The 144179-nt window shown below is 45.6% G+C and overlaps 6 protein-coding genes and 1 long non-coding RNA gene across 7 annotated transcripts; all 7 read right to left on the bottom strand.

The window, feature by feature from the left end:
* Positions 1 to 10187: 10187 nt before the first annotated feature.
* LOC138998582 (zinc finger protein 547-like) lies at positions 10188 to 13631 on the bottom strand. The gene is made up of 3 exons (XM_070400726.1): positions 13526 to 13631; positions 11631 to 11747; positions 10188 to 10828 (listed from the first exon to the last, which is right to left on the bottom strand). Exons 1-3 carry the CDS (start codon positions 13629 to 13631, stop codon positions 10188 to 10190), a joined length of 864 nt encoding a protein of 287 aa, XP_070256827.1.
* Positions 13632 to 17935: 4304 nt separating this feature from the next.
* Positions 17936 to 47243, bottom strand: LOC138998581 (endophilin-A3-like). The gene is made up of 9 exons (XM_070400725.1): positions 47202 to 47243; positions 41894 to 41962; positions 37040 to 37112; positions 36195 to 36338; positions 34113 to 34246; positions 26374 to 26532; positions 21361 to 21464; positions 20181 to 20287; positions 17936 to 18030 (listed from the first exon to the last, which is right to left on the bottom strand). Exons 1-9 carry the CDS (start codon positions 47241 to 47243, stop codon positions 17936 to 17938), a joined length of 927 nt encoding a protein of 308 aa, XP_070256826.1.
* A 23535-nt stretch (positions 47244 to 70778) lies between these two features.
* On the bottom strand, positions 70779 to 77286 carry LOC138998285 (zinc finger protein 551-like). The gene is made up of 3 exons (XM_070400346.1): positions 77086 to 77286; positions 74301 to 74424; positions 70779 to 73113 (listed from the first exon to the last, which is right to left on the bottom strand). Exons 1-3 carry the CDS (start codon positions 77086 to 77088, stop codon positions 71543 to 71545), a joined length of 1698 nt encoding a protein of 565 aa, XP_070256447.1. The 5' UTR covers positions 77089 to 77286; the 3' UTR covers positions 70779 to 71542.
* A 9863-nt stretch (positions 77287 to 87149) lies between these two features.
* On the bottom strand, positions 87150 to 88813 carry LOC138998456 (uncharacterized). The gene is made up of 2 exons (XR_011469166.1): positions 88547 to 88813; positions 87150 to 87286 (listed from the first exon to the last, which is right to left on the bottom strand). It is a non-coding gene; the product is annotated as an uncharacterized lncRNA (long non-coding RNA).
* An 11695-nt stretch (positions 88814 to 100508) lies between these two features.
* On the bottom strand, positions 100509 to 107704 carry LOC138998330 (zinc finger protein 551-like). The gene is made up of 3 exons (XM_070400402.1): positions 107567 to 107704; positions 104695 to 104818; positions 100509 to 103033 (listed from the first exon to the last, which is right to left on the bottom strand). The coding sequence occupies exons 2-3, from the start codon at positions 104813 to 104815 to the stop codon at positions 101247 to 101249; spliced, it is 1908 nt and encodes a 635-aa protein (XP_070256503.1). The 5' UTR covers positions 104816 to 104818; positions 107567 to 107704; the 3' UTR covers positions 100509 to 101246.
* Positions 107705 to 116697: 8993 nt separating this feature from the next.
* LOC138998353 (60 kDa heat shock protein, mitochondrial-like) lies at positions 116698 to 120677 on the bottom strand. The gene is given in 2 exon segments (XM_070400427.1): positions 116698 to 117288; positions 119538 to 120677. Coding segments are annotated over 2 exon segments (1731 nt in total).
* Positions 120678 to 129253: 8576 nt separating this feature from the next.
* Positions 129254 to 138994, bottom strand: LOC138998459 (zinc finger protein 416-like). The gene is made up of 3 exons (XM_070400582.1): positions 138753 to 138994; positions 135854 to 135977; positions 129254 to 134091 (listed from the first exon to the last, which is right to left on the bottom strand). Exons 2-3 carry the CDS (start codon positions 135972 to 135974, stop codon positions 132836 to 132838), a joined length of 1377 nt encoding a protein of 458 aa, XP_070256683.1. The 5' UTR covers positions 135975 to 135977; positions 138753 to 138994; the 3' UTR covers positions 129254 to 132835.
* Between the last annotated feature and the right edge of the window lie 5185 nt (positions 138995 to 144179).

The following is a 144179-nucleotide window of genomic DNA, read 5'->3' as shown; positions in this document are numbered from 1 at the left end:
TGGGCGAGGGTGGCTCTCACCAACTCACGGCAGTCACACGTCTTAGTATCAGAGCTCTTCAGTGACACTCAGGGGTGCGAAGCTCCCACTGCAGACAACCCAGGCCCCCACAACTCGACGTTTGAACCTTCTGGTGATAGAATGGGGAGACAACAAAAAAATCCCCAGAGGCAAGAAAAAGAGGAATCGCCAAGAAAAGAAATAAGTGCAATGGAAGCATGCAACATGACAGAAAAGGAATTCAGAGTAATGGTCGTAGAGTTCATACACTGGATGGACGAGAATATCAACAACCTATGCAAAAATCAAGAAGAAATGAAAAGTGATATAGCTACAATCAAAAACACAGTGGAAGGTTTCAACAGTAGACTAGAAGAGCAGAGGACCAAAAAAGTGAGTTAGAAGATAAAGTACAGAAACAAGCCCAATCTGAACAGCAACTGGAGAAAAAAATTAAAAATCAGGAGGAGAGCCTAAGGGAGCTTTGGGACAATGCAAAACAAAATAACATACATATAATAGGGCTGCTAGAAGGACAAGAAAGCAGCAAGGATTAGAAAATCTATTTGAAAAAATAATGACAAAAAACTTCCCTAATATGGGGAAGAAAAAAGTTACACAAGTGCAGAGAGTCCCAAGCAAGATGAATCCCAAAAGACCCACACCAAGACACGTCATAATTACAACAGCAAATGTTAACGACAAAGAGAGAATCTTAAAGGCTGCAAGAGAGAGACAGAGTTACCTACAAAGGATCTCCCATCAGATTATCAAATGATTTCTCAACAGAAACACATCAAGCTAGAAGGGAATGGAAAGGGGTATACCTGGTGTTGCAAAGCAAAGGACTGAATCCAAGAATACTTTATCCAGCAAGACTATCAATCAAAATTAAAGGGGAAATCAGGAGCTTCACAGACAAAAAAAAAGGCTAAGGGACTTTATCACTACCAAGCCAGCAATGCAACAACTGCTAAAGGGAATGCTGCAAAAAGAAGAAATAAAAAGGTAAGCAGGAACAAAGGCACAAAAAATAAAAATGGCTACAAACAAGTACCTTTCAATAATAACTTTGAACATAAATGGACTAAATGCTCCAATCAAAAGACATCAAGTGGCTGAGTGGATAAAAAAACATGACCCATATATATGCTGTCTACAAGAGACCCACCTCCAAACAAGGGACTCACACAGACTGAAAGTGAAGGGATGGAAAAATATCTTTCAGGCAAATGGGAATGAAAAAAAGCTAGGGTAGCAATACTTATATCTGACAAAATAGACCTCAAAGTAAAGGCCATAACAAGAGATAAGGAAGGCCACTTCATAATACTAAAGGGATCGATACAACAAGAGGATAAAATCCTGATAAACATATATGCACCCCATGCAAGAGCACCCAAATACATAAAAAAAACTCCTGGAACATATCAAGGGAGAGGTTGACAACAATACAATCATAGTAGGGGACTTTAATACACCACTGACATCACTGGATAAATCCTCTAGACAAAAAAACAGCAAAGAAACAGCAATCCTAAATGACTCACTAGATCAGATGGACTTAATTGAAATCTTCAGAACATTTTACCCCAAAGCCACAGAATATTCGTTCTTCTCAAGTGCACATGGGACAGTTTCAAAAACAGACCACATTATTGGGTCACAAGCAAAGTCTCCCCAAATTCAAGAAGATTGAAATCATACCAAGCATCTTCTCATACCACAATGGCATGATATTAGAAATAAGCTACCATAAAAACAATCCAAAAAACTCAAACACTTGGAAGCTGAATAACATGCTATTAAATAATGATTGGGTTACCAATGAGATCAAAGAAGAAATTACAAACATCCTGGAAACTAATGACAATAAAAACACAGCAATCCAAAATCTATGGGACACAATGAAAGTAGTCCTGAGAGGTAAGTTTATAGCTCTACAGGTCTACCTCAAAAAACAAGAAAAAAATGGTAGTAAATCATCTAACACTACAACTCAAAGAATTAGAAAGAGAGCAACAAGAAAAGCCCAGATGAGCAGAAGAAAGGTGATAATAAAGATCAGAGAAGAAATAAATGACATAGAGACCAAAAAAACAATTCAAAAGATCAATGAAACCAAGAGCTGGTTCTTTGAAAGGATAAACAAGATTGATGAACGTCTAGCCAGGCTCACCAAGAAGCAAAGAGAGCGAACCCAAATAAACAAAATCAGAAATGAAAGAGGAGAAATAACAACAGACCCCACAGAAATACAAAAGATTGTTAAAAAATACTATGAACAACTATACTCCAACAAACTGGACAACCTGGAGGAAATTGACATATTCCTAGAAAAATACAACCTTCCAAAACTTAATCAGGAAGAATCTAAAAATCTCAAAGGCCGATAACTATGGAAGAAATTGAAGCAGTCATCAAAAAGCTCCCAGAAAACAAAAGCCCGGGGCCAGACAGCTTCACAGGGGAGTTTTACCAACCATTCAAGGAAGGACTAAAACCTATACTTCTCAGACTATTCCAAAAAATTCAAGAGGAAGGAATACTTCCAAGCTCATTCTATGAAGCCAGCATCACCCTAATACCAAAACCAGATAAAGACAACACAATGAAAGAGAATTACAGGCCAATATCCCTCATGAACATAGATGCCAAAATCCTCAACAAAATTCTAGCAAATTCGATCCAGCAGTACATCAGAAAGATCATACACCATGACCAAGTAGGATTTATCCCGGGGATGCAAGGATGGTACAATATCCATAAATCAATAAACATGATACATTACATAAACAAATTGAGATGAAAATCACATAGTCATATCAATTGATGCAGAAAAAGCATTTGACAAAATCCAACACCCTTTCTTGATAAAAACTCTCAGCAAGGTGGGAATAGAAAGATCATACCTCAACATAATAAGAGCTATATATGACAAACCCACAGCCAACATCATACTCAATGGGCAAAAACTAAAACCATTTCCCCTAAGAACAGAAACAAGACAGGGATGCCCACTCTCACCACTCCAGTTTGACATAGTACTGGAAGTACTAGCCACTGCAATCAGACAAGAAGAAGAAATAAAAGGCATCCAAATTGGAAAAGAAGTAAAACTGTCTTTATTCGCAGATGACATGATACTGTACATAGAAAATCCTAAAGACTTCATCAAAAAATTATTAGACTTCATAAATGAATTCAGCTATGTAGCAGGATACAAAATTAATGCCAAGAAATCTATGGCATTACTATACACCAATAGTGAACTTACACAAAGAGAGACTAAAAAAGCAATCCCATTTACCATCGCACCAAAAAATTAAGATACCTAGGAATAAACTTAACTAAGGATGTAAAAGACCTGTATGTGAAAAACTACAGGACACTGAAAAAGGAGATAGAGGAAGACATAAACAGATGGAAGAACATACCATGTTGATGGATTGGTAGAATCAACATCATCAAAATATCCATACTACCCAAAGCAATCTGTAGATTCAATGCAATCCCCATTAAAATACCACTGGCATATTTCACAGACCTAGAACATACTTTCCAAAAATTCATCTGGAATTAAAAAAAAGACCCCGAATAGCTACAGCAATCCTGAGAAAGAAGAACAAAGTAGGTGCGATCTCAATATCAGATATCAAGCTGTATTACAAAGCCACTGTTCTCAAAACAGCCTGGTACTGGCACAAGAACAGACATATAGACCAATGGAATAGAATAGAGAACCCAGAAATTGACTCAAACTACTATGCCCAATTAATACTCAACAAAGAAGGCATGAACATACAATGGAGTCAAGACAGTCTCTTCAATAAATGGTGTTTGGAAAATTGGACAGATACATGCATGTAAAATGAAACTACCACCAACTTACACCATACACACACACACACACACACACACACACACACACACACAAACACTCAATTTGGGTAAAGGACTTAAACATAAGACGGGAAACCATAAAAATACTAGAGGAATCTACAGGCAGCAAAATCTCAGACATATGCCAAAGGAATTTCTTCACTGACACTGCTCCTAGGGCAATGGAAACTAAAGAGAAAATAAACAAATGGGACTACATCAAAATAAAAAGCTTTTGCACAGCAAAGGAAACCATCAACAAAACAACAAGAAAGCCCACTGCATGGAAGAACATATTTGCCAATGTTATCACTGATAAGGGTTTAATCTCCAACATTTACAGGGAACTCATACAACTTAACAAAAACAATCCAATCAAAAAATGGGCAACGGACCTAAATAGATACTTTTTGAAAGAAGAAAGAAGGAAGGCCAAGAGACATATGAAAACATGCTCAAAGTCACTAATTATCCGAGAGATGCAATTCAAAATGACAATGTGGTACCATCTCACACCTGTCAGAATGGCTATCATCAACAAATCAACAAACAACAAGTGTTGGCGAGGATGCAGAGAAAATGGAACCCTCGTGCACTGCTGGTGGGAATGCAGACTGGTGCAGCCACAGTGGAGAACAGTATGGAGTTTCCTCAAAAAACTAAAAATGGAACTCCCATTTGACCCTGTGTTCCCACTTCTAGGAATATATCCCAAGAAACTAGAAACACCAATCAGAAAGGATATATGCACCCCTATGTTCATAGCTGCACAATTCACCATAGCTAAGATTTGGAAACAGCCTAAGTGCCCATCAGCAAATGAGTGGATTAGAAAACTGTAATACGTCTACACAATGCAATACTACGCTGCAGTAAAAAAAAAGAATTCTTACCATTTGCAATAGCTAGGATGGAACTGGAGAGTATTATGCTGAGTGAAATAAGCCAGTCAGAGAAAGGTAAATATCACATGATCTCACTCATTTATGGAATATAATGAACAACATAAACTGATATACAAAAACAGATCTAGGGACAGAGAAGCATCGGTCAGACTGTCAAACCTCAGAGGGAAGGCAGGGGAGGGTGTGGGTAAGGGGGAAAGATCAACCAAAGGACTTATATGCATGTATATAAGCCTAACCAATGGACACAAACAACAGGGGGGTGAGGGCATGAGGGTGGGTTGTGGGGGAATGGGGGGATGAGGACACATATGTAATATCTTAATAAAGAAATTAAATAAATAAGTTTTAAAAAGTAATTTTCGCCAAAACCGGTTTGGCTCAGTGGATAGAGCGTCGGCCTGAGGACTGAAAGGTCCCAGGTTCGATTCCGGTCAAGGGCATGTACCTGGGTTGCGGGCACGTCCCCAGTGGGAGATGTGCAGGAGGCAGCTGGTCGATGTTTCTCTCTCATCGATGTTTCTAACTCTCTGTCCCTCTCCCTTCCTCTCTGTAAAAAATCAATAAAATATATTTTTAAAAAAAAAGTAATTTTCACATGCTTTCTAACTATTTGGTATAAGTTACAGCAGCTTTTCAGTGAATTCCTAGTGGTTGCTAACATTGTGATATAGTGTGCTTGCTGCTCTATTTAAGGGATTTGCCCGCCTTATACAAACACCTTTCTTTACTCTTTCCTCACATTGAAAAGTAATTTACAACTGTTTTCCAAATATGTCATACAGTTTACTGCTGCTTTTCTGTGAATTCTCAGTGGTTTCTAACACTGTGCTATAGTGTATTTACTGCTCTATTTCATCATTTCCCCGCATTGTACAAACACCTTTCTGTACTCATTCCTCACATTTAAAAGTGATTTCCACGTGTTTTCCAACTATTTTGTACAGTTTACTGCTGCTGTTCAGTGAATTCCTAGTGGTTTCTAAGACTGTGGTATAGTGTACTTCCTGCTCTTTCCTGGGGATTTTCCCTCATTGTACAAACAGCTTTCTGCACTCTTCCCTGAAGTTTAGAAGTGATTTCCACCTGTTTTGCAAGTATTTTGTACAATTTAGTACTGCTTCAGTGAATTCCCAGTAGTTTCTGACACTGTGCTATAGTGTGCTTTCTGCTCTTTAGCACTGATTTCCCCTCATTGTCAAACACCTGTCTACACTCTTTCCTGATTAGAAGTGATTTCCACCTGTTTTCTAACTATATTGTACAGTTTAGAGCTGCTATTCAGTGAATTCACAGTAGTGGCTAAAGCTGTGCTAAAGTATGCTTTCTGCTCTTTTGCACTGATTTCCCCTCATTGTCAAACACCTTTCTATAATCTTTCCCTATGTTGAGAATTGATTTCCACCTGTTTTCTAACTATATGGTCCAGTTTAGAGCTGTTCAGTGAATTCAAACTGGTTTCCAAGAGTGTGCTATAATGTGCGTACTGCTCTACAGCACTGATTTCCCCTCATTCTCAACTTTCTACACTCTTGGAACTGATTATAGGATTATCCTTTCTCTAACTTTTAGTTCTTGTCTGTTGAGTAACAGCCTTGACTTGAACACTCTAGCGGGGTAAAGGGAATCCATAAACCCATTATAATTTTTTGTCTGCCAGTGACTTCAGCTGCAGGAAATAGGTATGGAGGTCCTCAGAATGTCCTAAATGATCATACAAGCTCAGGCCCCAGAATAATTCTGGATTTACAGCCAGAAGAGACACTTTTCATCTTAGTTAACTGCAGTCTCTCCCATGACTATGAAAGCGGTATTTCTGTCCCAATACTAATTCCACCTCAGAGTTTCACAACAAATGACAAAAACCTACAAAATTACATATATCATGGCACATGGCCTCTTTGGAGCTCGTACAGAGTAATTCTCTAAACATTGCTGAAACTTAAATAATACATACTGTGAACAGAGATAATATATTTTTTTGTACAAGCACAACAAAGGCCTCCTCTTTGTGGTGAGCATTGATCTCACCAATAGTAGAGGCACCAAACTTCAAATTAAAACCACAAAGTCAACTACACTTACTTATAAGGTCTAGGTCAGCAATACAAAATAAGTCAATATTGAACAAACAGTGATTTTCTGCAATCATGCTTTTTCTTCCAAAGCACACAAAGCTTGGTAACCGACCATATCCATTTACCTCTCCATGCTGACATTTCACAACTTTCCTTTCAAATCATCCCAGGCAGTGAATAGAACCAACAAATTACAGGTATAAAAGAAGAAATACCTTAAAAGATATAAACTAGAGCAGAGGACAGCAAGCAGTATGCAGGTTGATGAATTAGAACTTGACACAATTCATCACAGCATATGTGAGAGCCACATAGTCCCTGACAGAGATAGGACTTCTTAGCTGAGGACAGGTGCTCTGAAAAAACCCTGGGTCATGTGCATTCCCTAGTGAGAGATAAAGGATTGAAGATACTGCTAAGAGCTCAGAGTATTTCCTCAAGCACACCTAAGAACACCAAAGTTATTTCTCCTGAGCACACAGGTGATTGACTGATGCACATCCTTCAGGTGGTAGAGGTGAAATTGATTCATCCAAAAATATTCACAGTGATATTAATGGGGTGAGGTATGGGCAGGTTGGGAAATGAAGATTCTTAAAGTCTCACTTGTACCTGAAACTTATGAGGAATCTATAAGAGTGTACCAGTATATATACTAATAAAAGCCTAGGTGGTCTTCGTGCCCTCACGCGATGCCTTCACGTCATCACAAGATGGCCGCCACAATATGGCTGCCCTCACAGGATGGCAGCCACAAGATGGCTGGCAGGGGTGGGTGATCAAGCCAGTAGGGGAGGGCAGTTGAGGGTGACTGGGCCTACAGGGGAGGGCATTTGGAGGCAACCGGGCCAGCAGGTGAGGGCAGTTGGGGGCCATCGGGCTGGCAGAGGAGGGCAGTTGGGGGCAACCAGGCCGGCAGGGGAGGGCAGCTGGGGGCAAGATCAGGCGGGCAGGGAAGCAGTTAGTGGGTGATCAGGCTGGCAGGCAGAAGTGGTTAGGAGCAATTAGGCAGGCAGGCAGGTGAGCGGTTAGGAGTCAGAAGTCCCAGATTATGAGAGGGATGTCCCAGATTGGAGAGGGTGCAGGCCGGCCTGAGGGACACCCACCTGTGTAAAAATTTCGTTCACTGGGCCTCTAGTCCTAATAATAGAGAAACATGGTAATAAACCGTAGCTCCAACACACTTCCCATTGGCTAATCAGCGAGATATGCAAATTAATCACCAGCCAAGATGGCGGCTAATTTGAATATGTCGGTGCCAAGCGATGGAGCAAAGCCTGTTGGCCCCAGGTAGAAGCAGCCCTCCTTGCTGCCACAGCCGGACCCGGCCCCAGGAGCCCAGCCAGGCAGCAAGAGCGGAGAGCGAAGAACTCCACGCCGCTGCCACCACCGTAGGACTCCGCCCCCGGGAGCCAAGCCCAGTGGCGGGAGTGGAGAGCGAAGCCCTCCGCGCCGCAGCGGTGGAGTGACCGCTGGCCCGGGGCAGGAGCAGGGAGCGAAGGCTGGCATGGGGAGCGCGGAGAGCGAAGCCAGCACGCCGGCTCCACCCCCAGGAGCCGAGTCAGAGTCAGACGGCGGGAGCAGAAAGCAAAGCCGGCCACGAGGGTCCCTACTGGCGAAGAGCAAAGGCCTGGGTTCCTGCCGCCGGAGGAAAACTGGTGCCAGCAGCCAGGGGAAGGGGCCCCCGACTGCAAGAAGGCACAAGTTGGGCTTAGGCGGCTGCTTCCCTGCCCCTGCACTCAGCTTCTGCCTTCTGCGGTGATCAATTGGTGACTGCAGAAGCTTGGTGCGGCAGCAGGGAAGCAGCCGCTGCCAGTGTCCCCGGCCGGCGCTTCCCTGACCTGCACCCGGCTTCTGAGATGGGTGACACCTATGTTTGCATGACACATAACTGACTACCCTCCCTGTAAGCACAGAAGAAGCCCCCAGAAGAAGAAGCTGCCCACCTTTGGTCCAGGCGCTAGCGTCTGTGGCTGGCTGCAGCCCAGGAGACCGACAAGCTACCCGCCCAAGGTCCTAGGCTGCAGCCACCTGGAGAAGCTGCCAGCCCTGTGGTCCAGGGCACCAGCACCTGTGGCCAGGGAAACAGGTTCCCTCTTCTCCGACTGCAGTCATTACTTCAATATTCCCCTTCTGAATTTCTCTCAACTCCACTTTTCTTCGGAAGGATACGGAACAGAGAGAGCAGTGTTAAAAGCTTACATTTTTAAGCCAGTAAGGTTGCTACTTAAACATATAAATGGAAAACTAGAGTCCTCCTTAAGGTAACAAAGGCTACAAAGGACAGGGAGAGCGCATGACCTATTATATCCAGCAATCCATGTGGGGACTGAAAACTTTGCAATAATGACAATTACTGAAGATATGAATCAACTAAAATAGTTGACAGGGACAATTCTTCCATCTTTGAAAATATCTACATCAAATCTGTTTAAATAGATTTTCATCTGCATAATATAACACATTCTGACAAGACCACCACCACCGCCACCAATGTGGTCAGTCAGTGTTGTGTGAATAAATGTTTAATAACTGAGGGACCGCCCCCCCCCCCCCGCGAATGCACAAATTTTGTGCACCAGGCTACTAGTCCTATATAATATAGAGATATGCAAATTAACCCTCATGCCCTCACAAAATGGCTGCTTACAACCAGGCCAGCAGGAGGGTTAGTGAGGGACAACCAAATGACTGAACAGCAGGCTGCATGGGGCAACCAGGGTGGCAGGGGAGGTTAGTGAGGGACGACCAAATGACTGAACAGCAGGCTGCGTGGGGCAACCAGGGTGGCAGGGGGTGGTTAGTGAGGGATGACCAAACAACTGAACAGCAGGCTGTGTGGGGCTACCAGGCCAGCGGGGGTGAGGGTGACCTGGCTGGTGGGGGGGGGGGGGCATTGGGGGCAACCAGGCCGGCAGGGGGTGCAGTTAGGGGCGATTAGGCTGGCAAGGGGGCACTGAGGGGCAACTAGGCCAGCAGGGGGGGGGGGCAGTTGCAGCTGACCAGGCCAGCAGCAGGGGACAGTTAGGGCCAACCGGCTGGCACACAGAGGCAGTGAGGGGCAATCAGGCCAGTGGGGGGGGGGCGGGGGGACAACCAGGCAGGCAGGCAGATATGCACTTAGGAGCCAGCGGTCCAGGATAAACCAGCAGTCGGACATCCCCCAAGGGGTCCCGGATTGGAGAGGGTGCAGTCTGGGCTGAGGGGACCCCCCCCCATGCATGAATTTCATGCATCGGGCCTCTAGAGTTTCTATAAAAGGAGTTGATATTCAGGTAAGAAAGTCCCAAAGTATCTCCTTTATAAAATATTCTCTGGACATTTAAGGCTTTTCTGCATTGTGAATTTTCAGATGTCTAACCAGGATATGTTTGTGGATAAAACATTTCCCACATACATTACACTCATATGACTTTTCTCCAGTGTGAACTCTGTGGTGTTGAATGAGGTTACAATTTTCACTGAAGAACTCCCCACAATCACTACACTGATATGGCTTTTCACCAGTGTGAACTCTTGCGGTTAAGGAGTTGAGTACTGTAACTGAAAGATTTCCCAGAGTCACCACATTGATACGGCTTTTCCCCAGTATGAAAACTTTTGTGGTTAAGGAGTTTACTATTGTACCTGAAAGATTTTCCACATTCACTACACTCATATGGTTTTTCTCCAGTGTGAACTCTATGGTGTTGGTTGAGGTTAGACCTATATCTGAAGGACTTCCCATAATCAGTACATTGATACAACTTTTCTCCACTGTGAACTCTCTGATGCTCAGTGAGAGTAGTGATTTGCTTAAATGACTTCCCACAATAACTGCAGTCATATGGCTTTTCTCCAGTGTGAACTCTGTGGTGTTGAATGAGGTTACAATTTTGACTGAAGGATGTCCCACATTCACTACATTGATACGACTTACCGCCAGTGTGAACTCTTTTGGGGTTAAGGAGTTGACTGTTGTACCTAAAAGATTTTCCACATTCACTACACTCATAAGGTTTTCCTCCAGAATGAACTTCTTGAAGTTCAATGAGATTACAGCTTATGCTTAATGACTTACTGCTATCAGTACACTCATATGGCTTTTTTCCAGTGTGGACTTTCTTTTGGGTAAAGAGGAGATTCTTATGCCTAAATGATTTCCCACATTCACTAACCTCAAAAGGTTTTTCGACAGTGTGAACTCTATGGTGTTCAGTGAGAGAAGAACTTTGATGAAAGGGCTTTCTACAATCATCACACTCAGGAATTTTTTCCAGTGTGAACTCTCATATGTCGATTGAGGTTAATGTTTAAAACCTCTTCCATATTCTTATACTCATATTTCACTTCGCCAGAGCAGACATCCTGGTGTTGAACAAATTTATGTCTGTAGCTTGCAGCATTTTTACGTTTGCCTTATTGGTGATTAGTAATTTTCCACTGAGAATTTCTGTGAAAACTCACTACCACTGTGAGGCTTCCTGTGCTAAGAGATGCCTGGGGCTGCAACAGCCCCGAGATGGCTGAGAAGTCTTTCCCAGGCTCACTAGTGGTTGAAGGCACTCCTGAGATGTAGAAGGTGCTCTTGCTCACAAACATGGCCCTGTCCATAGCTTCTTTCCAGGACTTGTCTCCACTGACATCCCTCTGTTGCTGGTGATGGTTTACATAGAAACAGAACCTCTAACACATGTGTAACTAAAGAAGGCTTTCTGTTCAAAGTATGCTGCTTGTGACTCAGTCAGGTGCAGAATATCTTTTAAAACTGAGAAACACCGCTTACAGAGATGGGTCGTCTGGGCTGGTGGAGCTGTCTTAGAAGCCATGAATTTTGCTTCCACTTGTACAGATACACTCTTATCAGAAAAGGCCTCTTCATCATACATTTTATGCCAACATCCTGAAACAGAAATATGGGGAGGAAATAAATGTTGACCTGTGACACGGGGATGTCCCATTACAAAAGTGTGTTGTACATATTACCTTGGCTTCATGCAAGTGGCTGAAAATAAAAGATTTGCAGGAAGTATTTATAGGATGCTGCTATGAAGTTCTGGGCTACTGAAGATCAAGAACAAGGTAGACCTCAAATGAAATATGGCACAAGCATGGCAAGCACCACATGGAACAGAAAAGGAATCACCTGCTCATTCTTCTGCTATCAGCATTCAGCAGAGCTTGTCTGCTGGTGACATGGGCAAGCTGTGCAAAATGTTGGTTACACCTTATTCCAAGTAAAATTTTAAAAATGAATAGCTTGTGTTTGAGTCTACTTAAGCAAATATGCACACCTCATAACACATGTGCAGGTCAATGTTGGAGAATACTGCAGAGAAAGCCTTGCAGGGGCCAGGTGATGCAAAAAAGCCAGAAGGTAAATGTAGCCAAAATCCAGTAAGTCACAGATGAAATGACAAGTCAGCAAAGTGTCATGTTTGGGAAAGAAAAGGTAAAAATGAGCTCTTACCAATGGCAGTTGCACCAAAACATTGTTGGAAACTAGCAGGTCCCTTGTATGATCTGAACATAGCCCTTATGTCATACTTTTCCCAGTTGACACTCAACAGGGCCAGATCTCCTCTGAAATCATCCTGCTGTTCACCCTATAAAAAAACCAGGGTTCTCCCTGCACTTTCTGCTGTACCAGTACATAAAACCTAAGTAATCCGAGTATTAATGAAATGCAACAGAGGTGAGCGGCCAGCACTGGGCCAGGGCAGCTCAGCATGCAATAGTATTTAGGAAAGAGAATATTACAAACAATGGAAGGAGAATATCACAATAACAGCCCATGGTTCATGTAAGTAAATACCATAACCAGGCTCAGGCAATCACCAATGACCCTTAGCTGGAGGGAGGGTGCAGAAGTGTAAGCCATGGATCTGGACATAGTCCAGTGATGGCGAACCTATGACACGCAAACTCATTTTTTTTGGTTGATTTTTCTTTGTTAAATGGCATTTAAATATATAAAATAAATATCAAAAATATAAATATTTGTTTTACTATGGTTGCAAATATCAAAAAATTTCTGTGACATGGCACCAGAGTTAAGTTAGGGTTTTTCAAAATGCTGACACGCTGAGCTCAAAAGGTTCGCCATCACTGATATAGTCACTCTCCCAGGAAGAGGAAGTTAAGGTGGGTCCCTTTAAACTGTCTGCAAGACTCGTGACTTCTACATACTTCCTGCACTCTCTGAGGCAATGGGTGTTAGGGGTATTTGATGAATCCATTGCTCAGGGTTCTCCACACAGCTCAGCATATGCATCCACAGCACATCTATATATATAAAAGCCAAAGCGACCATTATGACGGAATGACTGGAACTGGAATGACCGATCGACCAGTCACTATGATGCACACTGACCATCAGGGGGCAGATGCTCAATGCAGGAGCTGCCCTCTGGTGGTCAGTGCACTCCCAGAGCCAAACTCCCCCAGCCCCTTCTTGGGTACCTCACCCTGGCCAGCTGGCCCCTCAATAGGCCTCGATCGCTGGCCAAGCCGAGGAGCCCTACCCATGCACGAATACATGCACTGGGCCTCTAGTATTCCAATAATGTGGGGAAAATTAACAGATCCAATGGTTTGACTGTGAAAGAGAGGAAGTTATGTCTGGAGAATAAAGGAAGAGGGACCATCCCCTCAGGACACTAGAAAATGTGAAAATCTTACCTAAAAATGATATAAGTCCAAACATTTGCAGCATCACATTGCAGCATAGATGTCTCCGATCCTCATCAAGGAGCCCCCATTCCTTCTGAGAGAAGGCAATGGCCATGTTATCAAAATTCATATCCTGTTATAATGGGGACAGTTCAGCCCATGATCAGCATCTCTCCTATGATTTTCTGTTCATCATACTGCCCACCCTATACATCCATCCTTCCCCTCTACTACCTTTATCAGAGTAGGTACCACGCCTTAGTCCAATCAAAGTAACTCTCTCCTTATATGCCAACTGATACCACATCTACCCACAACAATAAAGTTTGATGATCAAATAAAAGGTATCTGAATCCTGGGCCTCACATGTAGGTCACACAGCCTCTTCTCAATACAGCTGAGGGAGAAATGTTGGCCATAAAGAGAGTGTGATTGATTTGACACTGGTCTTATCAGGCATTCCCCATGTAGTGTCCCAGAAAAGTATGGGATCACACTTCACTCTTTGGAACTGAATCCTAGGATGCTGAGTCCATCACCTTTCACTAACAGTCACATAATTCTTCGAAACACACTCCTCTCACACAGCCTCTTTCCCAGAGTTACAATTTCAAAAATAACACCCATATGCCTTGTTGTGGCCAGGATTTTTCCTAATCACCTTCTTTTCCAAAATTCTAACTCACCACTTTATAATGTATTCTCTCCTTCCCGCTGCCTTCCCTATACCAGTAAGGATTTTCAAGCCCAGGAGACACTGATGTATGCTATCGTGTTCCTAATGATCACTGTATCTGTAGCTGGACAAGTGGAATGAAAAGTTAACTAGAAGAGGACGTTCTGCCAACAAAAGGCAGGAGCCTGCAAGCAGGCCACATCAGAACAAAGTCTTGCACGCAAGACTTATTGTTTCAGAGGCAGAATTTCCTTGACATGATAAATAGTCCATGAGGGCATGGAAAGCCAGGGAGGGTACACTGCTGCAGGTGGAAAGGGTCTTTGTATAACATAGGGAATTAATATTGTAATGTATAACTTAGCTCTGATGATCTCATAAGCATGCCTGTTAATCATTGTCACTTGCTGTACTCCATTGCTGTTTGCTGTACTCCCCAAATAAAAGCCATGAGGGCTTTGGGGGCTTGGCTACTTGCCTGACTAGCGGTAGCCCTCTGCTTCTCTAAACTTAATCCTGTACGCCAAGCTCATCTCAGCGTCACCGTTCACAAAGAATATCAACAAATGGCGCCCGAACAGAACAGGGACCCAAAGGTGAGTAATTGGGATCAGGCAGGACCGAAAGGGAGATGCCAGCGCAGAGTACTTGAAACTTTCAGCAATAGACGCAGAGTCATGGGAAATAACCCGTCATTACAGAGTCAATATATCACTGTCTTGCGATCATTATTAAAGAGCTCAGAGGTAAAAATGAAGGATGAGGCTTTTAAAAAATTGTTTAAGGTAGTCCAGCAGCACTGTTGTTGGTTTAACTCAGAAGGAAAACAGCAGTTAAATCTTAAGTTGTGGAAACAAGTTGGAAAGTCATTAAGGCGGGCTCATCAACAGAGAAATGCTATAGAGGCTGATGTATGGGCTATTTTTAATTTAGTAACGTTAGCTTTACAGCCTTTTCAGTCTGATTCTGAAGATTATGAAGAAATTCCTTTGAGGTCGAGAAGTGCTGCACCAGGAGCTGGGTGTTTAAGTCCTGAGCCTCTCCCTCCTGAGAAATTGCTACCCCCTGAGCCACTCCTGGTTGCGGTCACAGAACCGAGGGAGTCAAGAAAGGGACAGAAAATTAGCTGTCAAAATAAATTAGAAGGTTATGAAAGAATAGCCTCAGCCAGCGATTCAGAGCTGGATGTTTCATTTTCCCCTGAGACGGATGGTGATATTTACACTCGCCTTAAGTTAAGGGAAAGAAAGAGAATAAAAGTCCTCAGGAGTTGGCTGCACCACCGCCGCAGCTGCCGAAAAGTGAAAGTAAAAGAGCACTAGCCATTAATCTGGTGTTAGAGGCTGAGCCTCCAACCCCCGCTCCTAAGGACACAAAGAGCTGCTAATGTTCAATACCCTCAAGGGTTAAATTTAAACAGATTATAAATTAATTAATTTATATATACATTATTAGTTATAATATATTATTATATATAATATAGTTATATATTATTATTAATTTTATATTAATTAATATAGAATTAATTTATACAGATTATAAATTAATTCCTTATGATTAGAATACAATAGCTAAGGCAGTATTAGCCCCAGGGCAATATCTGCAATTTAAATCCTGGTGGTGGGAAGAAGCCAGGAGAGTGGCGATGATTAACACCCAACAAAATCCACCTGGATCTAATTTTGACCAGTTAACAGGAACTGGGAAACATAGTAGCTTACAGCAACAGGTGCTGTTAGAGGATGCTGTTATGGTACAGATTAGAGCTTGTTGCTTAAAGGCTTGGTCAAAAATGGAGGAGACCGGCACCCTGGCCCAATCATTTTCTAAAGTTATACAAATAATACTAATATAATAATAATGATAATAATAATCTTATTAAAATATTATATAAATAATTAATAATAATAATAATCTTCTTGCTGATGCATTAAAAACTACAATTCCCATCCTGTTAAATGCTATGGATGTGGGAAAGTGGGACATATAAAAAAGGATTGTAGGAAGGCAAAAGTCTCACAAGGGGAAGCCAAACGTGCTCCCAAGTTATGCCCTAAGTGTAAGAGAGGACAATACTGGGCTCGTGAATGCCGGTCTGTTAAAGATAAAGACGGCAACCCATTAACACCCGTGCAGTCGGGAAACTAGATTCGGGGCTCAGCTCGAGGCCCGGAGAAAAAGAATATGGGCAGAAAGAAGGGCCTAGCTTCAGGCCCTGAGAAAAAGAATACGAGCAGAAAGAAGGGGTACAGAAAATATCCACCGGGGTTTATGGACCTTTACCCAAGGAAACAGTAGGATTGCTACTGGGAAGAAGTAGTCTATATAAAGGCTAGAAAAAAAAATGGCACAGTTATTATTACTTCCCTATAAACAAATAGGGCATACAGCACCAGTTAAGCAAACTGGGAGATTTGGTAGCACGGGAAAAAGGTTTTTTAGCATACAGTCTTAGGAGGCCAAAGACCTTAATTTTCACAGTAATGTTCCCAGAGGGAATAAAAATTATCAGCCTGGTGGATTCTGGGGCTGATGTAACTATAGTTTCTACTTTGCACTGGCCTCAATTGTGGCCGGTACACAAGGTGAATACAACCTTTACAGGTTGTAAACCTCACTGAAATTTTACAAAGCTCTAATGTACTTGAATGTCAGGGGCCTGAAGGATAAAAGGGCCAAATACAGCCATATGTCGCCTCCATTGCACTATCTTTGTGGGGAAAAGATCTTTTACAACAATAGGGGGCTACACTTACTTTACCTTCTTTACAGAAAGGCCATAGACAAATGATTTTTCAAGCTGGTGCTGGCACCAATGTTCAGGATCAAAATTTATAAAGGGGGCCACTACAAAGCATTTCACCCTACTATTAAAATGGAAAACAACTAAACCAGTATGGGTAGAGCAGTGGCCCCTAACAAGAGAGAAGTTAGAAGCTCTTCAAATCATTATTAAAGAACAGATACAACTAGGGCATATAGAAACTAGCTCTAGTCCATGGAATTCCCCTGTCTTTGTTATAAAGAAAAAATCAGGTAAATAGAGGATGCTTACTGATTTAAGATGGACTAATAAGATTATTGAGCCTATAGAACCTTTACAACCTGGAATTCCAAATCCAGCATTGAAGCCTTTGCTATAATGGGCAAACCCCGAGCCATTAAAACTAATAATGGCTCAGCATATTTATCAGGTAAGTGTCAACATTTTTTCCAGCAGTTTGATATTAAACATATTACAGGAATTCCTGGAAACAGTACAGGTCAAGCAATTATTGAACGGCAGAACCGCACCCTTAAGGAAATGCTGCAAAAACAAAAAGGGGGAAAGGAGCTGGTATCAGGCCAGACTCCCCGACGAAGATTATTAAGAGCTCTATTTACTTTAAATTTTTTAAATTTGAATACAGATGCAGCGTCAGCTGCTGAAATACATTGGGGACATAAAAAGGAGGTCCCGGTAGAACAACCGATCATGTACCAAGATATTACTACTAATCAATGGTGCCCAACTACTGTTTTAAGGTGGGGTCGAGGTTATACTTATGTTTCCACAGGAACTAAGAAGTTCTGGATTCCTGATAGAAGAATCAAGTTAAGGCATGGCGAACAAAAGGAAGTATAATGAAGTGGGACTGGAAAACCGGTTTGCACAGCTAACCATCCAGGGAGGACAAACAATTCGTGTACCGTTGCCTTGCACCCAAAACACCCCTCCACCTACATGGGGACAGGTGAAGCGCCTATGCCAGGAAGGGGAACGTCTTGTGGCTGCCCATGGAAGGCCCTGTAACTAATGACTCTAATTGGATAGCTGGACTTTTTGAAGATCGTGGGCCTATGAAACCAGAAGAAGAAGGAACAAAAATGAACAACTATTCGACAGGAGTTGCCAGAATGCCTGTGTGTCTGGGACTGGGTGATCATTATCTGCAATTGGGTTTTAAAGCCTGGTTGAGTGTGGCTAAAACACCACTAATCCTTGAAAGGACCAATCCAATGGAATCAAACTACCGGGGAAATATCTTGTTTTAATTGTACCTTATTAACTTGTGTAAATAACTCTGTATCTTTTAATCACAGTAGAGAGAGCTTGTATCTATTACAAGCCAGAATTGCTATAACAGTGACAGCTGCAGCAGCTGGGGTAGCATTACAGCGATCAGTCCAAACTCCTACTTTTGTTCAAGACTGGCATAAAGATTCAGAACAGTTATGGAATTCTCAACGGCATATTGATAGTAAAATCAATGAACAATTAGCCGACCTTGAACAATCAGTAGTTTTATTAGGGGACCAAATAGGCCCCCTAATAAAACTCTGTCATGATTATACGGGGACCAAATAGGTCCCCTAATAAATCTCTGTCATGATTCAAACCTGCAGCAATACTAAAAGGGGGGAAATTGTAGCTGGACAAGCGGGATGAAAAGTTAACTAGAAGAGGACGTTCTGCCAACAAAAGGCAGGAGCCTGCAAGCAGGCCACGTCAGAACAAAGTCTTGCAAGCAAGACTTATTGTTCAGAGGCAGAATTTCCTTGAGGTGATAAATAGTCCAAGAGGGCATGGAAAGCCAGGGAGGGTACACTGCTGCAGGTGGAAAGGGTCTTTGTGTAACATAGGAAATTAATAGTGTAAAGTATAACTTAGCTCTGATGATCTCATAAGCATGCCTGTTAATCATTGTCACTTGCTGTACTCCATTGTTATTTGCTGTACTCCCCAAATAAAAGCCATGAGAGCTTTGGGGGCTTGGCTACTTGCCTGCCTAGCGGTAGCTCTCTGCTTCTCTAAACTTAATCCTACACGCCAAGCTCATCTCAGCATCATCATTCACAAAGAACATCAACAGTATCTGCCCTCAACAACTGACAGGTGTGCACATCTATAACACCTAAGCTCTGGGCAGTGCATGTAGCATGACAATACACCCCTTTTCAGACAATTACACTAAAATTCCACATATTGACATCCAGTCAGCACCAAAAATGAATTCACCTTTCATTCACTCTTAAGTCAATTTCAGGGCCCTGTGACCATGAATTAGGGTACCCTCTACAACTGCACATCAGTCTTTTTACCACACCTCTCCCGCACCTGCACTCCAACAGCCCCAGCCACCATAACTATCTCCTTGACCTCCTAACTCATTACTCAGCATGTGTGGCTCAGAGAATGAATGCCTGGCAAATTCAAACTGGATGAAGTACTACCCCAACTCTGACAGTCCACACTCATAGAGGCAGCCTTGCATCCTGCTCCAAAGCCCTCCCTCCCTGATTGGTTTTTACTTCCACCTCACCTAATGAAATCACATCAGCTCACAGATATCCAGAGCCCACCTTCACTGGTGCTGCACTTGATGTCCCTTCATGAGTCCCAGCCTTCATAACTCAAGTCTCATAGCTTGTGTCCCTCTAACCCAGTGGTTCTCAACCTTGGCTGCACATTAGAATCACCTGGGAATCTTTTAAAAATCCTGATTTATGGGCCTCATCCTCCGGAAATTCTGTTTCTTTGTTACTAATGTTGTGGTCCCACCCCATAACAAAGAAACAGAATTTCCAGAGGATGAGGCCCAGAAATCAGGATTTTAAAAAGATTCCCAGGTGATTCTAATGTGCAGCCAAAGTTGAGAACCACTGCTCTAACCCATGCCCAGTGAGTCTTACAGATGACCAAGGCAACTGAGGTACCTACCCTTGACTGGAATTGAACCTGGGACCCTTCAGTTTGCAGACTGATGTTCTATCCACTGAGCCAAACTGGCCAGGGCCCTGCTGCTGGTTTTTAAAAATTGACATAAGTACCTGAACCCAGGAAGCAGGGTAAGGGGCATTCCCAGGGATGGTGGGATGGGTGGGGAAGAAGGAAATTCGGGGTGTCAGTGCCTTCAATGGCAGAGGAGCACGGGCCACACGCAGTGAGCACAGCCTTCTGGCAGAACCTCCCGCAGGGTGCACCTGGCCCCAGCGCGGGCATCTCACCTATGGACTTGGCTGAGGAGGTGGTGGAAAGGTTGAGTGAGTTGGGACACCTTCTCAGGGGCTGCGGCATGAAGTCATTTCTGCCCAGAGAGGAGGCAGCTGCGATTCTGTAACACACACACGTAGGAAGATGTGTCGGCTGAAGTCAAATAGCCTCCCACACACGCTGGCTCTGCCTTGAGGAGCCTACACACTGAGGGGTGTGACTTTTACATCCTGACTCTGGAGTAGCCCAAAGTGCTAGAGGTGACACCCCGAGTTGTTGCTGTTCAACCAGGTGTTGGAAGAGCATCTATTGCGAAGTTGGTCTTGGCAGTGGGCAGTCGTCACCTGGGAGTTAAGCTCCAGCAGGATCCTGCCAGTGGGAAGGGCTTACCTTCTTTGTGATTAACAGGATCCTGTCAGTGGGAGGGGCTTATGTCATGTGGGAGGAGCTTAGCTCATAAGGGAGGGGCATAATGCCTGTGTGACTAGCAGGACCCTGTCAGCGGGAGGGGCTTAACTCCTGAGTGACCAGCAGGATCCTGTCAGTGGGAGGGGCTTTCATTTTCTGTCTTTTTTCTCCCGGAAACAGAGACAGAAAATGAAATGCTGCCCCCGTGAGCTCCCAGTGACCACCCGACTACAGAGGGGACACCTTGCTGACCAGACACCACTTTTCCCTTTGTTAAAAGGGCGTTGATATAAGCCAAAACCCTTGCACATTTATTCATTATCCTAGGCCTGTATAAGACAATTTTCTGTTATCTAACCCCGGCCAAACAATAGGGTAGGTTTTTTGGTTCACCCCTCACTTTAATGCAGAGGGTTACCATGCATACTCCATTGGATATCACTCATTTTCAAAAAAGTCTAGAGCAGGCAGGCCGGCGTGGCTCAGCAGTTGAGCATCGACATATGAACCAGGCGGTCAGGGTTCGATTCCCCTTCAGGGCACATGCCCAGGTTACAGGCTCGATCCTCAGTGGGGGGCGTGCAGGAGGCAGCCAGTCCAAGATTCCACTCATCATTGATATTTCTCTCTCCCTCTCCCTTCCTTTCTGAAATCAATAACAATATATTTTTTTAAAAAAAGAATGGGACAATGGGATGGGGGAGTTGGAGAATCAGAAAGCCAGAGGGAGTGGTTCCCACTGGTTCTGATCCCACATCAGAAAGGGTGGGGGCAGGAGGCTCTTACCGCATCCTCAGCTTCCTCTGCAGTGGCTGCAGGATGTTGACTGACTGCTGGTGATACTCTAGAGCCGCCTGGATAAACAGCGCCAACTGGCCAACTTGCTCTACCTGCAGGGAAGGGGACGTTATCCCTGGCAGCCAGAGCCCGTGGGAGCCGGGGGCGGGACATGAGCCCAGGGACCAGGCCTTGCAGGGAAGCTGCATCAGCCTCAGCTCATTTAATATCACAAGGAGCAGGTGATCATCACGCAGGTCCAGGTGCATAGAGCTAGTGATGCCGGCCGCACATGTGTACATTGAGTTCTGATTATAAATGTGTTTTAATTCAATCAAACACTGATCAGCCCACGGAGAGGATATTCTCGGGAGATTTTCTTTTATGCTATAAAGTTCATCAACCTGAGAGCCTGGGGACCAAAGGGTCCCGGGTTCGATTCTGGTCAAGGGCACATGCCTTGGTTGCAGGCTCCTCCCCGGCCGGGCCCAGGTTGGTGCTCCTGCAAGAGGCAACCAATTGACTTTTCTCTCACGTGGATGTTTCTCTCTGTCTCTCCCTCTCTCTTTCACTCTCTCTAAAAATCAATGGGAAATATTCTTGGGCGAGGATTAACCAAAAATGAATGAATAAATAAAATAATGTTTCTTTAAAAAATTAAGGTTCATCATCCATCTGAAAGAGAGATCAAGCTTTTTCTATGACAAGGGAAACCAACACTGAGTGAATGAACGGTTCCCTTACTAAAGTGTCTCTTTGTGTCCTTTCTACTTAAGTCCAGTCAGGAGACTAAGTACATCCTGCTCTTCTCAGACAAGAGGGACCTAGTGCAGCACCCCCTGTAGGTTCTTGCCGCTATGACAGCCTTCTCTAAGACAAACAGCTGAAAGGAATAAACTCTAAAGATGGTGGCATCTCTCTTTCCCACCATCCAGACATTTGTGGAAGCTGTGACCAAACATCAATGGACACACAAAAAAATCACATCAGCCCAGGCGGCATGGTTCAGTGGTTGAGCATTGACCTAAGAACCAGGAGGTCAGGGTCCAATTCCCAGTCAAGGCACATGCCTGGGGTGCGGGCTTGCTCCCCAGTATGGGGCGTGCAGGAGGCAGCCGATCCATGATTCTCTCTCATCATTGATGTTTCTCTCCTTCTCCCTTCCTCTCTGAAATCACTAAAAATATAAATATATTTTAAAAAATCAAAAGGTTAAAAAAAAATCAAAAGGCCATGTGCCCCAAGGAAGCCGTGGAAATGCATCAGTTGGGGAGAGGAGTCTCTAGCAGGCCTGCCAGCTGCCCAGGTTCCCCACCTGTCCAAGGTGCTGCCATGGAAAAGAGGGGCTCACTGAGCTCATTTCTGGGGGCCACAGAGGCAAGCTCACTGGCTGGAGGTGCTGGGGGCCCCCAGCACAATCCCACACACTCCAAATCCAAATAAAGACACAAAACAAGACAAAACTCCACCCCCTTCCCCAGCTCCCCAGTGCCTCTGCATCACTTCCTTAGTCCTCTCACTCTTTGGCTGTGGGCAAAGCTGGCCCTGTGATTCACCCCGCAACACCCACTACAGACACGTCTGCCTCAGAGATCCAAAGTGGCTCCATTTGTGCCTTGGCCAGTTTGGCTCAGTGGATAGAGCATCAGCTTGTGGACTGAAGCGTCCCGGGTTTGATTCTGGTCAAGGGCACATGCCCGGGTTGCTGCCTCAATCCCCTATGGGTGTGCAGGAGACAGCTGATGAATGATTTCCTCTCATCATTGATGTTTCTCTCTCTCTCTCTCTCTCTCTCTCTCCCTCTCCCTTCTTCTCTGAAATCAATGAAAAATACATTACAAAGTGGCTCCATTTGGAGTCACAAACCACACTTTCTCTGCTACACGTTCACTTTCCTTACCCACTTAGACCATTTCAACCACGGATTCCCAGGGCAACTCAGACACACCAGTATTCGCATGTGAACAAGGAAACTGCACCACATACGTATGCCAAGTCCGTGGGGCAAAAGCACATGCTGGGCCTCAAGGTCAATACTCAATACACAAAACATAGACAGCCTGGACCCTGTGAAATCCTATGGATTTCTTCAGTTTCTGCCGGAAGCCGGTCCATCCTTGCTGCTTGACACAGTTGCTGCAGCGAACATCTGCACAGCATATGTTTCAAGGGACCTGGAGTATATGGCATACTGTTCTTAATATGTTTGCTCCCCTTCTTGGCGCTATGTGTTTTAACCAAGGTCACCTCTCCAAGAAAGGTTGTTTCCCCAGGTAGGGATTTTTCCCTGAAGTTAGGGAGGGAATAAAACCTTTTAACTAAGTGCCAGGCGGGTAGTTAATCACTTTAACTATGAACAATCACTCTTAAGCTACATAATCTTTATTCCCTGGAACGGAGATAAGAAATGCCCTAATCTTTGGAATAGAAATTGATAGGATTAAAATCAACTGGTATAAATACAGATGTAACAAGACAATAAAACACAGAACCTGGCTATGATGATTACCTGAATGCTGCCTCCGTGTCATTCCTTCTTCGCTGACTCTGTCCACACCTTTGGGAACCCCTGGACCTGCTGGGGCTGGACCCCAACATCTGGTGCCTGAACAGGGACCCTTAGGTAAGCCCCCCATTCTCCTAGGTTAGCCCCACTCTCGGGACAGATAGGACTCCACCAGGGTGCTGCAGACCCCCCTATAGAGGATAAGTAGGGTAAGAAGGTGGATAGTACAGAACTTAGATTGAGAAGATGTGCCATCCTGAGTCCAAAGAAAGAAGACTCTGTATTGATCTTTAGATTGAGAAGATGTGCCTTACTGAGTCTAAAGAAAAAAGACTCCGTATTGATCTTTTAACACATATGCTTGCTAGCAGAGGAGTTAAGGTTACGCCCAGTCAGATGGAACGTTTTATACAAGAAGTATGTCCATGCTTTTCTGAGGAAGGAAAGGTAAATGTAAAGGCATGGGAGAAGGTAGGCCCAAGGAGCCTCATCCTTAACCCCACTACAGCCTTTCCACCCCGGGAAAGTGCAGGATTGGCAACCTCTCCCTGGGGTGATAGATCAGGACTCGTAATATCAGAAAGTGCCAATCCTACTCTTAAAATGGATACAAGAGAGCATTTGGGGTTTTTCTTTTTAATGCCTGCTTTGGATTGAGCAAATGCATTTTACTTAGTTTTAACACATCAAAGTTAACTCTTGACACAAAAAGAAAAACTGACAATTTCATCAATATAAACCTTTTCTATAAAAAACAAAAAAGGGGGAGAATAATGTTATATGTTAGATTTTTTGGAAATACAATGCAGAGGGTTGTACAGCAGCCAAAAAGCATCGGGCCTCCTGTACAATAGCCTCTGCTGACTCAGACAGACCTCTATGTTTTGTGTACCCTGGTAGAAGGATACACAAACCAGACAGGCGTTTCATCACTGACTCTGTCCACACCTTTGGGAACCCCTGGACCTGCTGGGGTTGGACCCCAACAAGTTTCACCTCTTTGGCTCTGACACATACTTTTTTTTTTTAATGCATGAGTGGGGTTCCTTGGCTTGGTCAGTGATTGAGCCCACAGCCCAGATACGTGCCCTTGACCTGAATTGAACCCAGGATCCTTCAGTCTGCAGGTTGGCGCTCTATTCACTGGGCAACACTGGCCAGGGCTGACACATACTTTTCAACAAGTACAGTGCCTCAACCTCACATGATCACAGTAGACTGCCACCTCTGTCCTCAGGAAAGCAAATTTCTATTTTAACACCCACTTCGCAATATGTATGGCATTACAGAATGTGAAAAGGAATCATGGAAGACAACTAAATGAACATTCTTTTTGTTTTGTTGTTTTGAATCCTTATGTGAGGATATCTCTTCCATTGAATTTTAGAAAGTGGAAGAGAGAGAGAGAGAGAAACATTGATGTGAGAGAGACACATCGATTGGTTTGTCTTTGCACACGACCCAACCAGGGCTGGGGATCAAGCCTGCAACCAAGATACATGCTCTTGACCAGAATCAAACCTGGGACCCTTCAGTCCACAGGCCTATGCTCTTTTTATTGAGCCAAACCCACTAGGGCTAAATGAACATTCTTTGAAACACTATGGGGCTGAGATGGGCAGAGGGGACATAAGCAGCTCTTCTCTCTCATGTGGCTAAAATACAAGATTATGTCACAGAGAGATGCATTTGTCAGTAGTGACTTCCTCCCTTCCTGGCTGACATCAGGAAAGACATGCATCCTGGGACACTGTGCACACACATAGTAGGTGTTCAATGCAACCAGGGGAGAGGTGGTTACTAAGCTGAGTCTCTTGGCATGTGGAGGCCCCCAACAGTGCCCAGGCCACAAGCAGCCAGCTGTGTGTGGTGGCCTCTGCTTCCCAAAGCACACTTAGAATGAAATATCTGGACGTGGCCTGTGTGGATCAGTGGCTGAGTGCCAACCTAGGAACCAGGAGGTGACAGTTCAATTCCGGTCAGGGCACATGCCCGGGTTGTGGGCTCAATCCCCAGTAATGGGCGTGCAGGAGGCAGCTGATCCATGATTCTCTCTCATCATTGATGTTTCTCTCTTTCTCTGCCTTTCCCTCTGAAATCAATTAAATAGATCTATATATATAAAAGGCTAAGTGACTGACTGTAGGTCTGTCTGACTGACTGGCCAGTACATATGACATGCACTGGCAATTTAAAAATAAACGTTGACTTGCACATGCGCAATACATATAAAGCTCCTGCTGGCGCCAATCGCACATGTGTTTTAATTTTATAATACTATATTATATATACTATTTTGACATGTAATTTTTTGCAGTAACATAAGTACAGCATGAATCTTTCTTCTAATTAATTTCCTCTCAATGTACATGAATCCATGCACCCAGCCACCAGTACATAAATAAAAGGAATTTCTGGAAACTTTTATAACAACAAAGGCTCCCAGAGCTTCTCCTCAAACATACAGTTAATGTTTTCATTCCCAGGAGGGTATCCTGGTTGAGGTCAATACTTACGTCATTTTCTAAAAAATTAAACATGCATCTCTCCGCTATAGCCTTGGACTCCTCAAACTTTTCCATTGCTTGTGTGATCTCATTGTCGGGGATCTTTCCAACGTGCCTCCTTTTATAATCGTAGTCCAGGCGGCGGCCCTCCAGCCTCTTCAGGTGGTGCTGAGGGAGAGGAGACAGACCTGGAGCTGCTACCTTAGCAAGTGACACAGGGAGACCTGCCGCACCTCTACAAGAAAGGTCATTACTTTTTCTAGGCCTACATTTTAGGGGGCAAGGACCCAATTACTTTTCTTTTTGGTGGGCACCTCAGCATCTATTAGAGGCTTCTTTCACTATAAAATATCAAGGAATATTTATGAAATGAATGAATAGATGTATGTATGTATGTACGGATGGATGGATGGATGGGTGATAGCATAAATGGATGGATGGGCAGATGGATGATAGCATAAATGGATGGATGGATGGATAGATAGATGATAGCTTAAATGAATGGATGGATGGATGGATGGATGGATAGATGGGTAGATGATAGCATAAATAGATGGTTAGATGGGTGGATGGATGGATGGATGGATGGATGGATGGATAGATGGATAGATGGATGGATGATACCATAAATGGATGGGTGGATGATGGCATAAATGGATGGATGAATAGATAGATGGGTGGATGAATGGATGGATGCTAGCATAAATGGATGGATGAATGACAGATGATTGTCGATATGGTAGATAAGGCCACAGTATTGTCACTCAGATTCCATTTTCAAATTTCTTTACAGGACCCCTCACCAGCTCTGTTAATGTCTGTAATTTACAAACAAATTATCTATACCAAAAATAGGGATATGTCTTCTGGCACTACTGTTAAATCCTTAAGAAGTAGATGATAAAAACACATATCTCTAGTACCTTCTAGAGAAAACATGTCAAACTCCCAACCTGTGGGCGGCATGTGGCCCACAACAAATATTTTTGCAGACCAGCCAATATAAAGGTATGTAAGAAACGTTTTAATAAAAATATTGCAACTTAATTTTTACAATATCCTGTTATAGATCATTCTTTTTTTAAATTTCTTCATTGATTAAGGTATTACATATGTGTCCTATCCCCCCATATCCCCCCCAAAACCCCCGCTCATGCCCTCACCCCCCTGTTGTCTGTGTCCATTGGTTAGGCTTATATGCATGCATACAAGTCCTTTGGTTGATCTCTCACCCTTACCCCCACCCTCCCCTACTTTCCCTCTGAGGTTTGACAGTCTGATCAATGCTTCTCTGTCTCTTTATCTGTTTTTGTTCATCAGTTTATGTTGTTCATTATATTCCATAAATGAGTGAGATCATGTAATATTTACCTTTCTCTGACTGGCTTATTTCACTTAGCATAATACTCTCCAGTTCCATCCATGCTTTTGCAAATGGTAAGAATTCCTTCTTTTTTACAGCAGCATAGTATTCCATTGTGTAGATCTATTACAGTTTTCCAATCCACTCATCTGCTTATGGGCACTTAGGCTGTTTCCAAATTTTAGCTGTGGTAAATTGTGCTGCTATGAACATAGGGGTGCATATATCCTTTCTGACTGGTGTTTCTAGCTTCTTGGGATATATTCCTAGAAGTGGGATCATAGGGTCAAATGGGAGTTCCATTTTTAGTTTTTTGAGGAAGCTCCATACTGTTCTCCACTGTGGCTGTACCAGTCTACATTCCCACCAGCAGTGCATGAGGGTTCCTTTTTCTCCGCATCCTCGCCAACACTTGTTGTTTGTTGATTTGTTGATGACAGCCACTCTGACAGGTGTGAGATGGTACCTCACTGTCGTTTTGATTTGCATCTCTCGGATAATTAGTGACTTCGAGCATGTTTTCATATGTCTATTGGCCTTCCTTCTGTCTTCTTTCGAAAAGTATATATTTAGGTCCATTGCCATCTTTTGATTGGGTTATCTTCTTTTTGTTAGGTTGTATGAGTTCCCTATAAATGTTGGAGATAAAACCCTTATCAGTGATAACATTGGCAAATATGTTCTTCCATGCAGTGGGCTTTCTTGTTGTTTTGTTGATGGTTTTCCTTGCTGTGCAAAAGCTTTTTATTTTGATGTAGTCCCATTTGTTTATTTTCTCTTTAGTTTCCATTGCCCTAGGAGCAGTGTCAGTGAAGAAATTCCTTTGGCATATGTCTGAGATTTTGCTGCCTGTGGATTCCTCTAGTATTTTTATGGTTTCCCATGTTGTGTTTAAGTCTTTTATCCATTTTGAGTTTATTCTTGTGTATGGTGTAAGTTGGTGGTCTAATTTCATTTTTTTGCATGTATCGGTCCAATTTTCTAAACACCATTTATTGAAGAGAGTGTCTTGACTCCAATTGTATGCTCTTTCCTCCTTTGTTGAATATTAATTGGACATAGTGGTTTGGGTCAATTTCTGCGTTCTCTATTCTATTCCATTGTTCTATATGTCTGTTCTTGTGCCAGTACTAGGCTGTTTTGAGAATAGTGGTTTTGTAATACAGCTTGATATCTGATATTGAGATCGCACCTACTTTGTTGTTCTTTCTCAGGATTGCTGCAGCTATTCAGGGTCTTTTTTAATTCTAGATGAATTTTTGGAAAGTTTGTTCTAGGTCTGTGAAATATGCCAGTGGTATTTTAATGGGGATTGCATTGAATCTATAGATTGCTTTGGGTAGTATGGACATTTTGATGATGTTGATTCTACCCATCCATGAACACAGTATGTTCTTCCATCTGTTTATGTCTTCCTCTATCTCTTTTTTCAGTGTCCTGTAGTTTTTCGCATATAAGTCTTTTACCTCCTTAGTTAAGTTTATTCCTCGATATCTTAATTTTTTTGGTGCGATGGTAATTGGGATATTTATTTTAGTCTCTCTTTCTGTAAGTTCACTATTGGTGTATAGAAATGCCATAGATTTCTTGGCATTAATTTGGTATCCTGCTACATTGTCAAATTCATTTAAGTCTAATAATTTTTTGATGGAGTCTTTAGGGTTTTCTATGTACAGTATCATGTCATCTGCGAATAAGGACAGTTTTACTTCTTTTCCAATTTGGATGCCTTTTACTACTTCTTCTTGTCTCATCTCAAAGGCTAGTACTTCTAATACTATGTAGAACAGGAATGGTGAGAGTGGGTTTCCCTGTGTTGTTCCTGTTCCTAGGGGAAATGGTTTTAGTTTTTATCCATTGAGTATGATGTTGGCTGTGGGTTTTTCATATAAGGCTATTATTATGTTGAGGTATGATCCTTCTATTACCACCTTGCTGAGAGTTTTTTATCAAGAAAGGGTGTTGGATTTTGTCAAGTGCTTTTTCTGCATCAACTGATATGACTATGTGAATTTCATCTCTCAATTTGCTTATGTGTTGTATCACGTTTATTGATTTGTGAATATTGTACCATCCTTGCATCCCTGGGATAAATCCTACTTGGTCATGGTGTATGATCTTTCTGATGTACTGCTGGATCCGATTTGTTAGAATTTTATTGAGGATTTTGGCATCTAAGTTCATGAGGGATATTGGCCTATAATTATTTTTCATTGTGTTGTCTTTATCTGGTTTTGGTATTAGGGTAATGCTGACTTCATAGAATGAGCTTGGAAGTGTTCCTTCCTCTTGAATTTTTTGCAATAGTCTGAGAAGGATAGGTTTTAGTCCTTCCTTGAATGGTTGGTATAACTCCCCTGTGAAGCCATCTGGCCCCAGGCTTTTGTTTGCTGGGAACTTTTTGATGACTGCTTCAATTTCTTCCATAGTTATCAGCTTATTGAGATTTTTAGATTCTTCTTTATTGAGTTTTGGAAGGTTGTATTTTTCTAAGAATATGTCCATTTCCTCCAGGTTGTCTAGTTTGTTGGAGCAGAGTTCTTTATAGTATGTTTTAACAATCCTTTGTATTTCTGTGGGGTCTGTCGTTATTTCTCCTCTTTCATTTCTGATTTTGTTTATTTGGGTCCTCTCTCTTTGCTTCTTGGTGAGCCTGGCTAGAGGTTCATCAATCTTGTTTATCCTTTCAAAGAACCAGCTCTTGGTTTCATTGATTTTATGGATTGTTTTTTGGTCTCTATGTTATTTATTTCTCCTCTAATCTTTATTATCTCCTTCCTTCTGCTCATCTGGGCTTTTCTTGTTGCTCTCTTTCTAATTCTTTGAGTTGTAGAGTTAGATTATTTACTACTATTTTTTTCTTGTTTTTTGAGGTAGACCTGTAGAGCTATAAGCTTCCCTCTCAGGACTGCTTTCATTGTGTCCCGTAGAGTTATGATTGCTGTGTTTTTATTGTCATTAGTTTCCAGGATGTTTGTAATTTCTTCTTTGATCTCATTGGTAACCCAATCACTATTTAATAGCATGCTATTCAGCTTCCAAGTGTTTGAGTTTTTTGGATTGTTTTTATTATAGCTTATTTCTAATATCATGCCATTGTGGTATGAGAAGATGGTTGGTATGATTTCAATCTTCTTGAATTTGGGGAGACTTTGCTTGTGACCCAATATGTGGTCTGTTTTTGAAAATATCCCATGTACACTTGAGAAGAATGAATATACTGTGGCTTTGGGGTGAAATGTTCTGAACATATCAATTAAGTCCATCTGATCTAGTGAGTCATTTAGGATTGCTGTTTTCTGCTGATTTTTTGTCTAGAGGATTTATCCAGTGATGTCAGTGGTGTATTAAAGTCCCCTTTTATGATTGCATTGTTGTCAACCTCTCCCTTGATATGTTCCAGGAGTTTTTTTTATGTATTTGGGTGCTCTTGCATGGGGTTCATATATGTTTATCAGGGTTATATCCTCTTGTTGTATCGATCCCTTTAGTATTATGAAGTGGCCTTCCTTATCTCTTGTTATGGCCTTTACTTTGAGGTCTATTTTGTCAGATATAAGTATTGTTACCCTAGCTTTTTTTTCATTTCCATTTGACTGAAAGATATTTTTCCTTCCCTTCACTTTCAGTCTGTGTGAGTCCCTTGTTCTGAGGTGGGACTCTTGTAGACAGCATATATATGGTTCATGTTCTTTTATCCATTCAGCCACTCAATGTCTTTTGATTGGAGCATTTGTCCCTTTATGTTTAAAGTTATTATTGAAAGGTATTTGTTTGAAGTCATTTCTATTTTTGTGCCTGTGTTCTTTCTTACCTTTTTATTTCTTCTTTTTACAGATTCCCTTTAGCATTGCTGGCTTGGTAGTGATAAACTCCCTTAGCCTTTTTTGTCTGCGAAGCTCCTGATTTCCCCTTCAATTTTGATTGATAGTCTTGCTGGGTAGAGTATTCTTGGATTCAGTCCTTTGCTTTGCAACACCTGGTATACCTCCTTCCATTCCCTTCTAGCTTGATGTGTTTAGAAATCTGTGGCTGGGATGTCTGGATTCTTGGTGTCTGTGGGTCTGCAGCTGTGGTAGCAGGTCTCTGTCTCCAGTGGCTGCAAGGTCCTAGTTTGCATCTGAGACCAGACTTGGTGGTGCTGAGGCCAGGATCCTAGTCTCAAGCAGCTCTGTTTCTCAAGATGGCGTGGTCTCTGTGCCCATACTGGCCACCTTGGAGTGTCTGCGTTGGGAGTGGGGCTCCACCATCTAAGACTGCCTGGTTTGGCAGCCCCTTGGAAGACCTGCAGAATCTAACTGTCCTTAGCTCATACACACACACCACACACGTCCACATACTCCTCTATAGCTACCTTACACTCTTTCCCTCCCTACCTTCCTGCCGGTCACCATCTTCTCTGTCTTTTTTCTATAGATCATTTTTAATAATGAACTACAACGTTCACTAATGACTGATGGCTATCATCATGTTGCATTCATTTCTCTTATGTGGCTTATGTGCAGGTGCACCATTTCCCTCCACTAATACTAGCAGCGAATATTTTAGCAGCCGGTGGCCACATCCTTAGTCTTGGACTGACTTGTTTGGTGTGCACAACAGAAAATATCTCGCTTTTGGAGAACAAGAAAAATGGATTTATTTGCATTATGCTTATTCATTTGTGCAGATATTCAGTGTCTGGTAAGTCAATGTTCAAGAAAAAATATTAATTTTTATTAAAATGTTCTATTATTTTATGTGAGTGATGTCTCATTTATTTCAGCCCTTTGTATTCATCATGTCTCTATTGAAATAAACCTACATTTCTATGAATTTTTTTTTTTTTTTGCGTCCCACATACACTTAAATCTTTTTTATTTAGCCTGTGTTAGCTTTGAGCTTGACATGCTTGTTCTGGAGTACTTATACGTCTTTCATAAGGTTCCCCAACAATTTCAGAATGAATTAAGCAAACACCACAATGAATGAAGCACACACACCCTCTTGTGTGTGTGAGCTCCATGTGGCCATTTTAGAAAGCTTACCAAATATAAAATGAAGTCCTGGAAATTAATCACCATTTGTGCCATGTATCAAAAGAGGCAAGGAGGCCCAGCCGGTGTGACTCAGTGGTTGAGCATTGACCTAGGAAACAGGTCACAGTTTGATTCCTGGTGAGGGCACATGCCTGGGTTGTGGGCTCAATCCTAGTAGGGGGGTGCAGGAGGCAGTGGATCAATGATTTTCTCTCTCTCATCATTGATGTTTCTCTCTCTCTCTTAAATCAATAAAAATATATGTATTTTTAAAAGATGTAATGAGTATGTTTTGATTTTCATCATTGAAAACCCACTCCAGTTTTAGAATCATTTGCTGTGAACAATGGCTGTGGAAATACGTACCTTTAGCCTGGCTTCTTGCTGGCTTCAATAAGCCACAGGATAGCCCTAGCCCCGTGGTCGGCAAACTGCGGCTCACGAGCCACATGCATCTCTTTGGCCCCTTGAGTGTGGCTCTTCCAAAATACCACATGCGGGCGTGCACATACAGTGCGATTGAAACTTCATGGCTCATGTGCAGAAGTTGGTTTTCGGCCTGGGTGAGTCTATTTTGAAGAAGTACTATTGATATTTGGCTCTGTTGACTAATGAGTTTGCCGACCACTGCCCTAGCCAGTTTTGCTCAGTGGAGAGAGCGTTGGCTTTCGGATCTAAGGGTCCTGAGTTCCATTCTGGTCAAGGTTACATACCTTGGTTGTAGGCTCCTACCCAGCAGGGGTGCTGGTCAGGGTGAGAGCAGGAGACAACCAGTTGATGTGTTTTTTCTCACATCGATGCTTCTCTCCTTCTCTCTTCTAATTTCTCTGAAAACCAATGGAACAGCCTTAGCTGGTTTGGCTCAGTGGCTAGAGCACTGGCCTATGGACTGAAGGGTCCCAGGTTCAAATCCAGCCAAGGACACATGCCTGGATGGCAAGCTCACTCCCCAGTGGGGTGCATGCAGGAGGCAGCTGACTAATGATTCTCTCTCATCACTGATCTTTCTATCTCTCCCTCTCCCTTTCTCTCTGAAATCAATATAATATTTTAAAAAATAAAAAATCAATGGAACAAATATCCTTGCATGAGGATTAAAATAAATAAACACATTTACCATTAAACACACACACACACACACACACACACACGCACACGCACACACACACAGTTACAGGATAAAGGGTTCATGGCTCCTGGGGCTCCTGCCCAGGGGGCCAGGTGAACATCACTGAGTGATTATCTGTTTCACCGCCCACACTAAGATGATGCTTTCGCTGGGTCCCTACAGAGACACGTCTCCATGGTTTTAACTACAAACATCATTTTAAGTAGCAACACGGGGGTTTACAGCCAAGAAAACTTACTGAAATCTGTTTTAAATCTTCGTCTTGTACTAACTGGAGTGGATCAATAAAGGTTTCCTTGACGTTAATATCAAAGGATTCTTTCACTTCCGCCATCAGCTTCATAGCTTCTCCCATATCAGTCAGCGCGCTGCCTGGCACAGAAAAACAAATAAAAAGCGTTCATTCACAGAGCACCCGGAGGTTGGCGGCGCTATTCACTTCTTGCCCAAGGTATGTGGGTGATGGTTTATTTAACAAGGTCTTCACTTGGAAAAGAATAAAAACAAAAACTTTTTTTAAAACATATTTTTATGGATTTCAGAGAGTATAGGAGAGGCAGAGAGAAACATCAATGATGAGAATCATGGATTGGCTGCCCCGTGCACAGCCTCCACACAACCCCGGCATGTTCCCTGACTGGTAATCGAACCGTGACCTCCTGGTTCATAGGTCAAATCTTAACCTCTCAGTATAATAATTATAATAATTAAAATTCTTTTTTTCTTGAAATATTGTTTATTGCATGTAATATTATTACATTTAAGATCATTTTTCTTGAATAATTGGTGTTTATTGCATGTAACATTATGTTTAAAATCATTTTTTTCAAGATATTAATGTTTATTAAAGGTAACATTATTATATTTAAGATCGCTTTTGAGATATTAATGTTTATTGCATGTAACATTATTATATTTAAAAGAGCTTTTCTGGAAAAAAATGGAAAAAAAAGAAGAAACTCAACTGAGCCAGCCAGCCGGGCTTAAAATAAAAACTTTCTACATTTCTTCTGTACTTCCTCCTTTTCTTCATCAAACTTACCTGGCGGCTGACAGGCCGAGGCACTTTCCATTCTGGCCACTAGATGGAGATAAAGATCAATTTTTGTAAAAAAAAAAAAAACAAAACCACAATGTGTTTTTGTCAACAGGCCAGTGGTTCTCAACCTGTGGGTCGCGACCCCTTTGGGGGTCGAACGACCCTTTCACAGGGGTCGCCTAAGACCATCGGAAAACACATATATAATTACATATTGTTTTTGTGATTAATCACTATGCTTTAATTATGTTCAATTTGTAAGAATGAAATTGGGGGTCACCACAACATGAGGAACTGTATTAAAGGGTCATGGCATTAGGAAGGTTGAGAACCACTGCCCTAAGGGTTTTTAGAAGCTGCAGAACCAAGTCCCTCTTTGTAAACAATAAAAGGATTGAGTCCTCCTCTGGGCTAAGCATCAACAATGCAGATGACAATAGGAATGAATGAACATCTCATCTCAGCTTTTGCTGCCAGATCCTCCTGGGGCCGCACCCTGGATCCTTCCAAGGGCAAGGCGACCTGATCCTCCTTGGTATCCGAGGAAGCCTGGCAGTGTCACACAGGTAGCTCCCAGCAGGGCAGGCAGCCATGCCCAGTGTGGACAGCGAAGGGCAGCTCTTCCTGAATGACCCCCAGTACCTGGGAAGCACCTAATCTGCATTAATTTGCAAGAGGGTGACCTCAAAGCTGTGTACAAGGAGGTTGCAGGTTCTCTTAAAAACATCTCCCGTGTAGCTCAGTGGGTAGAGCATCGAACTTCGGACCAGAGTCCCAGGTTCGATTTTGGTCAAGGGCACATACCAAGGTTGCAGGTTTCTCAGGTGGGCCCTGGCCCTGGTCAGGGCTCATGAAGGAGTCAACCAAGCAATGTGTTTCTCTCACATTGATGTGTCTCTGTCTCTCCCTCTCTCTTCCACTCTCCCTAAAAATCAATAGGAAAAATATCCTCAGGTAAGAATTAACAAAAACAAACAAACAAACAAAAAACCATCTCCCAGCCAGCCTGCATTGCTCAGTGGTTGACCATCAACCTAGGAACCAGGAGGTCACGGTTCGATGCCCGGTAAGGGCACATGCCTGGGATCTCCAGTAGGGGGCATGCAAGAGGCAGCCGATGCATGATTCTCTCTCATCATTGATGTTTCTCTCTCTCTCCCTCTCCTTTCCTCTCTGAAATCAATCCAAAAAGAAAAGAAAAGAAGTGAAGAGAAAATAAAGGCTTTGTGTATAACCTACAGGTGACATGGGCCGACTGCCCTCCAGGACTTCCACACTCACCAAAGGTGGAGTCCTCGCCCAGCTCCTGGCCGTTCTTGAGCATGCAGTTGCCCAGCAGGCCCTCTGGCTGCAGGCACCCCGGGGCCTTCCCCCAATTGTGGATCTTCAACATCGGGCTCAGCAGCCCCAGCTTCATTCTGTATGCTTCAAGACAGGGTCATTTGTAATTCCTTCAAGGGACAGGGTGGAGGGGCAGAGAGCATGCAACAAATGCAACCGGCAAGATCGAGGGCACCCTCGGTGACATGTCAGAGACCCGAGGTGCCAAAGGGCCTCAGTGACCTATTTAGTTTTTCCCATGATTGGCACATGCTTCACTCAGGTGGGTGCATAGTGATTGGTTGCAGAGTCACGTGGGAAACGGAAATTGTGAACACATTGCAACCAGCCTATATCAGGACCTCTCTCTCTCTTGCTCTTTCTGTCTCTCTTTCTCCCTTCCTTTCTGAAATCAATAAAAATATATTTTAAAAAGTAAGTAAGTCCTAACCGGTCTGGCTCAGTGGATACAGTGTTGGCCTGCAGACTAGAGGGTCCCGGGTTCAATTCTGGTCAAGGATAGGTACTTTGGTTGTAGGTCCCCTGGCCCTGGTTGGGACACCTGCAGGAGCCAACCGATTGATGTGTCTCTCTAACATAGATGTCTCTCTCTCTCTCCCTCTCCCTTCCTCTCTGAAATAAATAAAAATATATTTTAAAAACAAACCCAAAACCACATTTCATGATTGGGACCCCAAGGGCGTTGTTGCTAGATCACTTCAAGGAAGGGCCCAGCCGACATGGGTGGTCAGCATGGGTCACCGTGAATGGGCAACAGGACAGTTCCAGACATTGTCCCACATTACCTGGATTGGGCTGAATGTATTCTGTGGTTTTCAAAAGAATTTCTGTAATAGCTTTATTGGTGATATCTATTTTCTAAAAATAAAAATAAAAATATTTTAAAAATCACATAAAATGTTGGTGAGTGACAAACTGCAAATTCACAGGAAAACACACTGAGACATGATTTTCACCTGTAATAAAGGGAAGGAAACAGAGGACCTTGGCAATTCCTGGATGCTCCGCACAGGTGACAAGGGACAACGTCACAATCATTTCTGTTCAGAGTCCCGACATGCACCCTAACGGGTTTGGCTCAGTGGATAGAGCGTCAGCCTGCTGACTGAAGGGTCCCAGGTTCAATTCCAGTCAAGGGCATGTACCTTGCTTGTGGGCACATCCCCAGTGGGGGGTGTGCAGGAGGCAGCTGATCAATGTTTCTCTCTCATCAATGTTTCTAACTCTCTATCCCTCTCCCTTCCTCTCTGTAAAAAAATCAATAAAATATGGTTTTTAAAAAAAAAAAAAAAAATAGTCCTGACATGCCCTGACCAGGTGGCTCAGTTGGTTGACGCATCATCCTGTACACTGAAAGGTCACGTGTTCAATCCCTGGTTAGGGTGCAAATAGGAGGCGATTAGATGTTTCTCTCTCACATTGATGTTTCTCTCTTACTCTCTTCTTTTCTCTCTAAAATCAATAAAACATATCCTCGGGTCAGGATTAAAAGAAACACATTTTAACTATACACACACACACACACACACACACATACTAGAGGCCTGGTGTGGGACATTCGTACACTGGTTGGGCGGGGGGGAGCTAAGCCCGGCCTGCACCCTTTTACAGTCCAGGAGCTTTGGGGTATATCTGACTGGCAGCTTCGGCCCACTGGGGGGGAAAAGGCCTAAGCTGGCAGTCAGACATCCTTAGCCCTGCTGAGGAGGTGGGAGAGGCTCCCTCCACTGCACTCACCAGCCATGAGTCAGGCTTCTGGCTGAGCGGCACTCCCCTGTGGGAGTGCACTGACCACCAGGGGCAGCTCCTGTATTGAGCATCTGCCCCTGGTGGTCAGTGCATGTCATAGCAACTGGTCCTTCTGTTGTTTGGCCAAACTGCATATTACCCTTTTATTATACAAGATATTTGATTGATTTTAGAGAGGAAGGAGAGGGATAGAGAGATAGAAACATCACTGGTGAGAGAGAATCATGGAGTGGCTGCCTCCTGCATGCTCTACACTAGGGATCGAGCCCATAACCCAGGTATGTGCCCTGACTGGGAATCAAACCATGAGCTAGTTCATAGGTTTATGCTCAACCACTGAACTACACCAGTTCAACTAAACACATTTAAAAAAAAAAGAGTCCCAACATACTTCCCCCATGCTTTCATATGCATGAATGTTCTGCATAACTGTCACAACAGAAATGTGAGGTGAGCAGGGAATGGGGTTTCACCCTGTGTCATAGTCAGAAAAGACGAACTTGCCCACCAGGCCCTCAGGCCAGTTGGATGGCAGCGCCAGGACCTGGTAATGCCCAGAGCTGTTGTGCCCAGAGGATGCAGTCAGGGCTTCCATGTGGGGCATCAATATGTACGCATATGAGGATCTCTGCCCAGAAACACACTCTTGACTCTCCAAGGCGCATAACCACAATGCTTGGGCTATTTAACTGCCTGCCAAGACTGCCCATCTTGTCCAGCCAATGTGCCTCAGTGTTTGACATCGACCGACCCATGAACCAGGAGGTCACAGTTTGATTCTCGGTCAGGGCACATGCCAGGGTTGTGGGCTTGATCCCCAGTGAGGGGCGTGCAGGAGGCAGCCAATCCATGATTCTATTTTATCATTCATGTTTCTATCTCCTTCTCCCTTTCTCTCTGAAGTCAATAAAAATATATACCCTATATAATAAAAGTCTAATATGCAAATTGACCAAATGGCAGAACAACTGGTCACTATGGTACACACTAACCACCAGGGGGCAGATGCTCAACGCAGGCCGCAGGCCAGGCAAGGCGGTGCCAGCAAGGGGCCCCTGATCACCCTGCTGGTAGCCCCATACATTGGTCCTGATCACTGGCCAGGCCTAGGGACCCTACCTGTGTACAAATTTTGTGCACTGGGTCTCTATTGTGTGTGTGTACATTGTTTTTTAAATGTATTTTTATTGGCTTCAGAGAGGAAGTGAGAGGGAGAGAGAAATATCAATGATGAGAGAGAACCATGAATCAGCTTCCTCCTTCAGGCCCCTACTATAGAGAGAAACATCAATGATGACAAAGAACCATGGATCATTCAGGCCCGGCAATTGAACCCAGGCCTCTTGGTTCAACAGTCCACATTCAACCACTGAGCCACTCTAGCCAGGCCTGTTGGATTTCTTTTGGACTCAGTCCTTTAAGAAAATTACTGGAAGGAGTAACCATATCTGAGGACATATTAAGGTACACAATATCATTTGCTCAACAGATGTTTATGATGCTCCTACTATAGGTGAAAACAAATGGAAGGGGCTCCAGTAGAAACAAAAACAAATAGATTGCCCATCTGGTGTGGCTCACTGGTTGAGGGCCGACCTAGGAACCAGGAGATCATGGTTCCATTCCCAGTCAGGCACATGCCCAGGTTGGGGGCTCCATCCCCCGTGTGGGGCGTGGAGGAGGAAGCTGATCCATGGTTCTTTGTCATCATTGATGTTTCTCTCTATCTCCCTCTCCCTTCCTCTTTGAAATCAATAAAAGTACATTAAAAAAACAACACACCAACAATCTAATAAAAGAGAAACATGCAAATTGTACCTTCGCTATGCTCCAAGCCATGCCCACCAGCCAATCAGAGTGACTATATGCAAATTAACCCAACCAAGATGGCGGCCGGCAGACACGGAGCTGAAGCAAGCAGGAGGCTTGGTTGCCCCGGCAATGGAGGAAGCCAAGCTTCCTGCCTGCCCTGGCCAGCTCTAGGCTCCGCTGAAGGCAACAAAGTTTTAATTATAGAAGATAAATAAATCCCAGATACCTGCTTCCAGCCAGCCTCCACTGGGAGCTTGGGTGGCTGGGGGCCATGGCCAGCTTACAAACAGCCATCAGCCCCTCACCCAGGCTGGCCAGGCACCCCAGGGGGGACCACCACCCTGAAGGAGCTGTGACCAGCCTGCAAACAGCCATCAGCCCCTTACCCAGGCTGGCCAGGAACCCCAGTGGGGACCCCCACACTGAAGGGGCTGTGGCCAGCCTGAAAACAGCCATCAGCCCCTCACCCAGGCTGGCCAGGCATCCCGGGGGAATCCCTAACCTGAAGGGGCTGTGGACAGCCTGCCATCAGCCCCTCATCCAGGCTGGCCAGGCACCCCAGCAGGAACCGCCACCCTGAAGGGGCTGTGGCCAGCCTGCAAACAGCCATCAGCCCCTTACACAGGCTGGCCACACCCCCATGGGGAGAGGGTCCCCACTGGGGGGCTTGGCCATCCTGCAAACAGCCATCAGCTACTCACCCAGGCTGGCCAGGCACCCCAGTAGGACCCCCCTCCCTGAAGGGGGTATGGCCAGCCTGAAAATGGCCCTCAGAGCCTCACCCAGGCTTGCCAGGCACTCCAGTGGGGACCCCCACCCTGAAGTGGGTGTGGCCAGTCTGAAAATGGCCCCCACCCTGATCCGGGACACCCTTCAGGGCAAACCAGCCGGCCACCACCCATGCACCAGGCTTCTATCCTATATAATAAAAGGGTAATATGCACATTGAACCACTAACAGCAGAACCTCTGGGAATGACTGGTCACTATGACACACACTGACCACCAGGGGGCAGACGCTCAATGCAGGAGCTTCCCTCTGGTGGTCAGTGCGCTCCCACAGGGGGAGCTCTGCTCAGTCATAAGCTAGGCTGATGGCTGCCAGTACAGCGGTGGTGGTGGGAGCCTTTCCCGCCTCCTCAGCAGTGCTAACGATGTCCGACTGCAGCTTAGGCCTGCTCCCTGCTGGCAAGTGGGCATCCCCCCAGGGCTGTCGGGCTGCCTGAGGGATGTCTGACTGCCAGCTTAGGCCCAATCCCCTGGGGAGCAGGCCTAAGCCAGCAGGTGGTTATCCCCTGAGGGGTCCCAGACTGCAAGAGGGCACAGGCCGGGCTGAGGGACCCCCACCTGAGTGCACAAATTTTCGTGCACCAGGCCTCTAGTATATATATGTGTGTGTATGTGTGTATATATATACTGTAAAAATATATATATATATATATTTTTACAATATAATATATATATACTGCCAAAGTATGTGTGTGTGTGTGTGTGTGTGTATATATATATATATATATATATATATATATATATACACTGCCCATCTTTTGAGCATTCTGAGTTTTGTCCACTAGAGGAAACCAGCAAGCCGTATCCAGGCTCCTTCATAATCAAGAGTTGTCATCCACTCCTGTGCGTGAGCATCCTAGACTCCACTCTCTTCACAGTATTGGTGTGTCTATCTCACAACTACAGTCAAATTTGTTTCCTTTTTAAAAATGTTTCCCCTAGATTTATCTCTCTTTTTTAAAAGAATTCATTATTGTTGAAATTATTACATATGTCACTTTTTCCCCCATTGCCCTCCTCCAGCTCGCCCTGCCCCCGTGCCCCAAGCCCTCGCCACCCCAGTGTCTGTGTCCCTGGGCCATGCACAGACGCATACAAGGTCCTTGGTTGATTACCTCCCACCACCCACCCTCCCCTTCCCTGCCTCCGAGGTTCCACACTCTGTTCCATGCTTCCATGTCTCTGCATCCACTCTGATCATTAGTTTATTTTGTTACTTAGACTCCACATAGGAGTGAGATAATGTGATGAGACACATTCTTCACACAATTGACATTAAAATGCTCTTACCTTTTCCAGGTCAAGAAAGTGGTCATCTAGTTTCGTGCCTTCAATGCCATTTATTTTTTCCCTAATTAGCTGCAGAAATAAAGACAAATAATCCTATATAATAAAAGGCTAATATGCAAATCAACCAAAGGGTGGAACAACCAGTCGCTATGATGCTCACTGACCATCAGGGGGCAGATGCTCAACGAAGGAACTGCCCCCTGGTGGTCAGTACACTCCCACAAGGGGAGTGCTGCTCAGCCAGAAGCCAGGCTCACAGCTGGCGAACACAGTGGCGGTGGCGGGAGCCTCTCCCGCCTCCACTGCAGGCGGGCGGTAAGAAGTGAGGGGTCCTGGGCTGCGAGAGGACGCAGGCCAGGCTCAAGGCCCCCTACCGCCCCCCCAGGGCACAAATGTTGTGCACCAGGCCTCTAGTTATAATATACAATGACTTGTGATCAAAGTATTTGATGCAAATTCTCTCTCTCTCTCTCTCATACACACACACACACACACAATACTCTCAGATTCAGCCTGTTTTTTTCGTTTGTTGTTTTTTAAATGTATTTTTATTGGCTTCAGAGAGGAAGTGAGAGGGAGAGAGAAATATCAATGATGAGAGAGAACCATGAATCAGCTTCCTCCTTCAGGCCCCAAACGGGGGATGGAGCCCCCAACCTGGGCATGTGCCCTGACCAGGAATTGAACCCAGGCCTCTTGGTTCAACAGTCCACATTCAACCACTGAGCCACTCTAGCCAGGCCTGTTGGATTTCTTTTGGACTCAGTCCTTTAAGAAAATTACTGGAAGGAGTAACCATATCTGAGGACATATTAAGGTACACAATATCATTTGCTCAACAGATGTTTATGATGCTCCTACTATAGGTGAAAACAAATGGAAGGGGCTCCAGTAGAAACAAAAACAAATAGATTGCCCATCTGGTGTGGCTCACTGGTTGAGGGCCGACCTAGGAACCAGGAGATCATGGTTCCATTCCCAGTCAGGCACATGCCCAGGTTGGGGGCTCCATCCCCCGTGTGGGGCGTGGAGGAGGAAGCTGATCCATGGTTCTTTGTCATCATTGATGTTTCTCTCTATCTCCCTCTCCCTTCCTCTTTGAAATCAATAAAAGTACATTAAAAAAACAACACACCAACAAAATCAAACAAAATCCAACCAAAAATAAAACAAATAAAAGGGACCCTTGTCATCCCCGAAGCCAGAGTTCCATCAGAGTTGCTATAAAGACATTCAAGTAAAGTACAAGGAGGGACAATGAAAACAATGGAAGAGGCTAGTCTTGGATTCATACTATTGCAAACATCCCCTGCGATGGGCATTTTGGGGACTCCCAGGGGTGATTCTGAGAACCTGCGAGGTGGGGGTGGGATCACCTGGGGCCTGGCTCCCAGGAGGTGGGGCATCTGAACTGGTTTGTTAAGTGTAGCTGGTCAAGTGGAATGAAGTTAACTAGAAGAGGACGTTCTGCCAAGAAAAGGTGGGGGCCTGGAAGCAGGCCACGTCAGAACAAAGTCTTGCACCCAAGATTTATTGTTCAGAGGCAGAATTTCCTTGAGGTGATAAATAGTCCAAGAGGGCATGGAAAGTTCAAGGGAGGGTACACTGCTGCAGGTGGAAAGGGTCTTTGTATAACATAGGAAATTAATAGTTTAATGTATAACTTGCTCAGATGATCTCATAGGCATGCCTGTTTGCCATTGTCACTTGCTGTACTCCACTGTTATTTGCTGTACTCCCCAAATAAAAGCCATGAGAGCCTGGGAGGTTTTGCTACACGCCTGAGCGAGCAGGAGCCCTCTGCTTCTCTTAGCTCAATCCTGCTTGCCGAACTCATCTCAGCATCACTGTTCACCTGCAGACCACCTGCATATGGTGCCTGAACAGGGACCTGAAGGTGAGTGATTGGGAATGGGCAGGACCGAAAGGGAACTGACCGCTCGGGAAGTACGCGAAAGTTTCGGGAATAGAAGACAGGGTCAATGGGGCAATCCCCGTCATTACAGAGTCAATATATGGCTGTCTTGCAATCATTATTACAGAGCTCAGGGGTAAAAGTGAAGGATGAGGCTTTTAAAAAATTGTTTAAAGTAATTTATCAGCACTGTTACTGGTTTCACCCAAAAGGAAAACAGCAGTTAAATCTTAAGTTGTGGAAACAAGTGGGAAAGTCATTAAGGCGGGCTCATCAACAGGGAAATGCTATAGAGGCTGAAGTATGGGCTATTTTTAATTTGGTAACGTTAGTTTTACAGCCTTCTCAGTCTGATTCTGAAAATTATGAAGAAATTCCTTTGAGGTCGAGAAGTGCTGCACCAGGAGCTGGGTGTTTAAGTCCTGAGCCTCTCCCTCCTGAGAGATTACTACCCCTGAGCCACTCCCAGTTCAGTCACAGAACCGAGGGAGTCAAGAAAGAAACAGAAAACTAACTTTCAAAATAAGTTAGAAGGTTATGAAACCATAGCCTCAGCCAGCGAATCAGAGCTGGATGTTTCATTTTCCGCTGAGACGGATGGTGATTTTTACACTCGCCTTAAGTTAAGGAAAAGAACAAGAATAAAAGTCCTCAGGAGTTGGCTGCACCGCTGCCAAAAAGTGAAAGTAAAACGGCACTAGCCTTTAATCAGGTGTTAGTGGCTGAGCCTCCACCCCCTCCTGAGGACACAAAGAGCTGCTCAAGCTCAAAACCCTCAAGGGTACGTAGAGTTAACTCATCAACATGTAGAGTTAAGGGTGATAAACTGTTAAAAAGAGTCAGTTGCTAATTATGGGGCTAATGCCCCATATACAGTAGGAATAATATAAGCTCTGGCTTCAAATTATAAATTAATTCCATATGATTGGGATGCTATAGCTAAGGCAGTATTAGCCCCAGGGAAATATCTGCAATTTAAATCCTGGTGGTGGGAAGAAGCCAGGAGAGTGGTGTTGATTAACGCCCAACAAAATCCTCCTGGACCTAATTTTGACCAGTTAACAGGAACTGGGGCACATATTAGCTTACAGCAACAGGTGCTGTTAGAGGATGCTGTTATTGCACAGATTAAAGCTTGTTGCTTAAAGGCTTGGTCAAAAATGGAGGAGGCCAGCACCCCGGTCCAATCATTTTAAGCATTAAAAACGGCCATTCCCCGTCCTGTTAAATGCTATGGATGTGGGAGAATGGGACATATAAAAAAGGATTGTGGGGAGGCAAAAGTCTCACAAGGGAAAGCCAAAAGTGCTCCCGGATTATGCCCTAGATGTAAAAGGGGACAACATTAGGCTAATGAATGCCTGTCTATTAAAGATAAAGACGGCAACCCATTAATACCCGTGCAGTCGGGAAACTAGACTCCGGGCTCAGCTCGGGGCCTGGAGAAAAACAATATGAGCAGAAAGAAGGGAAAAATAAAATGAAGGTCTCTGACTTATTTCATGCTACCGCTCAAAGTGCCGCAGTAGACATTCCAGCTCTTAATGATTTTACTATTTCTCCTGGAGATGGGGTACAGAAATACCCACCGGGGTTTATGGACCTTTACCTAAGGAAACAGTAGGATTGCTACTGGGAAGAAGTAGTCTAACGACTAAAGGTTTACAAGTTCATCCCGGAGTTATTAATGCAGATTACGAAGGAGAAATATTAGTTATGATGTCTGCTTCTGATATTGTACATATAAAGGCTGGAGAAAAAATGGCACAGTTATTATTACTTCCTTATAAGCAAATAGGGCATACAGCACCAGTTAAGTGAACTGGGGGATTTGGTAGCACGGGAAAAAAGGTTTTTTGGCATACAGTTTTAGGAGACCAAAGACCTCAACTTACAGTAATGTTCCTGGAGGGAATAAAAATTATCAGCCTGGTGGATTCTGGGGCTGATGTGACTATAATTTCTATTTTGCACTGGCCTCAATCTTGGCCGGTACACAAGGTAAATGCAACCTTTACAGGTTTAGGGACCCTCACTGAGATTTTACAAAGCTCTAATGTACTTGAACGTCAGGGGCCTGAAGGACAAAAGGGCCAAATACAGCCATATGTTGCCTCCATTGCACTATCTTTGTGGGGAAGAGATCTTTTACAACAATGGGGGGCTACAATTACTATACCTTCTTTACAGAAAGGCCATAGACAAATGATTTTTCAAGCTGGTGCTGGCACCAATGTTCAGGATCAAAATTTATAAAGGGGGCCACTACAAAGAGCTTTGCCCTACCATTAAAATGGAAAACAACTAAACCAGTATGGGTAGAGCAGTGGCCCCTAACAAGAGAGAAGTTAGAAGCACTTCAAATCATTATTAAAGAACAGATACAATTAGGGCATATAGAAACTAGCTCTAGTCCATGAAATTCCCCTGTCTTTGTTATATATTAAAAAAAAATCAGGTAAATGGAGAATGCTTACTGATTTAAGACAGATTAATGAGATTATTGAGCCTATGGGACCTTTACAACCTGGAATTACAAATCCAGCATTAATTACCTAAAAATTGGCATCTGGCCGTAACCGGTTTGGCTCAATGGGTAGAGCGTCGGCCTGTGGACTCAAGGGTCCCAGGTTCGATTCCGGTCAAGGGCATGTGCCTTGGTTGTGTGAACATCCCCAGTGGGGGGTGTGAAGGAGGCAGCTGATCCATGTTTCTCTCTCATCAATATTTCTGGCTCTCTATCCCTCTCCCTTCCTCTCTGTAAAAAATCAATAAAATGTATTTTTAAAAAAAATTGGCATCTGATAATTATTGATTTAAAAGACTGTTTTTATACAATCCCTTTACAACCTCAGGATTGTGACAAATTTGCTTTTACGGTCCCTTCATTGAATAACAGCCAACCTAATCAGAGATATCAATAGCGAGTCCTCCCCCAGGGTATGTTAAATAGTCCTACTATGTGTCAAGCTTATGTTCATCAACCTTTACAGGCATTTGTTACAGGAGGCTAGAAAGTTATTTAGAGTATGGACTCCAAATAGCAGAGGAAAAAATTCAGCAAACAGAGCCCTGGTTATATCTAGGACAGAAAATTTCAGCAAGCATTATTCAACCTCCAAAAGTTCAGATTAGATGGGATAGTCTTAACACCTTGAATGATTTTCAGAAACTGTTGGGGGATATAAATTGGCTTCGACCATCTATTGGCATCCCTACCTATCAGTTAACTAATCTATTCCAGACATTAGAAGGGTCCTCAGATCTCAATAGTCCTAGGCAATTGACTCCTGAGGCAGAAGCTGAATTACAATTAATTGAACAACAAATTCAAGCAGGACAGATAGATCGTATACAATCATTACAAAATCTTAAGGTTGTAATTATTCATACCACATATTCTCCAACAGGAATTCTTATGCAGGATACTAACATAATTGTATGGGTATTTTTACCTCATAAATCCAGTAAAAAACTGGTCAGGGAAAGAATTCAGTTTTTAAAAAGAACTCAAGCCGTAACCGGTTTGGCTCAGTGGATAGAGCATCGGCCTGCGAACTGAAGGGTCCCAGGTTCGATTCCGGTCAAGGGCATGTACCTTGGCTGCAGGCACATCCCCAGTAGGAGGTGTGCAGGAGACAGCTGATCAATGTTTCTCTCTCATCGATGTTTCTAACTCTCTATCTCTCTCCCTTCCTCTCTGTAAAAAATCAATAAAATATATTTTTTTAAAAAGAACTCAATGGATATTACCGAAAATAATTTATCCTACCCCCCTATCAGGAGCAGAAACTTATTTTACTGATGCAAACAAACAAGAAATGGCTGTATACAGTAATTTTAAGAAAATAAAGTAGTGCAATCTCCTTACCAATCAGTACAAAAGGCAGAATTATTTGCAGTTGTTATGTTACTACAAGATAAAGACTCTATATCTCTTAACATTATCTATGACTCTCAATATACGAAGTTTACTGTACAACACATTGAAACGGCTACTATCTTTGAGGGTGGGTCTGACTTGCATGAACTATTTCTACAGCTTCAAATGCTTTTATGCCTCCGTCATGATCCTATCTATATAACACACATTCACGCTCACTCTTTACTACCTGGACCTTTATCTGCTGGGAATACTAACATTAATCAATTGGTTGGTACAGTAACCTCCGCTCAAAGAGAGCATAATATGTATCATTCCAATGCTAGAGCATTAAAAGAAAAGCATCATATCACTTGGAGACAGGCTAGAAATATTTTACAGACATGCCCACTGTCAGCCATTCCACACTGCTCGCTTACCCATGGGGGTTAATCCACGAGGAGAAACTGTTAATGCCCTTTGGCAAATGGATGTTACTCAGGTGCCAGAATTTGGCAAGCTTAAATTTCTTCTATTGCCGAAACCGGTTTGGCTCAGTGGATAGAGCATCGGCCTGCGGACTCAAGGGTCCCGGGTTCGATTCCGGTCAAGGGCATGTACCTGGGTTGCGGGCACATCCCCAGTGGGAGATGTGCAGGAGACAGCTGATCGATGTTTCTCTCTCATCGAGGTTTCTAACTCTCTATCTCTCTCCCTTCCCTTCCTCTCTGTAAAAAATCAATAAAATATATTTAAAAAAAAATTCTTCTATTAAAACTTATTCTCATTCTATTGAAACTTATTCTCATTTCTCATGGGCATCGGTGATGTCCTCTGAGAAAGCAGATACTGTTATAACCCATTTACTAGAAGCCTTTGCTGTAATAGGCAAACCTCGAGCCATTAAAACTGATAATGGCTCGGCATATTTATCAGGTAAGTATCAGCATTTTTTCCAACAGTTTAATATTAAACATATTACAGGAATTCCTGGAAACAGTACAGGCCAAGCAATTATTGAACAGCAGAATCGCACCCTTAAGGAAATGCTGCAAAAACAAAAAGGGGGAAAGGAGCTGGTATTAGGCCAGACTCCCCGAGGAATATTATTAAGAGTTCTATTTACTTTAAATTTTTAAAATTTGAATACAGATGCAGTGTCAGCTGCTGAAATACATTGGGGACGTAAAAAGGAGGTCCCGGTAGAACAACCTATCATGTACCAAGATGTTACTACTAATCAATGGTGCCCGGCTACCGTTTTAAGGTGGGGTCGAGGCTATGCTTATGTTTCCACAGGAACTAAAGTTCTGGATTCCTGATAAAAGAATCAAGTTAAGGCATGGCGAGCAAGAGGAAGCGTGATGAAGCGGGACTGGAAGACCGGTTTGCGCAGCTAACCATCCAGAGAGGACAATTTGCGTACCGTTTGCCTTGCACCCAAAACACCCCTCCACCTACATGGGGACAGGTGAAGCACCTATGCCAGGAAGGGGAGCGTCTTGTGACTGCCCATGGAAGGCCCTGTACTCCCTCTACATTATTTGTGGCTATGCTGGCTATCCTCACTACCCAGATAAAAGGGTTGAACTATACTTATTGGGTCTACATTCCGAATCCTCCGTTAATGAGAGGGGTATCTTGGACAGATGTAACTGTACCAATATATACTAATGACTCTAATTGGATGCCTGGATCTTTTGATGATTGTGGGCCTTTGAAACCAGATGAAGAAGGAACAAGAATGAACAACTATTCAACAGGAGTTACCGGAATGCCTGTGTGCCTGGGACTGGCAATTAGGTTATAAAGCCTGGTTGAGTGTGGCTAAAAACACCACTAATCCTTGAAAGGACTAGTCCAATGGAATCAAACTACTGGGGAAATATCTTGTTTTAATTGTACCTTATTAACTTGTGTAAATAACTCTGTACCTTTAATCACAGTAGATAGAGCTTGTATTTATTGCAAGCCAGAACAGGAGTATGGTTACCTGTACAGATGGATGGACGATGGCAGGAAAGTTCTCTAGCTGGAGCTCTCCAAGCCATTACGGAAGGAATATTGAAGAGGTCAAAAAGGTTTATTGGCATGCTAATCGCTGTAATTCTTGGGTTAATTGCAATAACAGCGACAGCTGCAGCAGCTGGGGTGGCATTACAGCGATCAGTCCAAACTGCTACTTTTGTTCAAGACTGGCATAAAGATTCAGAACAGTTATGGAATTCTCAACAGCATATTGATAGTAAAATCAATGAACAATTAGCCGATCTTGAACAATCAGTAGTTTTATTAGGGGACCAAATTGTTAGTTTGCAAAGGTGAATACAGCTAAAGTGTGATTGGAACCATACTGGTTTATGTGTCACCCCTGTACCTTATAATGAAACAGCTTTGCTATCTTCTCTGTCATGATTTAAACCTGCAGCCAAACTAAAAGCGGGGAAATGTAGCTGGACAAGTGGAAAGAAGTTAACTAGAAGAGGATGTTCTGCCAAGAAAAGGCGGGGGCCTGCAAACGGGCCACATCAGAACAAAGTCTTGCAAGCAAGACTTATTGTTCAGAGACAGAACTTTCCTTGAGGTGATAAATAGTCCATGAGGGCATGGAAAGTTCAAGGGAGGGTACACTGCTGCAGGTGGAAAGGGTCTTTGTATAACATAGGAAATTAATAGTTTAATGTATAACTTAGCTCAGATGATCTCATAGGCATGCCTGTTTACCATTGTCACTTGCTGTACTCCATTGTTATTTGCTGTACTCCCCAAATAAAAGCCATGAGAGCCTTGGAAGTTTTGCTACACGCCTGAGCGAGTGGTAGCCCTCTGCTTCTCTTAGCTCAATCCTGCTTGCCGAACTCATCTCAGCGTCACTGTTCACCTGCAGACCACCTGCATTAAGGAAGAAGGGCCTTTAAAGGGCAGCCTGGAGGGAAAGGCCTCCCAGCAGGAGGCAGGAGGAAGAACAAGGCTGTGAGGCAGAGTTTCTGGATCCTGGCACTTGGATACTTAGACCTAACATTCTTTTTTTTAAAAAAAAAATATTTTTATTGATTTCAGAGAGGAAGGGAGAGGGAGAGAGAGAAATATCAGTGATGAGAGAGAATCATGAATCAGATGCCTCCTGCTGGCTCCACACTGGGGATCCAGCACCCAGGCATGTGTCCTGGCCAGGAATGGAATCGGGACCCTTCAGTCTGCAGGCTGCCGCTCTATTTACTGAGCAAAACCAGCGAGGGCTGCACTTATATTTTTAAATCTCCATTTAGGCTGGAAAAGCCAAAAGGTCTGTAGCTCCTGCCTTGGCCTCGCAGACTGTATCCCAGGTCAGGAGATGCGCCTGCCCCCAGAGACCCCTCAGAGCGCCCAGGATCAGCAGGGAGTCCATCTCCCCTCCCCATCTGATCCTCCTGGAGGACTACCTCCCAGAAGGGCACTCCTGTCCCCCAGGGCTCCCAGCCGGAACCCGACATCGCCCAGGCAGCATCTAGGGAAGGGGAGAGATGGAGGGCAGAGAGAGCCTAGGCCTGGGACTGAGGCAACAGGAAGAGAACCCGCTCATCCCAGCAGCTTTTCAGGAGCCAATTTGTGGGAGGCTCAGGGTGACACCTCAGGAATGTGTATTCCAAAGGCTGTCCCTCACCTGCTTCTCGCAACATTGGGGGGCGGTGGGGAGGGGGAGCCGGAGTGCAGGTCCAGGGGTGCAGGGATATGACAGGTTTTACAGGGAGAGCCCTGCCATGGCCGAAGGAAGCTGCAGGATTGGAATACAAACTGGCTTCTCCACACACACCAACGTCCACACACACCAACGTCCACACACACACACACACACACACACACACAGACACACACACATCTCACGCCTCCAGGCCAGTTTTCCTGCTTCCTCAGCACAGAACGCCCTTCCTCCTTTCCTCCCAGCCCCCAACCCCCAATTGGTCCTCCTACTTCATTCTCCCGCGACCAAGACGTCGCCTCCTCCTCCGGGAAGTTTCCAGGACGCCCCCGTGGTGGTGTCTGTTATCCTCTGCGCGTGCGTGGGGATGTGTCTAACACTATTGACTCACCCGTCTAGGTGTCTCCCCACCTGGGGGCCAGGCCGGGGCGACCTGGAGAAACCAAGGGGGAGGAAAACCCTGGCCCGAGGAGGCGCAGTCTAGTGGGTCCATCGCTAGGCTCACGCGCGGGGATCCCCAGGCCCGAGGCAGGGACCCCGCACTCCCTGCGTCCTCCTCCCATCGCGTGGGAAGCGGGGAGAGGCACGAGCGGGGTCCCCGGTCGCCCCCCTCTCCGCGCTGAGACCCAGCGACCTGCCACGTTCTCAGCCCCGAGACCCTGACTCCACCCCCGCGCACTCGTAAGCGGGCAGATCTGGAGCCCCAGGGGTCCCGGAGAGTCGGGGACCCAGCCCCCCACTTTCCCGCGCCCCGCTCCGCGCCCCCACCTGGCTGGCTTGGAGTAACTGCTTCATCAGCCTCCCCACCGACAACCCTAACGGAGGCGCCGGAAACTGCCTCGGCGTTAAGTTGGGCCGGGACCCGCGGAGGAGCAGCGCCGGGGGAACAGGCGCCAGGGCCGGTCCCCCGGCGCTAGGCTCCGCCGCGCCCGCCTCCAGGGCCGCGGTCACTCTGGCACCTGCTCGGGCGGGCGGAAGGTTAACAGCGCGTTCCTAAGCCCCCGCCCTGCTCATTGGCCGAGCCTCCTCGTATGGAAATGAGGCCGCTGGCACCGCCCCAGCTACATTGTTACGTGGAGGCCAGGAGGACGCCCAGTGGCGGGAAGAGCTGCCTAAGAAGTTGGACCCTGGGACAAGGTCCGAGGTGGGGGATGCGGGGCCACACTACGCTTCAGGTTGCCCCCCGCAGGCTGAGATGAGCACGGCTGTGTGATGGCTGTGGGTGGGGAGACAGGCAGTACTTATCCGCGCTTGGGGGAATTAACCTGGTTTCACTCACAGGCAACAGTGCCCCCCTCTGGCGCAATTGGGTAGGGGACGCCCCAAGAGGCTCCTATACGGGGAGCAAAGAGACCCAGGGACCCGCCTTGGGAAGAAGAGGCCCATGGGCTGCGGGTGGTTCTTTCTGTCCCCAGGCGGTGCTCTGGGCGCCATCTGCCTGGAGTCGGGGTTACTGCGTCATTGGTCAATATCTCGCTCGCCTCCCTGGAGCGCTGAGCCCACTGTCACCTGCATTGAGAGCAACCATTGTTGTAATGTACCCCGCGAATCACAGAAGGACACCTCCAGAAGTCGAATTCAAGAGTCACATTTATTGCAATCCGGGACTATGAGGGGCCATTTCCCAAATCTCATAGTCATAAGATGGTGGCAAAACCAGACTTATATAGGCAAAGATCACAAAGGTATTGATTACATCTCAAGGTTTGGAATGAGGAACCTGGTTTCCAAAAAAGCAGTTTACAGAAGCAGAATTAAGCATGTTAATTACAGTTTTGGGTCTCGGGGTCACTGAATTGACAGAAACACCTTATCTAGAGCCCTCAGGTCTTGAGACCACTGGGTTGCCAGGAACTCATTATCTAGAGCCATCGAGGCAATTTAGAGTAATTGCGCTGTCCTGGTCTTGGGACCACTGAGTCAACTGGAACGCATTATCTGTGGCCACTAAAACAATTTAGGATAATTCTGCTGTCCTGTTTCCCAGGTACAGAAGAATGTGCTTCGATAACCAGTAAGATCACAATCAATGCGATAGTCACGTTACAATCAATAAGGCATTCAATCGAATGGGGTGATTTATATAATTCAGAAAATCAAAATAACCTGTCTATTGTTAAACAAAGCAAATAGGTACCATACTTCACTATCTCCTCGCTGGTGTGTCTCAGTGGATAGAGCATCGGCCTGCGGACTGAAACGTCCCGGTTCGATTAGGGTGAAGGGCATGTAACTGGTTGCAGGTTCCCCGGCCCCAGTCCGGGTGTGTGCCGTAGGCAACCAATCAATGTGATTCTCTGATATCCATGTTTCTCTCTGTTTCCTCTCCATCCCTTCCACTCTCTCTAAAAATCAATGGGAAAAGATCCACGGTTGAGAATTAACAAAAAGAAAAAAAGAAAAGCAACTATTTCCAAGGAGCCATCAAGAGCCCACTCAGTCCCCTGGAGAAGTCACCAGACTGGAGACCCAGCTCCCTCAGTGTGTCGCTGACAGTGTCATTTTGCACAGGGACCGGAAGTCTCCGAGTCCATGGCCCAGGCCAGCCACGGAGGGGCCTGGAGCAACCTGGTTGAGCCCGTGTCCAAGCCGAGCCCAGCAGGTCAGCATCTTGGAGGCATCTGACCTCAAAAGGCCCTGAGGGCTCCCAAGACCTACCACCTACTCCACAAAGAAACACCTCCCCCTCCAGCCTAGACCTCAAACAAAGAACTCTTTCTGGGCCCTCAGCATATCCATTTGGATGGCCAAGGGCCCCCTGTCCCCTGGCGCCCACCTCTGGCGTCCTGTTTTCTCCAGGACAGAAGTCACCCAGCCTCTCCTTTGCCTTAGCTCCCAGCTGCTTTATCCCTAACTTCATCCAAGTGAGGATTGGGCTGGGAACCACCCCTCCCTGTGCCCCAGTGTCCCCTCGTTTTCTTAGAGGGGGGTTGGACAGGAGCATTCTTCCTCTGAGATGGGAGAAAATGGGTCAGTTTAGCTAAGGGGATGAAGGCAGCTATTTCGAGGGTGAATCAGTATGGCTTGGCTAAGTGCTGTGGCCTGACTGGGTGAGTAGCCACCCTCTCCCCTCAATGGCAGCTGGGTCAGGACTGGGGCACAGCCCCCCTTGTCCTGGGCAGGGCTGCTTGGAACCAGCCCATCTGTCTTTTTTCTCCGTGTCTGAGAGTTGTTTAAATAGCATAGGTTTGAAGAAACATCCCCCTAAACCAGCGGTTCTCAACCTGTGGGTCCCGACCCCTTTGGGGGTCAAACGACCCTTTCACAGGGGTCACCTAAGACCATCAGAAAACACATATATAATCACATATTGTTTTTGTGATTAATCATTATGCTTTAATTATGTTCAATTTGTAACTATGAAATTGGAGAACACCACAACATGAGGAACTGTATTAAAGGGTTTCAGCATTAGGAAGGTTGAGAACCACTGCCCTAAACCAATCCGACTCTCTACCCTTTGGGAAGGGGGTGGTTAGTTATATATTTACATATTTGAGACTAGAGGTCCAGTGCATGAAATTCATGCACTCTGGCGGGGAGAGGGGGAGGCCTCAGCCTGAATTGGGAGAGAGCACAGACTAAGTCGAGGGACCCCACAGGTGTATGATTGTGGCCGGGGAGGGATGCAGGAGGGCTCCAGGGCATGTCTGGCCTATCTCACTCAGTCCCGATTGGCTGGACCCCAGCAGCAAGCTAACCTACCAGTTAGAGCATCTTCCCCCTGGTGGTCAATGCACATCATAAGAACTGGTTGACCGGCTGACTGCCCCTGGTGGTCAGTGCACATCATAGTGAGCGATTGAGCAGCCTTAGCATATAATTAGCATATTACACTTTGATTGGTTGAATTGCCAACTGGATGATCCAACAAAATTAGCATATTAGTATTTTATTATATAGGATTTTATTTTTATCCTATATAATAAAACCCCAATATGCAAATAGACCGCACAGGGAAACGACTGGTTGCTATGATGTGCACTGACCACCAGGGGGAAGACACTCAACACTGGAGCTGCCCCCTGGTGGTCAGTGCTCTCCCACAGGGGGAGTGCCACTCAGCCAGAAGCCGAGCCCACGGCTGGCGAGAACAGTGGCAGTGGAGAGAGCCTCTCCTGCCTCCACAGCAGCACTAAGGACCCTTTGAGGGTTGTCTGACTGCCAGCTTACACCGGTTCCCTGAGGAGAGCAGGCTAAAGCCAGCAGGCGGACATCCCCCCGAGGGGTACAAGACTGTGATGAAGACACAGGTCGGGCTGTAACCGGTTTGGCTCAGTGGATAGAGCGTCGGCCTGCAGACTGAGGGGTTCTGGGTTAGGTTCCAGTCAAGGGCATGTATCTTGGTTGCAGGCACATCCCCAGTGAGGGGGAGTGTGGGAGGCGGCTGGTCGATGTTTCTCTCTCATCGATGTTTCTAACTCTCTATCTCTCTCCCTTCCTCTCTGTAAAAAAATCAATAAAATATATTTTTTAAAAAAGACACAGGTCAGGCTGAGGGATGCTCCCCCCCCCCCCCCCCCCAGTGCATGAGTGTCGTGCACAGGGCCTCTAGTTTAAATATATTTTTATTGATTTTTATTTCAGAGAGGAAGGGAGAGGGAGAGACAGAAATATCAATGAAGAGAGATAATCATGGATGGGCAGCCTCTTGCATGGCCCCCACTGGGGATTGAGCCTGTAACCCTGGTATATGTCATTGACCAGAATGGAACCTTCAGTCTGCAGGCCAATGCTCTATCCACTGCGCAAAACCAGCCAGGGCGAGAAGGTGATTTTGTAATTTTTTGGCCTTTCTTCATGGTTGATAGTATATTCATTCACGTTTCCCTCTTCAGCTAATTTCGATGATTTATCTCTTCACTTAATCAAGTGTGAATTCTACATCACATTCTCATCATTTTCAAAGTTTAGGAAATGTCAGTCTTTTTTTTCCTTTGTCAAAGTAGCAGTGATTTAAAATAAATAAATAAATAAACAAACAAAGAAATATTTTATTATTGATTTCAGAGAGGAAGGGAGAGGGAGAAACAATGAGGAGAGGGAATCATTGATCAGCTGCCTCCTGCATGCCCCCTACTGGGCACTGAGCCCACAACACGGGCATTAGTGGTGATTTTTAAAAAGTACCTAAGCCCTAGCTGGATTGGCTTAGTGGTCAGAGCGTCGGCCTGCAGACTGAAGGGTCCCAAGTTCAATTCTGGTCAAGGGCATGTACCTCAGTTGCAGGGTCCTCCCCCGCATGGGCCTCACATCGATATTTCTGTCTTTCCCTCTCTCACTCTCTGTAAAAATCAATGGAAAAATATACTTGGGTGAGGATTAAAAAAAAATATTAACTAAAACCAGCAGCAACAAAATGCTCAGTAATGTGTTGTTTTTTAAAAATATATTTTATTGATTTTTTTCTTACAGAGAGGAAGAGAGAGGGATAGAAAGTTAGAAACATTGATGAGAGAGAAACATCGATCAGCTGCTTCTTGCACACCCCTTACTGGGGATGTGCACGCAACCAAGGTACATGCCGTTGACCGGAATTGAACCTGGGACCCTTCAACCCCAAGCCAACTCTCCATCCACTGAGCCAAATCAATTAGGCACTCAGTAATGTTTATATAGGGAGTCCTTAACCTCTTCATTTCAATGTGTGATTTACTTTTTTTCTCCTATGTTTTATAATAGTCGCATCTAAAACTATACATTTACCCCTAGTACAGTTTTGATTTCATACCTTGTTTCCATTATATAATGTACTTCTTCTGATTATTTCGTAATTAAATTGTCATCGCAGTTTCCATTTCCTCTTTGATCCAAATGTTATGTGGCACAATTATTTTTTAAAAATATATGTTTATTGATTTCAGAGAGGAAGGGAGAAATAGAAACATCAATGATGAGAGAGAATCTTGGATCAGCTACCTCCTGCAGGCCCCACACTGGGGATCCAGCCCGCAACCAGGGCATGTGGCCTCACCAGGAATTGAACCATGACCTCCTGGTTCATAGGTCAATGCTCAACCACTGGGACAATTCTTTAAAAATCTTTTCTTGGTGGTTTGATTTTTTCTATTCATTGTATATTAAATTCTAGACTAGTACTATCATCAAATAACCTGTTGAAATTTCTTTTTCTTAAATAGGAAGATCACCTTTACTACCTTGGAGAAAAGTCAGCATATTCACACCCTCTAACCCCTCAAGTTCAAATGCATCCCCCTCAGACCCTGCTCCCCTTCCCATCCCACAACACACACCACACCCAGAGGGCCCTAAAAGTTTTAATGTGTTGACAGTTCTTAATTTTTGAAATAACATGCTTAATACTAAATCTCTTTATTTCTTATTTTATTATTTTTAAAATCTTTATTGTTGAAAGTATTGCATAGGTACACCTTTTCCCCCATTAACCTCTTCCAGCCTGCTCCCCCCTCTCCCAACCAGGCCCTCACCAACGTGTTGTCTGTATCCATGAGTTATGAATATACTATACACCTATGAGTTCATTGATTGATCTCGTCCCCCTCCCCTCTCCCCTGCCTTCCCTCTGAGGTTTGGTAGTCTGTTCAATGCTTCTATGTCTCTGGGTCTATTTTTGTTCATCAGTTTATGTTGTTCATTAGAGACCACATATGAGTGAGATCATGTGATACTTACCTTTCTCCAACTGGCTTATTTCACTTAGCATAAGGTTCTCCAGATCCATCCATGCTGTTGCCAATGGTAAGAGTTTTCTTTTTCACAGTAGCGTAATATTCTGTTGTGTAGATGTACCATCGTTTTCTAATCTACTCATCTACTGATGGGCATTTGGGCTGTTTCCAAATCATAGTTACTGTAAATTGTTCTGCTATGAACATAGGGCTACATATATTCTTTCTGATTGGTGTTGTTGATTTCTTGGGATATTTTAATGGGAGTTCCATTTTTAGTTTTTTGAGGAAACTCCATACTTGTTTCCATAGTGGCTGCACCAGTCTGGATTCCCACCAGCAGTGTATGAGGATTCCCTTTTCTCCACTTCCTCACCAGCACTTGTTGTTTGTTGATGGTAGCTGTTCTGACAGGTGTGACGTGATACCTCATTGTCATTGTGATTTGCATGACTCAGATGATTAGTGACTTTGAGCATTTTTTCATATGTCTCTCGGCTTTCTGTATGTCCACTTTGGACAAGTGTCTATTTAAGTCATTTGCCCATTTGTTAATTGGATTGTTTGTGCTCCTTTTGTTAACTTGTATGAGTTACCTGTATATTTTGGAGATTAACCCCTTATCAGATGTATTGTTGACAAATATGTTCTCCCATGTAACGGGCTCTCTTGTTTCGCGGATGATTTCTTTTGCATGGAGAAGCTTTTTATTTTCATGTAGTCCCACTTGTTTATTTTTCCTTAGTTTCCATTGTCATAGGAGATGTATTAATAAACATACTGCTATAAGAAATGTCTGAGATTTTAGGGCCTACGGTTTATTCTAGGACTTTTTTTGGTTTCATGTCTTACATTTAAGACTTTTATTCATTTTGAGTTTTTTTCTTGTGTATGTTGTAAGTTGGTAGTTCAGTTTAATCTTTTTGTATGTACCTGTCCAATTTCCCCAACACCATTTATTTAACAAACTATCTTTTCTAAATTTTATGCTCTTGCCTCCCTTGTCAAAAATTAATTGAGCACAGTGGCTGGGGTCAATTTCTGGGTTCTCTATTCTGTTCCATTGAAATACATGCCTGTTCTTGTGGCAGTACCAGGCTGTTTTGATTACAGTGGCTTTGTAGTATAACTTGATAACTGCTATTGTGATTCTTCCAATTTTGTTCTTCTTTCTCAAGATTGCTGCAGCCATTTGTGGTCTTTCTTGGTACCATGTAAATTTTTTGGAGTGTTTGTTCTAGGTCTGTGAAATATGCCTTTGGTATTTTAATAGGAAAGGCATTGAATCTGTAGATTGCTTGGGGTAATAGCAACATTTTAATTATGTTGATTCTACAAATCCTTGAACACTTGTTTATAACTTCCTCTATCTTTATTTTCCATGTCCTCTGGTTTTTAAAGCACAGGTCTTTTAACTCCTTGGTTAAGTCTATTCCTAACTATCTTAATTTTTTGGTTGTTGCAATGGTAAATGGGGTTGTTTTTTTAGTTTCTATTCCTGAGAGTTCACTATTGTTGTATAAAAATTCCATAGACTCCTGGTTGCTAATTTTGTATCCTACTACGTTTCTGATTTCATTTATTAAATCTAGTTTTTAAATTGAGTCTTTAGGGTTTTTTATGTACAATATTATGTCATCTGTGAATGAGAGTTTTACTTCCTCCTTTCTAATTTAGATGCCTTTATTTCTTCTTCTTGTTTGATCACTATGGCCAGTAATTCCAGTACTATTTTGCACAAGTGTGCGAAGGCGGATATTCTGTCTTACTCCTATTCTTAGGGGAAATGATTTTAGTTTTTGCCTATTGAGTATGATGTTGGCTGTAGGTTTGTTTTGTATGGCCTTGGTTATGTTGAGGTATGTTACCTCTATTCCCACTTTGCTGAGAGTTTTTATCAAAAAAGGGTGTTGGATTTTGTCTAATGCTTTGTCTGCATCAATTGATATGATCCAGATCGTCCCCACCCACCCTAATCAGGGGCAGAGCCAACAACCCATGGCCCCTCCCCAAGGTGACTGGCCCAGATAGGCAACCCCCACCAACTCCATTTGGGGGCAGGGCCAGCAGCCCCACTGCCCACAGCCCCTCCTCATGGCTTCCCCACTCCCAATAGGCCCCCAACACGAATTGGGGACAGGGCCCACTGGCCAATCACCCACGGCCCCTTCCCTGGCCGTCCCAGCCCTGATCAGGAGCCCTGATCAGGCCCTAAACCAGGCAGGCCAGCCCATCAACCTCCCACTTCTCCTCCTCCCGACAGGCCCAGCCCTGATCCTCCCTGACTGGGGCCGGGCTGGCCAGATCCCACCCATGCACTAATTTGTACTGGGCCTCTAGAAAAAATAGTAGTGTGTACAACTGGTTGAGTTCAGTGTTTGGGCATGTACCCATCAACCAACATATCAATGGTTCGATTCCAGGTCAAGGCACATACCCAGGTTGGGGGCTCCGTCCCAGTAGGGGGAATGCTGGAGGCAGCTAGTCAATGATTCTCTCTCATCACTGATGTTTCTTCCTTCCCTTTCTTTCTAAAAAATCAATAAAGACATTTGAAAAATGAATAGTGTTGATTTGACTCAACAACAACAAAGTGATTGTGGGCCATCACGTTTTCTTCCAAGTCTTGTAAGCAAAATCATGCCTAGTTCTGTCTTTATACAGGATGTCCCAGGCATATCTTTTTGGGAACAGGAACCAGCCTGGAGCTGGTCTGCCTCAGCTTGGCCTATTGTGTTTGAGTTCTTGACTTCATGCAGAAAAGATTTCACAACAGGGGAGGGCAGTTGGGGGTGATCGGGCCAGCAGGAGAGGGCAGTTGGAGGCAATTGGGCTGGCAGGGGAGTGGTTAGGGGGTGATCAGGCTGGCAGGGGAGTGGTTAGGGGGTGATCAGGCTGGAAGGCAGGCAAGCAGCTGGGAGCCAGAAGTCCCGGATTGTGAGAGGGATGTCCGACTACTGGTTAAGGCCTGATCCCACAGGCAGTGGGCCCCACTTCTGCTGAGGGGTCTCAGATTGGTGAGGGTGCAGGCTGGGCTGAGGGACACCCCCCTCCATGTGCACAGATTTCGTGCACTGGGCCTCTAGTCTTTAATAAAATCAAAATGGAAAAATTACCCCCCAAATGCAAAAACAGAGACTCAAACAATACCAAAACTTCACGGGTGTGACTGTGCTGTCCAGAGGCAGGACTTTGCAAAGGTGAACGGGGGTGTAGGCTTCTCCCGAACACAGAAGTAGGTGCAGTTGCAGTGAGTCAGGTGCCTGGGGGATGGGGAGGAGCAGGCTGGAGAGACCTCTGGATAGAGACGGAAGAGCCCTGGCCAGCCCCTCTCAGGAAGACACAGAACCCAAGTCCCTCCCAGGACCTTGCCTGGGACTCCTCTCTGCCAACTCCTGGGAAAAACCAAGCTTGTCCAAGCTGCAGTGGGAACATCCCAGGAAAAGGCAAGAGCACATAAGGAGGGGTGGGCTGTGCAGGCAGAAGCCCCTTGTCAGGGTAGCAGTGGTGGATGGTTCTATTTTTGTTTTTAATAATCCTCACAGGAGGATATTTTTCCATTGATTTTTATTCAGAGTGGAAGAGTGGGGATGGAGGGAGAGAGAGAGAGAGAGAGAGAGAGAGAGAGAGAGAGAGAGAGAGAGAGAGAGAGAGACTTGGAAGTAAGAGACACACCTCAACTGGATTTCACATACATGAGTCCACAATAGTTTCCAGGGATTAAACCTTGAACCCAGGTACTTGCCTTTGACCAGGAATTCAATTCTCCACCCTTCATGTGTGTAGGCTGACACTCTTACCTTTAAGCTACACTGGCCAGGCCATGGTGGATGTTTACCCAAGAAGGAAAGAAGAGGACGATTTTGTTTCCTTAGATTGATAAATATCTACAACTTTTAGTGGCTAAACTTCAAGACACTTGCATCCCAGAGAAGACCATGAGTTTCAGCAGCCTGCAGCACATCGTGCTGGGCAGATAGGGAATCAGCCTCTGAAGAGACAGCTCCTCTCCCTCCCTGGGCTGGTCAATGGCTGCAGCACTTCATTACAGTGGACTAGGTTGGCCCTTCCTGGGTCACAAGTTTTCTTGAAGGACATGCTGACCCCCATGTCATGACTACCCTGGTAATGTATGTTCCACTTCCCACTAACCATGGCCCCAAGGAACAGAGGGGACACCAGCCTGAACTGGGACTAGAGAGGGCCTCAGTGCCACTCACATGGCCCAGCACCAACTCTCCTTGGCAACTGCCCTGCGCTTTTTCCTGCCCATACCCATGTGCCCAGCTGCCACTGCTGCTCCCAGCCTTGACACCTGAGAGGAATATGAGCTCCTCAACCACTTGAATTCTGAAACAGCCCAACCTCAAACCCTGGCTGGGGCAGAGACCCAGATCTACTCCCAGCCTCTTAGTCTCAGGGAGCACAGATGTCATCATCCCCTGGGGGTGATTGTGAAGCTCAGGTTGGATTCCCCACCCTCCACACTGACAGCAGGGGCAACTCCCATGCTGTTCTTTGGATCGTTGCATGCTTGACCTTCATGAGGACCCTGGCTGCGGGACACCATGGGGTCCCTGAACTGTGCTGCTGTTCAAATGTGTGTGGACTGACTGGGTGAATAAAACATGTATATTGATTTTAGAGAGATAGACACATTAATTTGTTGTCCCTGTAATTTTCTACAGTGGATTAGATTGGGCTTTCCTGGGTAGGTCAGAAATGTTCTTGCATGTGCCCTGACTGCAGATGGAACCTGTAATCTTGGCGTTATTTAGATGATGCTCTGTCCAACTGGGCTATCTGGGCACAGCCTGACATATCGGGTACTTTATGTTAAGTAACCCACTAATGTACCTATGGATAAACAGATACAAGAACAACTATCATGGTAGATAATGATGGAAGACTGGAATAGGATTCATGAGGTTTCATAAGTATTTTTCTCATATGGATAGATTTCAAATAAGCTATTTCAAAGGTAGAATGTGTCCTTGCACCAGTTATTTTATATCCCAAGAAAGAAGCACTGAGAAGGGCAGGAGGAACTTGGTTTCAGGAATGCAGGCATGAATGGAAACATCAAAAGGGCATGTTTAAAAAGTGTACATTTTAGCCCTCCCTGGTTTGGCTCAGTAGATAGAGTGTCAGCCCTAGGACTGAAGGGTTGCAGGTTGACTCCGGTAAAGTGTATGTACCTCCATTACAGAGTTCCTCACAAGCACTGGTTAGGGTGCATACAAGAGGCAACCAGGTGATGTGTCAACCTGAGATGGTTTAAACCTCTATCTCATAGAGAGGAAATCCAGGCTCAGAGACTCAATGTAGATTGCCTGATTGTAGAGTAAATAAAAGGCAGGACTGGAAGTCAAACCCATGTGTCTCTAACAGAGGTCTGGCTTTTAATTAATGTTAGGCTCTGCTGCCTCCTAGAGAGTAGAGTTGGTACTTCATAACCATTAGGATTGGCTAGATGTTACAGCCCCAAAGCTTTAGTGCAGCAGTTCTCAACCTGTGGATCGCGACCCCTTTGGGGGTCGAACGACCCATTCACAAGAGTCGCCTAAGACCATTGGAAAACACATACATAATTACATATTGTTTCAGTGATGAATCACTATGCTTTAATTATGTTCAACTTGTAACAATGAAAATACATCCTGCATATCAGATATTTACATTATGATTCATAATAGTAGCAAAATTAGACATGAAGTAGCAACGAAAATAATTTTATGGTTGGGGGTAACCACAACATGAGGAACTGTATTAAAGGGTTGCGGCATTAGGAAGGTTGAGAACCACTGCTTTAGTGGCTTAGCGTAAAGGGATCTGTGTTGTTCATAACACATGTCCATCCTGGTTCTCCTGAGACCAGGATAAAGGAAGAGCCACCATGTAGGTACCTGTTGACATTATCAGAGATGGGCAGAGAGGGTGTCCTATCTCAATGGTTCCAGAGTCTTGTTAGTGGTGACAGGCTTCACTCCCACCACATTTCATAGGTCAAAGCACATCACAGAGCTGCAGCCAACCTCATGGGGTCAGCAGGAGAACCTCATATACTTGATGGGCTTCATTAAGGTGACCATATGGTGCCCACCTCTTGTGGGCTGTGCAAGGGCAAAGAAGAGGAGTGGGCACTTGTAGGAAATGACAATGGTAGTCAGCCAGGAAGGTTTGCTTTCTCCTCGAGATGGATTTTGTGCCCAAGCTGCCCAAAACCATCACTTTTAAGATTCAAAGGAGTGAACATCCAAAAAAGGAGTTTGGGAAGATGTCATGGGCAGCAAACTCAACACCAATTATGAGTGTGACTATGGGTAAATTCCTGGCTGCCTGGATTCCCCTACTACAGTCAAGGTGAAAACCCACAAGTTAAGAATGTTTACTGGGAAGGGTACAGGACTATGAGTATTCCAGCTCCCTGTTCATTTAAATTAACATCAGTACCTGCTTCCAAGTCTCCTCATCTTTTGCATTGCCCTGGTGAGTGCTCCCAGTGAGGATGATGGTGAAAAAAGCTGAAGTTGAGGAGAAACCAAGATGACAGCATAGGTAAACACCTGAAATTGCTGCCTCGCAAAACCACTTCAAAAATACAACTAAAAGACAAAACGGACATCATCCAGAACCAGAGGAAGGCTGGCTGAGTGGAAATTCTACAACTAGAAGGAAAGAGTAAAGCACACTGAGACTCAGAGGAGGTGTGGAAGTAAAGTGCAGAGGTACAGAGGTGCATGCGGAAAGGGATGGTAGCTGAGGACACGGTTTTTTTTTTTTTTTTCAATCGGGAGGGAGTCTCAAGCTCCCGATTGCTCTGAACTCCAGTTCCAGTGAGTCTCTGGAGACCCAGACTCATACAGGGAGAAACTGGACTGTCTGGCATCGGTCAGAACTCGAGGGCGGCTTTCTCTCAGAGGTACTTGAGGCAATTACTGGGACACTAAGAATCGGGGCCTCTTAGGGCAGGACTGAGGAGCAGCCATAGCTGTTTGCTCCGCCCTGTTGATCCCCTGAGACCCCGTCCCACCCACGCTGTGCCCAGAGGCTTTTGCATATGAATGCCCTGGCCCCTTGCAATCTGAAAATTACCTAACAAACTGCAGCTGGGCCAGACAGACCCAGAACTTCTAAGAGAAGGCCCAAGGCCCCACAGCAGCTTGCACTACTTCACAACTGGGCCTCCTCTGGGCACCTCCAAACCCCAAACAAGGAAGAGGAATCTGCAGATCTCTTCGTAGCTCCTGCTGGGTAGCCTCAGGCAGAGGCTAAATAGCACCTCCTTAGAGATCCAAGAGCCAGTGTACCCAGTGGTCAGAGTGGGACCATCCAGATTACAACTCCTCAGATCCATAAGGGACACACTCAGGGGGCAGACTCAGTGAGCACCAAAGCCCCACTGAAGCAAGTCTTGCCCCAGAAGGGTGTCTTCAGCACAGAAGTTCTCCCACAGTAGACACAGCAGATTCTCACAGCCAATTGGCCTGGGGGTCAACAATCAAGGCTTAATTACAACAAGACCGTGCACAAAGCCCACAAAGGGGTGCACCAAGAGTATCCACCTCCAGTAATTGGGGAGGCTGACCCACTGGGCCCTATAGGACATCTAGCACACAAAGCCACTCTGTCAACACAGGGAAGCATAAAAAATGCGGAGACAAAGAAACAGGTCACAAATGACAGAAATGGAGAAAAGCAAACTACTGGATATAGAGTTCAAAACCACACTTTTAAGGTTTTTCAAGAATTTTCTAGAAACCACCGATAAATTTAGTAAGACCCTCAAGAAATCTAGTGAGACTGCCAACAAATTTAGTGAGACCCTCAAGGATATGAAAAAGGACCAACTAGAAATTAAGCATACACTGACTGAAATAAAGAATATTATACAGAGTTCCAACAGCAGACTAGAGGATCGCAAGAATCAAGTCAAAGATTTGAAATACGAAGGAGCAAAAAACACCCAACCAGAAAAGCAAAAAGAAAAAAGAATCCAAAAATATGAAGATAGTGTAAGGAGCCTCTGGGACAGCTTCAAGCGTACCAACATCAGAATTATAGGGGTGCCAGAAGAAGAGAGAGAGCAAGATATTGAAAACCTATTTGAAGAAATAATGACAGAAAACTTCCCCTACCTGGTGCAAGAAATGGATTTACAAGTCCAGGAAGCTCAGAGAACCCCAAACAAAAGGAATCCAAAGAGGACCACACCAAGACACAGCATAATTAAAATGCCAAGAGCAAAAGACAAAGAGAGAATCTTAAAAGCAGCAAGAGAAAAACTGTCAGTTACCTACAAGGGAGTACCCATACGACTGTCAGCTGATTTCTCAACAGAAACTTTGCAGGCCAGAAGGGAGTGGCAAGAAATATTCAAAATGATGAATAGCGAGAACCTACAACTAAGATTACTCTACTCAGCAAAGCTATCATTCAGAATTGAAGGTCAGATAAAGAGCTTCACAGATAAGAAAAAGCTAAAGGAGTTCATCCCCACCAAACCAGTATTATATGAAATGCTGAAAGGTATTTTTTAAGAAGAGGAAGAAGAAAAAGGTAAAGATACAAATTATGAACAACAAATACACATCTATCAACAAGTAAATCTAAAATTCAAGTGAATAAATAATCCGATGAACAGAATAAAGTGGTGAATATAATAGAATTAGGGGCATAGAAAGGGAGTGGACTGACTATTCTCCGGGGGGAGGGGGAAGGGGTGTGGGGGTGCGGGAAGAGATTGGACAAAAATCATACACCTATGGATGAGGACAGTGGTGGTGGGGGGGGGGGGGGGGGGTAAGGGCAGAGGGTGGGGTGGGAACCGGGTGGAGGGGAGCTATGGGGGGGAAAAAGAGGAACAACTGTAATAACCTGAACAATAAAGTTTTAATAAAAACAAACAAAAAAACCCCATAATTTCTAAATACCATTGTCTAGGAATCAATAAAAATGTTGACAAAGAAAAAGAAAAAAGCTGGTTAATATCAATGGCGATCCTGTGCTTTCTGTTTGTTCTGTGCATGAATCAGTGCTAAAGGGTCACTGGATGGTTCTCCACACTGGTCCTAATTCTCCCTCCTGGCCCCAGTGTCGGGTTGGCCATGCACACCCAGTAGATGAGCCCAGAAGTCCAGGAGTAATGCTCCATGGGGCCTCAGACACCTTCTTGTATTAGTTGTCAGCTAGCTTTGACATGGCAAGGGACACCACTCTCCTGGGATGTCCAGTTCCTCATTACTAGTGGGGACTTAGGAGACTACAAGTCTTGCCCCTCAGCTTACCCCCACATGCATCCATCCTCATCCTTCATAAGGATCCTGGATCTTCCAACTCCTTCACAAAGACCAGTGTCCTTCACAAACGTTCCCAATCCACAATCTATATCTCCTGTCATTGGAGCCTTTCCCAGTTCCCCACCTTCCCACAGTCTGGGATTCTCAGAATTGACCCTATGCTTAATCCATCCTTGAGAGTTGAGATGGGACCTCCATAGGGATACCAGATGTCTGGAAGAGAAGAAGGGGCTCACTTGGGGGTGGAGAAGGAGAATGTATTGATGTAGAGGAAGGTGCCTCTACAACGCCTCACTGGAGATTGCCTATGCACTTGTCCATTGTGGGGTTGCACAGACTTAGAAAGAAATATACAGATAACCCAAGCACAGAAACACACAGGTACAGAACACTCCCAGTCTGTGCTGGGCACTCAGGTGCTGGGCTTATGTCCAGGTTTACATAGACCCACACTATAGACATGGGCAATTATCTGAGGAAAACACACACACACACACACACACACACACACACACACACACACACAATTGGTGCCACCCAGACAGTGCCACAGGACACACACACAATGGGCACTCCCCATATGCTGGCAGGAAACATCATCACCAATCGTGTTCAAACACCCCACCTCTCTGCCCCCTCAACCTCGCATCCCACAGTATATTGTCCCTCAGAGTCCAAGCTACATCACCTCATTTCAGGAGCAAGGGTCTGCTCGGCACAGGCCAAACTTACGGAGGGGGGAGACCACCTGTAACACATGCCCCCAATGTGGTATCATGTTGAGACCAAGCCTCTCCTTCTGGAAATGCTTGTTCTGCAGAATGGTCTCACCATTGAAAACACACAGCACCATTTCCTGGAGAATCCATGCGACCTCCACGACTGGTTGGGTGGTGTTATTTTTAATGAAATGAAAATGGGAAATTACCCAGGAATGCAAAAGTAGAGATTCCAACAATGCCCATGGGGCTCAAGGGAGTGTGTTGGCTGCTCAGAGGTAGGTAAACTGATTTGAGGGCCTCAAGTATCAGGAGCTGCTTCAGAATACCTGGGAGGGATCTGCGCTCCTCAACTACCTGAATCCAAAATAGCTGTCTCAACCTCTGGCTGGAAGACGCTGAGACCACAAGGCCCATGTCTAGGCACAGAGCTTTTCCCAGCCCCTTAGAGTTCAATCTCAGGCAACACAAATGTCATAATTACCTGTGGGTGATTGTGCAGCTCAGGCCCGGTTCCCCACCCTCCACACTGACAGCAGGGCCCCTCCCCTCCTGTTCTCTCCCTCACTGTGTGCTCTGCCCTCATGAGAACCCTTATGGCTGGTTCACCACAGGGTCTCTGCCTGGTCTGTGATGGTGTTCACATGTATTCTCATTGGGTAAAAAAACCCACACAAGCCGAAACCGGTTTGGCTCAGTGGATAGAGCATCAGCCTGCGGACTGAAAGGTCCCGGGTTCGATTCCAGTCAAGGGCATGTACATTGGTTGCGGGCACACCCCCAGTAGGAGATGTGCAGGAGGCAGCTGGTCGATGTTTCTCTCTCATCGATGTTTCTAACTCTCTATCCCTCTCTCTTCCTCTCTGTAAAAAATCAATAAAATATATTTAAAAAAAAAAAATACCCACACAAATATATTGATTAGACTTGCAGTGGTTCTCAACCTTCCTAATGCCGTGACCCTTTAATACAGTTCCTCATGTTGTGGTGACCCCCAACCATGAAATTATTTTCATTGCTACTTCATAACTGTAATTTTGCTGCTGGTATGAGACGTAATGTAAATATCTGATATGCAGGATGTATTTTCATTGTTCTCGACCCACAGGTTGAGAACCGCTGGATTAGAGAGCGATAGTATAGGGGGTAGGGGTGGAGAAACTCTCATTTGTTGTTCCACTAATTTTATACATTCATTGTTTGATTCTTGCATGGGCCCTGAATGGGGATGGAATCTGCAACCTTGGCATTGAGATGACGCTTTAATCAACTGAGCTCGCTGGCCAGGGCCAAATTTATCAGGAGTTTTAAGTAAAATAAGTCCCTAATGTATCTGCGAATAGATAGATACCAGAACCACCATGACGACAGATAGTGATAGAAGGCTAGAATTCATGAAGTTTTATAAGTGTTTTCTGGATATATTTGAAATAAGCTAACTCAAAGGTAGATTATGTCCTTGCAGCAGGAATTTCATATGCCAATTAGGAAGTATTGAAAAGGGGAGGAGTATTTTGTTTCAGGGAGATGGGCATGTATGGAAAGATAAAAGCGCAAGTTAAAAAGTGTGTTTTAGCCTGGTCAATATTACTCAGTGGTTGAGTAAAAACTATGAACCAAGAAGTCAAGGTTAGATTCCGGTCAGGGCACAAGCCAGGATTGCAGGCTTTATACAGAGTGTGGGGCATGCAGGAGGCAGCTGATCAATGGTTCTAACTCATCATTGATGTTTCTAGCTCTCTCTCCCTTCTCTGAAAATTAAGATGGCAAGTCTATATAGATATGACCATCTCTCTCATTTCCTGGGAGAATCATTGTTGCCTCTGTGGCAGCAAATATTGTCCAGAAGTGAAGACTACTGCCATCAGAATGATCAAGAATGCTGAATTGTCACAAGACACACAACCTGGGACTAATTATATGATTATCCTCCCTCTAGCTTTGAGTTCCTGCCTGTTGTGATAACCTTGAGGTGAACACCATAGAGGGGCCCAGGGAAACCCAAAACCATGAGATTCTTTTCACAACAAATCACTTCAGCTACAAAAAGAACACACAAGCTTCAGGACTGGGTCATTTGTGGATAATGTTTAGAAGAGGCAATTTTCATCCAATATACTGCCGTCTCTCCCACTCACTATGAAAACAGTGTTTGTCCCAATATTAGTTGCACTTCACAGTGTTACAACAAATGAAACCAGCCTGTGAAATTTCACACATCATGGCATAGGGCTCCTTTGCAGTATGTAAGACATACTATGAACAGAGAATATAATTCATATTGTTCACAGAAGCACAACAAAGGACTCTTCTGGGTGATCATTGACCTCACAAATAATACAGGCACCAGGCTAAAAAATTAGAACCAAAAAGTCATGCAGATTTTTGTTAAAGGGCTTGGTCAGCAATACAAAATAAACCAGTATTGGCCAAAGAGTAATTTTTTGCCATTATGATGTGCCTTCGAAAGCACAGAAAGTTTGAGACTCCACCTTATCTGTTTACCTCTGGGTGTGACAGATCACAACTATCCTTTCAAATCATCCCAGGCAGTGAATATTACCCAAAAATTAAAGGTCAAAAAGCAAAAAACACCTTTACTAAAAGATCATAAACCAGAACAGAGGACAGCAAGCAGTTTGTAGGTTGGTGAGTAAGAACATAAAACAACTCATCAGAGGATAATGTTAGAACAATGATAGAAGTACAAAAAAGGGTTCCTCTTCTGGGGGACCACTGACCTCATCAACATTAGAGGCACAACGTTATGCAAACTTTATTTCGTGCATTGGTCAGTGGTATAAAATAAGCCATTATTGGACAAAGAGTGATTTTTCTGACATTATTATACGCTTTCCAAAGAACAGAAAATTTCGGACCCCACCATATCTTTTCACCTCATCATGATGATAGATTGTAATTTTTATAACAAATCATCCAGAGAGTGAAATTAAAAAAATAAAATAAAGCTACGAAAGAAAAAACCATCTTTACTAACCAGATCATAAACCAGAACAGAGGACAGTAAGAAATTTGCAGGTTGGTAAATTAGAAAGTAAAACAATTCATAAAAGCATAATGTGAGAACCACAATGTCTCTGAAAGTGGTAGTACTCCTTAGCTGAGGATGGGTGCTCTGGAAAAACCCTGGGTCAGATGCATTCTCTAGTCAGACAAAAGGAAGATCCTGTCAAGAGCTTGAAGTAATCTTAATTTTCTCAAGCACAAGTGAGAACACAGAATACATTTCCCCTGAGCACACAGGGGTTGGGACTGATGCACACTCTTCAGGTGAGCCAGGTGGTAGAGGTGAAATCTCTTTAGCCACAAATCAATCTGGTAGTAAATCTCGGCATGTTACCAAGTGCAATGCACCTCCTTCAAGACTCCATTGTACTAGCAATGTATGAGGAATTTAGCAGAGTGTATGTTCCATTAAAAGGGGTTAAATTCAGGAAAACAGGTCCCAAAGAGTCTCCTTCAGTGTTGTTATTGTAAGTAAATAAAATAAAACATCCTGCACATTTAACACTTCTCTCCACTGTGAACTCTCAGATGTTTCATAAGAGTAGATTTTTGGCTAAAAGCCTTCCCACATTCAGTACACTGATACGGCTTCTCTCCAGTGTGAACTCTGAGGTGTACAATGAGGTGATCCCTTCGTCGAAAGGACATCCCACATTCTCTACACTTGTATGGCTTCTCTCCAGTGTGAACTCTCAGATGTTGCATAACGTAAGATTTTTGGCTAAAAGACTTCCCACACTGTCTGCATGCATATGGCTTTTCTCCTGTATGAACTCTGTCTCGTTGTTCAAGGACAGACTTATTACTGACGGACTTCCCACAATGTCTAACCTCATATGGTTTCTCTCTAGTGTGAACTCTCTGGTGTTTAATGAGTACAGGTCTTTGTGTGAAGCACTTCCCACATTCACAACACTCATATGGCTTTTCTCCAGTGTGAACTCTCAGATGTTTAATAAGGTTAGCTTTTTGGCTACAAGACTTTCCACATTCAGTACACTCATATGGCTTCTCTCCAGTGTGAACTTTCAGATGTATAGTAAGGCTAGATTTTTGGCTAAAAGACTTCCCACATTCAGCACAGTGATATGGCTTCTCTCCACTGTGAACTCTCAGATGGTTAATAAGGTTAGATTTTCGGCTAAAAGACTTCGCACATTCAGTACACTCATATGGCCTCTCTCCAGTGTGAACTCTCTGGTGGTTAATGAGTGTACTACTTTTACTGAAGGACTTCCCACATTCATTACACTCATATGGCCTCTCTCCAGTGTGAACTCTCTGGTGGTTAATGAATGTACTTCTTTCCCTGAAGAACTTCCCACATTCATTACACTCATATGGCCTCTCTCCAGTGTGAACTTTCTGGTGGTTAATGAGTGTACTTCTTTCCCTGAAGAACTTCCCACATTCTCTACACTCATACAGCTGTTCTCCAGGGTGAACTCTCTTATGTTGAATGAGGTTAAAGATTCGTCTAAACACTTTCCTACATTTGTTACATTCATAAATCACTTCTCCAGAAAATGCACCCTGACATTGAACAACTTTCAGGTCGTGGATGGCATCATCTTCACATTCACCCCACCAGTGATGACTTTTTCCATCCAGAAATTCCTGTGAAATCTCACTGCCACAGTGTAGCTCCTCAGTGTTAAGAGTGGCCTGGTGCTGGGGAAGCTCTGAGTTGTATTGTGAGTCTTCCCCAACCTCCCTGCTGGTTGAAGGCACCAAAGATAAGGAGAAGCTGCACCTGCTCACAAAGGAGGCCCCGTCCATAGCTTCTTTCCAGGGCTCCTCTCCACATTCATTCCTCTGTTGCTGGTGAGGGTTTGCACTGAAACAGACGTCTCCAACACATGCGTCACTATAGAAGGCTTTCTGCTCAAAGTGTGCTGCATGTGATCCAGTCAGGTGCAAAATATGTTGTAACACAGAGAAACACTGCTTACACAGAAGGGTCTTCTGGGTGGCTGTAGCTGTCTTAGAAGCCCCGACCTGTGACTCTCCTTGTATAGATACACTCTGATCAGAACAGGCCTCCTCATCATGCATTTTATGCCAACAACCTGAAAAGTAAGAAATGGTGAGGAAATGACTGTTGATTGTGTGACAGGAGGAAGTCCCATTGCAAAAGTGTGTTACACATCACATGTTGGTTCCATGCAATTGTCTGAAAATAAGAGATGTGCAGGAAGGGTTAATAAGAGGCTCCTGTGACTTTCTGGGCTAATGAAGATCACAACACAGGGAGGCTTCACCAGAAATATGACACAAACATGGCAAGCACCACATGGATTAGAACAGTTATGGCAAACCTTTTGAGCTCAGCATGTCAGCATTTTGAAAAACCCTAACTTAACTCTGGTGCTGTGTCACATACAGAAATTTTTTGATATTTGCAACCATAGTAAAACAAAGATTTATATTTTTGACATTTATTTTATATATTTAAATGCCATTTAACAAAGAAAATCAACCAAAAAAATGAGTTCGCGTGTCACCTCTGACACGTGTGTCATAGGTTCGCCATCACTGGATTAGAATATGGTTCTCCAGCTCATCCTTCAACTAACAGCATTCAGCAGGGCTTATCTGCTGGGGAGCGGGGCGAGCTGTGCAAGAGGTCGGTTCCATCTTACTCCAAGTAAAATTTAATAAAGGAGTAGCTGGTTTCAAGGACTACTTAGCACATATGTGCAACTCATAACACATGTGCAAGTCAATGTTGTAGAATACTGCAGAGGCAGCAGTGCAGAAGAACAGGTGATACAGAAGTGAGCAGTCTGCACTGGGCCAGAGCAACACAGCTTGCCATAGTATTAAGGGATTAAAATATTACAAACAGTTGAATAAGGGTCTTACACAAGAGCCCATGGTTCATGTAGGTAAAGACCATAACACGGCACAGGCTGCCACCTAGAGAAAGAGGGAAGTTGAAGCCACGCATGTGGACACTGTCAGCCTCGCATGATCAGTAAGTGCAAGCTGGGACCCATTAAGCTCATGAAAGACTCCTGACTCCCTAACACTTCCTGTACTTTTTGAGGTAACGGGTGTTAGGGATGTTCATGGAGTCCTTTGCTCAGGGCTCCCCATCTATTTCATCCATGGAAGCCACACCACATTTGACAGGACAGTGGGGGAAATTAGCAGAAGCAATGTTCTGGCTGTGGGAGAGAGAAAGCTAAGGCTGAGAGGAATAAAGGAAGAGAGGTCAACACCTGAGGACACTGGCAGAATGTGAAGGTCTTACCTACAGATGATACAAATGCAAACACTTCCAGCATCACATTGTAGTACAGAAGTTTCTGAGCCTCATCAAGGAGTCCCCACTCCTCCTGAGAGAAGGCAATGACTACGTCCTCAAAGTTCACATCCTGTCATAATGGGGACAGTACAGTCATGATCAGATTCAATCCTAAGATTATAAGTCTGTCATATTCCCCACCCTCCTCACCCATCTGCTCTTTCCACTCTTCACATGCGAGAAAACACCAGGCCTTCATCCCATGAAAGGCACTGTCTTCTTATATTCCTGCTGATATTTTTCTTCCCACAACAATTAAGGCAGTTGAGCAGATAGAAGATACCTGAGCTCTGGACCTCCCATGTATGCCATACTGCCTGTTATCAATAGATTGGGTGTCAAACACATAGGTTAGAGAGGGATGTTGGCCATAAAGAGAGTGTGAGTGATTTGATACTGATCTTCTCAGGAAATAGCCTTATAGTCCCTTCGATTGTTCCTCTAAGACACCAAAAACATGGCATCACACTTCATCAGCTTGACCCCAATCCCAAGGTGCTGAGGCCATCACTTTTCAAAATATGCTGCACATAGTTCTCTGAACAACACTTTTCTCACACAGGTTCATTCCCAGAGCACAACTTCAAAGATAATTCAAATTTGCCATGGTGTGGATAAATTTTTTCCTAATCAACTTCTTTTCCAAAAATATAGGTCACCACCTCCATAATCTAGTTCTCTCTTACCCTTCTTCCTTATCCATGCCAGGGGAGATTTACAAGCCTGGGTAACACTGATGAATGCTATCTCATTCCCATCAATCAATGTGTCACTCCCAACAAAAGGCAGGTGGTTAGTTAAATGGCACCTAAGCTCTTAACCTAGAATGTAGCACCCAAACACCTATCTTTACAGGCAATTCACCTTATTGTTACATCCAGGCACCACCAGAAATAGACTCTTTCTTCATTCACTCTTATGTCAATGTCAGGGTGCTGTGGCCATGAATTCACTTCCCTCTCCAAGTGCACATCACTCTTTCTACCACACCTCACTCACACCTGCACTTCCACAGCCCCAGCCCCCATGTTCATCTCCTGGCCTTTTACTTATTACTGAGCATGTGTTGTCTAGAGGACGGTTGCCAAATTGAATCATGATCAAGTACTACCCAGACTCTGATAGTCCAAACTCATAGAGGCAGCCTTGAGTCCTGCTATATAGGCCTCTCTCCATGACTGTTTTTTTTCTCCTTCAACCACAACTATTAAGAAAAACAATCAGATCTCAGATATCCATAGCCCACCTCCTGTTATGCTGACTTGATGTCCCTTCACTAGTAGCAGTCAACATCTCTCTTAACCTTCACTCAAGTCCCAGCCCCGATGGCCCTCTGCACCATGCCCAGTGAGTCTCAAAGATGACCACTCAAGCCCTTAGCTAATCCACAAGACTGACTGCAACTCCCCACAGTCAGGTCACAAGGGTCACAACAAAATCCTGGTGAGAGTTTAGAAAAGTTGATATGTACCAGCCCTAGTCTCATGTTGTTTGAGTTACTCTTCAGTCTCCCACTAACCTCAGGTCCACTCATCTTTTGAAGGTATTAGCCACTGCAAAACGATTATCTCTCCTCCACACTCTACATGACAACTTCTGTCCCTATGCTGTGTTGTGAAACCCACCTCCCACAAACAGTGGCCCCAGCAAGAAAGCCAGTCCTCAGGCTCACACTGTCCCTTCTGAGCTACTACCACCATTACCAACCTAACCATGATTCCCTGTATTAACGTGATCTACAGTCTTGGCTGATGTGTCTCAGTTAGTTGTGCATAGTCTCATGCACTGGTGAGGTCACATGCCTGGGCTGTTGGCTGGATCCATAGGAGTGATTGTGCAGGTGGCAACTGATCCTTGTTTCTTGCTCATCCCTGTTTCTCTCTCTCTCCCTCTCCCTTCCTTTCTACATCTAATATCAATAAAAATATATATGTATTTTAAGAAACATACCTGCAGGTTCCTGATTCAGCTTGCTTTTTACTCCAAGCCTTTGCACATTCTGGAACCTATGTCTGGAGGACCTTTCACTCATTACACTGGTTGCCACAAACAAGTTCCACTTCATGAAGCCCTACTCCTGACCTTAGGAGTCTGGGCTGAGTGTCTGTTCAAAGTCCCCAGGTCCATGGGATACAAGAGCAGCTGTATCCCAGGACTCTACTCTCTCAGAGGTCACAAGGGGGTGAGGCCCTGAAATACCCTCCACAAACCCGTACACCTAATTCATTCTGCATTTGAAAAATTTGTGGAAAGAAAATGGTCTGTTGTCAGCCTGGCACCCACCAGGCTCTATGGGCTCAGGCTGCTCAGTGTTCTTGCCCAGCCCAGAGGCCAGGTGCCCTCCAGATGCCTGTGTTATCTCAGGGCTCAGTCCTCAGTGCTCACTCTGCCAGTTCCCTTATCATTGACAGGACTTCCCCTTCCTGTCCACAGCTGCTGTCCTCTGTCTTCCAGTCTGTCCTTCCCTCTGAGCAATGTTAGGAAAAGTTAGAATCCTGCCTCAGAAAATGTCTCTCTTTTTTTCACAACCATCTATGGCCCAGCTTCCTGAGAGTGAAAGGAAAACTCCTCCTGTAAACCACACCTTCTCTCTGTGTTGCCTTTACACCCACAACAGGCCCGGGTTGCCGAGTCCTCCCTGCTCAGTCGCACCATCACGTCCTTACAAGACGGCCCTGCAGCCTTTCACCCTCTTCCCCCATCAGCCATGTGTCACCCACGAGGGACTCACCATTCTGAGCGCTGGGACCTGGACGGCGGGACCCGAGAGGCCGGTCCCCAAGGCTGGAGGGTGAAATGGGGTCAGGCTGCGGGGACGCTGTGAGCAGAGAGGAGTCCGGGAGGCACGGGGACGCCAATCTCGGGCTGTTGGGCTCAAGGAGCCTCAGACACACCCCGCACGGCAGGCGCGCTGCCTCCCAGGCCTCCTCCTCCTCACGACCAGCGCCCTGAAGCCTGTAAATCTGTGAACAAAGACCTAAAAAGTTAAAATGTCCACCACGAGGAAGGCGGAAGTCCCGCCCTAACCAGATGCGCAGACACCAAAATGCCTTTTAGCACCGCCCACATGCGAGTAGTGCCTTCTGGGTAATGTAGTTTTCTCAACCGCCCAGTGTAGTACTAGCATCCCAGCCAATGACTTAGGTGAATAAAGGTGCTGTGGCAGAGAGAGTGATGCCTGGGGAGGGAGTAGATGGGACCAGAAGCCTGGCTAATTGGAGCTGACTAACAGATCTCTGAGGGGAAGAAGGTGGGAGGAATGCAAGAGATCCACCAAAGAATATATACAGAGGGGGGAAATGGGAGACATCGATAATACTATCACCAATGAAAAATATATGTATTTTCATAAATTTTAAAATAATGTCGCCAAGCTGGTGTTGCTCAGCGGTTGAGTCTAGACATATGAATCAGGAGGTCATGGTTCTTTTTATTTTATTTTTATTTTTAAAATTATTTGTTTAAAGTATTACATATAGTATGACATATAACTCCTTTTTGCCCCATTGAGCTCTGCCCATCCACTCTCAGGCCTCAGCACATGCCCTTACCCCCCACATAGTGTCTATGTCCATTGGTTATGCTTATATGAATGCATATAAGTTCTTTGGTTGATCCCATAGGCAACTAATCAGCAATTCTCTCTCATCATTGATGTTATTATCTCTCCCTCTCCCTTTCACTCTCTAAAATCAACAAAAATATTTTAAACAACGTATATACATATATGCATAGGCCATGGATATAGACTATACTGTGGCAAGGGACTAGAAGCATTGGGGGCAGGGTAGAGGGAGAAAAGTGGGAAGGAGTATGGGGGAAATTGGGAACATCTGTAATATAGTCAGCAATCCTATGTAATAAAGAGCTAATATGCAAATGGTCATTGCGCCCTTGCACCCTTGCGCCCTCACGCTGGGGCCGGTGGACCTGAGGCTGGGCCGGGGTATATGAGGCTGTGTCCCCAGCCCTGGCAGGGCTTGACAGAGGACCTGAGGATGGGCCGAGAGACCTGAAGCCATGTAGCCTTGAGGCCAGGCCTGGGGTCCTGAGGCTGCGCCCCCAACCCAGTGGGGCATGTTGGGGACCTGGACCTGAGTCCACGCCCCCCACCTCTCTCACTGGGGGACCTGTGGCAGGGCTGGGCTACCTGAGGCTTCTCTCCCGCCCCCCCCACCCCCACACCCCCCGTGCCTGTGCTGGGAGACCTGTGGCCATGTCCTCCGCCCTGGCACCAGGGCCAGGGGACCTGAGGTCGCATTTCCTGCCCCGGTGCTGGGGCAGGGGGACCTGTGGCTGTGCCCCCACCTTGGCACTGGGGCCAGGGGACGTAAGGCTGCATCACTCACACCAACTCTGGGGCCAGAGGACCTGAGGCCAGGCAGGGGGACTTGAGGCCACGCCTGGGCGCCGGGACCTGGCGATCTGAGGCCGCATTTCCCACCCCGGTGCTGGGGCCTGGGTACCTGAGGATGGGCCGGGGGACCTGAGGCTGTGCCCCACGCCCTGACGCCAGGGCCAGAGGACCTGAGGCCAGGCTGGGGGACCTGAGGCCGCATCCTCTACCCCAGCACCGGGGTTGGGGGATCTGAGGATGCATTTCCCTCCCTGGCACTGGGGCCAAGGGACCTGAGGCTGGGCCAGGGGACCTGAGGCCACACCCCCTACCCTGTGGGGATTGACAGGGTTGGGGCCAGCTGGGTCTGGGTCTCTCATGATTTTGAGACACACACAGGTGGGCAGGAATTTGACTATGGGTCCCACGGCGTGCCACTGACTCTGACAGGAGGGAGATTTTCATATACATTTTACTAATTTTCTTTCATCTCTGGCACTTCTTTTATAAAGAGCAAATAGCAATATTAAAATACTTCCTCTAATTAATTCCCTTTTAATGTGCATGTATTTTTTGCACCAGACCACTAGTCTATATGTATAAAAAGGCAGCTACCATAAAGGCCATAACGATCTAACAACCAGTCACTATGAAGCCCACTGTGACCAGCTAACTGACCCGATCAGCGGGTGGGGTTGATGGCCAAACTCGTGGCCCCTCCCCCTGCGGGCCCACCTCTGATCGGACTCTCCCACCCCGATTAAGAGCAGGGTGTGCCGGCCAAATTCCCCCACTCTTCCCCCTGGTCATACATGCCCCTGATCAGCCTGCCCCATCACGATAGGCCTGCAGCCTCTCCCCCTGGCCAGCCTTCCCCTGATAGCACCCTCCCCAACCCACTAGGGGATGGGGATGGGCGGTCAACCTCCTGCAGCTCCTCGCCCTGTCCAGCCCCAGCCCTGATCGCCACCCCACCTCAATAGGGGGTGGGGCTGACTGGCCAACTTCTTGCAGCTCCTCCCCCAAGCCAACCAGAACCCAGATGGGCCCCCACCACCCTGATGGGCCCATAGCCTGTCCCCGTGGCCAACCCTCACCCCTGATCGCCACCCCACCTCAATAGGGGGCAGCTCCCCCTGGCTGTCCACACCCCTGATGGGTGCCCACCACCTCATCAGACCACAGCCCCTCCCCCTGGGCTGGGCCCACCCCTGACAGCCCTCCCCCCATCACAATAGGGGGCAGGGACAGCTGGCCAACCACCCATGGCCCCTCCCGCAGGCCACTGGTCCCAGATGGCACCCTCCACCCACCGCATTTGGGGGCGGGGCTGGCCAGCCCACAGTCCCTCCCCATGACCTTCCCCGCCCCCAGTTGGCCCCCCAAGCCCAATCAGGGGCGGGGCCTGCAAGCCAATCACCCCAGCCCTTTCCCCCAGGTGGCCCAGCCTGGATCAGGGGCCCTGATCAGGCCCTGATCCAGGCGGGCTGGCCAGCAACCTCCCACCACCTCCTCCTCCTGATGAGCCCAGCCCCGATCCGCCCTGATTGAGGCTGGGCCGGCCAGACCCTCCCCATGCATGAATTCGTGCACTGGGCCTCTAGAAAAAATAATAGTGTGTACAGCTAGTGGGGTTCAGTGGTTGGGCATGTACCCAACCACCAACATATCACTGGTTTGATTCCAGGTCAAGGCACATACCCAGGTTGGAGGCTCCATCCCAGTGGGGTAATGCTGGAGGCAGCTAGTCAATGATTCTCTCTCATCATTGATGTTTCTTCTTCTCCCTTTCTCTCTAAGAAATCAATAAAGACATTTAAAAAATGAACTGTGTTAAGATTGGTTTGACTCAACAACAACAAAGTGATTGTGGGCCATCACGTTTTCTTTCAAGTCTTGTAAGCACAATCATGTCTTGTTCTGTCTTTATACAGGATGTCCCAGGCATAACTTTTTGTGAACAGGAACCAGCCTGGAGCTGGTCTGCCTCAGCTTGGCCTATAGTGTTTGAGTACTTGACTTCATGCAGAAAATTTCACAACAGGAGTTCGGAGATTTTGAGAGAACATTTATTAAAAATGGAGATAATGAAAAATATCTAGGGCTTAGGCTAGAACAAGGACCAGCAGAGGAACTATAGGTGGGGCTCCTATGGTTCTCTAGAAACACCACTGTGAGCTTACTGGAGAATCAGAGAAAAGGAGGCCTTGAGCACAGGTTCAGGGGGTTCTCCTAGGATGAGCTGTTGCTGCTCATTGCTGCCTCAGTTGCAGGTCGAGCGGGATCCCTTAATAGCTTAGGAGAGCCTGGCCGGTGTGTTTCAGTGGTTGAGCACTGACCTATGAACCTGGAAGTCACGGTTGCATTCCCAGTCAGGACACATGCTCAGGTGGTAGTCTGGATCCCCATTGTGAGGCATGCAGGAGGCAGCCTATCAGTAGTTCTCTCTCATCACTGATGTTTCTATCCCTCACTCTCCCCTTCCTCTCGGAAATCTATAAAAGTATTATTTTGCATATATGTTTTAAATCAATTATACTTACTTTGATAAAATAATTAAAACTTGCCACTTCCCAATTATTTTACTATTTTATTATGAAAGTTCTTGAGCATATCTGTACCTACTGCATCAATATGTTGGAAATAAAATATAATGATTTACTACTGAAATATCTCATCAGTCCATATTCAGTGCTATCACTTTGGAGGTTTGAAAGTGACGATGATGAGAGTATTTACACTAGAAAAATTGACAAATACTACAAACCTTGACTTCACTTAATATCCTATTGAATTCTTCAACTTAAACTGAATGGTGGAGAATGTTAGCAATGTTGTTAACCTTGTAAGTGTATCATGCCAGTGGGCTTTAAATTGTACATAGGATACAATTTTAGAAAAACAACTTTCCTCCCAATATTCAAAACATATAGTTCCAAATGGCAAAGGGAGGAATGAGTGAGTTACAAACAGATGTCTTACATGGTGAAATGACTTCCTATTGCTTAAATCATAAATTCATTTTAAAAATTGGCAGAAGTTTCTGATCAGACTTTTCAACAAAGGAGATAAAGACAGGCTCTATAAATACATAAAGAAATGCTCACCATAAAAATTTCTTAGGGAAATGGAATTAAAACAAAACAAGTTAACACTACTGATTTTCAGGCCAACAATTTAAAAATATTAAACATCGCATGTGCCCACAAGGATAACGAAAAACTAGAATTTTCATTATTGTGGGTGGCTGGGAAGGGAAAGGGAGGACCATTTTAGATCACAGTTCTGCATATCTTAAAACACTCACCTATACTGCAACAGTTAGATAAGGAAAAGATATGTTTGTATAAAGAACTGAACCCAATAATCCCAGAAAATTTATTTATAATACCTCAAACCTGGAAATAACAAAAAACCATAGCCAGATCAATAGATAAAGTGGTTATTCACAGAACACAATACTACTCAGCAATAAAAAATAATGAACTTTTCACATAAGCATTAGTGTTGAACCTCAAATTAACTGTGTAGTATGAAAGAATCCCATACTTGTTAAAGAATACACACATTATAGTGTTTATTACATTATGAAAAATATGAACTAATCTTGTAAAGGAAGGAAAATCAATGACTGCATTTAGAGCTGGGGAAGGCAGAAAGATTATAAAATGTCAGGAGGCAAATATAGGGTGTGGTAAAGGAGGTTTAGAGTTGTTGGTAAGGAAATTAATACAATAGTTAGTAAATAATAACACAAGAATAATCTCTTCCCTGGCCATTGTACTTCAGTTGGTTGGACACCATCCCTTGCCCTGAAAGGTCACTGGTTCCAGCCCAGGTCAGGGCACATGCCCACCTGGATGCCCTGTAGGTGGCAGACAGGAGGCAGCAGTTCAATGTTTCACATATCTCCATTTCTCACTCTCTCCCTTCTTCTCTTACTAAAAGGTCAACAAAATTATTTTTAAAAATGAAAAAGACTGGTTACCAAAAATACATCCTAAAAATACATGGTTAGAGAATTATCCTTCCTCAGCTCTGAGGTCTTGCCAGTTAAGGAAACCTTGAGGTAAGGCCAGGGGCTCCAACAAACTCTTTATTTTTTCTGCCAATGAGTTCAGCCACAGAAAACAGATATGGAGGCCCTGAGAATGTAAGCAAATATCATACAAGCCACAGACCTTGGATCATTTTTGGAAAACGTTCAGAAGGGCACTTTTCCTTCAGTTTACTGCAGTCTTTCCCACTCACTGTGAATACAGTGTTTCTGTACTAATGGCAGTTCCATTTAAACCTCAGAGTCTTACAACAAGTGACACCAGCATATGAAATTTCATTATTCATGGCACATGGCTCCTGTATAGTATGTGGCGAAGATCTGTCCTAAACACTGCTGAGAATTATGCAATACTTATTGTGAACAGAGAATATAATTCATATTGTTCACACAAGCACAACAAAGAACTCCTATTCTGGGTGATTATTGAACTCACCAATGATAGAGGCACCAGGCTGCAAACAAGAACCACAAAGTCATGCAGACTTTCTTTCTTCAAGGCCTTGATCAGCAAAGCAAAATAACCCAATATTGGACCAAGAGTGATTTTGTGCTATTTTTATGTGCCTTCCAAGCACAAAATGTTTGGGACCCCAAAAATGCTGAGCCATACTAATTTTCTCTCTTAAAGGCAACATTAATAATTAAGGTGCTGCCCTGCTCAGGGGGATCTCCAGCCCTGTCCTAGACCACACCTCTCTGCTCCTTCAACCACACACCCCAGCACCACACTATGCCCAGAGTTCAGTGTCCATCAACTCAATTCAGTCAGGGGCATGTATCACCTTCAGTGGAACATCCCAGGCACAGCCCGGAAAGTGTATAGAAGGGTGGGCTGTGCAGGCAGTAAGCAGTCTCAGTGCGTCAGGGTGATGTTTACCCATGAAGGAAAGATCAGGGATACTCTCTCTCTCTAGATTGATAAATATCTAGAACCTCCTTTAGGGGCTAAACTTCAAGACACTGGTAACCCAGGACAAGACCACCTGGCTCAGCAGCCTGCAACCCCTCCTGCTGGGCAGATAGGGAATCAGCCTCTGCAGAGACAGCTCCTCTCCCTCCCTGGGCAGGGCAATGGCTGGAGCAGTTCATTACAGTGGACTAGGTTGGCCCTGCCTGGGTCACATGTTTACTTGGAGCACATGCTGATCCCAGGTCATGACCCCCCAGGAACTCCTGCAACAGAGCTTGCTCCACTTCCCACTAACCATGGCCCCAAAGAACAGAGAGACCATCAGCCTGGACTGTGACAAGGGAAGGCCTCAGAGCCACACACTTGGCCCAGCACCAACTCTCCCTGGCAACTGCCCTGGCCTTTTGCCTGCCCACACCCACCTGCCTAGCAACCACTGCTGCTCCCAGCCTTGCCACCTGAGAGTAATCTGGACTTCTCAACCACCTGAATGTGCAATAAAACCCCCGACTGGAAGGTGCAGAGACCACGGGGGCATGTCCTAGCCCAAAGCTTCTCCCAGCTTCTTTGCTTTTAGCCCAGGGATGTCATCATCCCCTGTGGGTGACTGTGCAGCTCAGCCCGGTTCCCCACCGGCCACACTTACAGCAACAGCACCTCCCATACTGGTCTCTGGACCATTGCATGTTCTACCCTCATGAGAACACTGTCTGCTGGTCACCACGGGGCCCCTGGGCTGTGCTGGTGTTCACATGTGTGTGGACTGACTGAGTGAATAAACATATTTATTGATTTTAGAGTGAGAGGAAAATAGGGACACAGCAGTTCCTTTGTTCCATTACTCTCATACCTTCAGCGGTTGATTCTTGTAATTGCCCTGACCGGTTATGGACCTTGCAACCTTGTCGTAATTGAGATGATTCTCCAACCCACTGAGCTATTTGGCCAGGGCAAGACATGGAGCAATTTATGTGAAATGCCCAATCATGTTTGAATAGATAGACACAAAAACCATCACGATGACAGAGACTGGTGGAAGGCAAGATAGGATTCATAGGGTTTCACAAGTGTCTTTTTACAAGGATATATTTCAAGTAAGCTATTTCTAAGGCAGACTGTGTTTTTGCATCAGTTCTTTTACATGCCGAGAATGAAGCACTGATAAGGCAGGAGGATCTTGGTTTTAGCAATGCAGGAATGCATGAAAACACCAAAAGCCTATGCTTAAAAATATATACTTTAGGAGAAACCAAGATGGCGGCATAGGTAAACACCGGAGATTGCTGCCTCGCACAACCACTTCAAAGATACAACTAAAAGACATAACGGACATCATCCAGAACCATAGGAAGGCTGGCTGAGTGGAATTTCTACAACTAGGAGGAAAGAGAAAAGCATACCGAGACTCAGAGGAGGTGCGGTGCTGAAGTAAATACAAAGGTTCGGAGGTGCATGCGGAGAGGGCTGGCTGCTGAGGACAGATTGTCTTTTTCAATCAGGAGGGAGGCTCAGGCTCTAAGCTCTACTTCTGGACAAGTCTCTGGGGACCCAGACTCATACGGGAGAAACGGGACTGTCTGGCATCGGTCGGAGCTTTCTCTTGGAGGCACTCGCTGCGATTGCCAGGACCTCTGAAGGCAGGACTGAGAGCAGCCATACTGCTGGCTCGCTCGGCCCGCCCTGTTGATCCCCTGGGGCCCCGCCCCGCCCCACCCAAGCCTTACACAGAGGCTTTTGCATATGAAAGGCCTGGCCCTTTGTAATCTGAAAATAACTTAACAAACTGCAGCTGCCCCAAGGCCCCAGGGCAACTTGCATTGCTTTACAGCTGGCTTCTGCTGGGTAGCCTCAGGCAAAGGCTAGATTAGCACCTCCTTAGATCCAAGAGCAAGTGTACCCAGTGGTCAGAGTGGGATCATCCAATTACAACTCCTCAGATCTATAAGGGACATACTCAGGGGGCAGACTCAGTGAGCACCAAAGCCCCACTGAAGCAAGTCTTGCCCCATAAGGGTGTCTTCAGCACAGAAGTTCTCCCACTGCAGACACAGCTGATTCTCACAGCCAGTTGGCCTGGAGGTCAAATCCTCCCAGTTTTATCTACAACAATCAAGGCTTAACTACAACAAGACTGTGCACAAAGCCCACAAGGGGGTACACCAAGAGCGTCTACCTAAGGTAATTGGGACACTTAGCACAGAAAGCCACTCACAGAGAAGCATAAAAAATGCCGAGACAAAGAAACAGGACACAAATGACAGAAATGGAGGAAAGCAAACTATTGGATATAGAGTTCAAAACCACACTTTTTAGGTTTTTCAAGAATTTTCTAGAAACTGCTGATAAATGTAGTGAGATCCTCAAGAAATCTAGTCAGACCCTCGAGGTTATGATAAAGGACCAACTAGAAATTAAGCATACACTGACTGAAATAAAGAATATTATACAGACTCCCAACAGCAGATCAGAGGATCCCAAGAATCAAGTCAAAGATTTGAAATATGAAGAAGCAAAAAACACCCAACCGGAAAAGCAAAATGAAAAGAGAATCCAAAAATACAAAGATAGTGTAAGGAGCTTCTGGGACAGCTTCAAGCGTACCAACATCCGAATTATAGGGGTGCCAGAAGATGAGTGAGAGCAAGATATTGAAAACCTATTTGAAGAAATAATGACAGAAAACTTCCCCTACCTGGTGAAAGAAACAGACTTCCAAGTTCAGGAAGCGCAGAGAACCCCAAGCAAAAGGAATCCAAAGAGGACCACACCAAGACACATCATAATTAAAATGCCAAGAGCAAAAGACAAAGAGAGTATCCTAAAAGCAGCAAGAGAAAAAAAGTCAGTTACCTACAAGGGAGTACCCATACGACTGTCAGTTGATTTCTCAACAGAAACTGCAGGCCAGAAGGGAGTGGCAAGAAATATTCAAAGTGATGAATGCCAAGAACCTACAACCAAGATTACTTTATCCAGCAAAGCTATCATTCAGAATTGAAGGTCAGATAAAGAGCTTCACAGATAAGGAAAAGCTAAAGGAGTTCATCACCACCAAACCAGTATTATATGAAATGCTGAAAGGTATCCTTTAAGAAGAGGAGGAAGAAGAAAAAGGTAAAGATACAAATTATGAACAACAAATACACATCTATCAACAAGTGAATCTAAAAATCAAGTGAATAAATAATCTCATGAACAGTATGAACTGGTGATTATAATAGAATTAGGGACATAGAAAGGGAATGGACTGATTATTTTTGGGCGGGGAGAAAGGGGTGTGGGGGGTGCGGGAAGAGATTGGACAATAATCGTGCACCTATGGATGAGGACAGTGGGTGCGGAGTGAGGGCGGAGGGTGGGGTGGGAACTGGGTGGAGGGGAGTTATGGGGGGAAGAAAGAGGAATCAATGTAATAATCTGAATAATACAGATTTAATTTAAAAAAAAAAGAAATGCTGGTGAGTGTTTAAGAAGTAAATATGCACCAGCCACAGTCTCACTTGTTTTTAATTACTCTTCTACCTGCAATAAAAACAGGTGATCTACATTTCTTAAGTAGTCTTCATCTTGCACTACTCCTCAGAGTTCCAGATGGTTATGAACTGGCGTCTGAAATATCCCATACCCTAAAAGGGAAAAAATAAAAGATTTTATATTCCTCATGAAAATTACTCTTCCCACTCTGAATTTCTACATCTCAGTTGACGGTGCTTTCATACCTTGAGGTGTTAAATCCAAACCTTTACATCAACTCTGATTCTTACCTCTCTCTCCAATCCTCAAAATTAGAAAATCCAGGAGGCCACAACTAAGACCCTAATACATAATGCAACTGCTTCTTCCACATCAACCATCATTGTGCTCCAGTTACTGTCATATTCACCAAGACTATCATAGCAGCTTCCATCCTAGTCTTTCCACTACCACCCTCTCACCCATATTGTGCATCATACTCCTTATAGTCAGTCACAGGGAGTCTAATGAGACGTGGGACAGATCACCTGCTCTACTGCTCCAATTACCCCAATGATCCCATCACCAGCAGAACAGAAACCTGAGTGGTCACAAAGCTCCTCTGCACTTGATTCCTGTCCCACTGATTCCAGTTCCTATTTTTTTAAAATGGACACCTGCTCGTCCCTGAATCAGCTTAATCTTCACTTCAAGCCTTTGCACATTCTGGAACCTATGCATGGAAGGACCTGTAACACACAATTCCACTGGCTGCCCAAATCAGGTGCAACTCATATGACCCTTGACCTGGACTTAGGATTCTGGGCTCGGTGTCTCTTCAAGGTGCCCAGGTCCAAGGTCCCCAGAGAAGAGGGGCTGGACAGCCCCAGGACCCCACTGTCTCAGAGGCCACGATAGTGTGAGGCCCTAACATGAGCCCCACAGACCAATCCCCTCTGCGGCTCGGCACCTGCAGGAATCTGTGGGAACTAAAGGGCTGCTGCGGGCCTGGTACCCATCCCAGGACCCAGGGGCTCGGGACCGAGGTCCAGCGCCTCGGAGATGCCGCCTCCCTCAGGGCTGGTCCTCAGGGCGCCTCCTGCTGGGTCGCTGTGTACACAGCCCCTCCTCCCGCCCTCACTGCCGCCCTCTCTCCTGGAGGCCGCTCCTCCTCTGGGCGTTTGGGGAACGTTTAGACCCGCATCTCAGCCTCATCCCTCTGCTGTTCACAACCACCCGCAGCCCCGTCGCCCTGAGCATGAAAGTGAAACTCCTCCCGGGACCCGCCTCTCGTCCTCTCTGTCGCCTTTAGACACAAACCAGGCCTGGGTGTCCCCATCTCTCGGCTCAGTCCCCCCACGGCCTCACCCGGCGGCACCGCAGCCCGTCGCCCTCCTCCCCCCTCACACCCCGGGTCCCCCACGAGGACTCACTGTGCTGGACGCTGCGACCTGGGCTGCGGGACCCGAGCGGCGCCGGGAACAGAGGCTGGAGGGTTCAATGGGGTGACGCTGAGTGGACTCTGTCAGCGGAGAGGAGTCGGGGAGGCAAGGAGACCCCAATCCCGCTGGTTTGGGGTCAACAAGCCTCAGACACACCCTGCCCAGCGGGGAAGCTGCCGCCAACACCTCCTCCTACTCCCCACCAAGCGCTGAAGCTTATGAGTCTGTGAGCCCAGAGAAAAGGCCAAAATGACCGCCAGGAGGAGGACGCAGGAAGTCCCGCCCCAACCGGATGTTCAGGCACCAAATTGCTCCTACAGGTCTGACTCTGGTGCAATGCTTTCTGGGTAATGTAGTTTTTGTAATGACCCAGAGGAGGGCTCATCTCAGCCAATGACCTTGGTGAGTATTGGTGTTGAGGCAGCACAACTTGTGCTGGAGGACAAGATGGGACTGGAGGTCTGCTTAACTGGCACATAATGACAGATCTCTGAGGAAAGGGGGAAGGGAGTCCTGGAATAGGTCCACCAAAGAATGTATATTGGAGGGTGGTGGTGGTGGGGGGGGGGAAATAGAAGACATCTATAATACTATCAACAATAAAAATACATATATTTTAAAAAGCTTTCTAAATACTATAGCCCAGCTGGTGCTGCTCCGTGGTTGATCATCAACCTATGAACCAGAAGGTCATGGTTCTATTCCTGCTCAGGGCACATACATGGGTTGCAGGGTCAATTCCCAGGGAAAGAGTTGGTACAGGAAGCAGCCTACCAGTGATTCTCTCTCATCAGTGCTATTTCTTTCTCTCTCTTCCTCCCTGAAATCAATTAAAAATATTTTCTCATGTATGATTTAAATCAATTGTACTTAAATCAAATTTTAAGAAAGGTTTAAAACTTGAAACTTCCCAATAATTATACGGTATTATTATGAAAGTTCTGGAGCATATTTGTTGCAACTATATCAGTATGTTGAAAATAAAATACAATGATGTGCTACTGAACTATCTTATCATGTGCATATTCAATGCTATCACTTTGGCAGTTTAAAACTGACCATGATGACAGTATTTATGCCAGGGAAATTGACAAATACTACAAACCTAGACTTCACTTAATGTATTAGTAAATGCTTAGACTTAAATAAGAGTGGCTCTGAATGTTAGCAATGCAGATTAAATGTATAAGTATATGGTATACGTTGTCTTCAGTAGCACATAGCATTAAAGCTGTGTAAAACATATGCAATACCTTAATCAATAAAAAAATAATTTTAAAAAATGAGTAAAACAATTTTTTCTCCCAGGATTCAAAACCAATGGTTCCACAAGGCAAAGGAGTAACTTAAGTCACTGAGGAATGAGGGAAATTTAAGCATATGTCTTAGATGCTGCACAGTCCTCCTTTGGGTAAAATAATACATTTATTTAGACAATTTGAAAAAGATTCTCAGCAGACATTTTAACAAAGCAGATAAATACAGTGCAAATAAATGTATGAAAAAATGTTCACCATAAAAAATGCTTAGGTAGATGAAATTAAAATGAAAGCGAGTTAACATTATATGCATTTCTGGGGTTACTATTTGAAAAGGTTAACCATTGTATGTCCTTGCAGGGTTACAGAATAACTGGATTTTTATATACTGTGGGTTAGAGGGAAGGCAAAGGGAATGATCATTTTGGCTCATATCTGAAATGTAAAACATTCATTTTGGCTGCATATCTGAAATGTAAAACACTCACCTACACAACACTTCTTTTTAAATTAAATCTTTATTGTTCAGATTATTACATTTGTTCCTCTTTTTTCCCCCATAACTCCCCTCCACTCAGTTCCCACCCCACCCTCCGCCCTCACTCCCGACCCACTGTCCTCATCCATAGGTGCACAATTTTTGTCCAGTCTCTTCCCCAGTCCCCCACACCCCTTTTCCCCCCAAGAATAGTCAGTCCATTCCCTTTCTATGCTCCTGATTCTATTATAATCACCAGTTCTTTCTGTTCATCAGATTATTTATTCACTTGATTTTTAGATTCACGTGTTGATAGATGTGTATTTGTTGTTCATAATTTGTAACTTTATCTATTTCTTCTTCTTCCTCTTCTTAAAGGATACCTTTCAGCATTTCATATAATACTGGTTTGGTGGAGGTGAACTCCTTTAGCTTTTTCTTATCTTTGAAGCTCTTTATCTGACCTTCAATTCTGAATGATAGCTTTGCTGGGTAGAGTAATCTTGGTTGTAGGTTCTTGGCATTCATCACTTTGAATATTTCTTGCCACTCCCTTCTGGCCTGCAAAGTTTCTGTTGAGAAATCAACTGACAGTCGTATGGGTACTCCCTTGTAGGTAACTGACTTTTTTTCACTTGCTGCTTTTAGGATACTCTCTTTGTCTTTTGCTCTTGGCATTTTAATTATGCTGTGTCTTGGTGTGGTCCTCTTTGGATTCCTTTTGCTTGGGGTTCTCTGCGCTTCCTGAACTTGGAAGTCTGTTTCTTTCACCAGGTAGGGGAAGTTTTCTGTCATTATTTCTTCAAATAGGTTTTCAATATCTTGCTCTCACTCATCTTCTGGCACCCCTATAATTCGGATGTTGGTACGCTTGAAGCTGTCCCAGAGGCTTCTTACACTATCTTCGTATTTTCAGATTCTTTTTTCATTTGCTTTTCCGGTTGGGTGTTTTTTGCTTCTTCATATTTCAAATCTTTTACTTGATTCTTGGGATCCTCTAGTCTGCTGTTGAGAGTCTGTATAATATCCTCCATTTCAGTCAGTGTATGCTTAATTTCTAGTTGGTCCTTTATCATAACCTCGAGGGTCTGACTAGATTTCTTGAGGATCTCACTACATTTATCGGCGGTCTCACCAGTCTTTTTGAGGGTCTTACTAAATTTATCGGCAGCTTCTAGAAAGTTCTTGAAAAACCTTAAAAGTGTCGTTTTGAACTCTATATCCAGTAGTTTGCTTTCCTCCATTTCTGTCATTTGTGTCCTGTTTCTTTGTCTCCGCATTTTTTATGCTTCCCTGTGTTGATAAAGTGGTTTTCTGTGCTGTCCTCTAGGGCCAAGTGGTTCAGCCTCCCCAATTACCTGAGGAGGACACTCTTGGTGTACCCCCTTGTGGTCTTTGTGCACAGTCTTGTTGTAGTTAAGCTTTGATTGTTGTAGGTAACACTGGGAGAGATTGACCTCCAGGCCAATTGGCTGTGAGAATCAGCTGTGTCTGCAGTGGGAGAACTTCTGTGCTGGAGACTCCCTTCCCGGGCAAGACTTGCTTCAATGGGACTTCGGTCAGCACTGAGTCTGCCCCCTGAGTGTGTCCTCTTTGGATTGGAAGAGCTGCAAACTGGATGTTCCCACTCTGACCACTGGGCACACTGGCTCCTGGATCTCTAGGGAGGTGCTAATCTAGCCTCTGCCTGAGGCTATCCAGCAAAAGCCTCTGTGCAGGTCTTGGGTGAGGCGGGTCCCAAGGGATCAACAGGGTGGGGCTAGCAGTTATGGCTGCCCTCAGAGGCACTGCTTCTCAGTGTCCCGGCCATCCCTGCATGCACCTCCGAGAGAAAGCTGCCTTCGAGTTCCAACTGATGCCAGACAGTTCTGCTTCTCCCGTATGAGTCTGGGTCCCTGGAGACTCCCCGGGAACTGGAGCTCAGAGCCTGAGACTCCCTCCCAATTGAAAACGACAACCGCACCCTTAGCTGCCAGCCCGCTCAGCGTGCGCCCCTATACCTTAGTGTTTTACTTCCGCACCGCACCTCCTCTGAGTCTTTGTATGCTTTTCTCTTTCCTTCTAGTTGTAGAATTTCCCCTCAGCCAGCCTTCCTGTGGTTCTGGATGATGTCCGTTCCGTCTTTTAGTTGTATTTTTGAAGTGGTTGTGCAAGGCAGCAAACTCCAGTGTTTACCTATGCCGCCATCTTGGTTTTTCCCACAACACTTTGATAAGGAAAATATATGTCTGTATAGAGAACTGAATGCAAATATTCCCAGATTTATTTATAATACCCCAAAACCTGGAAATAACAAAAAAAGTAGATCAATAGATAAAGTGCTTATTCACAGAACACAATACTACTCAGAAATTTTTTTAAAAATTAACTTTTCACATAAGTATTTGTGTTAAATCTTAAAATGATTGCGTAGCATGGAGGAAACCAGTATTTTTTAAACAGTACACATCAAATAGTGCCTATAAAATTGTGAACAGTATGAACTAAGCTATTGTTAAAGAAGGAAAATCTATGACTGCATGGAGGGCCCAGCAAGGCAGAAAGAGAGATTATAACAGGAACATATAGTAGGAAAATACAGGACTTGGCAGGAGTAAGTTTAAAGATATTGGTATGGAAAATAATAAAATAAATAATAAATAATAATACATGAATAACTCTGCCCCGTCCATTGTCCTCAGTTGATTGGGTGTGATTCCATTCAGTGAAAGGTCTCTGGTTGCATTCCAGGTCAGTGCAAATCCCCAAGTGGATCCCAGTAGGAGCCCTACAGGAGGCAGCAGATCTATGTTTATCTCTCTCTTCCAGCCTCTTACTCTCTCCACCCAAAAAAGAATAAAATTATTTTCTAAAATATTTTTAAAAACTATAATGTCTGTTTTCTGAACTTACAACTGTGAGCCTATTATAGCCCCACCCTGTGTATGAGTTAGAGGTGGGTTTATGTCACATGTGACAGTTTCACAGCTTTATCTTTAGGTCAGAGCTCACCAAATAGCAGATTAGAAAGGTGCTCTCTGTTGCGTGTCAGTTCTCATTTCCTGGGAGGACCAACCTTGCCTCAGTGGCAGCGAATATTGGCAAGCAGTAAAGAGTATTGCCATTGGAATCAACAGGAATGCTGACTGGTTACAAAAGACACATCCTGGAACGGATTACAGGATTACCCACCCTCTAGCTTTGAGTTCTTGCTTGTTGAGCAACAACCTTGAGGTGACCTCCCTAGAGGGGCCAAGGGAATCCAAACCCATGAGATTATTTTGTTTGCCAGTGACTCCAGCTACAGGAAATAGTGATGGCTGTCCTCAGAATGTCATCAAAGATAAAACAGGCTACAGGCCCGGGAATAATTTGGACTTATGTCTAGAAGATGCACTGCCTCTGACGCCTCGTGACCCAGCACTGGAACCTCTGATTCTGTGAGCACACTGCAAAGGTCAAATTCACCACCAGGAGAAAGACGCTGGAAGTCAAGCTTCAACCAATGAGCACAGAGATACTGTGCCTCTCCTGGGCTTTTATTGGCTAAACCCAGCCATCCATAGCGCATGGCCCTTTGGGTAGTGACTCACATGTGGCACTAGGATCCCAGTCACTCACTGACCATTGCAAATACTGTTCTGGGGTATCCAAGTAACACTGGGAACTGACAACTTTAGGTTTTTCGGGGCTGGTCACAGGTTTCTGGAGAGTGTTCTCTACAAAACTGAACTTTTGTTTGGAAACATTATTTCAGAATCCGTGATGCTTAGAATGCTCTCAGGTGAAAAGTATTATTTCAATTAACCTAAGACTACAAATCTAAATGGATAAACATATGTAAAGATATTTTAATTGAATTTTACAGAGAGAAGGAGAGAAACAGATTGGCTGTCTCCTAATGGATATTGAGCTCCAGATTACCCCCCAATGGGTATTGAGCACATAACCACAGTAGGTGCCCTCAAATAAGAACTGAACCGGCAATCTTTCTGTGCATGGGACTACACTCAACAAACTGAGTCACTCCAGCCTGGCTTTTGAAAAAAAAAAATCAAAATATGACATTATTAAGAAAAAAGCAGGCTATGAGAGAACATACATAATTCTATGTTATTCGTTTAAAAAGAAAATTTGAAAAGATACATAGGTCAACACATTGACATTGCCTACATTTTCGGCATGACTGTAGTCAGTACACATTGTGAAGCTAAGAGTTAAGAGTTACTGAATGGCCCTAACTGGGTTGGCTCAGTGGATAGAGCATCAGCCTGCGGACTGAAGGGTCCCAGGTTCGATTCCAGTCAAGGGCATGGACCTTGGTTGCGGGCACATCCCTAGTAGGGGGTGTGCAAGAGGCAGCTGATCGATGTTTCTCTCCCATCGATGTTTCTAACTCTCTAACCCTCTCTCTTCCTCTCTGTAAAAAATCAATAAAATATATATATTTTTAAAAGAGTTACTGAATGTTTACTACAGGTGCCAGGCCCTGGATTCAATGCTTCACATGCATTATTATTTTATTTTAATCCTCTCTACAACTTGAGAAGTTTTTTTTTTTCTTTTAAAATATGTTTTATTGATTTTTTACAGAGAGGGAGAGAGATAGAGAGTTAGAAACATCGATGAGAGAGAAACATCAATTAGCTGCCTCCTTCACATCTCCTACTGGGGATGTGCCTGCAACCCAGGTACATGCCCTTGACCGGAATCGAACCTGGGACCTTTCAGTCTGCAAGCCGACGCTCTATCCACTGAGCCAAACCAGTTTCGGCTACTTGAGAAGTTTTAACCGTATATTTTTGTGGGGAGGAAATCCAGGCTCAGAGACTCATAATTGCTTGTTTGTAGAGTTAATAAAGGCAGGGCTTGGAGTCAAACACATGTGTCTCTAACCACAGACCTCTGGCTTCTAATGTTAGGCTCTGCTGCCTCCTGGATGGTAGAACAGGGGCTGTGTACCCATTAGGAACAGGCTAGATCAGTGGTCGGCAAACTGCGGCTCATGAGCCACATGCAGCTTTTTGGCCCCTTGAGTCAGGATTGTTTGCTTTCTTCTTATCCACCTAGACTTTGTCCCTGGCCTACCCAAACCCAATATTCATAGGAGTGAACTTCAAAAAAAGGAGTTTGGTCAGATGTCAGTGACAGAAAACTCAGAACCAACTTGAGTGTGAGTCTGAGTAAATCCCTGCTGCCTTGGATCCCTGACTGGTGGGTGTGAAGAGGACATATTAAGAGAGTTGACTGGGAAGACTACTGGACTACAAGCATTCCAGCATCCATGTTCTTTTATATTAACAGCAGTCACTACCTTGCTTCCAAGCCTCTTTGCCATTTGCATTGCCCAGGTGAGTGCTCCATCAGGTGGGGCTGATTGGAAAAACGCTGACATTACCATCAATGGTGATCTTGCAGTTTCCAATCATTCTGTGCAGGAACCTGTGCTAAATGCAGTCCCTTCATATTTTCCCCATCCCCACTGCAGAGAGCACTGAGCCTATTCTGCCTCCTGGCCCCAGTGTTACCAGGTGTCCATGCACACTCAGTAGATAACCAGAGATCGGAGGTCTGAGAGTGATGCTCAGAGCAGCCCAGGCACCTCTATGAGGTGTCAGCAGAGATTTTATGTGGAAAGGGGAGTGACCTTCTCTCCAGGGATTAGGAGTCCCACAGGACCCCCAGCCCTCTCCAGGGGTATCCAGTTCCTCATTCCCAAGGGGACTTAGGGGTCAATGAATCATCATTGCACATACCCACTTACTCATTTCCAGGGTACCAGGATCCTCCCACTCCTCCTCAAAGACCTAGAGTCTTCCCAAAACAGCACCTCCACACTCTCTAAGTTATTTCTGACATCAGAGTGTGCCCAAGTCCTCATCTTCCCATAGACTAGGGTTCTATGAACTGACCCTTCACTTCATCCATCCTTGGGATCTGAGATGAGACCCCCAGGGGGACAACAGATCCTGGAAGAGCAGGGACAGAAGTAGCTCAGCCTGGAGCTCAGGGACGAACATATTGTCCTCTCCATCACCCCTCGGGAGATTGCCTATGCAGCTGCCTGTTGCCTGGGTGCACAGCCACACAGGTAAATATACAGACAACAGAAGCAGAGAAACACTCAGGTACAGAGCACTGACAGCCTATGGTGGGCACTCAGGTGTAGAGCTTATGGCCAGGCTCACAGGGACCCACACTGTAGACACCAGTAACACCTTGATGGAAATACACACAGCAACACACAGATAAGAAAACAGGGTCGGCAATTATGGAAGATGGCGGCATAGGTAAACACCGGAGATTGCTGCCTCGTACAACCACTTCAAAAATACAACTAAAAGACGGAACGGACAACATCCAGAACGACAGGAAGGCTGGCTGAGTGGAAATTCTACAATTAGAAGGAAAGAGAAAAGCATACCGAGACTCAGAGGAGGTGCAGTACAGAAGTAAAATACAAAGGTGCGGAGGTGCATGCGGAGAGGGCTGGCAGCTGAGGACACGATTGTCTTTTTCAATTGGAGGGAGTCTCAAGCTCTAAGACTCATACGGAGAGAAACTGGACTGTCTGGCATCAGTTGGAACTCGAGGGCAGCTTTCTCTCAGAGGCGCTTGCAGCAATTGCCAGGGCCTCTGAGGACAGGACTGAGAGCAGCCATACTGCTTGCTCTGCCCGCGCTGTTGATCCCCTGGGACCCTGCCCTGCCCAAGCCATGCATGGATGCTTTTGCATATGAAAGTCCCAGCCCTTTGTAATCTGAAAATTACTTAACAAACTGCAGCTGCCCCAAGGCCCCAGGGGAACTTGCATTGCTTTACAGCTGGCTTCTGCTGGGTAGCCTCAGGCAGAGGCTAGATTAGCACCTCCTTAGATCCAAGAGCAAGTGTACCCAGTGGTCAGAGTGGGACCATCCAATTACAACTCCTCAGATCCATAAGGGACCCACTCAGGGGGCAGACTCAATGAGCACTGAAGCCCCACTGAAGCAAGTCTTGCCCCATAAGGGTGTCTCCAGCGCAGAAATTCTCCCACCGTAGACACAGCTGATTCTCACAGCCAATTGGCCTGGAGGTCAAATCCTCCCAGTGTTACCTACAACAATCAAGGCTTAACTACAAGACTGTGCACAAAGCCCACAAGGGGGTGCACCAAGAGTGTCTACCTCAGGTAATTGGGGAGGCTGAGCCACTGGGTCCTAAAGGACACTTAGCACAGAAAGCCACTCTATCGACACAGCGAAGCATAAAAAATGCCAAGACAAAGAAACAGGACGCAAATGACAGAAATGGAGGAAAGCAAACTACTGGATATAGAGTTCAAAACCACACTTTTAAGGCTTTTCAAGAATTTTCTAGAAACCGCCGATAAACTTAATGAGAACCTCAAGAAATCTAGTGAGACCTTCGAGGTTATGATAAAGGACCAACTAGAAATTAAGCATACACTGACTGAAATAAAGAATATTATACAGACTCCCAACAGCAGACCAGAGGATCGCAAGAATCAAGTCAAAGATTTGAAATACGAAGAAGCAAAAAACACCCAACCAGAAAAGCAAAATGAAAAAAGAATCCAAAAATATGAAGATAGTGTAAGAAGCCTCTGGGACAGCTTCAAGCGTACCAACATCTGAATTATAGGGGTACCAGAAGAAGAGAGAGAGTAAGATATTGAAAACATATTTGAAGAAATAATGACAGAAAACTTCCCCTACCTAGTGAAACAAATAGACTTACAGGTCCAGGAAGCAAATAGAACCCCAAACAAAAGGAATCCAAAGAGGACCACACCAAGACACATCATAATTAAAATGCCAAGAGCAAAAGACAAAGAGAGTATCCTAAAAGCAGCAAGAGAAAGAAACTCAGTTACCTACAAGGGAGTATCCATATGACTGTCAGCTGATTTCTCAACAGAAACTTTGCAGGCCAGAAGAGAGTGGCAAGAAATATTCAAAGTGATGAATACTAAGAACCTAAGACTACTTTATCCAGCAAAGCTATCATTCATAATTGAAGGTCAGATAAAGAGCTTCACAGATAAGGAAAAGCTAAAGGGGTTCATCACCACTAAACCAGTATTATATGAAATGCTGAAAGGTGTCTTTTAAGAAGAGGAAGAAGAAAAAGGTAAAGATACAAATTATGAACAACAAATACACATCCATCAACAAGTGAATCTAAAAATCAAGTGAATAAATAATCTGATGAACAGAATAGACTGGTGATTATAATAGAATCAGGGGCATAGAAAGGGAGTGGACTGACTATTCTTGGTGGGGAAAGGGGTGTGGGGGATGCGGGAAGAGACTGGACAAAAATCGTGCACCTATAAATGAGGACAGTGGGGGGGGGGGGGTAAGGGCGGAGGGTGGGAGGGGAACCGGGTGGAGGGGAGCTATGGGGGGAAAAAAGAGGAACAACTGTAATAATCTGAACAATAAAGATTTAATTTAAAAAAAAAAAAAAAGAAAACACAGGGTCACTCAGCATGTACCACAGGGCATATCCACAACTGGGGATCAAGCTCTAACCTCAGCATGTGTCTATGACTAGAATCAAAACCAGGACCCTTCAGTCTGCAGGCTGACGTTGTATCCACTGAGCCACACCAGATAGTGCTGGCAGGATTTTTGATGCCCTGTGGAAGTTTACCATCATTACTCTTGTAAATGTCTGTATTAGTCATTTTCCTTTTGGTGATAATACTAAAGTACCTTACAGATACACTTTTAATCATAAATAAATGAAAATATTTAAACCACTGGGCCCTTTGTTTGCAGTCAGTTTCCCTCTGGGCAGTGATTTTGCTGAAGGTTCCTCACATCAGCTCTTGCAAAGGCAGCCTGGAGCTCAAGGCAAACTGTGAGGCCTCCTGAGGAAAAGGTCAAGTCCTTTCGCAGAGCCCACTGCCCAGCCACGACCCTACTTTCTGATCCTGGTTGTCCAAACTAGCCAAGATGACCCCCGAATGCTCAGGGCATGCTCCCCACAGGCTGCCATCTGGAGCCTGTCACCCGTCCCAGACTTCCACAGGGAGACCCCACTGACCACCCCTGGCCTCACTTTCCCCCTGACCTCCTATCACCTGTCACAGCTACCCTGCCCCCTTGTTTGTGGGGTGTCCTCCACTAGAACACCAGTTCTCAAGGGCAGGGGACTCTGTACCTCCAGCCTCTGGAACAGTAGCGCTCAAGTGTCCACACCCTCTGTCTTTACAGGTCTCAGCTGTGCCTGCCCTTGGCTGTGGCCCCTCCATCCAGCCTGATTCAAGTCCTCAGCACTAGAGCCTCCCCTCAGTCCTCCCACTCAAGGACCCTTCCCCATGAGCTGACTGGAAACACCCTCACCAACCATGTCCAAGACCACCAACCTCTCTGCACCACCAGGTACCCCCCCCACACCCCCCGCCCCAGCACACTATCCTCGAGTCCAGGGTCCGTCAACTCACTACAGGGGAAGGGGTCTGCTCTGCACAGGCCAGAAATAGCCAGGTGGGCACACCAACCAGAATGCATCCCCCAATGGGGCATCATGTTGAAATCAACCCTCTCCTGCTGGAAACGCTTGTATTGCAGATTGTTCTCAGCATTGAAAAAACACAGCACCATTTCCTGGAAAATCCACGTGATCTCCAGGACAGCAGGGAAATGGGGTAAGGAGGGTGTGTGCTTTATTTGTAATAAAGTCAACGTAGTAAATTACCCCCCACAATGCAAAAATAAACTCAAACAACACCAGTGGGTCTCAGGCGTGTATGTGGGCTTGCCAGAGGCAGACTTTTTCTAAGGTGAACTCATTTGGGGCCCAAAGCATCAGGGGCCTTCACCCAGATAAAGTAGATTCAGTTGCAGCAGGCCAGGTGCCTGGGGATGAGGAGAGCAGGCTGGAGAGACCTCTTGATGGAGACAGAAGAACCCTGGCTAGCTCTTCTCAAGCAGAAACAGAACACCAATTCCTCCCAGAACCTTGCCTTGGGCTCCTCTCTGCCAGCTCCTGGGCAGGACACAGTGTGCCCACCTGGAGGGGAACATTCCAGGCAAAGGCAGGAAACAATAAGGGAAGGTGGGCTGTGCAGGCAGAGGCCCGTCTTAGCAAAGAAGGGTGGATGTATTGTTGTTTTTTCTTTTTTAAAGAGAGAGTTGGAGGGGAATGAGAGAGAGAGAAACACAATGACTGGATGCCTCACACCAGTCAAAATGGGGGACTGGGGATCAAACCTGCAAAATACAACCACAAAGTCATATGGTCTTTATTTCAATGCCTTGGGCCTTAATGCAAAGAATAATGGACAAAGAAGGATTTTCTGCCATCAAGCTATCCTTTCTGAAGCACAGAAAGTTTGGGAATCCCACAGTATCGGTTAACTCTATGCAGACAGATCACAATTGTGCTTTCAAATCAACCCAGGCAGTGAATAGAACCAACAAAATTAAAGGTACAAAAACAAAATCACAATTACAAAAACATCATAGAGCAGTGTACAGCAATCAGTTTGTAACAATTCATCACAGCATAAGATGAGAACCACAATGTCCCTGAAAGATGTAGCACTTCTTAGCTGAGAATGGGGGATTTGGATGAATCCTGGGTCAGGTGCATTTCCTAGTCAGAGGGAACGGAATGAAGATCCTGCGAAGAGCTTGGAGTATTCCTAATTCACTTAAGCACAAGGGAGAACACAGAATTCCTTTTCCCTAAGCACGCAGGGGTGGTGACTGATGCACAGTGTTCAGGTGAACCAGGTAGTAGAGGTCACTTCAGCCACAAATACTCGCAGTGACATCAATGAGGTCGGAGTCCTTGGAAGTTAGCAAGTGCAATGCAGCTCCTTCAAACCTTGCTTGTACCTCAAACTTATGAGGAATTCTGTACAGTGTATGTTCAGATAAAAGGGGTTTATATTCAGGTAAATGGATTTAAGTCTCCTTCAGTGTTGTAGAGTGAGAAAGATAATACATCCCCGGCATATTTAAGGCTTTGCTCCAATGTGAACTCTCACGTCAAACAAGGCTGGGTTTGCAGCTAAAACACCAGTGTGAACTCTCTTGTGGATTAGGAGCTGATGGCTGGTCCTGAAAGCTTTCCCACATTCACTACACTCATAAGGTTTTTCACCAGTGTGAACTCTCTGGTGTAGAATAAGTGAATTCCTTTGCCGGAAGGACTTTCCACAATCACTACACTCATATGGCTTTTCTCCGGTATGAACTCTGTGGTGTTGAGTGAGGTTCCCCTTCAGTCTAAAGAACTTGCCACAATCACTACATTCAAAAGGTTTTTCACCAGTGTGAATTCTCTTGTGTTCAGAGAGGTAGCAGCTTCTGCTGAAAGACTTCCCACAATCACTACACTCATAGGGTTTTTCTCCAGTGTGAACTCTCTTGTGGTTAAGGAGCATAATATTGCTCATAAAAGAGTTCCCACAATCAGTACACTCATAGGGTTTTTCTCCAGTGTGAACTCTCTTGTGGTTAAGGAGGTTATTATTGCTGCTAAAAGATTTCCCACAATCAGTACACTCATAGGGTTTTTCTCCAGTGTGAACTCTCTTGTGGTTAAGGAGTGTATTATTGCTCCGAAAAAATTTCCCACAAACAGTACACTCATAGGGTTTTTCTCCAGTGTGAACTCTATTGTGGTAAAGGAGGTTATAATTGCTGCTAAAAGATTTCCCACAATCAGTACACCCATAGGGTTTTTCTCTAGTGTGAACACGGTGGTGTTCAGTGAGTTGAGAGCTTTGCCTAAAGGACTTTCCACAATCACTACATTGATATGGCTTTTCTCCACTGTGAACTCTCTTGTGGTTAAGGAGGTTACTATTGTTCCTAAAACATTTCCCACAGTCAGTACACTCATAGGGTTTTTCTCCAGTGTGAACACGGAGGTGTACAGCGAGTTGAGAGCTTTGCCTGAAGGACTTCCCACAATCACTACACTCATATGGCTTTTCTCCAGTGTGAACTCTCTTGTGGTTTAGGAGGTTACTATTGTTCCTAAAACATTTCCCACAGTCAGTACACTCATAGGGTTTTTCTCCACTGTGAACATGGTAGTGATCAGTGAGGTGAGACTTTTGCCTGTAGGACTTCCCACAATCAGTACACTCATATGGCTTTTCTCTAGGGTGAATTCTTCCAGTTCGAAGGAGGTTAAAGCTTCCTCTAAAAACTTTCCCACATTTGTTACTGTCATAGTTCACTTCTCCAGAGCAGGCACCCTGATGCTGAACAACGTTCTGGTTGTGGCTGCCAAATTTTTCATAGTTACAAGTGTGTGGAAGACTTTTTGCACCAAGATATTCCTGTGAAATCTCACTGCCACTGTGTGGCTCCTTAGTGTTCAGAGGCGCCTGGTGCTGGAGAAGCTCTGAGATTGCTGGGAAGACTTTCCCAACCTCCCTACTGGTTGAAGGCACCCAAGATAAATAGAAGCTGCACCTGGTCACAAATGAGGCCCTGTCCATGTCTTCTTTCCAGATCTTCTCTACACTGGAATCCCTCTGTGGCTGTTGAGGATTTGCACTGAAACAGGAGTCTCTCACACATGCATCAATGAAGAAGCCTTTCTGCTCAAAGTCCGCTGCTTGTGACTCAGTCAGGTGCAGAATATCTTTTAACATAGAGAAACAATGCTTACTCAGATGGATCCTCTGGGTTGCTGGAGCTGTCTTAGAAGCCCCGACCTGTGACTCAACTTGTACAGATATGCTCTGCTCAGGACAGAAGTCCTCATCATCCATTTTATGCCAACATCCTGAAAACAGAGAAATGAGGAGGAACTGAATGTTGACTGTGGTGACAGGGGAAGTTCCATTGGTAAAGTGGTTGCACATAATACATGGTTTCTCTGCAACTGTCTAAAAATAAGAGATATGCAGTAAGGATTAATAAGAAGCTGATGTGAAGGTCTGAGTCTCTGAAGGTCACAAAACAGGGAAGACCTCACCAGAAACATGACACACACATGACAAGGAAAACATGGAAGAGAAGATGTATCTCCAGCTAAGTCTTCTGCTAACAGTGCTCAGCAGGGCTGGTCTGCTGATGACCGGGGCAAGCTGTGTAGAAGGTTGGTTATGTCTTATTCCAAGTGAAATTTAATAAACGAGTAGCAGGGGTTTGAGGACTACTTAAGCATGCATGTGTACCTAAGAACACACGTGCAGGACCATGTAGCAGATACTGCAGAGGGAGCAGTGCAGAGGGAGAGGTGATGCAAAAAGATGACAAAGGTGAAGGTAGCCATAATGCAGGAAGTCACAGAAGAAATGCAAATCAGCAACGTATCAACTATGGGAAAGAGAAGGTAGAAATGGGGTGTAGCTATGGCACTTTCTCCTAAACACTGTTGGAATTTAGCTGGTTCCTGGTATCATCTAACCACCACCATTATGTCATACCTTCACCCCAGTTGTTACTCAATATGGCCACACCTCCTCTGAGACCATCTTGCATGTTCACCCTGTGAGGAAGCCAGGTTTCTCCCTGAATCGTCTACTATATCGATGCATAACCCCTAAATATTCCATGTAATAATGAAAGACACTGGAGGTGAGCAGTCACCTCTGGCTAAGAGCAATTTGCATGCAGTAGTACCGAGTTAAAGTAATATTACAAACAACAACTGAAGAAGGGTCTTACAAGAATAGCCCATGTAAGCGAAATAAGCCAGTCAATGAAAGAAAAATACCACATAATCTCACTCATTTATGGATAATAAAGACCATTATAAACTGATGAACAAAAATAGATACAGAGGCAGAGCAGCATTGAACAGACTGTCAAACTACAGTGGGAAGGCCAGGGAGAGTTTGGGGGCGGGAGTCGGGGGTAAGAGATCAACTGAAGGACTTGTATGCATGCATATAAGCATAACCAATGGACACAAGCCTCTGGGGTGTAGGGGAGGCTGGGGGAATGTCAAGGGGTGGGGGGGAAGGAGACATATGTAATACTTTTTGTAATACTTTAAGCAATAAAAAAAAAAGAAAAAAAAAGAATTAGGAAGTGAAAAAAAATAGCCCATGGTTCATGTAAGTGAAGAATATAACCTGGCACAGGCTGTCATAAAGCACCTTTCCCTATAGGAAGGGGGAAGAAATGAATAAATGTGGATATTGTCACCCTCCCAGGGAGAGGAAGAGTAAGGTGGGACCCATTAAACTGACTGTAAGACTCCCGATTCCAAGACACTTTCTGCACTTTTTGAGACAACGGGTATTAGGGATGTTCGTGGAGTCCATTGGTCAGGGGTCTCCACACAGCTGAGCACCGGAAGCCACAGCACATTTGACAAGACAGTGGCAGAAATTAGCAGAACTCGTGGTCTGACTATGGGAGAGAGCAAGCTATGTTTTGAGAATAAAGGAAGAAAGGACATCAGCTCATGACACTGAGACAATGTGAACATCTTACCTACAGATGAGACGAGTACAAAAACTTCCAGCATCACATCGCAGTACAGAAGTCTCTGAGCCTCATCAAGGAGCCCCCACTCCTCCTGAGAGAAGACAATGGCCACGTCCTCAAAGTTCATATCCTGTCATAATGGGGACAGTTCAGTCCATGATCAGTTTCTCTCCTAAGGCTTTAATTTCATCATACTTCCCATTCTCCATATCCATTTGCTCCCTGTACTCCCACATCACAGAAAATAGCAGGTCTTGTATCCACCAGGATCACTCTCACCTAATATTCCTACCTACACTATGTATTCTCACAGCAATAAAGGCAGATGCCCAGACTGATTATACCTGACCTCAGAGTCTCACATTTAAGGTCAATGTTACGGGTGTCACCAACATAGGGTACAGATAAATGTTGGCCATAAAGAGAGAAGTGAGGGATTTGACATTGGTCTTGTGGGGCAATATCCTTGTTGTCTAACAGATTCTCCTTCCAGGAACCCAGAAAACATGGCATCACTTGTCACCCTTTGCCCTACCTGTTCCACATAATTCTTTGTATCACACTTCTCTCATACAGCTTCATTCCAGAGTTACAACTTCAAAGATAACACATATATGCCATGTAGAAGACGGGTTGTTTTCTAATCCCCCCTTTTCAACATTCTAACTCACCTCCTCTATAATATATTTCTCTCTTACCCTTCTGCCTTCCAGAAGTCAGTAGAGACTTTCAAGCCCAGGTAACACTGATGTATGCTATCCCATTCCTATTGATCACTGTATCAGCCCAACAACAGGCAGATGTGCACCTATATGACACCTAAATTCTGGACCTGGCATGTAGCGCCACAACACCCGTCTTTTCAGGAATTACCCTAAATTCCCCATGTTGTATCATCCAGTTATCAGCAGAAATAGACTCAACCTCATTCCCTCTATGTCAATATCAGGGATCTGTGACCATGAATTCACACTCCCTCTCCAAGACCACATCACTCCTTCTCCCACATCTCTCTCACACCTGCACTCCTGTAGCCCCAGCTCCCATAGACATCTCCTTGGTTTTAGTCATTACTCAGCATGTGTGTTCCAGAGAATGCATGGCAAATTCAAACAGTATCATGTACTAACCTGACTCTGGATGCCCACACCCAAGACACAGCCTTCAGTTCTGCTATGAAGGCCTCCATCCCAAATTGTTTATTCCTTCTCACATATTGAGAACCACATCAGATCTCAGTTATCCAGAGTCCACCTCTACTGGTGCTGCACTTGGTGTCCCTTCTCCACTCATAGCCTTCAGTACTCAAGACCCACTGCCTATGGCTCTCAACCCCATGCCCTATGAGTCTCACAGATGCCCACTCCTGCCCATAAGCAAATCTACCAAACTGGATGCAACACACAAGGCTACACAAGGGGTAATAAGAAATCTTGGTGAGTGTTTAAGTAAATATGCACCGGCTACAGCCTCATCTTTTTGAATTACTCTTCTACCTCCAATAAAATAATATAAAAAGGTGATCTACAAATCCTCCCTGGTCCATACTCTTTATTATTTTAATTAGTGTTCATCTTGAACTACTCAGAATTCCAGATAGTCATGAACTTGTCTCTGAAATATCTGATAACCTAATAGGAAAATATAAAAGATTGTATATGACTAATGAACATTAATTTTCCCATTATGACTTCTCCATGTGAGTTGATGGTGCTTTCATACCATCAGGTACTAAATCCAAACCTTTACATCATCTCTGATTCTTACCTCTCTCTCCAATCCGCAAAATTAGAAAATCCTCGTGGCCACACCTAAAACCCTGACCCATAATGAAACTGCTTCTTCCACACCCACAACCACCATTGTTCTCCAGTTAGCATCACACTCACCAACACTATCACAGCAGCTTCCATCCTAGTCTTTCTACCACCGTCCTCACACCATACTGTGCATCATGCTGCAGTCACAGGGAGTCTAATGAGACATGGACAGATCACCTGCTCTACTAACCAATTACCCCAATGACCCCATCACCAGCAGAACAGAAACCCAAGTGGTCACAAAGCTCCTCTGGACTTGATTCCTGTCCCACTGATTCCAGTTCCTCTTTTTAAAAAATGGACACCTGCTCCGCCCTGAATCAGCTTAGTCTTCACTCCAAGCCTTTGCACATTCTGGAACCCATGCATGGAAGGACTTGTCACACACAATTCCACTGGCTGCCAAAATCAGGTGCCACTCATCTGACCCTTGACCTGGACTTAGGGTTCTGGGCTTCGTGTCTCATCAAGGTGCCCAGGTCCAGGGTCCCCCGAGAAGAGGGACTGGACAGCCCCAGGACCCCACTGTCTCAGAGGCCACGATAGTGTGAGGCCCTGACATAGCCCCACAGACCAGTCCCCTCAGCGGCTCTCACCTGCAGGAACCTGTGGGATCTAAAGGGCTGCTGAAGGCCTGGTACTCACCCCAGGACCCAGGGGCTCAGGCCCGAGGTCCAGGGACAGGGAGATGCCCCTCCCTCAGGGCTGGTCCTCAGGGCGCCTCCTGCTGGGTCGCTGTGTACACAGCCCCTCCTCCCGCCCTCACTGCCGCCCTCTCTCCTGGAGGCCGCTCCTCCTCTGGGCGTTTGGGGAACGTTTAGACCCGCATCTCAGCCTCATCCCTCTGCTGTTCACAACCTCCCACAGCCCCGTCGCCCTGAGCATGAAAGTAAAACTCCTCCCGGGAACCGGCTCTCATCCTCTTTGTCGCCTTTAGACACAAACCAGGCCTGGGTGTCCCTACCTCCCGACTCAGTCCCCCCATGGCCTCACCCGGGGGCACCGCAGGCCGTCGCCCTCCTCCCCCCTCACACCCCGGGTCCCCCACGAGGACTCACTGTGCTGGACGCTGCGCCCTGGGCTGCGGGAACCGAGCGGCGCCGGGAACAGAGGCTGGAGGGTTCAATGGGGTGACGCTGAGTGAACTCTGTCAGCGGAGAGGAGTCGGGGAGGCAAGGAGACCCCAATCCCGAAGGTTGCGGTTCAACAGGCTGAGACACACCCTGCACAGCCGGACGCTGCCTCCCACGTCTCCTCCTTCCCGCGATGGACTTACTGATGAAGTCCATGAGCCGGTGGGCAGCTTGAAGAAGTCAAAATGTCCGCCAGGAAGAGGACTCCGGAAGTTCCGCCCCAACCGGATGCGCTGGCATCAAAATGCCCTGCCTGGACGCATTGCTTCCTGGGTAATGTAGTTTTCTAAACCGCCCAGGAGAGGGCTAGCTTTCCAGCCTGGGAACTTGAGCAACAAGGTGTTGTAGGACTGCCAGTGGTTCTGAGGAAGAAGATGGGACAAGAGGCCTGGTTACTGGGACAGACTGACAGATCTCCCAGAGGAGGGGTGGGGAGAACTGGAAAAGATCCCCCCAAAAACATATACACAGGGGAAATGGGAGACATCTGTAATACCATCAACAATAAAAATACATTTAAAAAAAATATTTCACCAAGAAGATAGCTCAGATGGTGGGGCTCATGGTTGAGCGTCAACTTATGTAGGAGAAGGTCACGGTTGTATTCCTGGTCAAGGCACATACGTGGGTTGCGGTTTAATTCCCAGTGTAGGCGGGGACTTGCAGTAGGCAGCTAATCAGTGATTCTCTCTCATTATTAATGTTTCTATCTCTATCTCTTCATTCCTCTGTCTAAAATCAATATATATATATGCAGTATATATATGTATATATGTATATATACAGAAAAAAAATGCCATATATATATATATATATATATATATATATATATATATATTGCCTAAATGACCATTATTACCAGTGGACCAAATGACTGGTCCAGTCGCTATGACACACACTCACCACAGGGGACAAAAGCTAAACATAGGAGCTGCCCCCCGGGTGCAGTACACTCCCACAGCCAACCTCCTGTGGCCAGCCAACCTCCCATGGTCTCTCCCCCTGGAATGGGTGAAATGGCCCTGTTTGGGATTGTCAGCCAGGCCAAGGGGTCCCAACCATGCACTAATTCATGGACCAGGCCTTTAATAAACATATATATATAATCTCGTTGTGGCTTGATATCCAGCAGGAGGCGTGCAGGGGAGCCAATCAGTGATTCTTTGTCATCATTGACATTTCTATCCCTCTCCCTCTCCCTTACCCTCTGAAATCAATAAAAATATATTAAAAACATGTATATACATATATTCATAGCCCATGGACACAGACAATAATGTGGTAAGCTCCTACAAGCAATGGGGGCAGGATAGAGGGAGGCAAAGGGGGAGCGGGCAGAGAGAACATGGGGGACATCTGTAATTGATTCAAAAATTAAAAACAATAGTGCACCCGGAAGGTGTGGCTCAATCAATGGGTTTGGACCCATGAAGCAAGAGATCACTGGTTCGAGTCCTGGTAGGGCACATGCCCAGTTTGGGGGCTTGATTCCAGTAGGGGGTATGCAGGAGGCAGCCGATCAATGATCTCATCTTTGATGTTTCTCCCTCTTCCTCTCCAAGAAACAATTAAAAACATTTTTTAAAAAAGGAATAGTGTTAAGATTGAATTGGCTCACCCTAGCTAGTTTGGCTCAGTGGATAGAGCACCAGCCTGTGGACCGAAGGGTCCTGAGTTTGATTCTGGTCAAGGTCATGTGTGTGGGTTTCAGGCTAGATCCCAGGCCCTGGTTAGCACAACTGTGGGAGTCAACCAGTTAATGTGTCTCTCTCACATGGATTTTTTTAAAGTATATTTTTATTGATTTCAGAGAGGAAGGGTGAGGGAGATACAAACATCCTTGATGAGAGAAAATCATTAAATTGGATCCCTCCCTCACACCCCCTACTGGGAATGGAGCCCACAACCAGGGCATGTGCCCTCCACAGGAATTGAACCCGGGACCCTTCAATCTACAGGCCAATGCTCTACCCACTGAGCCAAACCAGTTAAGGCTCATGGATGTTTTAGAAAGAGAAAAAGAAAAACAAGATTGAATTGACTCAACAACACCAAAGTGAGTGTGGGCCATCAGGTTTTCTCCCAAACCATGTAAGCAAAACCATGCCTTGGTCTGTCTTTATAGAGGGTGTCCCTGGCATAACTGTGGGAAAAGGAAACAGCCTGGAGGGGTTGGCCTCAGGTTGCCCTGTAGTGTTTGATTTTTGACTTCATGAAGAAAAGATTGCACAGCATGAGTTCAGAAGATTTTGAGAGTATGTTTATTGAAGCTGGGGATAGTGAAAACAGGTAGGTATCAGGATAGAATGAGCAAAAGCAGAGCAGGGCTCCTATGGCTCTAAGAACATTGTGGGAAATAAGGGAGCCAAAGCGGGGCTGCGGTTAGCTCACTGGACATTCAGAGAAAAGGTGGCCTTGAGTGCAGGTTCATGGGCTCAGGGATGAGCTGCTGCTGCTCATTGCTGCTCTGGTTGCAGGTCAGGTGGGGACCCTTAAAAGTTTTGGTGACCCAGCTGGCGTGGCTCAGTGGTTGAGCACTGACCTATGAACCAGGAGGTCATGGTTCAATTCCCTTTCAGGACACATGCCTAGGTTGCATGGTAAATTCCCAGTGGGGTAGGGGGAAATGGAAGACGCAGTTAATCAGTGATTCTCTCTCATCATCAATGTTTCTATCTCTTCCTCTCCTTTCCCCTCTGAAGTCAATAAAAATATATTTTTAAAAATAAAGTATTTTTGAAATATACAGCTTTACTTTGTTGATTTTTTTATAGATTGCACACTAATGTTCTATCAAATTGTTTGTTTTTTAGGCACTTGACTGGTAGAGTTCAGGTGTTCTAATGTATGAACTATTCACAGTCGATGGGGAGAAGAATTCCTGATCTGAGCTCTCTAGTTGAGTCTTCCCAAAATAAAATGAATGTGTTGTTACCTAAAAGGAATGAATCACATTTCTGTAATTAGGTTGATGGGGAAAAAAAATTTAGAAATGTGGATAGACAATAATAGAATTAAGTGGTTAATTTTTTAAAAAATATATTTTATTTTTTTTTACAGAGAGGAAGGAAGAGGGATAGAGAGCCAGAAACATCAATCGGCTGCCTCCTGCACACCCCCTACCGGGGATGTGCCCGCAACCAAGGTACATGTGCCCTTGAGTGGAATCGAACCCGGGACCCTTGAGTTCGCAGGCCAATGCTCTATCCACTGAGCCAAACTGGCCAAGGCTAAGTGGTTACTTTTCATTTATAATCATATAGGAACTGTGTGTTGAACAAAAGCTCACCTAAACAGACATTTATTTCCAGGACCCACATCAGTGGAGCGACTGTGGAACTGAGAGGAATAGACTCAGCTCTCAAACCCAGTACAGACTCTTAGCCCCATCCCTTCCATCCAAGTCCCATACCTGTCAACAGGTGCACTCCTCCCACCAGGCCAGACTGTACCATCAGACACTGACACAACGTGTACAAGATTGGGGCAGTTTGCGGTTTATGTTGTGTTCTCCTCTGATTTTCCACTATGGGGTTGGTGCTTCTGCCAGTACAGTGACCTGCTGATGACAGTAACTTGCTTAGCTCAGCGGCTTGAGTGGGCACCACTTAAAGCCCTCAAAACAGACAGGGCCTGCCCAGACAGTGCTGATGCCTAGGTTGTGGGCTCCATCCCCAGGTGTGGCCTGTGGGAGGCAGCGAATCCATGATTCTCTCTCATTGATGTTTCTATCTCTCCCTCTTCCTTCTACTCTGAGAAAAATAAAATTTTATGTGTGTGTGTGTGTGTGTGTGTGTGTGTGTGTGTGTATTTATTTAGAAAAATAGATAGGCATGACTGCTGTGTTGCTTTTCTCTGAGGAGGGATGTAGGTGGATGTCTGTTGCAAAAAGGGTCTCTGCTGGTGTTTAGGGTGTGAGTTGAGCTGTGATTTGAAAGTCCATACGGGCTTTCTGAGGCAAGTTAAGCCTGCTAAGGGGCCACAGAGCTGCCTGGCATAATATCACTTGCTTTACAGCCCTGTGCTATGGGTCACTTTGCTCACACACCACTCAGAGTCCTCAGGTGTCTTCATCACATTCTAGGTCACTGGGTCAGCATGTCTTTTAGTGGCTGTAGATCACCCGGCTGGGCCATGTGTTGGAGTCATTTCTGTGAAGCTGTGTTTTTAGAAGTGAGCAGTGCATGGGGGCCCTTCATCTTGGGGGAATGAGGGTAGATGCATAGGAACAGGGCCTGCCCAGAGGGTGCCCTGGGGCGCATCCTCTCCCCTCCCCTCTTCCTGAACTAGGACCATGGACACCTCCCAGAAGTGCCTGGAGGAACTGCTGGGGGAGAACATGGCCCTTGAGGTTTCACAGGTTCAGAGGATGAACCAGCCCCACAATCTGAGCTGGGAGCTGGAGCAGCTGCCAGATTGTAGGCAGCAGCCCCTGGTGCCTGGGAGCCAGCCTGGCTGCAGCTTCTCCCTCAACAAGGGAGCTGAGCCCTTCGCTCTGTATCTCCTGGGTCAGCCCATCCTCACCCAAGTCAATACGGTTTTATTCAGGGGCCATTTGGGACTGTTCCATTGCCATTCTCCCCAAGGCGAACATGAATGGTCTGGCAGCCTTGAAGTCAAGACATGAACTACAAAGTTAGTGTTGCCAGTTTTCTCAGCTCCCATGTAGACAGTCCCAGGAGCTTCCAGATGACAGCACGCTGGCACTCAGAGGATGTCTTAGATTTGTCCACAGGGGATTGAAAGCTCTGCATGGCAGGAGCCTTCCCCAGTGGTCACTGACCTCCATTATAACAGTAGCCTGGGCATGATTTCCTCCATTCCTGTCATAATCGGCCAGATGGGTGGAGTCTGCTCTCTGTCTCCCTGGGCAGGGGTTGCTAACTGTCTGCTTCTCGGGCCTCTCCTTCTCCCTCTCATGTTTGGGACCCTACTAGCACCCAGTCAAGGTGTGCAGTTGGCCAGGGGAATGTGGGTGGAGTGGCAGGTGGTGCAGCAGGGAGCCTGGGCACCCAGCAAACAGGAAGCCAGACCCTGTGCTCAGCACCAGCAGGCGTGCACCTGAGAGTGCAGGGAAGGTGTTCTTAGGACTCTGCAGAGCACAGGAGGGCCTTGGGCTGGTTTGGGGAGGGGCTGCATTTCCAATTCTGACCAACATTCCTAAGCATCATGGAGAGGCTGCTGAAAGCAGTTGGATATTTCTTCTCTTCAAGGGATCCCATCAGCTTCAAACCTAGTCAGTTCATTGAACTGTGAATCTGGGTGAGAAGTTAGTTCTTTCTGTGGTTGGGTGTCCTGGCACTCCTGGGGCTCGGGATGGGTAAAACGGGAATCCCTGCTCTGGGAGTTCAGGGTCATGGGCAGGACACTGCCCCCTGGTGGAGTACATGAGTGGTGCGGTGGCAGGGACCCTCTCAGACTAAATATTTGTCAGAGACCAGGGTGGCTGGGGGGTTTGGAAAGCCCCCCTGATGCGGACACTCCATGTAGTTTGTGAGCCCTTGCAGGCCAGTGCCCGGGACATCTTGGTGTTCCCACGCCTGGTGCTTAGCTGGCAGCCCAGGAACAAAGTGTGCAGGAACTTTTGCGTGGATGGTGTGGTGGGTTCTTGATTTATAAAGACTCGGCTTTGAGTCCTAGTTCCTCCACCTGCTGTCCAGGCGGCCTCGTTTAAAACTCGGTTTCTTGCCCTAACCGGTTTGGCTCAGTGGATGGAGCGTCGGCCTGCGGACTGAGGGGTCCCAGGTTCGATTGCAGCCAAGGGAATGTACCTTGGTTGCGGGCACATCCCCAGTGGGGAGTGTGCAGGAGGCAGCTGATCGATGTTTCTCTCTCATTGATGCTTCTAACTCTCTATTCCTCTCCCTTCCTCTCTGTAAAATATCAATAAAATATATTTAAAAAATATTAAAACTCAGTTTTCTTATTTGCAAAATGGGGGCAACGAAGCTGCCTCGCAGGATTGCTGTGTGTGTCTCATGAGAGGAGACAATGAAGCTCTACGCCGCCCTGGCCCACAGGGCGCCAGCAGAGGATGGCTGTCCTCGCGCCTTGGTCTATTAAAAACATTCGCCCTAACCAGTTTGGCTCAGCGGATAGAGCATCAGCCTGCGGACTGAAGGGTCCCAGGTTTGATTCCGGTCAAGGGCATGTACCTTGGTTGCGGGCACATCCCTAGTGGGGGGTGTGCAGGAGGCAGCTGATGGATGTTTCTCTCTCATCAATGTTTCTAACTCTCTATCCCTCTCCCTTGCTCTCTGTAAAAAATGAATAAAAAATACATTGTAAAAAAGTATCTCAGTTAGTGATGTTTTAAAAAAAACAAAACAAAAACAAACATTCATTGCTCTGGCTCTGGGGTTCTCATAAGCATAGTACCCAGGAGAGAACCATTGGCTGTTTTCTCCATAAATGGTTGTATCATCATGAGAGCCTGTGGGGCGCTGGCCTTTAGGGTAAAGAGGCTGGTCATCGGGTCCGCTGCTGCCCTTGAAGGTCCCTCACCCTTACTTCCCAGGAGTGCAGCGCCCTGGTGTGAGGTATTGAGAGTCAGGAGGTGGGTGGTGGTGAGTGCAGGTCAGTGGGAATGTATCAAATGCCATAGAACTGTAAGCTGGAAAATCGTTAAAACGGTGAACTCTGTGTTGTATATATTTCACCCCAATTTTCTCCAAATATATATTTTTATTGATTTCAGAGAGGAAGAGGGAGGGACAGAGAGAGAAGCATCAGTGATGAGAATCATTGATTGGCTGCCCCCTGCATTCCCCCTACTAGGGATAAAGCCTGCAACCTGGGCATTGCACCATGACTTCCTGACTCATGGGTCAATGCTCAACCACTGAGCCTTGCTGATCAGGTTCACCCCAATTTTTAAAAGTATTATTTTGAAAGCGAAGGCTACAAAGGTACCATTTGAATGAGCACAGGTTGTGACTTAGTGGAGTTGTAGGCGGTTAGTGTCCTTTGTAGCCTTGTCAGGATGCTTCTTTGGCATGATTTCATGTGTTAAGAGCATGCGTGTTTGTGTGTGGTAAGCCCTGTGCTGGAGTTGGGGCCACAACAGTTCATTTGATCCCCTGCTGAGCTCCCTGTTGCTTAGGGTCTTCAGTCTGTTCCAGCTTCTGGGTCTGTGCCACTGTCCTTGGTGGGTGATGAGAAGGTCCAGTGTGATGTGTTGTCATGAAAGGCTGCATCCCCTCCAGGTCCTTCCAGCCCCGAGGGGGTGAATAGAAAGCTGGTGGGGTGCAGCCCTCGGAGCAGTGCAGTGTGAGGAGGCTCCCAGGGCTGAGGATGTGGCCCTCGAGGGACAGGTGAGGGAGCACCCTGACCCCTCATACATTCCTTTACCTACAGTCACGCCCCTGCTGGTAGCAGAAAGGGCCGGGAACTCCCATTCATTTCGGGTCTGTGCTCCCCTTTCTGTTCTGCATTCAAGCTGCTTAAAACCAAGGGAAGAAATCTGCCTTTTTCTGTGTTTACTTTATGTTTTTATCTTGTTTAGACTTTTTCAAGGAATTTAGATGTCTCATTCTTTCTTCAATGCAATTGGGAAACTGCAAGATGAAATCTCCACCCGAAGGACCTTGCCTGGGGATGGCAGTACTGGGGACACGCACCCCAGAGTCTCTCACACCCGCAGACATACTGGTCAATGATCATGCCTGCCACACCCCCAGCTGAGCCCCATGGACACCACCCTCCCCCACTCTGAGGGCTGGCACAGACCACGCCATCACTTTGCCATCTATGTGAGTCTCTGAAATCCTTGAATAGACAGTCGGTTAGAATTAGTAAAAAGTGGTTCCACCGTTTTGCATTGGCACCTCCACAGAAACCTGCTTTCTGAATGATAGCTTTGCTGGATAAAGTAATCTTGGTGGTAAGTTCAAACAGCAGAATGTACTAACCTGACTCTCCTTGCTCCACAGCCAAGGCACAGCCTTCAGTTCTGCTATCAAGGCCTCCCTCCCAAATTGCTTTTTCCTTCAACCTCACCTATTGAGAATCACAACAGATCTCAGTTATCCAGAGCCCAACTCTACTGGTGCTGCACTTGATGTCCTTTCTCCACTCACAGCCTTCAGTACTCAAGCCTCACTGCCTATGGTCCTCTACCCCATGCCCAGTGATTCTCACCGATGCCCACCTATGCCCATCAGCAAATCAACCAAACTGGATGCAATAAACCAGGCCACACAAAGGGTCACAAGAAATCCTGATGAGTGTTTAAGAAGTAAATATGCACCAGCCACAGTCTCACCTTTTTTGAATTACTCTTCCACCTCCAATTAATAAAAGAAAAGGTGATCTACACTGTACCCTGCCCCATAGTCTTTACTATTTTTTTAAGTAGTCGTCATCTTTTTTTTTTTAAGTATATTTTATTGACTTTTTACAGAGAGGAAGGGAGAGGGATAGAGAGCTAGAAACATCGATCAGCTGCCTCCTGCACACTCCCCACTGGGGATGTGCCCGCAACCCAGGTACATGCCCTTGACTGGAATCGAACCTGGGACCCTTCAGTCCGCAGGCTGATGCTCTATCCACTGAGCCAAACCAGTCAGGGCAGTAGTAGTGATCTTGAACTACTCCTCAGAGTTCCAGATGGTCATGAACTGGTCTCTGATACCAGTTCTCTGATACCATATCTCATATCCGAATAGGAAAAAATAAAAGATTTTATATTTCTCATGAACATTACTTTTCCCACTATGACTTTCTACATCTCATTTGATGGTGCTTTCATACCTTCAGGTGCTAAATCCAAACCTTTACATCATCGCTGATTCTCCAATTCTTTTTTTTTTTAATCAGGAATGTACAAATGTATTTTTATTCAAAAATACAAAATAAATTATCTCTAGGCATGGACAATGACAGCAGTAAATCATTGTATGTTGTCAACTGAAACCAGTTGGTTAGAGTGATTTTCTTGAACATCAGCCAGCCTTTTCTTCAGTCACTTCCTTCAGACTTCTCTGAAGTTATAGGTGAGGAGATGCCCTGAGCTTCCTCTCAGTCCTCAGTAATGATGGTAAAGCACTATTCCAGGGCTAGAACATGCTGCCTCCCATCCCTCTTCCCATGCCACCCATCCCACCCATACCAAGGTCCTTCTCCTCTTTGGGAATTTCTGTGACCACAACTTCAGCTGTTGTTAACAGAGAAGCCATGCCACCAGCATCCAGTAAAGCAGTTCCTACAACCTTAGTTGGATCAATGATTCCTTTTTCCATCATATTCACAAAATCTCCAAGCATGGCATCATAACCAATTTCTGAGGAACTTTGCATAATTTTCTCAACTATAAACAATCCCTCAACACTGGCATTCTTAGCAATGGTCATTGCAGGAATTTTTAGTGCTTTCTTAATAATTTCTATACCAATTTTTTGATTTTCATTAGTTGGAGTTAATGAGTCCAAGGCTGGAATGCACTGAAGCAGGGCACAGCCCCCTCCCAGAACAATGCCTTCCTCCACAGCAGTTCGGGTAGCACTGAGGCCATCTGTGACTCTGTCTTTTTCATTCACTTCGATATCACTTGTCCCACCAACCTTCAGCACAGCTACCCTATCTGAGAGTTTGGCCAGGCGTTAATTTAGTTTTTCCTTTTCATATTCACTAGTTGTGGTATCTAACTGCTCGATGATCTCTTTTTTTAAAAATTAAATCTTTATTGTTCAGATTATTACAGTTGTTCCTTTTTTTCCCCCCATAGCTCCCCTCCACCCGTTTCCCACACCCCCTCTGCCCTTACCCCCCCCCCCATTGTCCTCATCCATAGGTGCACAATTTTTGTTCAGTCTCTTCCTGCATCCCCCACACCCTTTCTCCCCCAAGAATAGGCAGTCCACTCCCTTTCTATGCCCCTGATTCTATTATAATCACCAGTTTATTCGGTTCATCAGATTATTTATTCACTTGATTTTTAGATTTACTTGTTGATAGATATGTATTTGTTGTTCATAGTTTGTATCTTTACCATTTTTTTCTTCTTCCTCTTCTTAAAGGATACCTTTCAGCATTTCATATAATACTGGTATAGTGGTGATGAACTCCTTTAGCTTTTTCTTACCTGTGAAGCTCTTTATCTGACCTTCAATTCTGAATGGTAGCTTTGCTGGATAAAGTAGTCTTGGTTGTAGGTTCTTGGCATTCACCACTTTGAATATTTCTTGCCACTCCCTTTTGGCCTGCAAAATTTCTGTTGAGAAATCAGCTGACAGTCGTATGGGTACTCCCTTGTAGGTAACTGACTGTCTTTTTCTTGCTGCTTTTAAGATTCTCTCTTTGTCTTTTGCTCTTGACATTTTAATTATGATGTGTCTTGGTGTGGTCCTCTTTGGATTCCTTTTGTTTGGGGTTCTATGCGCTTCCGGGACTTGTAAGTCTATTTCTTTCACCAGGTAGGGGAAGTTTTCTGTCATTATTTCTTCAAATAGGTTTTCATTATCTTGCTCTCTCTCATCTTCTGGTACCCCTATAATTCTGATGTTGGTGCGTTTGAAGCTGTCCCAGAGGCTCCTTAAACTATCTTCGTATTTTTGGATTCTTTTTTCATTTTGCTTTTCTGGTTGGGTGTTTTTTGCTTCTTCATATTTCAAATCTTTGACTTGATTTTTGTGATCCTCTAGTCTGCTGTTGGGGGTCTGTATAATATTCTTTATTTCAATCAGTGTATGCTTAATTTCTAGTTGGTCCTTTACCACAACCTCGAGGGTCTCATTAGATTTCTTGAGGGTCTCATTAAGTTTATCAGCGGTTTCTAGAAAATTCTTGAAAAGCCTTAAAAGTGTGGTTTTGAACTCTATATCCAGTAGTTTGCTTTCCTCCATTTCTGTCATTTGTGTCCTGTTTCTTTGTCTCCGCATTTTTTTATGCTTCACTGTGTCGATAGAGTGTCTTTCTGTACTAGGTGTCCTATAGGGCCCAGTAGCTCAGCCTCCCCAATTACCTGAGGTAGACACTCTTGGTGCACCCCCTTGTGGGCTTTGTGCACAGTCTTGTTGTAGTTAAGCTTTGATTGTTGTAGGTAACACTGGGAGGAATTGATCTCTAGGACAATTGGCTGTGAGAATCAGCTGTGTCTGCAGTGGGAGAACTTCTGTGCTGAAGACACCCCTCCGGGGCAAGACTTGCTTCAATGGGGCTTTGGTGCTCACTGAGTCTGCCTCCTGAGTGTGTCCTTTATGAATCCGAGGAGCTGAAATCTGGATGGTCCCACTCTGACCACCGGGCACAGTGGCTCCTGGATCTCTAAGGAGGTGCTAATCTAGCCTCTGCCTGAGGCTATCCAGCAGGAGCCAGCTGTAATGCAATGCAAGTTGTCCTGGAGCCTTGGGCCAGCTGCAGTTTGTTAGGTAATTATCAGATTGCAAAGGGCCAGGCCTTTCATATGCAAAAGCCTCCGTGGCTTGGGCAGGGCAGGGTCCCAGGGGATCAACAGGGCAGAGCGAGCAGTTATGGCTGCTCTCAGTCCTGCCCCCAGAGGCCCTGCTTCTCAGTGTCCTGGCAATCACTGCAAGCACCCCCGAGAGAATGCTGCCCTCGAGTTCTGACCGATGCCAGACAGTCCAGTTTCTCCCGTATGAGTCTGGGTCCCCAGAGACTCACCAGGAACTGGAGCTCAGAGCTTGAGACTCCCTCCCAATTGAAAAAGACAACCATGTCCTCAGACGCCAACCCTCTCCGCATGCGCCTCTGTACCTCTGTATTTTACTTCCGCACCACACCTCCTCTGAGTCTCAGTATGCTTTTCTCTTTCCTTCTAGTTGTAGAATTTCCACTCAGCCAGCCTTCCTGTGGTTCTGGATGATGTCCGTTTCGTCTTTTAGTTGTATTTTTGAAGTGGTTGTGCGAGGCAGCAATCTCCACGGTTTACCTATGCCACCATCTTGGTTTCTCCCTCGATGATTTCTTGAATACGTTTTTCAATCTGAGCCTTGTCACCTTTTCCCTTCAAGAGCATGGCGTTGTCATCTTTGGTCACAACGAACTCTCCAACTTTTCTGAAGTCATGAGGCTGAATGTCTTCTAGGTTGAGAGTCAATCCTTCTTCTCCCAACACAGCACCAACAGCAGCAATAGTCATGTCTTTAAGCTGGTTCTTCCTATTGTCCCCAAAACCTGAAGCTTTGACTGCTACAACCTGAAGACCATCTTTTAGCCTATTCAAAACCAGTGTACTGAGAGCGTCTCCATCAACATCTTCAGCAATTATGACCAGGAGCTTGTGGTGAGCATTGGCAATTTCAAGAGCAGTTACGAAGGACTGAACACTAGAAATTTTCTTTTCACTCAACAGAACGTATACATCTTGGAATTCCCATTTCTGACCTTTTGCTGTATTAATAAAGTATTGAGAAATATAACCTTGATCAAACTTCATGCCTTCAGTAATTTCTAATTCATCATTCAGTGTTTTTCCATCCTTTACAGTGATGACGCCTTTCCTTCCAACCTTTTTCATTGCATCAGAAATTATGTTGCCAATTTCTTTGTCTCCATTTGCAGAAATTGTAGCAACCTGAGCTATTTCTTCAGGGGTTGTCACAGATGGCTTCTTAATTTCAGAAATTACAGCATCAACAGCTAACATCACACCTCTCCTGATTTCCACTGGATTGGCACCTTTGCTGATCTTCTCAAAGCCTTCCTTGGCAATGGAGCATACCAGCACAGTAGCTGTGGTGGTGTAATCCCCAGCCTCTTCATTTATATTATTGGCAACATCCTGAACAAGTTTAGCGCCAATATTTTTATATTTATCTTTTAAGTCGATGGACTTTACAAGGGTCACACCATCTTTTGTTACTTTGGGACTTCCCCATCTCTGTTCAATAATCACTGTTCTTCCCTTTGGCCCCATAGTAATGGCTACAGCATCAGCTAAAAGGTCGACACTTTGAAGCATTAAGGCTCCAGCCTCTGCACGGAATTTTAAATCTTTGGCATAAGCACGAGTGAGATGAGGAGCCAGTGCCCTGGACACAGGCCTCATCTGGCAAAGGACTGTGTGTAAGCGAAGCATTTCTGCCAGGCAGCGGCAGGGCGTGCGGGTGGCAAGGTGGATGTTGGCGGCGAGTGAGGGCTAATCGCTGATTCTTACCTCTCTCTCCAATGCTGAAAATAAGAAAATCCAAGTTGCTACACCTAAATCATTAATCCATAACGCAACTGCTTTTTCCACATCCATAACCACCACTCTGCTCCAGTTACCATCACACTCACCAACACTATCAGAGCAGCTTCCGTCCTGGGCTTCCTACCACCATCCTCACACCCACATTGTGCATCATGCTGCAGTCACAGGGCGTCTAATGAGACCTGGGACAGGTCACCTGCTCTACTGCTCCAATTACCCCAATGATCCCATCACCAGCAGAACAGAAACCCAAGTGGTCACAAAGCTCCTCTGGACTTGATTCCTGTCCCACTGTTTGCAGTTCCTAGTTTTAAAAAATGGACACCTGTTCTTCCCTGAATCAGCTTAGTCTTCACTTCAAGCCTTTGCACATTCTGGAACCTATGCATGGAAGGACCTGTCACACACAATTCCACTGGTTGCCAAAATCAGGTGCCACTGTTATGACCCTTGACCTGGACTTAGGGTTCTGGGTGTAATGCCCAGATTTCAGGATCCCCAAGAAAGCACACCAGGGAGCCAGTCATGTCCGATGCAAAAGCATAAGAGTCTTTATTAAAGCCTGGGCTTGGCTCCCCTACCCTCCTTACTGATGCAGCAGCAAGTGGTAGAGAGAGAGAACTCTGTGTGGAGAGAGGTTTTATAGGGGGGTTGGAGTAAGGGGAGGAGAAAGGACTGTGGGCCCTGCCAATTGGGCAGGCACAAGTCGGTGTCTTGTTACACAGGATGTGGTCATATCTATGGCGACTTCCCTTGATTGTCATTGGTTAGTTTAAAGAAGTCCTGGGTGTGCCTAGCAGAGGTTTGGGCTTCCGGGAAGAAGCCTTGCCGAGCACATGGCCAAGGTAAGATGGAGGGCGTAGCCCTACCCTGGGGCAAGATGGAGGGCGTAGCCCTTACCCTGGGGCAAGATGGAGGGCATAGTCCTCGCCCTTTCATTCCCCCCTTTGTCTTGGAACTTCCGGCTCAATCATGAGACGGACTGCATTTGTATTCCACCATAGCTAGAGGCCCCTACTGGGCACACAGAACTATCAACTGAACTATCCCTATATGCTTAACAAATGGTCCGGTGGAAGGGAAAGAAACCATTTTAGCTTTAACAACTTCTATTGAAATAGGATTTTTCTTCTTAAAATTCCTCCATGGCTATCAAAAAACCAAATTAAGATTAATTTATCTACTGTATTCAATTTGGCCTGATGTTTGCAAAAACACAACAAGAATGGTAACCGACCACCTTTGATGGAATCTCATGGTTGAATCTTAATGTGCCCCGTAGGGCCAGGAAGCCAAGCCATCCAGCTGCCATCAGGCCTGCCTGCAGTATCGGCTGAGTTAGGTGAATCCCTCACCTGTAGCAACTCCACCTGAGCCCACGCTCTAAGCTTTAAGGCCCATCTCAGTAGCCCTCCTACTCGTTGCGATCCAGAGTGTGTGGGGGTTCCACAGGGAAGCAGAGGCATCCTTATTGCTCCCCTTCTACTCTTACCAACCGCCAGTGATAGTAGGGCATGGGCCTGACGCTCCAGCGCCAGCCATCTTCACGGCTCCCAAGCAGGATACCAGGCTTTCTTCGTGGCATTTTTACTGGCGTTAGGTCTTTAGAGCTCAGACAGGGCTCTTTAAAACATGATACTCCAGTCAAAGTTTTCTGTTAATAAAACCACTATTAGGAACCAGTCTTATTGAATCTATGCAAAGAAATGTATTGCCATGACTTATTTAGCATTGCCAATATTTCAGAGGAATTAGATAAGGAGAAAAACATACTGATCTGCTCTAAGATTTTCTGACTTTCCTTGCCAATTCCTTTTCATGGATTCTTCAGAATTATAACAAAAACAGTAACTGTTGGCATTAAACCTTCTTTCTATGCATAACCATGCCTCAGACCTTCTATTCCAACTACCCCTGACATGGGCATGGTTACGCAGGCCTGCAAGACAGTATACAGGCTGCCAACCGTCAACTGTCTCTCAACAGAGACCAAAACCTGATGGGCACTCTTCCCTGCCCAGTTGGGTACATGCCCTCTTGGCAGCTAGACACCCTTTACTTTTGGGGTTCACCCCACACAGTCCCCTTCCAGGATAGCCAACATACATTCAAACCTGCAAGAGAATCAAAGGTCAATATAACATATCAATACAATGACTAAAGTCTATTCTTGACCTTCCTATAAATTATCCTTGTCTCTTTGGAGCCATATCCATGAAGATGCAGGCATTATCTAAGTCCATTATACGGTATTGTGGGGGCTCCCGGTAGCAGGAGTGATTGCGAGCAATGTTACCAGCATCAGGCAGGTCGAGCACACCATAGCTTGAGCTTGAGTGGGTGGCGTTGATTTTGATCGACACTCCATTTGGTGACGAAGTCTTCCTGGATCACGGATGGGTCCGCTGGCCGGACGTGAGTGTGATGGACCCAGGTCGCAACGCCGTCTACCTTGAGAGTGGTGGGGGTCGTCAGCACCACAGTGGTTTCCCGGTGGTGCCTTCTGATGTAGACCCAATCTCCTGGTCTGTGCTGATCTCTTCAAGAGGTGGGAGTAGGGATTTTCAAAACAGTCTCTTTTCTGGCATCCAATAACCGCCGCTGCCTGCCCTTTAAAATGTATCCCAGGTCTTACTGGACCATCTCAAGGCTTTAGTCCTACCAGGACTGGGGCCCTGGGGGTGGCCAGCCCCACCCCCCCGTCTCTGCCCAAGCTGTTGGGAATTCTTGTAGCCATTTTTCCATACTGCATTCTACTGGGGAAGCCTTCTGGTGGAGGCGATACTCATCCTCTAGCCCAGGGGTGGGCAAACTTTTTGACTCGAGGGCCACAATGGGTTCTTAAACTGGACCAGAGGGCCGGAACAAAAGCATGGATGGATTGTTTGTGTGAACTAATATAAATTCATAGTAAACATCATTACATAAAAGGGTACGGTCTTTTTTTTTTCTTTTTTAGTTTTATTCATTTCAAATGGGCTGGATCCAGCCCGCGGGCCGTAGTTTGCCCACGGCTGCTCTAGCCTCATGGTCAGGACCTGAATGGGGTGGCCCCTCCCATCGGTGACCTGAGGCCCCCCTTGTCTGAAAGTTATTTGAGCTCCAATTTTGGTCAGTAGGTCCTGCCCCAATAGTGGGTAGGGGCATTCCAGTATCACCATGAAAGAGTGGGGATACCCAGCCCATTCCTAAATCTACTGTTCTTCGGGTAGTCCATGAATACTGGCTCATACCAGTTGCCCCTTGCACCCAGGACTTTTTGTTCGCCAGTTTTCCTTGCAGGGTGCGGAGGACCGAATGTTGTGCCCCAGTGTCGACAAGGAAGTCAATGGGGGTCCCCTCCACTTTAAGAGTTATCCTGGGCTCGGGGAGGGGATCCGAACCCCGACTCCCCTAGTCACTCAGTTCATCCAGCTTTATTCCCAGCCATTTTTACAGATCCTAGGGCCCGTTACCTTTCTTTAACCAGCAAGCCAAATGACAGTGGCCTGTATTATTTAATTCAGCACAGGCAGGGGGCCCATAAAATCTCTGCCCTGAGGAACTGTGAGCCCCACCCCTAAATGTCCCAATGAGACTAGAAAAGTCACAAATACCTTTTAGCTAATCAAAGTCCCTAGCAAACAAACAGCCTTAGATTAGCAATACATTCATATTTTTAAGAGACAAACAGAAATTTCATTAGTTAAACAATTTTAAACAACGAAGATACATATTTAAGCAATACAGATCAATTTACAGAAGCAGAGACAGCATGCAATCCAAACCACAGTTTTGGGTAAACACATTATCTAGAGTCCCTGGGTCTCCAGAACACTGAGTTGACAAGTTAACTGGAACCCTCCGACCCTGGGACAGCTGTGCTGTCCCTCCCAGGCAAAGGAAAAATGTGCCCTCTAAGATCAGTATGAAACCACAGTTTCTACCTGAAATAATCGTACTTTAGAAATTGGATTACTGCTGTCAGTCCCTTTTAAGACTTTGACATAAGCTATTTAACTTTTGTTTAGGGAGGGAACATATAACCTTTAATTGCCCTTAGTTTAAGGAAAGCAGGGTTTTCTAGATTTAAGAGATTGGCTTAAAAATAGTATTAAATAAATCCGAGAGGCAAGCACACTTCCTGCCCCATCCACATTTCTGCAGCAAAACTCCGCCTTAAAGCTCCACCCCTGACTAAATAAGAGGGAAGGGGCCTTTGCTGTTTCAAGTTGGCGGCCCCCAGGGGAGTGGCAAGTCATGTGGCTGTATTGCAGACAAACAGAAATCTCATTAGAATCAGACCGATAAGCAAAGGCATTTAGTTAACACAATTACACAATTTTTCCCAATAGCTGGCAAGTTAAATATTCAGCATTTCTCAATACTCAACCAACAGATTTAATTCTGTCCTCTAGATTTTTCATGAGGCAAATTAGAGTAAACTTTACTTTTTACTTTCAAGCGGCTCTGGAAAACCACATTTGAGCCTTGCAAAACAGGTTCTGGCCTACCTGGTCTTTTCAGATGTAAATTTACCACATTCTTTCTTTTAAGATTTTGCTACAGGTGGGAAGCGACTAGCCCAGCCCTGGGCAAACTACGGCCCGCGGGCCGGATCCGGTCCATTTGAAATGAATAAAACTAAAAAAAAAAAAAAAAAAGACCATACCCTTTTATGTAATGATGTTTACTTTGAATTTATACTAGTTCACACAAACACTCCATCCATGCTTTTGTTCCAGCCCTCCGGTCCAGTTTAAGAACCCATTGTGGCCCTCGAGTCAAAAAGTTTGCCCACCCCTGGACTAGCCCCTTCCTTCACTAGAAATTGCCTTGGGAAGCCAGTCTTAGCACCCTTTGTTAGCATTTAAAAACTGTTCTTTATAATGGAAATGCCAATCTTTCTGCTAGAATCTAGCTAGCATCTTTTTTTTTCCCTTTGGGTAAATAATCAGTCTTGGGCTCCATCCTGCACATTTGCAGAGACTCCAGCTCAAAACTCTATCCAAAATCGGACTATGTGCACATTCGTTTTAAGCCAGCTTTTCTCTTTACACATGCACAGAAATCCCAGACGCATTTACTTGGGGAGGGGGTGACCTGTTTTTACAGATCCTCACTCAGATGCCCAACCGACTGAAGTCGTGGAGCCACACAAAGGAGGGGAGAGGGCAGGCCCCCTCCCTCCACACTCCCACACTTTCACCAGACATTCATTCAGAGTTTAAACAATAACAACTTCCCAACTCCTGAGAGAGCTCTACAGCCTCCCCCAATCTCCTTGAAATGATCAATCACAATACCCAAAGGAGCATTCTGAGTCCGTCCCATAACGTCCGTCCAGTAAGTCCACAGAAAACAGAAAAACACAGACACAGACAAACAGAGGGCCCCAAAGAACAGCCTTCCAACTCCATGGAAGCAACTAGACGATGGCCTTACGCCAAACTGGCGGAAGCGACCCGCCTCGTCTCAGATCCTGGAGGGGGATACACATCCCTCCGTGAGGGGAATACACATCCCTCGTGAGGAGTATACGCATCCCTCCTGGGGAGTGGAGCGTCTTCCAACTCTCCCCGCCCGTGGTCCTTCAGCAGTGCGTCCACCTAGACCGCTTCGGGCACTACAGAATTTCAGAAATGACCTCACACAGGACAGAACATATAACACACAGAACAGAATACACAACACACAGACACTTACCGCGGTCAGTCAGACTCTCCAGATCGGGGGTCCCTCAAGGGTCTTGGGGATCCCGGATGAGACCCCAAATCTGGGCTTGGTGTCTCTTCAAGGTCCCCAGGTCCAAGGTCCTGGGGACAGTCCCAGGACCCCAGAAGCCATGATAGTGTGAGGCCCTGACATAAGCCCCACAGCCCAGTCCCCTCAGCGGCTCTGCAGCCGCAGGAACCTGTCGGAACTAAAGGGCTGTTGAGGGCCCTACCCCAGCCTCGGGGCCCAGTGATGCCCGCATTCCTCAGGGCTCAATGTCCCTCTTTTGTTCACAACCACCCACAGTCCCTTCGCCCTGAGAATGAAAGTAAAACTCCTCAGGGGAACCCTCCTCTCATCCTCTTTGTCGTCTTTAGACACAAACCAGGCCTGGGTGTCCCCACCTCCTGGCTTAGTCCCACCCACGGCCTTACCCAGCGGCACCGCAGCCTGTCTCCCTCCTCCCCTCTCACACCCTGTGCCACCCACAAGGACTCACTGTTTTGGACGCTGCGACCTGGGCTTCCGGACCTGAGTGGCGAGTGCACCCGAGGCTGGAGGGTCCGATGGGGTAAGGCTGAGTGGACTCTGTCAGTGAAGCGGAGTCGGGGAGGCAAGAAGACCCCAATCCCGCGGGTTGAGGATCAACAAGCCTCAGAGACACCCTGCCCAGTGGTGATGCTGCCTCCAACACCTCCTCCTACTCACTACCAGAGCCCTGAAGCTTGTGAGTCCGTGAACCCACAGGAACCTTCAAAATGACTGGCAGAGGAGTACGCAGGAAGTCCCGCCCTAACCGGATGTGCAGGCACCAAAATGCTCCTAACCAGTCAGACTCACGTGCAGTGCTTTCTGGGTAATGTAGTTTTTCCAATCCCAAAGGAGGGCTAATCCCAGTCAATGACTTTGGTGTGTATTGGTGTTGAGGCACCACATCTGGTGCTGAAGGACGACATGGGACTGGAGGTGTGCTCAACTGGTCCAAACTGACAGATCTCACGGGGTAGGGGGAAGAAGAGCCATGAAATAGATCCACCAAAGAGTATATATACAGGGAGAAAAGGGAGACATCTGTAATACTATCAACAATGAAAAATACATATATTTAAAAAATGTTTTTAAATACTATAGCCCAGCTGGTGGATCTCAGTGGTTGAGCACCGACCTATGAACCAGGAGATCATGGTTCTTTCATGGTCAAGCACATATATGGGTTGCAGGCTCAATTCCCAGGGAGAAGGGAGGTACAGGAAGCAGCCTTTTAGTGATTTTCTCTCATCATTTATGTTTCTATATCTCTCTTTCTCCCTGATATCAATAAAATATATTTTTGAATGTACATTTTAAAATCAATTATACTTAAAACAAAATTTTAAATAAGGTTTAAAACTTGCCCCTTCCCAATTGTTTTACTAGTTTATAATGAATGTTCTTGAGTATATTTGTTTCTACTCTATCCGTGTGTTGGAAATAAAGCACCATGATATACTACTGTAGTATCTTATCATGCCCATATTCAGTGCCTTAAAGTTGGCACTTTGAAGCTGACAATGAGAGTATTTACACCAGGGAAACTGACAAATACCTTGACTTCACTTATTGTATTATTGAATGCTTAAACTTAGAAAAGAATGGAGAAGAATGTTAGCAATGCAGATTAACTTAAAAGTGTATCTTACAAGTGGGATTTAATGGCCTTTAGGATTAAATTTATGGAAGAACATGCCCAGCCAGTGTGGCTCAGCTGTTGAACATCAAAACAGGAACCAAGTGGTCGTTGGTTCTAAACCCAGTCAGGGCACATGCCAGGGTTGTGAGCTCGATCTGCAGTGTGTGTTGTGCTGGAGGCAGCCAATGGGTCATGTTTCTCTTGCTCTTTGATGTTTCTATCTCTTTATTAATCTTCCTTCCTCTCTCTAAAAGCAATAAAAACAGATTTTAAGATAAATAAATAGGGAGCCACTGTGGAAGCTTGCAGCTCTGTGGTGCAGCTAGGCCACAGTGATGACCCTGCCGCCAGGAGGCACTCAGTGGCTTGTCTTTGTCCTGCTCTTCCCTCTGCTCACTGACAGCACAGCCTCACTCATCTGGGATCTCAGGGAGCCCCACAGCCAGGCTGGCAACATCCACATGCACCCGTGGAGCTACCTCTGAACTACGGGACACTTCATGGGCAAGAAGAGTCTGGAGGCCCCTGGCTCATCCCTGCTAGAGACAGCTCCCCACATCTCTCTGGGGCACCAGAGACTGCAGATGAGTCATGATCTGCTCAGGATTTTCCTGCTGAAGCAGCTCTGGGCATGAGCTACAGCAGCCCAGCACCTCACACCCAGTATAGGAGGCCACTGGTGTAAATGCTGAAGAAATGGTGTCATTAATGAGGAAGACATAACTATGTGGCTTAGAATGTGTACACCCTGGGAAGGTGCTGAAAGGGACCCAGTAGTGGCCCCATCTGGATGTAAATTCTGGGCTCAAATCTCTGTTACTGCACTAGTATGATATCTGTTAGGGTCACCATGAATATCGTCAGTGCATACACCAATTATGTCTCTGCTGTAGTTTTTGCTTCCCTGTTGAAGTGAATAAAACCCTGCTCTTTACAAAATAAATAAATGAATGAATAAATAAATTAATGTGTGGAAAACAATTTTGCTTCCAATATTCAAAACCTATGATTGCATATGGCAAAGAATTCATGGAATCACTGAGGAATGAGTGAAATTCAAACATACATGTTAGATGCTACACAGGACCCCTTTACCTGAAAATAATAAATTTATTTAAACAATTAGAAAAGATTTTAAGCTGATATTTTAACAAAAGAGATATAGGCAGTGTAAATAAACCCATGAGAAAACACTCACTATAAAAATTTCTTAGCTAAATGGAATTAAAAGGAAAGTGAGTTAACACTCTATTCATTTCCGGGGCTACTATTTGAAAAGGTTATCCACTGCATGTGCTGGCAGGGTAGCAGAAAAACTAGAATTTTTATATACTGTGGGTTAGTGGGAAGGCAAAGAGAATGACTCTGCTGGGTCAGTTCCGCATATCTTAAATGTAAAACATTCACCTACATGAAAACAGTTTGAGAAGTAAAACAAACATTTATATAGAGAACTAAAGGAAATATTCTCAGCGGATTTATTTATAATACCACAAACCTGGAAATAACCAAAACCATAGACAGACCAATAGATAAAGTGGTACCCATAGAACACAGTTCTTCTCAGCAATAAAATAAAAAACTTTAACTATCCACATGAACATTATTGTTGAATCACAAACTGTGTAGCATGGAGGAAACCAGTGTTTGTTAAAGACTACACACCTTCTAGTGCTTATAAAATTATGAAAATTGCCCTAACCAGTTTGGCTCAGTGGGTAGAGCGTCAGCCTGTGGATTAAAGGATCCCAGGTTCGATTCCTGTCAAGGGCATGTACCTTGGTTGTAGACACATCCCCAATAAAGGGTGTGCAGAAAGCAGCGGATCGATGTTTCTCTCTCATCGATGTGTCTAACTCTCTATCCCTACCCCTTCCTCTCTGTAAAAAATCAATAAAATAAAATAAAAATTATGAAAATTACGAACTATTCTATTATAAAGGGAGGAAAATGCATGACTGCATGGAGAGCTAAGAAAGGCAGCAAGCAAGATTATAAAAGGGCAGTAAGAATATACAGGATGTGGCAAGAGTAGGGGTAGAGTTGTTGGTATTGAAATTAATACAATAATTAATAAGTAATACAGCAATATTCTTCCCTGCCAGTGAGCCTCAGTTGGTTGGGCACCATCCCTTGCCCTGAAAAGCCTGGGGTTCCATTCCTGCCTGGAAGACCTGTAGGTGGCATGAGGGAGGCAGCAGTTAGCTGCATCTTTTTCATATCGCCATTTCTTTCTTTTTTAAAAAAAAAAATATATTTTATTGCTTTTTTATAGAGAGAAAGGGAGAGGTACAGAGTTAGAAACATTGATAAAATAAAAAAATGGATCAGCTGCCTCCTGCACACTCCCTACTGGGGATGTGCCCGCAACCAAGGTACATGCCCTTGACCGGAATCGAACCTGGGACCCTTGAGTCCGCAGGCCGATGCTCTATCCACTGAGCCAAACCGGTTAGGTCCCTATCGCCATTTCTCATTCTCTGTCACCCTCCTTTCAAAAAAAGTCAATAAGTTATTTTAAAGATATATAAAATACTTATTTTGCCCTAACCCAGCAGTTCTCAACCTGTGAGTCGCGACCCCTTTGGCGGTCGAACGACCCTTTCACGGGGGTCGTCTAAGACCATCCTGCATATCAGATATTTACATTACGATTCATAACAGTAACAACATTATAGTTATGAAGTAGCAACGAAAATAATTTTAGGGTTGGATCACAACATGAGGAACTGTATTTAAAGGGTCAGAAGGTTGAGAACCACTGTACCTCTATGGGGGTAAGAGATAAGTTTATTTCACAAGTGATGGTTTTACATCTTGATCCATATGTCCAAGCTCACCAAATAGTACACATGAGAAAAGTACATTTTGTTACATTTCGGTTATAAAGATACCTAAATAAAGTCTTTAAAGTACTTTCAAATAAAGACCTAGATATTCCTATCTTGTTAGAAAATTAAAATGGCAATCCTATATGGGCTCTACCATCTCTTTCCTAATTTCCTGAGGACTGGCCATGTCTCAGTGGCAGCAAATATTGTCAAGCAGTGAAGACTATTGCCATCGGAATCAAAAGGAATCACAAAAGACACATCCTGGGACTGATTACAGGCTTATCCTGCCTCTAGCTTTGAGGTGTTGCCTGCTGAGCAAACCCTGAGGTGAACACCCTAGATGGGCGAAGGGAATCCAAAAAACTATCACATTATTTTTTCTGCCACTTATTTCAGCCACAGGAGACAGTGATGAAGGTCCTGAGAATGTCTGTACACAAAGATCACACAAGCCACAACCCACTGACCTTTTGGGGATAACGTTGAGAAGAGGCACTTTTCATCTAATTTACTCCAGTGTTTCCCACTCACTATGAACACAGTGTTCCTGTCTAATTGTGGTTCAATCTAAATCTGTGTCTTACAACAAATGACACCAGTCTATGAAATTTTGTACATTATGGCACATGGCTCCTCTACTGTAGATGGGTAAGAATCCCCCAAAACACTGCTGAGAATTATGTAATAAATGCTGAGAACAGGGAAAAGTGACTAAGCACAACAAAGGCCTCCTTTTCTGGGTGACCATGACATCACCAATAATAGAGGCACCAGGCTTCAAATTAGAACCACAAAGTCATGCACACTTTCTCTCAGTGCCTTGGTCAGCAACACAAAAGAAGCCAATATTGGACAAAGAGTGCTGTTCTGAAATCATGCTGTGCCTTCCATAGCACAAGTCTGGGACTCCACCGTATCTGTTCACCTCTCCATGCTGACAGAGGACTATTTTTTTTTTTTCAATCATTCCGGGGAATTAAAAGAATCAAAACAATTAAAGGTAGAAAAGAAAAAAACCCTTTACAAAAAGATCATAAACCAGAGCAGAGGACAGCAAGAGGTTTGCAGGATGGTGAATAGGAACCTGAAACAATTCATCACAGCATAAAGTGAGAACCACAATGTCCCTGGAAAGGCAGCACTTCTTAGTTAAGATTGGGGGCTCTGGACAAAACCTGGGTCAGGTCAATTTTCTAGTCAGAGAGTAAGGAATGAAGATATAGCCAAGAGCTGAAAGTATTCATAAATTTCTCAAGCACAAGGGACAACACAGAATTCCTCTTCACTGAGCACACAGGGGTGGTGACTGATGCACACTGTTCAGGTGAGCCAGGTGGTGAGATTATTTCATCCACAAATACTCGCAGTAACATCAATGAGGTACGAGTTCACAGAAGTTAGCAAGTGCAATGCAGCTCCTTCAAGCCTCACTTTGTACCTCAAACTTATGAGGAATTTCGCATGGTGTACGTTCAGATAAAAGCGGTTTATACTCAGGTAAATGGATTTAACTCTCCTGCAGTGTTGTAGAGGAAGATAAAACGTGCCCTCCACATTTAAGCCTTTTCTCCAATGTGAACTCTCAGATGTCTAACAAGGCTAAGTTTGCTGCTAAAACATTTCCTACATTTACTACACTCATGAGGCCTTTCTTCAGTGTGACTTCATTCTCTAAAGAACTTCCCACAATCACTACACTCCTACGGCTTTTCTCCAGTATGAACTATGTGGTGTTGAATAAGGTTAGACTTTCATCTAAAGAACTTCCCACAATCACTACACTCATATGTGTTTTCTCCAGTGTGAACTCTGTGGCGTGAAATGAGGTAGGATCTTTGTCCAAAGGACTACCCACAATCAGTACACTCATAGGGCTTTTCTCTATTATGAGTTCTGTGGTGGTCCATGAGCGTAGGTCTATGTCTAAAGGACTTTCCACAATAACTGCACTCAAAAGGCTTTTCTCCAGTATGAACTCTGTGGTGTCGAGTAAGGGTAGACTTCAGTCTAAAGAACTTGCCACAATCACTACATTCAAAAGGTTTTTCACCAGTGTGAATTCTCTTGTGTTCAGAGAGGTCACTGCTTGTCCTGAAAGACTTACCACAATCAGTACACTCATAGGGTTTTTCTCCAGTGTGAATTCTCTTGTGGTTAACGAGCGTATTGCTGCTCCTAAAAGATTTCCCACAATCAGTACACTCATAGGGCTTTTCTCCTGTGTGAATTCTCTTGTGGTTAAGCAGCTTACTATTTCTCCTAAAAGATTTCCCACAATCAGTACACTCATAGGGTTTTTCTCCAGTGTGAACACGGTGGTGCTCAGTGAGCTGAGAGCTTTGCCTAAAGGACTTTCTGCAATCACTACACTCATAGGGTTTTTCTCCAGTGTGAACTCTGTGGTGTGAAATGAGGTCGGACCTTTGTCCAAAGGACTTCCCACAATCAGTACACTCATAGGGCTTTTCCCTAGTGTGGATTCTTCCATGTCGAACGAGGTGAAAGATTCGTTTAAAAACTTTCCCACATTTGTCACACTCATATTTCACTTCTCCAGAGCAGGCACCCTGATGCTGAACAACTTTCTGCTTGTGGCTGCCAAATTTCTCACAGTTGCAAGTCTGCTGAAAACTTTTTCCACCAAGATACTCCTGTGAAATCTCACTTCCACTGTGTGGCTTTTCAGTGTTTAGAGGGGCTTGGTGCTGGGGAAGCCCTGAAGTGACTGGGAAGACTTTCCCAACCTTCCTACTAGTTGAAGGCACCCAAGATAAATAGAAGCTGCACCTGGTCACAAAGGAGGCCCTGTCCATGTCTTCTTTCCAGGGCTTCTCTCCACTGCCATCCCTCTGTTGCTGGTGAGGGTTTGCACTGAAACAGAAGTCTCTCACACAAGCATCACTGAAGAAGGCTTTCTGCTCAAAGTCTGCTGCTTGGGACTCAGTCAGGTGCAGAATGTCTTTGAACAATGAGAAACACCGCTTACACAGATGGGTCCTGTGGGTTGCTGGAGCTGTCTTAGAAGCTCTGACCTGTGACTCTCCTTGTATAGATACGAAAGGTACCGGACCGACCCCCTCATCATCCATTTTATGCCAACAATCTGAAACGAGAGAATTGAGGAGGAACTGAATGTTGACTGTGGTGACAGGGGAAATCCCATTGCTAAAGTGTTTTGCACATAATACATCGGTTCTATGCAATTGTCTGAAAATAAGAGATATGCAGGAAGGATATAAGAAGCTTCTGGGAAGGTCTGGGCCTCTGAAGGTCAAATATCAGTGAAGGCCTCACCAGAAACTTGGCACACACATGGCAAGACCACGTGGAAGAGAAGATGCATCCCAAGCTCATTCTTCTGCAAGCTCATTCTTCTGCTCAGCAGGGCTGGTCTGCTGATGACAGGGGCAAGCTGTGCAGAAGGTTGGTTATGTCTTATTCCAAGTGAAATTTAATAAAAGACTAGTAGGTGTTCGAGGAATACGTAAGCAGGTAGGGGCATCTCATAACACATGTGCAGGTCAATGTAGGAGAATATGGCACAGGGAGCAGTGCAGAGGGACAGGTGATGCAAAAAAATGACAAAGGTGACAGTAACAACACCAGGAAGTCACAGATGAAATGCAAGTCAGGAAAGTGTCAACTATGGGGAGAGAAGGCAGAAATGGGGTGTAGCCAATGGCACCTGCCCCTAAACACTGCTGAAAATTAGCTGGTTCCTGCCCTAGCTGGTTTTGCTCAGGAGACAGAGCTTCGGCCTGTGCACTGAAAGTTCCCAGGTTTGATTCTGGTCAAGGCACATGCCCGGGTTGTGGGCTCAATCCCCAGTGGGGGACTTGCAGGAGGCAGCCGATCCACGATCCTCTCTCATCATGGATGTTTCCATCTCTCTCTCTCTCTTCCTTCCACTCTGAAATCAATAAAAATGTATTTAAAAAGTAAAAAATAAAAATATAAATTAGCTGGTTCCTGGTATCATCTGACCATCACCAGTATGTCATACCTTCCCCCCAGTTGTCACTTAGCATGGCCAGATCTCCTCTGAGAGCATCTTGCATGTTCACCCTGTGAGGAAACCAGATTTTCCCTGAATCTTCTACTCTACTGATGCATAAACCCTAAAAATTCCACATATTAATGAAAGACAACGGAGGAGAGCAGCCAGCTCTGTCCCAGAGCAATTAGGCCCACAATAGTACTCAGCAAAGGTAATATTACAAACAACAATTGAAGAAGGGTCTAACAAGTATAGCCTATGGTTTATGTAAGTGAAGAACATAACTTGGCACAGGCTGTCATAAAGCACCTTTCCCTAGAGCAGTGGTCGGCAAACTGCGGCTTGCGAGCCACATGCGGATCTTTGGCCCCTTGAGTGTAGCTCTTCCACAAAATACTGACTTCCGCGCATGGGCCACGAAGTTTCAATCGCACTGTACATGCGCGCCTGCACGTGGTATTTTGTGGAAGAGACATACTCAAGGGGCCAAAGAGCCACATGTGTCTCCCGAGCCGCGGTTTACCGACCACTACCCTAGAGAAAGGGGGAAGAAGGGAATGAATGTGGGTATTGTCACCCTCCCAGGGAGAGGAAGAGTAATAGGGGACCCATTAAGCTGCCTGTAATACTCCCGATTCCCAGACACTTTCTGCACTTTTTGAGGTAATGTGTGTCATGGATGTTCCTAGAGTCCATTGGTCAGGGCTGTCCACACAGCTCAGCACCAGCAGCCACAGCACATTTGACAAGACAGGGACAGAAATTAGCAGAACGCTAGGTCTGGCTGTGGGAGAGTGAAAGCTATGTTTTTAGAATAAAGGAAGAAAAAGCATCACCTCAGGACACTGGGACAATGTGAAGCTCTTACCTGCACATGAGACAAGTGCAAACACTTCCAGCATCACATCGCAGTACAGAAGTCTCTGAGCCTCATCAAGGAGACCCCACTCCTCCTGAGAGAAGGCTATGGCCACGTCCTCAAAGTCCATATCCTGTCATAATAGGGAGAGTTCAGTCCATGATCAGCTTCTCTCCTAGGCTTTACTTTCGTCATACTTCTCACTCTCCATATCCATCTACTCTCTCTACTCCCACATCACAGAAAATAGCAGGTCTTGCATTCAACAGAGTCACTTGCTTCTTATATTCCTACTGATACTGTGTCATCCTAGAGCAATAGAGCAGATACCCAGATTGATTATACCTGACCTCAGGGCATCACATTTAGGGTCAATGCAATGGGTGTCACCAACATAGGGTACAGATAAATGTTGGCCTTAAAGCAAGATGTGAGTGATTTGATTCCGGTCTTGTGGGGCAATATCCTTGTTGTCTAACAGATTCTCCTTCCAAGACCCCGAAAAACAAGCATCACTCGTCAACCTTTCTATTCCAGTCCTAGGGTGTTGAGGCCAATACTTTGTGCTACCTGTTCCACATAATTCTTCCTATCCCACTTCTCTCATACAGCTTCATTCCCAGAGTCACAACTTCAAAGAAAACACATATATGCCATGAAGAGGAGGGGATGTTTTCTAACCACCTTCTTTTCAACATTCTAACTCATCTCCTCTGTAATGTATTCCTCTCTTACCCTTCTCCCTTCCCCATGTCAGTAGAGATATTCAGGCCCAGGTGACACTGATGTATGCTATCCCATTCCTATTGATCATAGTATCAGCCCAACAACAACAGGCAGATGTGCACCTATATGACACCTAAATACTGGACCTGGCATGTAGCGCCACAACACCTGTCTTTTCAGGAGTTACCCTAAAATTGCCCATGTTGTGTCATCCAGTTATCACCAGAAGTGGACTCAACCTTCATTCCCTCTATGTCAATATAAGGGATCTGTGGCCATCAATTCACATTTGCTCTCCAAAAGCACATCACTCCTTCTCCCACACCTCTCTCACACCTGCACTCCCATATCCCCAGCTCCCATAGACATCTCCTTGGTCTTAGTCATTACTCAGCATGTGTGTTCCAGAGTTGCATGGCAAGTTCAAACAGTATCATGTACTAACCTGACTCTGAATGCCCACACCCAAGACACAGCCTTCAGTTAAGGTATTAGGCCTCCCTCCCAACTTGTTTTTTCCTTCAACCTCACCTATTGAGAACCACATCAGATCTCAGTTATCCAGAGCCCAATTCTACTGGTGCTGCACTTGATGTCCTTTCTCCACTCACAGCCTTCAGTATTCAAGTCCCACTGCCTATGTTCCTCTACCCCATGCCCAGTGATTCTCACCGATGCCCACCTATGCCCATCAGCAAATCAACCAAACTGGATGCAATAAACCAAGCCACACAAAGGGTCACAAGAAATCCTGATGAGTGTTTAAGAAGTAAATATGCACCAGCCACAGTCTCACCTTTTTTGAATTACTCTTCCACCTCCAACAAAAAAAAGAAAAAAAAAAAAAGGTGATCTACAAATCCTCCCTGGTCCATACTCTTTTACTATTTTTTTAAGTAGTCTTCATCTTGAACTACTACTCAGAGTTCCAGATGGTCATGAACTGGTCTCTGAAAATTCTCATATCCTAATAAGAAAAAATAAAAGATTTTATATTTCTCATGAACATTACTTTTCCCACTATGACTTTCTCCATCTCAGTTGATGGTGCTTTCATACCTTCAGGTGCTAAATCCAAACCTTTACATCATCTCTGATTCTTACCTCTCTCTCCAATCCGCAAAATTAGAAAATCTTTGTGGCCACACCTAAATCACTGAACCAAAATGCAACTGCTTCTTCCACATCCAAAACCACCATTGTGCTCCAGTTACCTTCACGCTCACCAACACTATCACAGCAGCTTCCATCCTCGGCTTCCTACCGTCCTCACACCTATACTGTGCATCATGCTGCAGTCACAGGGAGTCTAATGAAACCTGGGTCAGATCACCTGCTCTACTGCTCCAATTACCCCAATGACCCCATCACCAGCAGAACAGAAACCCAAGTGGTCACAAAGCTCCTCTGGACTTGATTCCAGTCCTACTGATTCCAGTTCCTCTTTTTAAAAATGGACACCTGCTCATCCCTGAATCAGCTTAGTCTTCACTTCAAGCCTTTGCATATCCTGGAACCCATGCATGGAAGGGACCTGTCACACACAATTCCACTGGCTGCCAAAATCAGGTGCCCCTCATCTGACCCTTGACCTGGACTTAGGATTCTGGGCTTGGTGTCTCTTCAAGGTCCCCAAGTCCAAGGTCCCCTGAGAAGAGGCGCTGGACAGCCCCAGGACCCCACTGTCTCAGAGGCCACGATAGTGTGAGGCCCTGACACCCCCACAGCCCAGCCCGCTCAGCGGCTCTCACCTGCAGGAACCTGTGGGAACTAAAGGGCTGCCGAGGGCCTGGCACCCACCCCAGGACCCAGGGGCTCAGGCCCGAGGTCCAGCGCCAGGGAGATGTCCCTCCCTCAGGGCGCCTCCTGCTGGGTCGCTGTGTTCACAGCTGCCGCCCTCTCTCCTGGAGGCGGCTCCTCCTCTGGGCGTTTGGGGAACGTTTAGATCCGCATCTCAGGCCTCATCCCTCTGCTGTTCACAACCACCCGCAGCCCCGTCGCCCTGAGCATGAAAGTAAAACTCCTCCCGGGAACCGGCTCTCACCCTCTTTGTCGCCTTTAGACACAAACCAGGCCTGGGTGTCCCCACCTCCCGGCTCAGTCCCCCCACGGCCTCCCCTGGCTGTCCCGCAGCCCGTCGCCCTCCTCCCCCTCTCACCCCGGGTCCCCCACGAGGACTCACTGTGCTGGACGCTGAGCCCTGGGCTGCGGGACCCGAGCGGCGCCGGGAACAGAGGCTGGAGGGTTCAATGGGGTGACGCTGAGTGGACTCTGTCGAGGAGGCACTGTCGCCCCAATATCGAAGGTTGCGACTCAACAGGCTCAGACACACCCTGCACAGCGGGGCGCTGCCTCCCTCGTCTCCTCCTTGTTCCGATGGGTGCGCTGAAACCCAGGAGCCGGTGAATAACCGGCGAAGAAGTAAAAATGTCCGCCGGGAAGAAGACTGCGGAAGTTCCGCCCTAACCGGATGCGCTGGCACCAAAATGCCCGGCGTGTTCGCATTGCTTTCTGGGTAATGTAGTTTTGTCAACCGCCAGGAGCGGGCTAGCTTTCCAGCCTAGGATCCTGAAGAACAAGGTGTTGTAGAGCTGCCAGGGGAGCTGGGGAAGGAGAAAATGGGACCAGAGGCCTGGTTCACTGGGACAGACTGACAGACCTCCCAGGGTGAGGGGTCGGGAGAATTCCTGATCTGAGCTCTCTAGATGAGACTCCACAAAATAAAATGAATGTGTTGTTACCTAAGAGGAACTGATCAAATTTCTGTAATTAGGTTGATGGGAACAAAATAATTTTAGAAGTGTGGATAGACAATAATAAAACTAAGTGGTTAATTTTCATTTATAATCATATAGAAACTGTGTGTTGAACAAAAGCTGGCCCGAATAGCCATTTATTTCCAGGAGCCACATCAGTGTAGCGACTGTGGAACTGAGAGGCCTAGACTCAGCTCTCAAACCCAGTACAGACTCTCAGACACACCCCTTTCTTGTTAAGAAATTGGGCTCAGCCAAGTTGCACACCTGTCAGCAGGTGCACTCCTCCCACCAGGCGAGGCTGTACCATCAGACACTCTCACACCACGTGTACAACAGATGGGGGCAGTTTTAGGTTTATGTTGTGTACTTCTCTGATTTTCCGCTACTGGGTTGGTGCTGCTGCCAATACAGTGACCTGCTGATAGCTAAGAGTCACTTGCTTAGCTCAGCAGCTTGAGTGGGCACCACTTAAAACCCTCCAAACAGGCCTGCCTGGCCAGTGCTGATGCCCAAGTTGTGGGCTCCATCCCCAGGGGTGGCCTGTGGGAGGCAGCCAATCCATGATTCTTTCTCATTGATGTTTCTATCTCTCCCTCTTCCTTCTACTCTGAGAGAAAGAAAAAAAAATATATATATATATATGTATATATTAGAAAAAGATAGGCCTCAATGTTGTGTTGCTTTTCTCTAAGGATGCATATAGGTGGGTGTCTGTTGCAAAAAGGGTCTCTGCTGGTGTTTATGGTGTGAGTTGAGCTGCGATGTGGGAGTCCCTACGGCCTTTCCAAGACATGTTAAACCTGCTGAGGGGCCACAGAGCTGCTGGGCATCCCATCACTTGCTTTACATCCCTGTGCTGTGCCTCACTTTGCTCAGACTCCAGAGTCCTCAGGTGTCTTCATCACCTAGGCCACTGGGTCAGCATGTCTTTTAGTGGCTATAGGTCTCACAGCTGGGCCCTTTGTTGGAGTCACTTCTGTGCAGCTATGTTTTTGGAAGTGAGCAGTGCATGGGGGCCCTTCATCCGGGGGAATGAGGGTACATGCATGGGGGTGGGGCCTGCCCAGAGGGTGCCCCAGTACACATCCTCTCCCTCCCCTCTTCCTGTACTAGGAACTTGGACACCTCCCAGAAGTACCTGGAGGAGCTGCTGGGGGAGAAAATGGCCCTTGAGGTTTCACAGGTCCAGAGAATGAACCAGCCCGCCCACCTGAGCTGGGAGCTGGAGCAGCTGTGAGAAGGTAGGCAGCAGCCCCTGGCACCAGGGAGCCAGCCTGGCTACGGTTTCTCCCTCACCCAGGGAGCTCAGCCCTGGGCTCTGAATCTCCTGGGTCAGCCCATCCTCACCCAGGTCAATAGGGTTTTATTCAGGGGCCATTTGGAACTGTTCCATTGCCATTCTTTCCACACAGAACATGAATGGTCTGGCAGCCTGGAAGTCAGGACATGAACCACAAAGTAAGTGTTGCCATATTTCTCAGCTCCCGTGTGGACAGTCCCAGGAGCTTCCAGATGACAGCACGCTGGCACCCAGAGGATGCCTTAGATCCTTCCACAGGGGATTGAAAGCTCTGCATGGCAGGAGCCTTCCCCAGTGGTCACTGACCTCCATTATAACAGTAGCCTGGGCATGATTTCCTCCATTCCTGTCATAATCGGCCAGATGGGTGGAGTCTGCTCTCTGTCTCCCTGGGAAGGGTTTGCTAACTGTCTGCTTTTGGGGCCTCTTCCTCTCCCTCTCATGTTTGGGACCCTCCTAGCACCCAGTCAAGGTGTGCAGTTGGCCAGGGGAATGTGGGTGGAGTGGCAGGTGGTGCAGCAGGGGAGCCTGGGCACCCAGCAAACAGGAAGCCAGACCCTGTGCTCAGCACCAGCAGGCGTGCACCTGAGAGTGCAGGGAAGGTGTTCTTAGGACTCTGCAGAGCACAGGAGGGCTTTGGGCTGGTTTGGGGAGGGGCTGCATTTTCCAATTCTGACCAACATTCCTAAGCATCATGGAGAGGCTGTTGAAAGCAGCTGGATATTTCTTCTCTTCAAGGGATCCCATCAGCTTCAAACCTAGTCAGTTCATTGAACTGTGAATCTGGGTGAGAAATTAGTTCTTTCTGTGGTTGGGTGTCCTGGCACTCCTGGGGCTCGGGATGGGTAAAACGGGAATCCCTGATCTGGGAGTTTAGGGTCATGGGCAGGACACTGCCCCCTGATGCTGGTGGCAGGGACCCTCTCAGACTAAATGTTTGTCAGAGACCAGGGTGGCTGGTGGGGTTGGAAAGCCCCCCTGATGCGGACACTCCATGTAGTTTGTGAGCCCTTGCAGGCCAGTGCACGGGACTTCTTGGTGTTCCCACGCCTGGTGCTTAGCTGGCAGCCCAGGAACAAAGTGTGGAGGAACTTTTGCGTGGATGGTGTGGTGGGTTCTTGATTTATAAAGACTCGGCTTTGAGTCTAGTTCCTCCACCTGCTGGCCAGGTGGCCTCTTTTAAAACTCAGTTTTCTTGCTGTAACCGGTTTGGCTCAGTGGATAGAGTGTCAGCCTGTGGACTCAAGGGTTCCAGGTTCAATTCCAGTCAAGGGCATGTACCTTGGTTGCAGGCACATCCCCAGTAGGGAGTGTACAGGAGGCAGCTGATCGATGTTTCTAACTCTCTATCCCTCTCCCTTCCTCTCTGTAAAAAAAATCAATAAAATATATTTTTTAAAAAAACAAACTCAGTTTTCTTATTTGCAAAATGGGGGCAATGAAGCTGCCTCACAGGATTGCTGTGCGTGTCTCATGAGAGGAGACAATGAAGCTCTACGCCAGCCTGGCCCACAGGGTGCCAGCATAGGATGGCTGTCCTCGCGCCCTGGTCGATTAAAAACATTCATTGCTCTGGCTCTGGGGGTGCTCGTAAGCATAGCACCCAGGAGAGAACCATTGGCTGTTTTCTCCATAAATGGTTGTACCATCATGAGAGCCTGTGGGGTGCTGGCCTTTAGGGTAAAGAGGCTGGTCATCGGGTCCGCTGCTGCCCTTGGAGGTCCCTCACCCTTACTTCCCAGGAGTGCAGCGCCCTGGTGTGAGGTATTGAGAGTCAGGAGGTGGGTGGTGGTGAGTGCAGGTCAGTGGGAATGTATCAAATGCCATAGAACTGTAAGCTGGAAAATCGTTAAAACGGTGAACTCTGTGTTGTATATATTTCACCCCAATTTTCTCCAAATATATATTTTTATTGATTTCAGAGAGGAAGAGGGAGGGACAGAGAGAGAAGCATCAGTGATGAGAATCATTGATTGGCTGCCTCCTGTATTCCCCCTACTAGGGATAAAGCCTGCAACCTGGGCATTGCACCATGACTTCCTGACTCATGGGTCAATGCTCAACCACTGAGCCTCGCTGATCAGGGTCACCCTAATTTTGAAAAGTATTATTTTGAAAGTGAAGGCTACAAAGGTACCATTTGAATGAGCACAGGTTGTGACTTAGTGGAGTTGTAGGCGGTTAGTGTCCTTTATAGCCTTGTCAGGACGCAGCCTTTGGCGTGTTTTCATGTGTTGTGAAGCATGCGTGTGTGTGTGTGTGTGTGTGTGTGTGTGTTTGTGTGTGTTTGTGGTGAGCGCTGAGCTGGAGTTGGGGCCAAGACAGTTTGTTTGCTCCCCTCCTGAGCTCCCTGTTGCTCCAGGTCTTCAATTCCTGCTTCTGGGTCTGTGCCGCTGTCCTTGGTGGGTGATGAGGTCCAGCGTGACATGCTTTGGTGAAAGCCGGTGTCCCCTCTAGGTCCTTCCAGCCCCGAGGGGGTGAATAGGAAGCAGGTGGGGTGCAGCGCTAGGAGCAGTGCACTGTGAGGAGGCTCCCAAGGCTGAGGATGTGGCCTTGGAGGGACAGGTGAGGGAACACCTGACCCCTCACACATTCATTTACCTACAGCCACACCCATGCTGGTGGCAGAAAAGGGCCGGGAACTCCCATTCATTTCGGGTATGTGCTCCCCTTTCTGTTCTGCGTTCAAGCTTCTTAAAACCAAGGGAGAAAATCTGTTCTTTTCTGTGTTTACCTTATGTTTTTATCTCATTTAGACTTTTTCAAGCAATTTAGATCTCCTGTCTCATTCTTTCTTTAATGCAATTGTGAAACTGCAAAATGAAATCTCCACCCGAAGGACCTTGCCTGGGGATGGCAGAACTGGGCACACGCCCTCAGAGCCTCTCCACCCGCAGACATACTGGTCAATGATCATGCCTGCCACACCCCCAGCTGAGCCCCATGGACACCACCCTCCCCCACTCTGAGGGCTGGCACAGACCATGCCATCACTTTGCCATCTCTGTAAGTCTCTGAAATCCTTGAATAGTCAGTCAGCACCCTGGGAAAAAGGGAGGGCACTCAGCTGCCCATCCCCAGCCCCTCAGACATAGGGTTCAGGTGGATGGCCATCTCAGAACGGGGGCAGAGAGGGAAAGCAGAGGCCCTGTAATCTGGGCTGTGACTCCACTTTGCTCTTTAGCCTCCAGGCGGATCCTGGCATTGGAGGGAGGAAACCAGACCCTCCAGGGCACAGTCCAGGAGCTACGGGGTGCCTCCCTGACCCTGCAGGAAAGCAACATCAAATAAACAGAGCTGTGGGAGGAGAACCAGCAGCTCTGGAAGCAGGTAATGGTTGGCGGTGTCCAGAATACACAGGCAAGCCGGTGACCAGGTGGCCCATGGAGTGACAGCTGTGGGGTTTGCTTTAAAGCCAAGTTCACTTTGGGACTTGACTGTGTTGGCTGGGTCGCTGGCTCAGCAGATGGAAGAGTTGGAGACCTGACTGCAGCAGGAAAAGGCCAGCAGCCAGCACTTGGAGACCCTCAATGAAGAGCTGGAGGGAGAC

Source organism: Myotis yumanensis, unplaced genomic scaffold (assembly GCF_028538775.1).
Source record: "Myotis yumanensis isolate MYYU_CA2020_CCGP unplaced genomic scaffold, mMyoYum1.0.hap1 SCAF_20, whole genome shotgun sequence".
NCBI classification, from domain to species: Eukaryota; Metazoa; Chordata; class Mammalia; order Chiroptera; family Vespertilionidae; genus Myotis; species Myotis yumanensis.
The sequence above is the reverse complement of the archived record's forward strand: the minus strand, read 5'-3'. Positions and strand labels throughout refer to the sequence as shown.

Coding starts and splice junctions, on each gene's coding strand:
- LOC138998285 (XM_070400346.1), bottom strand. Junction 73,114..74,300: donor TGCATTTGTATCATCTGTAG/GTAAGACCTTCA, acceptor CTTACTTTTCAG/GTTGTTGGCATAAAATGCAT.
- LOC138998582 (XM_070400726.1), bottom strand. CDS start 13,631: ATGGCCATTGCCTTCTCTCAGAAGGAATGGGGGCTCCTTGATGAGGAT. Junction 11,748..13,525: donor TGGACTTATATCATTTTTAG/GTAAGATTTTCA, acceptor TTTCTGTTTCAG/GATGTTGGCATAAAATGTAT. Junction 10,829..11,630: donor AGCCCAGACGACCCATCTCT/GTAAGCGGTGTT, acceptor AAAATCTTTTAG/GTACAACAGTCAACTCCTTA.
- LOC138998581 (XM_070400725.1), bottom strand. CDS start 47,243: ATGTTAGTATCCTGCATAAGAATTCCTGTTGGAGAATATGTG. Junction 36,339..37,039: donor ATACATTCAGCCCAATCCAG/GTAATGTGGGAC, acceptor CCTGTCTTGAAG/CATACAGAATGAAGCTGGGG. Junction 26,533..34,112: donor AAGATTTAAAACAGATTTCA/GTAAGTTTTCTT, acceptor CCTCTCCCTCAG/CACCACCTGAAGAGGCTGGA.
- LOC138998330 (XM_070400402.1), bottom strand. CDS start 104,815: ATGAACTTTGAGGACGTGGCCATTGTCTTCTCTCAGGAGGAGTGGGGG. Junction 103,034..104,694: donor TGTACTCGTCTCATCTGTAG/GTAAGATGTTCA, acceptor CTCTGTTTTCAG/GATGTTGGCATAAAATGGAT.
- LOC138998459 (XM_070400582.1), bottom strand. CDS start 135,974: ATGGACTTTGAGGACGTGGCCATAGCCTTCTCTCAGGAGGAGTGGGGT. Junction 134,092..135,853: donor TGCACTTGTCTCATGTGCAG/GTAAGAGCTTCA, acceptor CTCTCGTTTCAG/ATTGTTGGCATAAAATGGAT.